Source organism: Peromyscus leucopus, chromosome 8b, assembly GCF_004664715.2.
Source record: "Peromyscus leucopus breed LL Stock chromosome 8b, UCI_PerLeu_2.1, whole genome shotgun sequence".
NCBI lineage: Eukaryota > Metazoa > Chordata > Mammalia > Rodentia > Cricetidae > Peromyscus > Peromyscus leucopus.
In genome coordinates this window covers 52,906,899-53,045,530 of record NC_051086.1, presented here as the reverse complement: position 1 = coordinate 53,045,530, position 138,632 = coordinate 52,906,899, and the positions used below count along the sequence as shown (strand labels likewise).

Below are 138,632 nucleotides of genomic sequence, written 5' to 3'. Positions count from 1 at the left end.
CTGAGTCCTGGGGTTAAAGGTGTGCGCACCCCACCGGCAATATTTTGTTTCCACCTCTACTCTCTGTCTTCCTCTACACCTCTGCCAGAGCCTGGGCCTCTGATAGCCTTTCCTCCATCTCTCCCTTTCCGCTTCTCTCAGGCTCACTCACCCTTCTCTCACAGCGTTGTTAGGCATCAATTTGGAGGTAGATTCTGAGGCCCATTTAGTGTCCTGAGGGGAAAACAGAGGCACGAGTCATAGAAATATATATCAAAACCTCAGGCTGGCCACAAGGCAGGAGAAATTGTGTCCAGGGCGGAGAGAGTTCCACAGTCACCGGTCTGTCCACAGCCAAGCTGTTACCAGAATCTAAAGTTCGTACTTTGTCATTTTAGCTAAAACCCAGGAGGCAGAAATTAGTGGGAGGCAACAGATTTGTCAAGGCAGCAACAGGAAACCCCTGTGCTGGGTTCTCCAGAGCACTGGTCCCTTCTCGGGGTGGGGGAGGTGGCCAAGATGGTGGCCGAGGTGGTGGCCGAGATGGAAACGTGCTTGCCTTGCAAGCATGAGCTCTGAGTTGGAGCTCCAGAATCACAGAAGAAAGAAGAAAGTGCTGGGCATGGTGGTGTTCACTTGTCATCCCATGTGGAAAGACACGGCAGGCGGGTCTCTGGGCTCGCTAGGCCAGGTGACTGGCCAAGTGCCAGGCCAGTGAGAGACCCAGAAGAAATGTGGACGCCTGAAGAGTGAAACCTGACCAAGAGCACACCTCAAAAAAAGGTTTCTTGTGGCATCCACATGTACTTCATGTGCACACACACACACACACACACACACACACACACACTCTCATACACTGTCTCATACATGCACACACATGCACACACTCTCACACACACTCTTTCACACTCATACACATATGCACACACATGCTGTCACACACACACACACTCACATACTCACATACACACACACACACACACACACACACACACACACACACACACCTCCTTCTCTTCTTCCAAAGTAGATCCAGACTCAGGTCCTCAACCTTCTGAGACCAGCAGCTGCATTTGTTTTCAGACAAACATTTCATTGTGCCAGGATTTGGTGGTACACACCTGTAATCTCAACCACTAATAAACACAAGCAGGAGAATCAAGTGTTCATTTCAGGCCAAGCTGGGCTACATAGCAAGAACATGACGAAGGAAGGAAGGAAGGACAGGACAGGACAGGAAAGGAAAGGAAAGGAAAGGAAAGGACAGGACAGGACAGGACAGGACAGGACAGGACAGGACAGGACAGGAAAGGAAAGGAAAGGAAAGGACAGGAAAGGACAGGAAAGGAAAGGAAAGGAAAGGACAGGACAGGAAGACAGGACAGGACAGGACAGACAGGACAGGAGGAAGGAAAGGAAAGGAAAGGAAAGGAAAGGAAAGGAAAGGAAAGGAAAGGACAGGAAAGGAAAGGACAGGAAAGGAAAGGACAGGAAAGGAAAGGAAAGGAAAGGAAAAGGAAAGGAAAGGAAAGGAAAGAAGGAAAGGAAAGGACAGGAAAGGAAGGACAGACAGGACAGGAGGACAGGACAGGGACAGGACAGGAAAACAGGAAAGGACGGACAGGACAGGAAGGACAGGACAGGAAAGAAGGAAAGACAGGAAAGGACAGGACAGGACAGGAAAGGACAGGACGGACAGGACAGGACAGGACAGGAAAGGAAGGAAAACGGAAAGAAAGGAGGAAGGGGGAAAGGAAAGGACAGACAGGAAAGGACAGACAGGACAGGACAGGACAGGACAGGACAGGAAAGAAAGGAAGGAAAGGAAAGGACAGGAAGGAGGAGGACAGGACAGGACAGAGACAAGGACAAGGACAGGACAGGACAGGACAGGACAGAGACAGGAAAGGAAAGGAAAGGAAAGAAGGAAAGGAAAGGAACAGGAAAGAAAGGAGGAAAGGACAGGAAAGGAAAGGACAAGGAAAGGAAAGGACAGGAAAGGACAGGAAAGGAAAAGAAAGGAAAGGAAGGAAAGGAAAGGAAAGGAAACAGGAAAGGAAAGGAAAGGAAAGGACAGGAAAGGACAGGAAAGGAAAGGACAGGAAAGGAAAGGAAAGGAAAGGAAAGGAAAGGAAAGGAAAGGAAAGGGAAAGGAAGGAAAGGAAAGGAAAAGGAAAGGAAAGGAAAGAAAGGAAAGGAAAGAAAGGACAGGAAGGAAAGGAAAGACAGGAAAGGAAAGGACAGGAAAGGACAGGACAGGAAAGGAAAGGACAGGAAAGAAAAACAGGAAAGAAGGACAGAAAGGAAAGGAAAGAAGAAAGGAAAGGAAGGAAAGACAGGACAGGACAGGACAGAAGACAGGACAGGACAGACAGAAAGAAAGGAAAGGAAAGGAAAGGAAAAGAAAGAAAAAAAAAGGAAAAAAAAAAAAGGAAAGGAAAGGAAAGGAAAGGAAAACATGGTTTTTCTGCAAATCAGTGCAGAGGAGCTGAGGTGAGGAGGAGGCATGGCAGAAGTCTCATGAATTCAGACTACCATGTGAAAGGAACAGGTCATTAAAATACTAGAGAAAGGAGGGCAGGTCAGAGAGCTCAGTGGGTAAAAGTACTTGCTCTGTAAGCGTGATGCCAGAGTTCAAATCCCCACACCCAGGTAAAAAGACAGGCACAGGAGCCTGTGCCTGCAACCCCAGCAATGGCAAGTGGACACAGGTAGATGCCAAGAGCATTATGGGCAGCCTAGCCAAACCGCAGGCTCCCAGCTCTAAGGTGGAAAACAAGAGAGAAGATGCCTGGTGTCCTGCTCTAGCCTCTTACATAGCCAGATACTGTGCGTGTGTGAATGTGTGTGTGTGTGTGTGTGTGTGTGTGTGTGTTGTGTTTGTGTACAGAGATTCCCCCTGCTCTACTACAGTCCCATTGTCCATCTTGATTCCATTTCCATAAGCCACGGGCCTCCTGGTCTCATCTGTCTGGCCATTTCAAGCTAAGTGAGGGCAAAGAGGAGGACTGGGAATGAAAGGTCTTGACATGATGAGAGACAGCCTTTCTGGCCCCTCTGAGGAGAGGGTCATCAGAGGCATGTGGTTATTGATTTTAAAGACCTGTTTGCATAGTTTCATGAACACTGTATAATACTATTTACCCTAGGTAAGTTTCTGTTGTTATCATCATCAATTATCATCATCATCATCATCAGTCATCATCATTGTCATCAATCATCATCATCGCCATTCTCATCATCATCACCATCATCATCAATCATCACCATAATCAATTATCATCATCATCATCATTGTCATTGTCATCAATCATCATCATTGTTATCATCATCATAATCAATTATCATCATCATCATTGTCATCATCACCATCATCAATCATCACCATCATCAATCATCACCATAATCAATCATCATCATCATCATTGTCATTAATCATCATCATTGTCATCATCACCATCATCACCATCATCATCATCAGGGTGCTGGTACAGAATCTAAAACTCCTCTGAGGGTGGCTCTAATCACAGTGTATAACTGAGAAGACACAGATAACACCTCAGAGGATGACTAGATGATTCTGGAACACTTGGGTTTTTGCTTCTCATCAGGAGTGTGCCTCCAACAACCTGTGAGTGAGGACAGATTGAATAGGGAGCACCTTAGCCTATTACCACAGCCGTGTGCTGAATGCGGTTTGCCAAGTCCTCGCCAACAAAATGTGAGCTACTGGGGCTAGAGAGATGATCCAGCAGTTAGAGCACTTGCTGCTCTTCCAGAGGACCTGAGTTCAGTTCCCAGAGCCCACACTGGGCAGTTGGCAGCTATCTGTGATTCCAGTTCCAGGAGATCCAACACCCTCTCTTGGCCTCTGTGGGCACTTTTACATATATGGTGTAGATACATACATACACACAGGCACATACACATACCTTAAATAACAACAAAAAAACTTTTTAAAAATATGTGAGCTATTATATTTAGGCCGTTACTCTATCAGGCATGGGACACTGAGCAGAGCAAAGCCACAGATGGAAACACTAATCTCACAACTGCTTTTCTCTCTGTAGCCTGCTGTGACGATTGAATGAGAATGGCCCACAGACTCACATATTAAGTGCTTGGTTCCCAGTTGGCAGAACTGTTTTGGAAGGATTAAGAGGTGTGGTCTTATTGGAGGAGGTGTGTCCCTAGGGTCAGGCTTTGAGGTTTCAAAAGCCTATGTCAATCCTAATTAGTTCTCTCTCTCTCTCTCTCTCTCTCTCTCTCTCTCTCTCTCTCTCTCTCTCTCTCCCCCTCTCTGCCTCATGGTTGTTGTCTCAAGATGAAAGCTCTCGGCTGCTCCTCCAGCACCCTGCCTGCCTGCAGCTCTGCTCCCCACCGTGTTGGTCATGGACTCACCCTCCGAAACTGTAAATCCCCAATAAACTCTTTCTTCCATAAGTTGCCTTGGTCATGGTGTCCTATCACAGCAGCAGAAAAGTAAGACACTTGTCTTTGGAAGAGATGGCCAAGATCCTCCAGCAGTGTGCAAATCCAGGAGGATCTGCAGAGAAGTTGTAAGTTTCCTCCTCAGGCAGGGCTGCCTCTCCTCTGAATGCGTGAATCCTTCACGTAACGATTCACTGTACGAATCAGCGAAGCAAAAGTAAAACTGCGCAACATACGGGCCTTTCCAACTTTCAGCCCGCTGTTTGTCAGGCCATTGAGTTTTCCAGGTTTTTATCAGCACCGTGTCTCCAGGATGAGAGAGGTAGAGTAGCTTGTCCACCAGACATGCAAACCTTGTGAGAGCAAATTGGTGCAAAATAGCTGGTGTGGCTCAGCTTTGATTGTATTCGACTATAACAGAGGAGGCACCGTGTTAGCTGAGCGTGTTACCCTGATGAAATGCCGGACAAAAGCAACTGAAGGCTCACAGTGCGGGGTGCAGTCCATCACAATGAGGACGTCTTCACAGTGGGGGGGTGCAGTCCATCACAATGGGGATGTCTTCACAGTGTGAGGATGCAGTCCATCACAATGGGGACGTCTTCACAGTGTGAGGATGCAGTCCATCACAATGGGGACTTCTTCACAGTGTGAGGGTGCAGTCCATCACAATGAGGACGTCTTCACAGTGGGGGGTGCAGTCCATCACAATGAGGACGTCTTCACAGTGTGAGGGTGCAGTCCATCACAATGGGGACATCTTCACGGGGGGGGGGGGTGCAGTCCATCACAATGGGGACGTCTTCACAGTGAGAGGGTGCAGTCCCTCACAATGGGGACGTCTTCACAGTGAGAGGGTGCAGTCCATCACAGTGGGAATGTCTTCACAGTGTGGGGGTGCAGTCCATCACAATGGGGACATCTTCACAGTGGGGGGTGCAGTCCATCACAGTGGGGACGTCTTCACAGTGTGAGGGTGCAGTCCATCACAATGGGGATGTCTTCACAGTGTGAGGGTGCAGTCCATCACAGTGGGAATGTCTTCACAGTGTGAGGGTGCAGTCCATCACAGTGGGGACGTCTTCACAGTGGGAGGGTGCAGTCTACCACAATGGGGATGTCTTCACAGTGGGGGGGTGCAGTCCATCACAATGGGGATGTCTTCACAGTGTGAGGGTGCAGTCCATCACAATGGGACGTCTTCACAGTGTGAGGGTGCAGTCCATCACAATGGGGACGTCTTCACAGTGTGAGGGTGCAGTCCATCACAATGGGGAATGTCTTCAAAGTGTGAGGGTGCAGTCCATCACAATGGGGACATCTTCACAGTGGGGGGGTGCAGTCCATCACAATGGGGATGTCTTCACAGTGGAGGGTGCAGTCCATCACAATGGGGACATCTTCACAGTGTGAGGGTGCAGTCCATCACAATGGGGACGTCTTCACAGTGGGGGGGTGCAGTCCATCACAATGGGGACATCTTCACAGTGTGAGGGTGCAGTCCATCACAATGGGGACATCTTCACAGTGTGAGGGTGCAGTCCATCACAATGGGGACGTCGACTGTAAGAGCACAAAGCAGCCGTTCCCATTGCATCCACAGCCAGGAAACAGAACAGTGAGTGTGCTCGTCATCATGCTTCCTACTTTTACACCACCGCCCCTGAGATGCTTCTGCCACATTCCACGTGGGTCTTCCCACCTCGATTAACTTAATCTAGACAAATCCCTCACTGATGGGCCCAGAGATTTGTTTCCAGGGTGATTGTGACTCCCATCAAATTGGCAGTCAAGATTACGAAGAGTCTCCCAAACATCATTACTATTAATTTTTTTTAGACCAGGCTGGCCTCAGTCTCCTAGATATCTGCCTGCCTCTGCTTCCCAAGTGCTAGGATTAAAGGTGTGCGCACCAGCTCCCAGACATTTCAAAGCAAATTAAAAGTACTGCATGTTACCACTGGAATGGAGAGTGGAGTAATAGGTAACATTGTATCTCACTTTAAACAACCCTTGACAAAGTTTATCCAGAGACTTTATGTTATTTTGTTTCTCCCTAATTGAAGAGTGAACCTAGGGCAGGTTTCTCAACCTGTGGGTCACGACCCTTTTGGGAGAGAATGACCCTTTCACAGAAATCACAAAATCACTAAAGACCACAGAATATCAGAAAACACAGAAATTTACATTATAATTCACAACCGTAGCAAAATTACAGTTATGAAGTAGCAACAAAATAATGTTATGGTTGGGGGTCACCACCACCCGAGGAACTGTATTAAAGGGTCAGAGGATTAGGAAGGTTGAGAATCAGTGTACTAGGTCCTTGCGCATACTAGTTAACACTCATGCACTGAGCAATAGCTCCTGACCACCACAGCCTCGGTGGACAGGGTGAGGATTTTGTATGCACATGTCCATAAACACGCAAACACACAGAAGCCAGAGGAAGCCAAAGGAGGATGGTCCTGTGTCGGCCAGGTAGGCTGTATGTCCGTCCATAAAGTCTCATGACCTCTCAAGGTAGGGCCACCACCTGGGGACATTTCACTTTCAAACCAGAAGCATATGGTTTCAAACCAGAGTAATAACCAGCTGCTTGTTAAAGGGCACATTCCAGGGAGCAGAGAGCAGTCGGGCCAGAAGTCAGGCTGAGCTCTAACTTACCCTAAGACCCATCCCCAACTAAGACTTACTTCCTCCCGCTAGACCCCGACTCCTGAACGTTCCAACTGCCTTCCAGAGCAGCCGCACCAGCTGGGGACCAAGTGTTCATACCCTCGAGCCCGTGGGGACATTTCCCGTTCAAACCTCCACAAGCATCAAAGCCCCCAGCAGGCTGCTTCTCCAGCACCTGATTTGGCATGTTTGGCCACTCTGATTTCCTTTAGCCCCATGGAAGTCGATCCCCCCACTTCCTGGCAGTGTATAATAACCAGCTGTTTAGCGGGTAAAGCAATGGCCTCCAGCAGGGCCAGGGTTTCCATTGCCCTTGCAGGTCTGATGGGTTTATTTCCTGAAGTTAGTGACCTTCTTTCTTTCCAAACAGCTCCATGTGCAGCATTAGGAAAAGACACCGCGTTCAGGCACTGTCGTAAAGACCTATCTGGAGCCGTATCAGTGTTTTCCTGTTTGCCTTATGGCCATAAGCCCTTAGAGAGTGCAATCATTTCAGCAGTTTGTGCAGGGTTGCTAGGCACGCGGGTTTGGGCACCTATTGCTTGCTTCGGCACTACCCCGACATGTCCGTCTCAGCAGCACCTTTCTTGAATGTGGCTGCTCCATCAGTGATCAGCTCCCAGCCCTGTCCTGTCTGTAGCAGATCTGGTGAATCCAGTTGGCTAGGACAGACAGCAGCAAGAATTTCTAAACAGTGGCATTCCCAATCAGAGGCAGGGTCCGCTGCTGGGAGCAGGATGTCTGACTTTAGGATTAAGGCAGTCTGCAAAACGATGCTTGGATTGTGCAGCAGAATGGTCTGTCGCTGTCCATCGGTCTCACCGCCATCCAACCAGCATCAGAATAAACTATTCACAAGTAAACACTCTCGTAAGATAGTACAAGTGGCTGCAACTGCTGGAAGTCAGGGTAGCCCTTCTCCAGACGCCGTCGGTGGTGTTAAGAGATAAGCTGTGGGACTGGAGAGATGGCTCAGAGGTTAAGAGTACCGACTGCTCTTCCAGAGGTCCTGAGTTCAATTCCCAGCACCCACATGGTGGCTCACAACCATCTATAATGAGATCTGGCACCTTCTATGTACATAATAAATAAATAAATAAATAAATCTTAAAAAAAAACAAAAACAAAAAAAGATAAGCTGTGGGACCTCCAGACCTATACCTTGCTTTTCAAGGACCATTGGAAGGGCTTTCAAAAGCAATGTAACTCCAAGGCTGGTGTTAACAATGTCCAGTGTTCATTGGTCCTAACCTCTGGAGGGGAGAGTGGTGTCAATCACACTCAAGATGGTTCCTTCACCTCAGTTAACCAAGTTTAGAAAGTCTCTCACAGACATGCCTCAAGGTTTGTCTCAGAATCTAGATTCTGCCTAGCTGACAGTCGGTATTAACCATCGGATCTTGTTCAAAAACAGTCTACCTCTAAGCTTAAGAGACTACATAAAAATGCTTTGATACACTTTTTTGTTGGCTTTTTAAAAGATTTAGTTGATGCTGAATTAGATGTATGCGTGTGGGTACATTCCAGGTGCTCTTAGAAGTCAGAAGAGGGAATTGGTGCCCCTGGAGCTGGAGTTATAATTGTGAGCTACCTGACATGTGGGTGCTCGGAACGAAACCCAGGTCCTCCAGAAGAGCAGTACACGCTCTTAACCACTCAACTATCTCTCCAGCCCCAGCGAACTTGTTTTTATATGAAGAAATTATCTTTAAGGCTGGGAATATAGCTCCATGGTAAGGCACTTGCCTGAGTGTGTGAGGCCCTAGGTTAGTTCAATTTCCCAACACTGCAAAAGAAATACATAAACAAAACACTCAGAATTCTTCTTTTTTATTATTATTATTTGGTGTGTATGGGAGTTCTGCCTACATGTATGTCTGTGTACCACATGCATGCCCACACCTAAGGAAGCCAAAAGAGGGTCTTGGATCCCCCCTGGAAATGAAGCTATAGTTGTGAGCCACCATGGGGGTGCTGAGAAATTGAACCCAGGTCCTCTGGAAGAGCAGTCAGTACTCTTAACCACTGAGCCATCTCTGCAGCCATGGTTTATAATTGTGTTTTAAATATGTTTTTGATTGAAATAGAATTGTACCACTTTCCCTCCTCCCTTCCCCCTCCCTCTCGCCCTCCCATGTGCCTCCCCACTTTCCGGGTGATAGCCTCTTTTTCTTTATTATCGTTATAGACCTATGTGTGAAGGCACAAATACATAAATGCAACCTGCTGAGCCCATTTGTCTTGGTCATGTACATATGGTTTCAAGGTTGACCCCTCTGAACTGGACAAACAATTAGAGGCTCATCCAAAGACAGGCTAATTCTCCTTCTCCCAACAGTCGCTCATTTCCTGTAGTTTGTCTGGGGGTGGGGCCCCGGGAAAATGTCCCCTTCCGTGTTAACATGCCCATTGATTTCGTTGCTCTTGTTTATGCAGCTGCTTCTAGGAGAGACTGCCTCCCAGCAGGCCTCCCAGCATTCTGGCCCTTAAAATCTTTTGCCCCCTTTTCCACAATGGTCCTTGAAGCTGTGATGGAGATGTGCCCACTGTCCACTGGGGCTGGGCTTCCCACGATCTCTTGATCTATGCACTGTGATGGTCTCGATTTGCTATAAAGAGAAACTTCTTACTTTTTTGTTTGTTTGTTTTCATTTTTTTCAAGACAAGGTTTCTCTGTGTAGACCTGGCTGTCCTGGAATGCACTATGCAGACCAGGCTGGCCTTGAACTCTCAGAGATCGGCCTGCCTCTGCCTCCCAAATGCTGGGATTTAAGGTGTGCGCCACCACACCCAGCTGAAGAGAAGCTTCTTTGCTGAGGAGAGCTACAAGATAAGATGTAGGATGAAGCAAGAAGTTAAGCTGGTCCTAGCAAAGTGACCTCACCAGCCCTGGGACGCTGGCTAGGTTTCCAGTACAAGGCGTGATTTCCCTCTGTTGAGTGGGTGTTAAGTCCAATTAGACAGCTGTTAGCCGCCACTGACATTGAAATGCCATTTATAGCATCTTTATGAGTGTCTTATCATGCTCGCAATTGTCATGGTTCATAGGTTTTGCAGCTGGGTGGAAAGGACCATTTAACCACTTCCCTCTCTTGGCAGGTTGCACAGTATTTTCTGGAACCATGGAAGCTAGACCACAGGAAAGAGACTTTCAGGTCAGATCCAGCTTCCATCATCTGAGTCACATGTCCTAAGTATGTGGTGTCTTCAGCAATAGGACCCCCGCCCTCAACCCCTGGGAGGCACTGATTTGTCATATTAATTGGGAAGTTTTTCCCAGGAAATGAAGTATAGTCCTTGAACTTGAGTCAGCAAGACACTTCAACTAGACCCTGGAGGCGACCGACTCCCACACCTCCACGTCCCCTTCATTGTCCTTGCTGAATCGTCCTCCCACGTTTCTGGGTTTTTATCCATGTTGCTGACTTTCTCATCCGCTTTGCTGACTGTTTTGTCTCTGCTGCTGACTTTCCTCCCTGAGCCTGGATTCAATCCACCTGCTCGCAGCTTCTCGTGGGTCACTGACCATTTCCATAAGAAAACTTCTGAAATCCTCACACAGCATCTTATCTGTTCAGTGTCTGTGGGTTCAGAAGTTGAGAAGTCATGGTCTTTGGAGGAGCCATGCATGCTGCCTGGCGTTTTTCATGTTTCTTGCACTTCTGTGTTTTGAGCTCTATGTCTATTGGTTTGGGTATCTCAGCTGCATTAGGGAGGATCTTGGGCACCCAGCTCTCTGAAGGCTCAGCCCCTAGTCCATTCAACAAAAAAGGAAAGAAACTGCTGTACCAGCAGCAAATTAGAAAAGAATTAATATCAACCACAGCTCTCTAATACGTCACAATGGTCTTAGGGCAGAAAATGGCCAATGTGCTTCCAAACTGAAAATCACTCAGGTCTACAAAGTAAGTTCCAGGACAACCCTTTCTCAATGGGGGGGGGGAGGAGGGAGGAGGGAAGGAGGGATGGAAGAAAAAGAAAATCACTCGGATAAGCATGGGAACAGTAAGTGAATGAGATCAAGGAAAGAGACAGAAAAGTGGGCAAAAGGGGGGAGATGCAAGATTAAATAAATACAAGAAGAAGGAAAGTGGAGAGCAGAGAAGACCGTTATAGAGAAAAAGGGACAAGAGCAAGAGATTAGGAAAAAGAAATAGCAAAAAGTTCAAAAACAAAAAAATGAGACAAATGTACCAAGGGGAATAAAAATATGAAAACACAGGGATAGTTTTCAATAAGGTCGGGGCTGGAGAGATGGCTCAGTGGTTAAGAGCACTGGCTGCTCCTCCAGAGGTGCAGGGTTCCACTCCCAACACCCACGTGGTGGCTCACAACCATCTGTAATTCCAGTTCTGGGATCCGATGCCCTTCTCTGTGAGCACCGGGCATGCATGTGGTGCACGGACATTTATGCAGGCACAACACCTACACATAAGATAAAATTAATTAATTTAATAAAATAATAAAAGTAAAGTCAAAATGCTACTTAAAGGGATAGAGGGAAACCCAGGACCGGAAGGTGGGGAAGAAACCAAGAAAAGAAAAATATTGGCCCCAAATGGGAAAAAAAAAACATGTATAATAACACTAAAAATCTGCATGGGGGTTGAGGGGGAGAAGGAGAACAAGGAATCGTGCTGATATGTAAAATTAAATTAAATTATAAAATAAAAAATAAAAAAAAACTGCATGAAGAGGAATAACAAACAAAACATTCAAACTGAAAATACAGTAAAAAGTCATGCTAGATGTGTGTGTAGGGGCAAAGAGAACATGCTGGGAAGTTGGGAGGAGATGGGATTGATGAAGTGTAACAGCAATTTCTGAGTCATCAGAAGCCGAAGAGTGCATGGGTGGGGTCATCTGACTTGTGAACGCTTGTCTTTCTGATGGTTTGTGCTGCTGTTGAGTCTACTGGATAGTGTCTGGTGTCTCCTAGGCCTCTGCTCACAGTAGTGGTGTCCTCTGTGTATTGGGTTGTATATGGGGGTCTCTGCTGGCCACACTTGGCTTCACAGTCTGTAAGCTGGGCAAATTCTCTCACCCTCACAAGATTCCCCACACCCTACCCCCGAAATGTTTCATTCGGGGATGCGATCTCCCACGTATGTTCGGTGTGAGAAGCTGCCAGGGCACTGAGATCGGTGTAGCCAGAGGACTTGGCCCACTTTCAAGCCCTCCTGAGTTCAGTTCACTCTGCTGGGGCAGGGGAGGGTGGGGACCTCAGAGTTCTTGGGCTCTACATCAGTGAAGGACCGATGGGTGGCTCCTAAATTCACCGGTATAATCTGATGACGACTGTCCCCCCGAGGGCAGTGCCATCTTCCTTATGTGCTTCCCTGCCCGAGCCGACCCTGACTCCTGGACTCTTCGGCTTGCTGGTGACCCAGTCATCCTGCTCTCTACAGCTGCAGCTCCGGGCCTTCCCTTACCCAGGGGCTATGGCAAGCCAAACAGAAGATCCTGGACCTGTGACTGTCTCCCGAGTTCAGGCTTCCAAGGCAGCTCAGTTTTTAACAGCAGATTCCCTCTCAAAATAGCAACTAGCCACAGCTCTCCAAGTCATAGAGACGACAAACTTCAAATTTGTCCACTCCAGGGACTTGTCTGCAAGAGGGGTCACTGTCTTCCACAACCTGCATCGGACATGCAAGAGATCTGTGGAATTAACTGCCTGGCTTTCAACACACACACACACACCTCTGCCAGGGCACTAACTGCACACCTGAGGCTGTGTTCGCTTATTTCTTTGGCAGCCATCTTTGCTCTTCTCCAGCATCGGTTCACACCCCCTGTGGATTTCCAAGGCGTCTCCTATTTTTCTGTCTTTGAGATAAAGTCTGCAATTTCTTATTGTTTTGTCCCGTCAGGCTCACGCAGAGGCAGCCTCCCGTCTGTCCTCTGGCTGGGAAGCTTTTGTTATTGTTTTGTTGAGTAGTTCGGTTCTCCCACAACCCAGGCCGCCCTAGAGTTTATGTAACGGGATGACTTTGAACTCCTGGCCTCCTGCTTCCACCTAGTAAGTTCTGAGACTGCAGGCGTGAACTCCCAGCCAGATGATAAGTTGTGGGGTGTGTGTGTGTTGTGTGTGTTGCTGTGTGTGCTGCGCGTGTGTGTGTGTGTGTGTGTGTGTGTGTGCACGTGTGTGCACGTGTGTGTGTGTGTGTGTGTGCGCACGTGTGCACGTGTGTGTGTGTGTGTGTGTGTGTGTGTGTGTGTGTGTGTTCCCTCTCGTTTGCCAACATTCAGGATAGCAGCGCCACCGTGTGGTATGGCTGCAGGCTCCACTTTCAGGAGCCCTGAAGCAACATTTTTCAATACTTCTTAATGCCCCTTTCCTAAACACTCAAGTGAAATATTAAACAGCTGGTTCTGACAGCTTTATTATTATTGCTGTTGTTGTTATTATTATTATTATTCCATAATTCCACTCCTGTGGTAAGCTGTCCACTTTCCCCCACTCCTTTCCTTACTTACCTAGACCTTAACCGGTCACTCTGAGCTAATAACTGCTTGCAATGACCTAAAGGTCAAAGAGGCTTGGCCTCAGGAAATAACAGTTTTCTCGACCAGTCACAGATCTGCCGAGCTGGTGTTCCGGAGCCAGGACGACTGTGTCCCAGGTTCAGTAGCCAAGGACCTTCTCGGGTTTTATTTATACTGTTACCCCTCTCTAACAGATCTCCGCGTCCTTTCTCGCAGTAAGTGGGAGTTGGCGGGGTTGGAGGGAACAAGAGCACCTACCCAGAACGTGACTCCACCCTCTCCGGGGTGGGGTCTCCCCACCCAGAACAAAAGCCCACTCCCCAGGCGCCGAGGCCAAGGTCACCTGCAATGGTTCTCCCCAGTGTCCACCCCACGAGTATCTCCAGACAGCTCGCTTAACCAGCTAACTTCCTCTGTGGATCCTCCAAACCTAAGTCTGCTGAGAGCATCTCTCCACTATTAGGAGTTTAAGCCTCTTCCACGTTTTTGACACTGAGCGGAACTGGCTTTGCGGTGCTCTGATTGGCGTAAGAGGGGACAGGGAACCTCCAGCTGAGACCAAGCGCTCCTCTTCTTTACGGGGAGGTGGGGTCTCGTCGTTGGGGATGGAGAGATTCCCGCACGGAAATCATTCAGCGCTTCCATCCCGCTCCTTGCCTGTCCGCAAAGCCCAGTCAAGTGCATCTGCAGCCGCCTGGCTGTGGGGGTCTGGGAGGCTGTGGAACCCGCTGACCCCTGTGTCAGCCCTGACATCCCAGGACTCCGGGCTTTTCAGTACCCCATCCGCCTCCGCCTCGGCGGGGGATCTCCTCCACCCAGGCTGCCTATGACCCCTCCCGGCAACAGCTTTTGTTCTTGACTTTTTTTTTTTTTTTTTTTTTTTTTTTTTTTTCGAGACAGGGTTTCTCTGTGTAGCTTTGCGCCTTTCTTGGAACTCACTTGGTAGCCCAGGTGTTCTTGACTTTTAAAGATAAAACATGGTGCTGGGTTACAGGAAGTTAAGTTTGTTTTCTTATGGCGCCAAACGGACGTTTAATAACTTCCCTAAGTGATCTGGCAAAAGATCCTTGTTCTGGTAGAAGTTGGTCGGGCCAGTGTACAGAGATGATGACTGGAAACACTTGTCTAAATAAGCAAATAACTTCAACAAAGAGAAGAAAAATCCCAGCGTTGGGGCGGTAGGGGGACTGGAGAGATGGTTCAGCAGCTAAGAGTGATACCTGTTCTTCCAGAGGACCTGGGTTCAATTCTCAGCATCCACATGGCAGCTCACAGCTGTCTGTAACTCCAGTCCTGCGGCTTCTAACACCCTCTCACAGACATACAGGCAAAACAGCAATGAACACAAAATGAAAAAAATTTTTTTTAAATCCCAGCCTGGTAGCAGTGACACAGGCCTTTAATCCCAGCATTTGGGAGGCAGAGGCAGGTGGACCTCCATGAAATCAAGGCCAGTCAGGGGTACAGAACATCCAGAACTACACAGAGAAACTGTTTTGAGAAACAAACAAACAAAACACAAAAGGAAAAAGATCTAAAAAAAAAAAAAAAAAAACCTATTTCCTCTTCTTTTAGTTGTGTTTGTTTGTTTGTGAAAGCCAGTGTAGCCTCAGGCTGGTCCAGAACGCCTCAGGCCTTCCTCAGCCCCAGTGCTGGAAAGACAGGCATGTGCCACGGTGACCAGCCCTGTCTTTTGGAGATGAAATGTCATGAGAATGTACCCAGGGCTAGAGCTGTGGCTCAGCAGTTAGGAATACTTGGGACTATTCCAGAAGAGCAGACTTCAGTTCCGAGGCCCCCTGTGTGGGTGGGGGATTACAGAGTTTCCAACCACCTGTGAGTCCAGCCCTGGGGAATCCTCTTCTGGCTTGGAAGGCTCTTCACTCCACTCCTGTACACACACACACACACACACACACACACACACACACACACATACACACACCACACACACACATACACTCACACACACATACACACACACACACACACACACACATACACTCACACACACACATACACACACACACACACACACACACACACACACACACACACACACTTTTTTAAAGAACTCCCTAAAGTTAAGTGGTCCAAGGGAAATACGTCATGACTGAAACAGTAACACTCATCTTAGTCATAAGATGAATGGTTTCAATGACAAGCATTTATTTCTCACAGTTCTGGAAGATGAAGAGTTCAAAATAAAAGTGCTCGGAGACCCAGTATCTGGTGAGGGAGCCCTTTCTGGTTTGCAAACATCATCTTCTTGCTGGCAGCCATATCACATCAAATCATGGCCAGAAAGAGTGTATGTATATGTTTATAGTTTCTCAAAGGGCCTAATGTAGGCGGACTTTTCTTTCCCGGCCACTAGTCCCAAGTAACCACACAGAGGCTTATATTAATGTAGCTGGAGAGTTTTCTCTCCAGGTCCCACCAAGCCCTGGCAGTCCGACAGCCCACCTATAAAATAAACACACAGACGCTTATATTATTTAAACTGTTTGGCCAAATGGCTCAGGCTTCTAGCTATCTAGTTCTTACATCTTAAATTAATCCATTTCTATAAATCTATACCTTGCCATGTGGCTCATGGCTTACCAGCATCTTTACATGCTGCTTGTCATGGCAGCGGCTGGCAGTATCACCCCCAACACACACCTTCCTGTTCTCTCAATTCTCCTCTCTGTTAGTCCCACCTATACTTCCTGCCTGGCCACTGGCCAATCAGTGCTTTATTTATTGACCAATCAGAAGCAACACATTTGACATACAGACCATCCCACAGCATATTAATTACAAATGCTCAGCCAATAGCTCAGGCTTATTACTAGCTAACTCTTACATTTGAATTAACACATATTTCTTATCTATGCTTTGCAGTGTGGCTTGGTACCTTTTCTCAGTACAACATGCCCATCTTGCTTCTCTCTGAGTCTGCCAGCGACTCTCCAGCTCCGCCCTTCTTCCTCCCAGCATTCTCAGTTTGGCTCTCCCACCTAACTTTATCCTGTTCAGCTATTGGCCAATCAGCTTCTTTACTAAACCAATCACTGTGACATATATTCACACAGTGTAAAGGAATATTTCACACTCTAATCCCATCATGAGAGCCATACCCCCATGACCTCATCTTAATCTTATTATCTCCCAAAGACACCACCACTGATGCCATGCTATTGAAGGGAGAGCATCAACATAGACTTTTGGGTGGCATCTTCAGTCTGTAGGATTCTGGGTAGTGCTAAAATCTGCCCTGGTTCATGAACAGGCCAGATTGAATGTGCTCCCTGCCCAAGTAGAGACTTGAAAATGCACTGGGGAACCATAGATGAACAGGGACATGAGTTCTGTCTCAGGAGCCCAAGGGCATTCATGGCATGACATGGCTGTCCAAAGGCACTAATGAGGGACTACAGGACACTCTAAGCAAACCATCATTGATCAAGACATCTAAAATTCACAGTGTATACAAGTATCTCGATATTGTGAGAGCCAAAGTTACATTTTTAGTTTTTTGTTGTTTTTTTTTTTTTTGGTTTTTCCACATTTTTAGTTTTAATTACTATGCCTTAAAGATCTATGAAACAAAAATGCCTCTGATCTGCAAGCCACTTGCCTAAGGACAGACAGTTCCTGAAATGCTGGAGGCTGTTGTTTATGGGAGATAACAAGACACATGTTGTCACTCTCCTAAACAAGTTTGTTTGACCCATCTGTACCAGATGTGCTTGGTCACATGTGAGCAAGAGGTACCTAGGCAGGAAATATGTCAGGATATATGCTTGACCCTGATTGGACCTGATGGGAAATGCAATGGATTATGGGTTTTCCTTCTTAAGCCCCTGTAAACTGTGATTCTTCTGGGCCATTTCCCAGGAACCTGGGTATGGTCTTGGCCAGAGCCCATCCACCTGGCCAGTATTTAATTAAAGCTTGTTTCAAATTTGGCTTTAAACTGTGGTCTTATTATCAGTTGGTGGGATAAACAATATCACATAGTATCCCACAAACCTGTACATCTTTTATGTTCATTTAAAAAGAGAAAGAAATCTTTTAAGTGTTGAAATTCCCACAGTCCAGGCATCTGGTGGTTGGTGGAAACAGAGCTGAACAGGGAATTGTGGGCGCCATGGGCCCTGGCCCCCGGCCCCCGACTGGGAGTGGCTGCAGCCTTGCTTGCTTGACCTTGATCAGATGTCCTCCCTATTCGGATTCCCTACCGGTATCCACCCTTCTGAATGCTTAAGGGAAGTTCCTTGTGTCCTCCCTATTCGGATTCCCTGCCGGTATCCACCCTTCTGAATGCTTAAGGGAAGTTCCTTGTTGTGTATCCTGCATTTTGGGCGTTAACTACTTAGATGCAATAATATAGAACATTGGGTCTGGAATGTGGACCATTGACAGCGAACTTCTGCCCTCCGGGGGTTCCTCCATTTGTGCTGTAAGCCTGTACGTATTTAAGGTTTCTTCCCTCTTTCAATAAACGGCATTCGACATCCAATCGTACGAATGACCCGCTGTCTTTTGTCTCTATTTTTTAATCCGCAGCCCTTCGCTCAGGCAAGGTGAACGGTTATCGGTAACGCGGGCGTTACCGCAACAAATGGAGGTTCCTACCGAGGTCTGAGTAAGGAGGACCAGCTGACGGACACTCTTGGAAGGCCGGCTGGCATTTTACAGGTAAGAGTGGATTGTGAAATGGGTGCAGGTAGCTCACAGTCAGTTAATTGGACTGTTGAAGCAGGAAGGCACCAAAGTTAAGAAAGGGCAAGACAGCTAAAGATTTTAAATGAAAAAGGAAATCTTCCCAATAGAGAAGAGGGAAGGAAAGGAAATTTCCCGTTAAAAATGGGACAAAAATTTTAATCAAGAAAAAAGAATTTTCCCGGTAAACAGGGGAAAAATTTTTGAAACTAGGCCTAAAGATTTGGGCCCTGTAGAGAAAGGATAAAGGAAAGAGAGAAGCCTCTTCCCAATGGTAATGGAGGATGTAAAGACTTTTTCCAGTTGTAGAATTTTCAGGATAGCTGAAACTCTGAGCTCTCTCTGCCAGTGCAGAGCAGCAGCATCTGAATTACAAAGAATCGGCAGGTAGGCCTCATTGCTGCTGGCTGAACAGCAAGAGATCCCAGAGCTTAAAGTTTTGCTGTCTGTTTGCTTAATTTTGGTTCAAATGTTTTTTATTTTTCCCTCAGAATGGGAATAATTCAATATTTAGGATCCCTTCGTGGGAAATGTTTTTCTGTTTTTCCCTTATGGTGGGAATAACTCATTGTTAGGTAGTCCCTTCATAGGAGTAGGAAGTTTAAATGTGAGTTTGTGTGTGCGGGGCGCGCCCAGCGGCTGTGGCGGACAAAGGCGTACATGAGATAGCCCGAAGCAGCGGGCGGACAGGTACACGCCGGTGGGAGGCAGAGCCGTGATGGAGTGCGGCCCAGGCAGGTGCTGGCAATAGAGCCCGAGCAGTGGGCAGAGCAAAGCTAAGCTGTAGCTTCAGCAAACAGAGGCTGGAAAGGGACTAACACTAAAAGTTTAAACCAGGCCTAACTTCTGGTGAAAAATGGTTTCGGTCAGGACATTGAATGCTAAGTCAATGCTGTTTGAATAAAGGATGGTCTGTTCTTTTGATTGTCTTGATAAATGTTTGGATGAATGTTTGGATTTTCATGGTAAATAAACTAAAGGAACAAAATTCATAATTTTGAACTATATATTTGATGTGGTCTTGTCTGTTGATCATTACTGAAAATTTGGCTCTGCAATTTAAGTTGCTTTCTAAAAGTTCTTGGTTTAATTCTATAAAAGTATAATACCTAAAATAGATTGGGTTATTAGCTTATTAAATAACGTTGCTAAGATAAACCCATAAATGATAATTTCTTACTGATAAAGAGGTTACAAAATTAATTTTCCAGTAAATAAAATACAGGTAAATTGTTTGGTCCACATTGTTAATAATTGGCTATTTGTGCTAGTGTGTCACTTGAAATTTATAAGAAAAGATCCTCTTTTTAAGATTTTATAAAAATACTAAAGAGTATTACCTAAAGTTACCTCTTCAAATCCTATAGAGATTGTATTTAATGCTTTTATAATTGGTATATGTAAAAAGAACCATGGAAACAGAAGCTGGTGATAAAATTGCTCAATTATTATTGCTTTCATATTTTAAATTCAAAATGGCACCGATATATAGAACTAGAGGCTTTGGAAGTACAGGGAAAAAGGTGTTTTGACAAACAGTTATCAATAATAAACAGCCTAAATTAAAAATAAAATTATATGGGATTGAGATTGAAAGATTATTGGATTCTGGTGCTGGATATATCTATAATTTCACAAGAATCATGAGATCCCAAATGGCCCCTTGCTAAGGAAAAATTGGAGGCTGCGTATGCATTGGTTAAGGAGCAGTTAGATGCTGGACATATCATTCCTTCCACTTCACCTTGGAACTCACCTATATTTGTTATTAAAAAGAAATCAGGAAAATGGAGGCTGTTACAGGATCTTAGAGCTGTAAATAAAACCATGCTTCTCATGGGAGCAACACAGCCTGGCTTGCCTGCCCCTGTGGCAATTCCTAAGCATTGGCATTTAATTGTGGTTGACTTGAGGGATTGTTTCTTCACCATTCCTTTGCATCCCGAGGACAGTCCTCGCTTTGCTTTCAGTGTTCCTTCAGAAAATCTTAAGGAACCTTATCAGAGATATCAGTGGGTGGTATTGCCTCAAGGAATGGCCAACAGCCCTACTATATGTCAAATTTATGTGTCTTTGGCCCTAGCTCCAGTTCGAAAAGCTTTTCCAGGTGTTTATATAATTCACTATATGGATGATATATTAATGGCTGCTAAAGATAAAAAACTTGTTTTTGATGCCTTTTCTTATTTACAAGAGGTTCTTAGCTTGGCTAATTTGCAGATAGCCCCAGAAAAGGTACAGGTATCTTTTCCCTATCATTATTTAGGTCATGAATTGTTACGCACGGGCATACGCCCACAAAAGATTACTCTGCGCATGGATCAGCTACACACACTTAATGATTTCCAAACCTTTCTGGGAGATATTCAATGGCTTCGGCCCACTTTAAAAATTCCAACAGGTCAGCTTCGCCCCTTGTATGATGTCTTAAAGGGCGACCCTGACCCTTCATCTCCCTGTAAATTAACAGCTAAAGGATGTGTAGCCCTACCACGTGTGCAAGAGGCCCTGGAACAGGCTCACGTACAGTATATAGATCTTAATTCTCCCTTATTGTATTTGTGTAAAGAATCATTGTCTTCATGCTTTTGCTTACATGGGAGTGCCAAAATGCATAAAAACTGATAATGGTCCCGCCTACAGTAGTGCGAGATTTTCAAAATTCTGCCAAGATTTTTCTATTGTTAATAAGACTGGTATTCCTTATAATCCTCAAGGGCAGGCTATAGTAGAACGCTGCCATCGTACCTTAAAAACTTATATTGCTAAAGTAAAAAAGGGGGAGTTAGGGGCTCATCTTTCCTCTCCACATTCTATTCTTTCCCTAGTTTTATATATTTTAAATTTTTTATCGGTGGATTCTGCTGGAGTATCTGCTGCAGATAAGCACTGGAGGGCTCCTGTTGCAAATCATCCTCTGGTGCAATGGAAAGATCTTTCTACTGGCACTTGGAGGGACCCGATCCGGTGTTGGTGTGGGCCCGGGGATCTGTTTGTGTCTTTCCACAGGACAATGAAGTTCCTCTGTGGGTTCCTGAACGCTGTGTGCGTCCTGTGGCTGCTGCTGAATCCCAACATGGCAGAGACCTATTGGGCCTTCGTAAAAAACTCTCCCTTCTGATGCCAATGGGGATTGAGAGCCCAATACGGCCAGCCTTGGCAAACATTATTCTAGCCTAGGAACTGTAGCCATGTGGTTGGATTCCTCAGAAGGTAATGTATGGTAACTTTTTTCAAAAAACATTGAGAATGTACCACACCTTGGAGATTAAGGATAACTCTGAAGGTCAATGAACTTCAGTTGTAAACAGTAGCATACCAGCTAAGCCTTTTTCACATTTTGCAACCCTCCTCAAGCTGGTGTAGTACCTACTTTTCAGGAATGGCTCTGTGCAACATTTATTTGCCTCCTAAAATTCATCTAGCCTTTTTGAAGATACCTCAAAATTTGTGAGCCTGAATGTAGCCATTATTGAGGCCATTAGTTCTGCTCCTTGTTTGCTGTTTTTGTTTTCTGTTTTCTTTTTGTTTCTCAGTTGTTCTCTTGCAGACCTGCCAGCCTAAGTAGTGCTGGGATCAAGAAAAATGGGCCTTGGTGGTTCGTGTTCCTGGAGCCGTGTCCATGCCAGTGGACCGTGGCAGCTAGACACAGATGATGCTCACACGCTCCAGAAGAGACTCTGACATCGCTGTTGCTGTTGTTGCAGTTATAGCAGTGGTGGCCACTGCTGCTATTGTTTCTGGGATTGCTATTTCATAATTGGTTACTACAGCTAGCACAATGGAGACCCTGGCAGCAAAAGTAGCTACCACAGTTAGTTAATCTTTCTTCTTATTGGGCATGACAAATTTAACTCCACTTTTATACATTATAATTGGCTTTGAAAGTTGTAAAATTATTAAAACTCAAGTTCCATTTGCTTATGGGATACCACCTTACAAGGACTCCAATTTGCAGTAAGGCTCATTTAAGAAGGGAATGGTTCAATTGCCTTTAGCCTCCTGGCTATGGGTGGGTTCGGACTTCTGTTGGTCTTTTCTGTGTCGCACAGATTGCAAGCCCAGTGCCACTTTGAAATCTTTGGCAGCAGTCACTCTACAGCTCACATGGTTGAGTCTGTATGATAATGAGTATTCAGAGACGGGTAATGCTTGGGGGGCTGCCACCAACCTAAGACAGAGCACTTGTGTGGCCTGGGCAAGTGTCTCTATGACGGGTAAGGTGGTCTGCTGGTCCATGCAACCTAAGTCAGAAGCTCATTTAATAAAAAGGGGGAACTGTGGGCGCCATGGGCCCTGGCCCCCGGCCCCCGACTGGGAGTGGCTGCAGCCTTGCTTGCTTGACCTTGATCAGATGTCCTCCCTATTCGGATTCCCTACCGGTATCCACCCTTCTGAATGCTTAAGGGAAGTTCCTTGTGTCCTCCCTATTCGGATTCCCTGCCGGTATCACCCTTCTGAATGCTTAAGGGAAGTTCCTTGTTGTGTATCCTGCATTTTGGGCGTTAACTACTTAGATGCAATAATATAGAACATTGGGTCTGGAATGTGGACCATTGACAGCGAACTTCTGCCCTCCGGGGGTTCCTCCATTTGTGCTGTAAGCCTGTACGTATTTAAGGTTTCTTCCCTCTTTCAATAAACGGCATTCGACATCCAATCGTACGGATGACCCGCTGTCTTTTGTCTCTATTTTTTAATCCGCAGCCCTTCGCTCAGGCAAGGTGAACGGTTATCGGTAACGCGGGCGTTACCGCAACAGGGAATGAAGGGTAGATATCCATTCTTTTTCTCGATAAGCCTGAGAAACTTCAGAGACAGCAAAACAGCATGCCAGGGCAGCTGCAGGCCAAACAGGGCCTGTTTGCTCTAGCAAATGGAGCCACTGTCAGCCTCATTAGATGGTCCAGATCCCGGGCATCTGGAGGCAGCTCTGGCCTTTTTAAACTGTAAATCTCCACGGTTCTTCCAAGCTCTGGGGCCATGAACTTCCTACTAATCTGAGTTAATAATCACTAAAACAATAACTTTGGATATAAAAAAAAACATACACTCAATTATACTCCAAGCTGGTGAGGCTAATCATGTGGGCAACAGAAAAACAATGTCTCACTTCTCCTCCCAGATGCTATCATCAGAGCAGAGGGAAAGAAAAACTTCCAATATGGTCGCTGCTGTAGTACGGATGAATAACCTTGTTCAAGTCAATCTCAGTAAGATTCAGTTTGTTCATCCATAAAATCAGAGTCATCTAGTCTACTCAATAAGGTCATGGTAAGAATTAAAGCAGTGTATGTCAAACATTGGGTACATAACAGACCTTCAGTAAATGAGTTTCCTCTTTTCTTTTCTTTGAGACAGGGTTTCTCTGTGTAGTTTTGGTGCCTGTCTTGGACTCACTCTGTAGACCAGGTTGGCCTCGAACTCATAGAGACCCTCCTGGCTCTGCCTCCCGAGTGCTGGGATTAAAGGTGTGCACCACCACTGTCTGGCCTCCTCTTTTCTTTAATTTTTTTTTTTTTTTTTTTGTGTGTGTGTGTGTGTGTGTGTGTGTGTGAGCTAGAGATGAGTGGATCAGTAGTCTTTTTCCAAGGGACAGTTGTGAGCTGCTGTGAGCTGCCTTGTGGGTGCTGGGAATTGAACACAGGTCTACAACAGACATCACCATGTTGTACTTCAGAGTCTCAGTAAAACCCAACCTAGGCACAGGTGTCTTCAGTGAGACTCATCCGTTTGATCCCTGGGTCTCCCCATACTTGCACACCCTTGGAATGGAATCATCCTTCCCTCCAGTCTAGGCCAAGAGACTGCAGGGTGGCAGTGCCAGAGTAGATTCCCTCTAGATCATGTCCTTTTCTTCCCTGGCCTTGAACCTACCACCCTGGACACCATGCCTCATCACTTCTGCCCAGTCTTGCCTGTGTGATGGCCAGCTGTCTTGGCAACCAACCCAAATGCTTCACTGTTCTGGCTCCATCGTTAGGGTTTCTCACCAACACCACAGTATCTGTGAGAGGTGGGGTCTCTGATTCCTCTGCCAAGGACCCTGTGTATGCCCATTGTTTCTGGTCTATCCTTGGGTCCTCTCGGGAGCCCTAATCTCTACTATCCTGGTACTCTTCGTCACTGCTAAAATGCCTAGTCGTCTTGAGCCAGGCATGGTGGTGCATGCCTTAATCCCAGCACTTGGGAGACAGAGGCAGGTGGATCGCTGTGAGTTTGAAGCCAGCCTGGTCTACATATCAAGTTCCAGACCAGCCACAACTACATAGTGAGACTGTCTCAAAAACATAAGAAACAAACAAACAAAAAAAAAAACTGTCCAGTCTTTTGAAATGTCTTGGTTAGGTCTGGAGTGAAGGCTTGGTGGTTAGGAGTGCTTGATCTTGCTGACGACCCAGGTTCAGTTCCCAGCGCCCCACAACCACCTGAAACTCCAGTTCCTGGGGATCTGATGCCCTCTTCTGACCTCCAACGGCACTGGGCATGCTTATGGTGCATACACATACATTCAGACAAAAATAACACTCACACACATAAAATAAAATAATCTAAAAAAAATTATTGTCTTGGTTTTCTTTAGACTTTTCCTGTAAACATACAGCTAAATTAATCTGAGTCCAGACTTTATAGGTGGTGGCAGCTATCTATAACTCTAGCTCTTGGTAGGTAGAGGCAGGAGGATCACATGTTCAACTCCAGACTGAACCACATAGCTGAAAGGATCATCATCAACACAAGACCCCCCAAGACCAAGTTCTCAGCACACAGGAGATTTATTTGCCCCAGAGGGACAGAGGTTGGGGAGAAAGGACAAAGACTGGAGACAGAGGAAGAGGGAGAAGGGAAAGGGGTATTTGTCCTGGAGGGACAAAGGGCTGTCTCTGGCTAGAGAGGAGACGGATGTGGCCCATAGGCAAATGGCAATTTATAAAGGGAAAAAGGGAAACCCCATGTTAGGATGAGTTGGTTTGTTTTGATTAGGCATGTTAATTAGGGTAGCCAAAAGGGGGCGTTTGATTGTGGACTTCATTCAAACCTTGGTGGTCAGCCTCAGGAGGAGGAAGTGACCAAATAAGGGAATAGACCTTGGTGGCTGGCTTTAGGAATATAATCTATGATTTAGCAGAGGGAATGGGGGAAGGGCAAGGCCTGCCAGAGCCATGTTTGCCATGCTCAGGCCTGCTAGAGCCCTTCAAGATAGCCTTAATTGTTGGAATTCCTGGCCACTCACCAAGCTACATGACTACGCATGCGCTGGCAAGATGCTTAGTCACCCCGGGGCCTTACGTCCCACGTAATCCATGCGCTGCGTGTTCACGTAATCTATGCCCATGTGCAGAGTAGCTACGTAAGCCCATGTGTGCATGTGGAGGTGGGGTATAAAAAGCAGGTGGTAGACCCTTCCCCCTCCCTCCTTGCAGGACCATTTCCATAGGCCTAAGCACTCCCGTCTGTTCCTTCTCTTAAACTCTTAGAGTGGGTTACATTGTGCCTCATGGCTTTTCTCACACGGTAAACAGCGCTGCTTAATGAATGACATTGTGCCTCATAATAACAAACATTAGCTACAAATGAAAACGCAGGTCCAAAAAATAAACAAGAGCAAAATCACAATCTACCTTGGGAACCACGGCACATTTGAGGATTTGGTTTGAAGTTTATTTAGTTCATTGGTGACAGGCTCTAGAGCAGTCGAGGCTAGCCCGGAACAGACAGCTGAGACTGACCCTAAACTCCTCATCTTCAACATCTCTACTTCCGTGTGTGTGCGTGCGTGCATGCGTGCGTGCGTGTGCGTGTGCGTGTGCGTGTGCGTGTGTGTTCGCAGAGGTGTGTGTCGAGGCCAAAGGCCAATGTTGGGTGTCTTCCTCTGCGGGTCTCCACCTTATTTCCTGGGGCAGGCTCTCTCACCTAACCCGGAACTCAGCAGCTCAGCAAGACTAGACTCCGGGGATCACGCGTCTCTGCCTCCCAGAGCTGGCATAACAAACGTGTGCAGCCACGCCTGGGTTTTACGTGCCTGCCAGGGATGCAGACGCGGGTCCTCAGGCTCGCCTGGCAGGAGCTTTACCAACTGCTTAGGCCCTGTGTTTTGTTTTTAAGAAACTTTATATTTTGGAACAGTTTTTAGGTTTAAATCAAAATTGAGAGGATATGAGGTTCCTGTCTCTCCCCCACTCCACCAAGCACATCGCTTCCCCGGTGACTTGTCTCTAATGTCTCTCTAAGTGATCCTCTACTATAGAATTTATGAGGATTTGTTGTTCTTTTAATTAACTTTTTAAGTTAACACACAAAATAGTGTGTTTCACCATGACGTCTTCCTACTTACATTGTATTTGGTTCTTATCTGTTCCCTGGTCCTCTTGTCCCGGCCTACACTCCACCTGATTGCTGTCTCCCCCATCCCAGAACTTACATTTATATCATCATCATTTGTTTTTTGTGAAGTTTAAAAAAAAAAAATTTATTCACAGGCTGGAGAGATGGCTCAGTGATTAAGAGCACATACTATTATTACAGAGGACCAGAGTTCAATTCCCATCACTCACATCGGGCAGCGCACAATTGCCTGTAACTCCAACTCCAGGGGGTATTTACCTTTCTGACCTCTTATGTGCACATGCACTGGCGTGCACACACACACACACACACACACACACACACACACATACACGGTAATAATTAAATGTAACGTAAACACATATATTCACTATTTTAGTGAGTGTTTTGCCTGCATGTATGTCTGTGCACCACATCCATGCCTGGTGCCCTCCGAGTTCAGAAGAGTCTGAACTTGAGTCAGAGCTGTATACAGATGGTTGTGAGCTGCCATGTAGGTGCTGGCAATTGAACCTGGGTCTCTGCAAGAGCAACAAGTGCTCTTAACTGCTGAGCCCACCACAATTTGTTTTTCTATATTTCTCATACTTCTCAAACCCAGAAAGTGCTGTTAATGGAGAGGTCATTTGTTCCTAAAACAAATTTATTTTTATTTCACCAGTGAGAGTATAACGCTATGTTTTTTTCAGGTCATTAAATGTTTGCAATAAAAATACAATTAACCAGTGTACCTGAGGGATTTGTTTGCTTAAGGATTTAGTGCCTCCCTTGAACAACATACTTTATTGTTCAACGGGAAACGACCTTTAGCTGAAGGACACGGAGATTTTATTATGTTTCTAACTAGTATCCAAGAAAAACTAATCCAGTTGTTAGATCAAAGTGTTCTGTAAATTGAGTTTTAAAGAATTCTCTTTGGCTTCCAGGTGAGTATGAGCTGTTTTCTTTCACAAGAGCAGGAAGTGTAAGCCTGCCAGGAAGACAACTGGGGACAGAATAGTTGCCCTTGGCAATGAAGTCTTCCACCCTGGGCATGGCGGATGGATCTCGAAGACCAAGGACCTACAAAACCCAATCAAAGTAAAGCTGCCTGCTCCTCTGCCCTGGAAACAAAACACTGAACGCTTGTTTGAGAGGAAGGCTTTGCTTGCTCTCTGAATGATGGAATGCAGACTCCATGGTGACTGGAGGGATGGAATCCATCCAGCACAGAGCAACCTAAAAACTGCAGAGAATCGTTAGTGGGAGTGGAACTAAGTCACTTTAGAAATTTATTTTTCTGAGACATAGTCTCACTGTGTAGCCCTGGCTGGCCTAGAACTGGCAATGTAGAACAGGCTAGACTCACAGGGATTCTCCTGCCTCAGCCTCCCTAATGCTAGAGTCAAAGACTCATGGCACCACACCTGACTTAAAATAATATATTTTTAAAAACAACCTTTCAAAAGTTCCTTCAAAATGGTCAGGCAGTCGGCTCGTTGCCGCCCCTCGCTCCACATGGGAGTTGAAATGGAGAGAAAGGACCTTCCTATTGTGCTGGCCTCCTTGGCCAACTCTACAGTCTTGCAAAAGAGGAATCTAATTAATCTGATGGGAATTCTGAAATAAGAATCTTTTAGATGATAGGCGTGTCCCTGTAAGACTCTGGTCATAGGAGGCCAGATGCCACTTCCCTGCCGCTTCAGCTAGAGTCCTGAGCAGTGTACCTGGCTCCTCTGAGCTCCTTTACTGTGTGGGCTAGCCCAGACTAAATCATGAGGTGTAGAGCTTCTCACCAACACTCCCAAAACTTCTAAAAGTCAAAGATCCCTTTCTCTTGCGGAATATCCTCTGAAGGCTCTCTTCTCTGGACTGTCGTCCTGTCATCCTGTCCTGATGGCGTCCAGCATGAGGTTCCCAAGAGCCGGTCAAAGCACCAGGGACAGTCCCTGCTTCCTTGCCAGGAGTCCCACATACAGACCAAGCTACACAAGTGTCACATGTATGCAGAGGGCCTAGGTCAGTCCCATGCAGGCTCCTTGTTTGTTGGTTCAGACTCTGTGAGTTCCCATGAGCCAGGCTAGTGGTTTCTGTGGGGCTTTCTACTATGTTCCTGACCCCCCTGTTTCCTACAATCCCTCCTCCCTCTCAGCAGGCCTCCCCAAGCTCAGCCCAATGTTTGGCCATGGGTCTCTGAGTCTGCCTCCATCAGTCACTGGATGAAGGCTCTCTGACTCAGGGTAGTCACCAATCCTATCACAGGGGATGGCCAGTCAGGCTGTACATCCATTGCTGCCAGGAGTCTTAGCTCGGGCCATCCTTGTAGGCTTCTGGAAGTTTCCCTTGCATCCAGCTTCTACCCAACTCCACAAAGCCCAGTCATCTTTCTCAACACTGTCCCCTCCCCCCACCCCCCCACCCAACTAGATCCCTCACGTTCCCATGCCCTCCAACCCCCAGTCCAACCAGGAGATTCCTATTTCCCCTTGCCAGGGAGATCCATGAGTCCTGCCTTGGGCCTCCTTGTGACCTCGTCCCTCTGGGTCTGTGGATTGTAGCATGGTAATCCACTTAAGATAATAGTCACTTAAGAGTACTGTTGCAGAATATTTGTCCACTGTGAAGATGTGTCTTTGCCAGGGTGCCTTCTGATTGGTTTAAAAAGGAGCTGAATGGTCAATGGCTAGAGAGAGGAAGAGGAGGAATCTAAGCGAGGGGATTTAGCCAGCAGACTTGGTGTAAGTCGGATTGCAGTACTGAGGAAAGGTGAAAGCCGTGTGGCAGAATGTAGACTAATAAAAACAGTTTAAGTTATAAGAGCTAGTTGGGGAAAAGCCTGAGCTAAGACCAAGCCTTCATAATTAATAAATAAGTCTCTGTGTTGTATTTGGGGGCTGGGGCTCCAAAGACAGTCCAACAAGAAAGCTTACTACAGAGCACATGCCATGTCTGTTTTTCTGGGTCTGGGTTACCTCACTCAGGATGATTTTTTCCAGTTCCATCCATTTGCCTGCAAATTTCCTGATGTCATTGTTTTTAACAGCTGAGTAATACTCCTTTGTGTAAATGTACCACATTTTCATTATCCATTCTCCAGTTGACAAGCATCTAGGTTGTTTCCAGGTTCTGGCTGTTACCAATAAAGCTGCTCAGAACTGCCTTCTTACTTCCTGTGGCTCGTCATTCTGAAGGCTGTGGAGGTCACAGAGACACCACCCTCCCCACAAACGCATATATTGTCACTTTTTACATTCATTAACCAATCCCCCACTCCCAAATACAGGTGGTTATTCTCTCACTGACTCTTATAATGCTGGTATTTGTCCTCTTAGCCTTTGAATAAGGAGGTAACATTCTGCACCTCAGGAAGGCCAGTCCTGATGTCTCCAGCCACAAACACCCAGAGTGGGCAGGAAGAGCTGTGTAGCCCACGGAGCCCTTCCTCTCCTGAGAGTTACGGAGCTGACATCACACACACGTCCAGCCGAACCTCTCTCAGCATCTGTAGTAAATCCTCCCACTGTGGAGCTCAGCCTAGATCTCCTGTTGTCTTCCTGGGCCACATTCAGACACTCTGGCATAACCCACAGCGGAGTGTCTCTGACTGTGACACTTCCCTTGGTCTGACCAAAGCCAAGTATCTGTGTGCATGTTCTCAGCAGGTCGCCCTTGACAGCACTTCTGGCCCCTTGACCGATGCCCATTTTGAGTCATTCGATAAGACAGACAGGCCTGATGAAGAGCAGCCAGTCACCCATCTGGCGCAGGTTAATGACACTGAATTTCCTGGAGGATCCGACATCCAAGTTCATTCCTTAGTCACCACAACTCTTTGCCTGCCTGTCATGTTTCTGTCAGCACGAGCTCCCAGAAGTCCCGTTTACTGTCATAGAGCTTTTTTACTTCTGTGTGTGCGCGTGTGTGTGTGTGTGTGTGTGTGTGTGTGTGTGTGTGTGCAGGTGCATGTAGAGGCCAGATGTGTCAGATGCCCTCTGGAGCTGGAGTTACAGGCAGTTGTGAACCGCTTGGCATGGTTGCTGGGAACTGAACCCAGTCGTGTGGCCCTCTCCTCAGCTGTGTCCCATCCCCTGGCTTCTGTTTTGATTTCCCGCCCTGGGTTTATCCGACCCACGAGCCATCTCTCCAGCCCTACCATCCTACTGTATGTAGTTGCTCCCCAGCAGACAACTAATTTTACAGTAAAACAAGAACAGCATTTGGGCTCAAATGCATGGAATTCACCGATCTCGTGTGTGCCTTTCACCCCGAAGCCGCTTGGCAGTCACTATTGGAACAGCCAGTCAACTGTGCCTGGAGGGAGACAGCCCCTTCGAGAGGCCGCTGCTGGCCTATGGATGCTCTACACACTGTTGCCTACAGAGCCAGAATTTTCAGGCCCAGAAATCAAAGGATTCCCCCCTATTAAATTCAATAAACTCACCTGTGTTTGGCTTCCGTTCTAGTCCCTTTAGAAGCCATAAATCCAATGGTCGAAATGCTTATGCTAGGAAACCTAACTGGTCCAACCCAGAGGCAAGCTCCCTCAAATGCCTGTGTCCGGCCAGAGAAACCGCAAGGGAGCTTGTGATTCCTGGACCTTGCCGATCTGAACAAAAGCCACGTTCAAACAGGGACCTGGACCTTCGGCCCAAATGTCTAACGTGGTCAGTCGTTGTGGGTTGGAGGTGTCTCCAGAGAGCACCTGTTTTGTGTTTCAAGAGGCGAGAAAGTTAGCTACAGCGTCCACGCAGAGGTCTGTTTCTTTGGAATCTCTTGGTGCGTGGGGGGGGGGGTTATTCGGTGGTTATTTGATTGATTAGTTGTAGCTTTCCTTCTTCTGTTGACAAACCATACCGATCACAGCAAAGCTGATGGGAAGTGGGTACAAAAAGGTATGAAGAGTTAAAAAGCTCTCGAAGCAACTGAAGAGATCAAAAGCAAACTGAGGAGGTAATACTGCTTCTGAGGAGAGTGGGAGAATGTTTCAGTGGCTGGTGATTTTTTTTTCCAAGACAGAATTTCTCTGTGTCTGTCCTGGAAGTCACTCTGTAGACCAGGCTGGCCTTGAACTCACAGAGATCCGCCTGCCTCTGCTTCCTCAGGGCTGGGATTAGAGGCGTGCACCACCACTGCCTGGCTTGTGTTTGCTCATCTTTGTCTCCATCTCTCTTCAGCACTTGGGCTGGGCTACGATGGAGTAGGGGCAGGAGTTAGGGTCCAGTTGGGTTTTCCCCAAACAGCAGTGTCTGTCATCCATCTCAGGCATTGCCAATCTCTTCTCCCCAGCCTTCCCTCACCCAGCGACAAATGTAAGGACATCTGTTGTCACGTTAACTAACGAGGCCCTGGTACGCTCTCAGCGACATGAGGAACCAGGAGAGCTTCTGCCTCCCTGTGACTCCTCAGGTTCTCAAGAACTTCTGAGAACATTGTAGAGGGCTCATTATGGATGATGGTTGGACCCTCAAAGTTGGTCCCAAACCTCCGATTTGAAAAAGAAATCACAACCCCTCAGTGCCTTGTTATTCCAGGCTGGGAGGAAAAGACAAAGCGCCTTCAGGTATGAAATATTTTGGTATCTGGGAGTCGGCTCTCTTTTCAGTTGGTGCTACATTACAGAAAGAGAGCTAGTTCTACCTGTTATTATGTTCCTGTCAAAAATGGCAGCATAAGCACTATAATTGAAAATTCTGAATATAGAATGACATGTGCTCAGGGAATGGGTGTACAGGAGGTATTATATTCAGCAGGAAGAGCTGTAGGGAACTAACTGACATGGACACACCACTGAAGGGTCGGGATGAGCTAACCACTCAGGGGCACTACATCAGTGCCCGCGGGATGTCCACCGTGCAGGATACACAGTCAGTGTCTGTTCTGAAGGGTTTCTCTACTGTAAAACCAATGAATTGGGGTGAGGACAGAAAGAGACCTCAGGTCCTCCAGGAAAGGGCCAGAGTGCCTCTGTACCTGTGGGGTTTTTTTTTTTTCAGTCTAGTTAATAAGAATTATAACCTTCGAACTAGAATGCCTGAAAAGTATCATGCCAGGGCTTGGAGTTGGGAAAGATAATTTATTACAATTAAGTTACTGGCCAAGTGTGGTGAATGCCTGTAATCTCAGCTCTGGGGAGGTTGAGGCAGGAGGATTGTAAATTCAAAGCCTGCCTGGGCTACATAATGAAATCTTGTGATGGGGGTGGTAAATTATTACCATTATCAAGGTAAAAAATAAAAGCGACGAGGGGGACCTGGAGAGATGGGTCAGGGGTTCAGCGGCTGTGCTTACAGAGGACTAAGATTTGATTCCCAGCACTCACATGGTGGCCCACAACTGTCTGTAACTCCAGTTCAAGTGGATCTGATGCCCTCTTCTGGTCTCTGTAGGCACTGCTTACATGTAGTGCACAGACATACATGCAGGCAAAACACCCATATAAAAATGCATAATAAATAAATAAATCTAAAGACAGATTCAGAAAAAAACTCTATATGGTTCACGGTGTGTTTAAAAATGTATGTAGGCTTGGGAGAAAAAAGAGAAGGTATAGACAGCCATAAAAAATAAATATATAGTTTTAATGCCGGGTGGTGAGTGGCGGCGGCGGCGCACACGCCTTTAATGCCAGCACTGGAGAGGCAGAGCCAGGTGGATCTCTGTGAGTTCCAAGGCCAGCCTGGTCTACAGAGTGAGTTCCACAATAAGCTCCAAAGCTACACAGAGAAACCCTGTTGTTATGGATATTAGTCAAGAAAAAAGCTGAACAAATAAGATTAGATCATGGATCTCATTCCAAAAAATGTATATAGATAGATGATAGAATGTAAAGGTAGTGTGTACTGTATATATGTATGCAATATAGTAATATTATATATGATATGGTTTTTTTTTTTATTATAAAATTTAAGGTTACAACATGCTGTACATGTTTCTATCTTGTTAAGGTATGTACCTAAAGTAATATAACAATGTAATGTAAATTTCTATCGTGAAAGTTATATTATAAACTATTTAGGACAATAAAGGTTGTAATTAGTCACCTATTACAATCAACCTGGTAGTCATGTTAGGTATGTTTTAAGTCAACATAATATATTTTAGATAGACAGGTGTCTTCAACAACTATCAGAGATCTATTGAATATGATTTAATTTGTTTAATAACATAAGGTTCTTTGTTATGAGTGAGACAGTCTGCTGCAGCACCAATCTTATTAGAGAAGATGTTGCATAGAAGAAACTACATATGGAGTTTTTTCTTTATGGCAAAAAGCTAGCACTAGCAAGAAAGTGCCCTTACTTGACTGATGACAGTATGCTGTTCAAATTGGACAACAGGAAAGAAAAGAAAGTGAGTGAAAAACTTTGCCAAGGCAAGGTGGACAGTCTTCACCTTGGGGACAGATATTCTAGCTGTAGCTGAAGTGGATCCCAGCATTGCAGAGGAATCTTGGGTGACTGTCCAGGCAGCCAGCTGTTTCTATCATTTCTTACTTTTGGAAGTTGTTTGCTCTACATTTCCTGTTTACTGGGTCTCTGATGAAGTAGAAGACTAGATAATTGTAGTTATAGTTTTCCTTTTTAACGAATTCAGAAAAGACACTCACAAAAGAGGTGTTTACTTTAGTATATAAGGTTGAGAGACATAAAAAGATAGTTTTGGGTTGGTAATGCAAATTAAGATAGAAAGTAAATTAGGTACAACACTTTGGACTCACCAAAATAAGATAGATAAATAAGTATTTTCTCTAATTTTGCCAAATGCAAATGGATTAGATAGTGTTACTATAATTCTTATTTAATAACTATTTTGTTATATATAATCTTACTATGTTAAAGCTAAAACTTTCCTTTTTAATTAGACAAAAAGAGAGAAATGCTGTGGAATAATCCTCTTGTACACTATAAAGATTTGTCATGCAAATTGGTTTAATAAAACACTGATTGGCCAGTAGCCAGGCAGGAAGTATAGGTGGGGTGAGCAAACTAAGAATGCTGGGAAGAGGAAGGGCAGAGTCAAGAATTGCCAGTCAGACACAGAGAAAGCAAGATGATAATGTCATACTGAGAAAAGGTACCAAGCTATGTGGCTAAACAGAGATAAGAATTATGGGTTAATTTAAGTGTAAGAGCTAGTTAGTAATAGTAATAAGCCCGAGCTACCAGCTAAGCATTTATAATTAATATTAAACCTTGGAGTCAGGGGCTGGAGAGATGGCTCAGTGGTTAAGAGCACCGACTACTCTTCCAGAGGTCCTGAGTTCAATTCCCAGCAACCACATGGTGGCTCACAACCATCTGTAATGAGATCTGGCGCCCTCTTCTGTACACATAATAAATAAATAAATAAATAAATAAATAAATAAATAAATAAATAAATAAATCTTTAAAAAAAAAAAAACCTTGAGTCAATTGCAGCTGCTGGGTATATGGGAGTTGCTGGTGGGACAGAAACTTCCACCTACATAAATCCTTAAAGAAAAAATGATGAGATCAGTGTATTGGATCAAATGTCTCATAGCAGTTTGCCCTGTCTCTGGGTCTCTGATGTGAAGCTCTTGGTTAACCACTGGATTTGTCTGGGGCCCTAGGTGTGACAATACTTAACTCTTATTTGTTCTCCCTCACCTCCAACCCCTACACATTGCAGCACCTACATATTTCTTGCCCTTCTTCCCACAGTTGCCGTGGCAACCAAGACAAGACCCTTGGCTCCGGTTTATTACTACACTATCAGGTGACCCAACCAGACCCTTCTTAGTCATTTGTGAGGACGGAGCAAGAGAGAGAGAGAGAGAGAGAGAGAGAGAGAGAGAGAGAGAGAAGAGAAAAGAAACAGGAGAGATGATAGCTAACTATAGAGCTATATAGACTTAGGGGTGGTATAAGGATGTCACATGAAGAGCAAAGAAGCTAAGCCACCACAGACAGGAGGAGGCAGACGACCTGCAAGGGCAGAGTGAATACATGGAGAACCAGCAGAGCACCAGGCCCTGTTTGGACAGAAGGCCAGCCTGCACCCTTGCCCGGAGGCCCCACAGTGATCCACCATCTTCTCCCTTCTTCGCTCAGGCTGCTCGTCCCTGGATTCTTTTCGTCCCTGGCTCCAGCTCTGAACCGTGTCCGGCATCCTTGACTCATCTCCTGTTCCTGTACCCATGCCAAGTGCATTTTAATTACACCACTTGACAATAGATTTTAAGTTCTGGGATGATAAGTTTTCTTAGCTGTTCTTTTTTAAACTTTCCTGCCATCTACTTCAAACGTGTTTATTCTTCCAGATAAATTTAGACTTATTTTGTCAATTTTTTTATAAAAAGACAAAAGCATGGCTCATGGATTTTGATCGGAATTATCTTGACTTCATCAACTAAACAGGGAAGAGTGACCTCCCCAAGAATCAGCTGCTATATTCAAGTACATTTATGATCTCTGAAAAGCTTTGGTGGATTTGGGGATGTTTTGCACATTTCTTGAGGTCACTCTTCCCTGTCTTATGTTTGAGTTGCTGTTAAGCATCTCTGTCCTTCTTACCAGGGTTTTAGTATGTGGACCATAGCAGACGTCTCTGGTGCCTCCCCTTCCTACCGGAGTTTTGGTATGTGGACCATAAGTCTCTGGTGCCTCCCCTCACATCCACTTGATCCACTGATTTCTACCACAGCCAGAGATGGACACTCTCAGGTAAGTTGAGCAGCTTGTTGTACTGACGATTTCCCACTGAAAGCTTGAATTACACATTCTGCTCCAGAACTTTCTCTGGGGCCATTTGGAGCCAGCTCAGCCAGCGTAAGTACGATGCAAAGCTACCTGGAGTTAATGGCTGTGGAGAGCAGGGACAGATGGGTAAACCCTCCAGTCATTCCCCTCTTAGGTCAGCAGTGCTGTATGCTCAGGAGGTGCTCAAGGATCGCCTCTGGTGCCCAACACTGGCTGCAACTGGATAATGCCCTCCCATTTCGCTCTCCTCCTTCCCAGCTCACAGGCTTCTCCAGCTCCTAAGAAACCACTCCCTCAACTCCTTCCCTCGGGCTCCACTCTCTGGATTCTGACTCTTCATGTTTCCCTCTTGCCCTGCCTGCATCCAGTGGCCATGTCGAGGAGGCTCAGCCTGACTTAGAGAAGGAAGCTCTATGGTGCTCCAGGTAAGGCAGAGTCCTAGACCAAGGGACCACAACAGATACAACAGACAAAATATGGCTCTTTTGTACCCCAGAGAACCAGAGGTGGGGGATCAAAACCAGGATGAACATGATTTCCTCTCCCTGACGCTCCTGCCCACATGCTGGCAAGCCGTGCACACTCACGCGTCCCCGGCTGTGTAACCCAGCGGCTATCGCCGCCGCGTACTTCTTCGTCCTCTGGTGTCTTACCATCTTAAACACACCCAGGGCCGGCGGCACACACGCCCAGCTCTATAGCCCCGCCCCCTCCGTTTGCCCCACCCCAAGTCTAAGCCGGTGTCAATTTCACACCCCAAACCACAGTTGGTTTCAGGTAATGAAGAGAATGAAGACGGGTGTCTGGGAAGAGTTAGCGCGATCAGTGGAGGTTTTCTGATGAGGCTGCTCCGGGCAGCAGAGGGAGTATCAGGGTGGTTAGTGTCAGCTACAGAAATGCACCTAACTCAAGGGGGATTGACCTGATTTTTCTACCTTACAAATGCTGGAAACACAGCACGCATGTGGCAGATCCGTACTGTGGATTTTTGAATTGAAATATTTTCCTGGACAAGCAATATGCCGTATGATCCCTGTTCTAGTTGGCTTCTCTATTGCTGTGATAAAATACTGACGAAAAGCAACTTGAGGAACGAAGGGTTTGTTTGGCTTACGGTCCTCCTTTGTAATGCCAGACAGCGACAGAGTCAGCGCACACAGTCAGCCACATATCAGAAGGAGAGACAACCACGTATCGCTTGTGTATAGTAAATTCTGATGATCAGGAGATAGGGTGCGTTATAAATGCATGTGCCAGCCGAGGGACGCTGGCTCAGTGAGGTGCATGCCACAGACACATTAGGAGCTGAGTTTGATCCCAGCACCCATGAGAAAAATAATAATAACCCAGGCATAGCATTGCTTGACAATAATCCCAGCAATGGGAAGGCAGAAACTGGGGGATCCCTGGGACTTGGCTGGCCAGCCAGTCTAGACAGATCTGTGAGCTCCAGGTTCAGGAGAGACCCTACCTCAAAAATAATAAGGTAGAGAGTGATTGAGAAGGACACTCAACATCAACCTATGGTCTCCACGCATAACAACATATGTGCACACAAGCAAAATGCTCTTATGGTTCGCAATGAGTTTATCAGATGAGGTCATCCCATGATAAATCATGAAGCCTCTGCATATTTCCATTATGGAATTTCCCACTTGCTGATGTTTAGGGGTTCTCTTTTCTTTTCTGTTTTTATGGTTATGTAGATGGACTTAAACTGTATGGTTATTTTTCAGTTTGCATGTTACACATACATTCTTAAAAATTATTTCTTAAAATTTATTTTGCCGGGCAGTGGTGCGCACGCCTTTAATCCCAGCACTCGGGAGGCAGAGGCAGGTGGATCTCTGTGAGCTGAAGACCAATCTGGTCTACAGAACAAGTTCTAGGATAGCCAGGGCTACACAGAGAAACCCTGTCTCAAAAAAAATTTTTTTTTGTTTTATTTTTAACATGTGAAAGTGTGTATGTCTGTGTGAGTGTATGTAATGTGTGTGTGGGTGCCTTCAGAGACCAGAGGTGTCAGATCCCCTGGAGCTGAAGTTACAGGCTGTTATGGTTGCCCGGAATCCAATTTGGGACCTCCGGAAGAGCAATATACTTTCTTAACTGATTAGCCTTCTCTATAACCCTTTTAAATATTTTAAACATGATTCACATACAGCAACTATTACTTCAAATTTGTGTCATATACTCAAGACAATTTCCTTATCGAAAGGTCTGACTGGGCAACGTCTCTAGCACAGGCCCTCACGCAGCTACATCAGAGAGACAAGGGGAAGGGGGTGGTAGCCTTCTGGCTGCTTGTGAACAAGGGAAAGAATTCCCTCAAACAGAAGTGACAGATGTTTACTACAGTCTCTTTTCACACTTCTCTGTTGAGCTTTTCTCTTGTGATTTTGTAGTTCTTTATAGTCTGGATATTAATTACTCGTTATAAGTGTTGCAACTATTTTGCCCAAGTCTGTTGCCTGTTTCTAATTTTAGTTGTCAGATTTGCCAATCTTTTCTGTAGAGGAAAAATATTACTTTTCTACAATGCATTTGTAAAAAGAACACATATCTATTACTTCATTTACATAGACATGTATATGTACACTTATGTATATATACATATATGTGTATGTGTATATACATATATGTGTGTATATATGTATGTATGTATATAATTTCTTATATTTTGGTGCTATTTATGGGCAAACATTTTGCCCAGTTTTGTTAATAATTCCGTGTCTATGAGGTGTCTGTACTGATCTGCCCTCACTCCGTCCTTGGTTGTTGAATATGCTAATACTAATGCTCTGTCCTCCTGTGTTTGTGACCCTGAGTTGTGTATTCACCACACTTGTTCAATCTACGATGTTGTGATGAACACAACAGGCCAGTGTATTTCATTCCAGGTCTCTGGCACACAACGCTGGGGGGTCTGTGGCTCTCTACGGGTCCTGCCAGAATCATTCTATCTCCCAACTGAGACTCAAGGACAGAAAAACTTCCTCAAGCTGCCATACCTGGACTTCGCAAAGCCACGCTGCTAACCAGGCAGCAGTCCAAAGCCATCCTGTTTCCCCAGCACCACTGCTGGCCCGAGGCCTTCCCAAAGCTAGCCAACCCACTCCTGGTTCCTAATCCCAATGACCAGGCAGCTCAGGGACAGTTAAGTATACTTCTCTTCTTTTTACTCTTAAAAAAAAAAAAGTTGACAGTAGTAAGCTGCATGGCGCACAAAGCGTCATAGCGTTCCAATAACCCCACCTCATCAGGCATCATGTCATGTTCCTCAAACACCGTTCTTTACCCTGCCCTTAAAATCCTAGACGAAAATTCCCAAGGAGGTGGAGACCCCTTGGTAGGATCTCCCAATTCCAAACCTCAGCAGCTCGAGGCACTAAAGAAATAAATTAAGGGGAGGGAGGCTCCTAAGGGGTCTTGTCCAACTCTGTCTCGCAGACCCAGCGGTAGGGCCTCCTGCAGACATCATCATTCCAGGGGCCATCAACGGTGATGTGGGCACAGTCCTCGCCTCCTCCAAGCCCATGCCCAAACCAGTTATCTGGCTGCTCTGGTTTCCAGTTCCTACAGACAAAAGACTCTCAGTCACATTCCCGGAAGATCTCTAGCCGTGGGAACACCGGCTGGGAAAGCTGGGTGCCCCCCACCCGCAAGGCATACACTCACTTGAAGCTTGCCTCGTAGTTGGTCCCATCCACCCATCTCCAGGGCCCATTATGGTCAGTTAGGCCAATCCAAGTGTTTGTAGGTCCCATGTGGCGCTGGACAAATCTCTGAGGAAAGAAACAGAGCTGGTGACCTCTTCCTTCCGCCGTCCAGCGTCCCAGAAGAACGCACCGCAGGGCCTCCTCACCTGCTCGTCCCAGGAGGTCACCACCACCAGGTGGGCATTCTCCAGCTGGCAGTACTTGTCAGCCTCAATCCAGGACCTCGAAGAGCTGGAGAACCAGTAGCAGCTGCCTTCGAACTCCACCCAGTTGATGGGGCAACAGGTCCTTTCCGAGCCTGAGGTGGGGGGTGAAGGGCTGAGATGCTACCGAGGGTGGGGGTGTCAAGACTGTGGGGCTGGTGGCCCCGCCCCTCGCCGCCGCCCCGCCCCGCCCCTCGCCGCCCCGCCCCTCGCCGCCGCCCGCCCCTCGCCGCCGCCCCGCCCCTCGCCGCCGCCCCGCCCCTCGCCGCCGCCCCGCCCCTCACCGTCGCCCCGCCCCTCGCCGCCGCCCCGCCCCTCGCCGTCGCCCCGCCCCTCACCGTTGCCCTGAAGTGCAGCCATCTGACAGCTCAGACTTCGCAGGTCAGACACCAAGTGCTTCACGTGCAGCAGCAAGCTGGAGTGATCTGGGGTGGCAGAGGACAGAAGGGACAGAGGGGAAGGGACATTGGGGAACAACCGGTCATCACAGACCCTCTGGCCAAAGCTTTGACCTGGGCTGAGAAACCGACCCCTCCCCCACGCCCGACCCCTCCCCTCACCCTCAGTTCTCCCCCCTCCCCCCTCACCTCTCCCCCTCCTCATCCTGACCTCCCCCTCCCTCTCTCTCACCCCTCACCTCTCCCCCTCCTCATCCTGACCTCCCCCTCCCTCTCTCTCACCCCTCACCTCTCCCTCCTCCTCATCCTGACCTCCCCCTCCCTCTCTCACCCTCACCTCTCCCCCTCCTCATCCTGACCTCCCCCTCCCTCTCTCTCCCCCTCACCTCTCCCCTCCTCATCCTGACCTCCCCTCCCTCTCTCTCCCCCTCACCTCTCCCCCTCCTCATCCTGACCTCCCCTCCCTCTGTCTCACCCCTCACCTCTCCCCTCCTCATCCTGACCTCCCCCTCCCTCTCTCTCACCTCTCCCCCTCCTCATCCTGACCTCCCCCTCCCTCTCTCTCACTCCTCACCTCTCCTCCTCCTCATCCTGACCTCCCCCTCCCTCTCCCCCACCCCTCACCTCTCCCCCTCCTCATCCTGCCTCCCCCTCCCTCTCTCTCACCCCTCACCTCTCCCCCTCCTCATCCTGACCTCCCCCCCCTCCCCCCCCCTCCCTCTCCCCCCTCCCTCTCTCTCACCCCTCACCTCTCCCCCTCCTCATCCTGACCTCCCCCTCCCTCTCTCTCACCCCTCACCTCTCCCCCTCCTCATCCTGACCTCCCCCTCCCTCTCTCTCACCCCTCACCTCTCCCCCTCCTCATCCTGACCTCCCCTCCCTCTCTCTCACCCCTCACCTCTCCCCCCTCTCCCTCTGTCTCACCCCTCACCTCTCCCCCTCCTCATCCTGACCTCCCCCTCCCTCTCCTCACCTCTCCCCCCCTCCCTCCTCCTCCCCCACCCCTCACCCCCACACACCTTCACTCAGATCCTTCTGCTGTTTCTCCAGCTGTGACTCCAGCAGCTTCATCTTTCTTCCCACACTACCCCCTAGAGAAGACTCTCGTTCAGTGTCCGGACAGTAGTACCACCCCTCGGCCCCGCCCCAGGCCCCAGACCTGGGCCCCCTCACCCTGGGTGCTCAGGGCCTTGACCTGGTCCTCAGTGCTCACAGTGAAGTTGCTGAGATTCTGCCTTAGAGACAGCAGATCGCCCCGCAGTTGGGAGTCTAGGCGAGAGGATGCGGGTGTGAAAAAACAAGTTGTCTGCGTCCACCCACCACCGCGTCCGTCCATCGCTCCCTCACACACACCCGAAGCGGCCCCCTTTCTCTGCCCAGCCCTGGCCACCCACTTTGGGATGCGATCACACAGACAACCACCAGCAACAGGAGGCTGAGGCCCACGGACACCAGGAGGAGGCGGGATTCAGAGCAGAGGCGACGCCAGAGCGACGGGGAGGGAGGCGGCCCTGCAAGAGAAGGAGTCAGGAGTTCACGACCCGGGCCAACCCCGTGTCGATCCCGGGGTCCTAGGAAGAGCGCAGGCTGAGCTCTCCAATAAACTAAGAGAAACCATATACATTAAGAAATGTGGGCCGTGGGCAACCCTGTGGGGCCGGAAGCAGCCTAAGATGGGGAAGAAAGGGGGTCATCTCAGAAGTGCAAAACTTTGACCTGCCCCTAGCATTGCGGGGGCCCTGAACCTCTGCTGCCACCTCGTGGCATGACACTGTCATTACAGACAGTCTTGCTCCACCAATATGCGGGGAAAGGTGGGTTTCTTCCTCTCCTGTGCATCTTTGGCTGCAGGGAGAGAAGGCGGATCTCTCTCGGTTGGCGAGAAAATGACACTCAGTCCTGTCAGTTGGAGTGTGGCGCCTTCTCCCTTTCTTCCTCCCCAGTACTCCTTCCTCCTCGCACACTGGCCACCCCGGACACCCCAAGAGCTCTGAGCTTGTTCTGCTTACACAACCGTCCCTGTTCAGAGGACAAAGAAGTGAGGAGATGATGGGTTTGTTTTAGATGCAGGATGTTTCCTCTTCCATCCGAGCAGAGACTCTCAACGCTCTCTCCCAGGGTCCTCAACCTAGCCCCTGGGATCAAGCTGATCCTGGTCACCCCACCACCACTGCCACATACACACTGTCAAAACTGAAGAGAACAAGGGACCTAACTTCAGAAGAGACTGGCAACAAATTCATTCCCCAGCCTTCCGCAGGCCCAGAGTCTCGGATCCACCCTCTGTCTGGGGTTTTGAGAAGTGAGTGATACTTTGAGGAAGCTGGGGTAACTGTCACTAAGAAGGATTCTGACACTGTGCCCTGTACCCACCTCCCCAGCAAGCGTGACTCAGCCACTGTTGTCTGAGTGTTTGGGACAGAACTAGGAGTCACCAGGGGAAACAGGAGCTGAGTCGAGGGACAGAGCCATGGATCCTTCCAGCGAGGAGCACCCCTCACCTCTCCGGAGTTGATGATGGTCATTCTCCTCATTGTCCAGGTGCTGGAAGTCTTGATAATCCTTTGTCATGATAGCGCTGGGGCTGGGCCTAGGGGAGCCAAGTTTAGAGCCGGGGTTGGGGCGAACAGGCCCAGAACTCCAATCGATCCCTTCTACATCCGACTGGGTGACCTCAGAAGAACAGCACCTTCCTTCTCCCTCCCTCTGCTCCCAAGCCTGGCATCCAAAGATCTATCCCCTGGCTGGGCATGGTGGTGTATGCTCTTAATCCCAGCACTCAAGAAGCATACGCCAGTGGATCTCTGAGTTCAAGGCCAGCTTGGTCTACATAGTTAGTTTCAGGCCAGCCAAGAGTACATCCTAAGAAAAATCTATGCTCTCCCACTTACACACACACACACATTCACACACACTTGTGCGCGCCCACGCTGTCTGTGAACTCGCGTGTTCAGGACCCCTCCACCCACTCTCACTTGCCTGTCATTTTCTCGCCCTGCTTTACTTACTGAAGGTCCCTCAACACCACAAAGAGCCCAGGCTAAGGAGGGGACTGAAGGCTGAAGAATCAGGTGGACCACCCTGGACGATGGGAGGGGAAGGGACAGGGTCCATCCAAGGGCCCTGCGTGTCTGTCTGGCTGTGTGTCTGAGCACGCTGAACCTGGCATCACCAATGCCAGGACTTTGGACCTTAAACAGAGGTGGAAATAGATTTGGAACTAGGGATGTGTTTGGGGAGAAGGAGGGCATGGGTGACCTCTATGCTATTTCTCAGAGAAGGGGAGTCACACACACACACACACACACACACACACACACACACACACACACACGTTCACATTATGCCCCGCTTCAATACTCTTTACATTTTTGTGGGGGGAGACAGTCCTAAAAAAGCCAGGGTGCCTCTGCTGTTCCCTCTCAGGGCCCTCCCCCTTTCAGTGCTGAATTTCCCAGAATTGTCCGTATCTCCAAATATCCCTGACCAGGATCAGAGGTACCAACTGATCTTGCCCAATCCTGCCCTGCGACCTTGGCATTATAGTTGCAAGCTGTAGATTCTTAGGGGCTCAGCTCCAGGCTCCCCAGCCCTAGCCTGACCCGCTCACTCCCCTATGGTCCTCCAAGCAGCATGGAGGGGCCATGAGGAGCAGTTCTTCTCTGGGATTGGAGCCCAGAAATCCATGATTCTGCCACAGGACTTCAACCTTTCTCGTCCCCAGAGAACAACCCATTCTGCAGGCAAGAAAGCTGAGGCCCTGAAAGGCAAGAGCTTGCCTTCCTGCCATACTGCACCGAAGAGCGCAAACTAAAACATGAGCAGCCCTGTACACTGCCTCCAGCACTTTACCCAGAACAGGGTTTCCAGCTGGTCCACACACTAGGTCCCCAAGTCCCCAGAGATGCTTAAACGTGGCCCCTCACAGTCCTGAGGGCTTCAGAGAGGCCTGCCAGAACTCGGCCTCTAGCTTGGAAAGTGAGCAACATTAAAAATATCCACAGGCCCCACGTTAGAGAGAACTGGACTCCGACTGCGGCCGTCTAGATCCTATGAGCTATTCAGGAAGGCATCGCTTACATAAATGCAACTGCTCTGTGTGTCCTTGTTTGTCTGTGTCCTAAAAATCCTCATGTTTACATGGGCTAGGCTTGCTGCCAGTGATTTTGGTGAAAATTGGGCCATTAATTTAACACTCTCTGATTTTGCCACTTATGATCTAGTTTATTCTGGCAAACAAGCAGACACAGATCCAGTCTGAATAGTAGTTACACTCACAGAGGTAGCAACCGGCAGGGAGCAAGGTGGGCTGTAGAGGTGAGGGAGAGGGGTGTAGGGGTGAGGATGCACCTAGTGTCTTGGTCTCTGGATGTGGTGACACACCTTAGCATTGGCTTGTAAAACTGCAAATGCTGTAAACTTGAGATTTTTGCATCTTTCTATTTGCAGGTTGTGCTGGAAGAAGGCATTTTGAAATCTGTACCCTAGAGCCATGCCCTAAGAGAGTAGTATTGGACTAGTGTTGAGTGTGTGTGTGTGTGTGTGTGTGTGGGTGTGTATGCACACACGCTCATGCACACATATGTATGTGCATGTGTAAATAAGTGTAGGTGTGGCTTGTGGATGCGTGTGGATGTGTAGATGTGTGTGGATTGTGGATGTGTGTGGATTGTGGATGTGTGTGGATGTGTGGATATATTTGGATGTGTGGATGTGTAGATATGTGGATGTGTGTTGATGTGTGGATGTGTGTGGATGTATGTGGATATGTGGATGTGTGGATGTGTGTGGATGTGTGTTGATGTGTAGATGTGTGGATATGTGTGGATGTGTGAATGTGTGTGGATGTGTGGATGTATGGATGTGTGTGGATGTGTGGATGTATGGATATGTGGATGTGTGTGTGTGTGGATGTGTGGAAGTGTGTGTGTAGCTTTTCATCCCTTTCCAATAGATTTCTATTTAGATAAATACATTCTTAATAATGTAATTATATAACCTGTACATGGATGTTGTTGTTGATATTATAAATATTAAATTAGCATTAAAAAAAGGCTGTCTCACGGAAGAAAAAATGCAGTAGTCGGGTTGTAGATATACTTGAGATATAGAGACTCGGAGTGGTCAGCCTTTGGGATGGTAGGATCTTGAAGAAAGGGTTGAGGGTGAAGTGTGAGGGAAGAAGCCCTCATCTGCCACCCTTCGGCCGTGTATTTCTTTTTTGCGTGCGGTGTGTGCATGCGGAGGTCAGAGGACAACCATGTCCTCTGACCTTTCCTCCCACCATGTGGGTCCCACGTAAGGATTTGAACTCGAGTCGTCAGCCTTGAGAACAAGCACCTTTTCCCACTGAGCCACCTCCCCAGGCCCTCTGACAGAAAGCATGCAAAGGCCTATGAGCCAGATCCTGCTGATCTCTGCCCCCTGCTACACCCCAGTGCCCTCCTCCGTCCCCCAATCTTCCAAACTTAACCCCTTTGCTGCTGCTCTCCTTGACACACTCCTCCGCTGTCTTTACCATCATTTATGACTCAACACAGTGTTGCTCCAAGGGAGGCGCACACCTGAACCAGCCTGAGACAGGTGTTTGTACTTTTGAACACAGTTTCTCTATGTAGTCTTCTCTGTCCTGGAACCCACTCTGTAGACCAGGCTGGCTTCGAACTCAGAGATCTACCAGGCATGTTGCCACCAACCGCCCGCCTAAACAGATGCCCAACAGTCACTGTACTTACTTAATAGCACTCATCACTTTAACTTATCTGCATCTGTTCTCTCTCTCTTTTTTTTTTTTCTATCCCCACTGATAGATCCCAAGTTCCCTGAAACCAGGGACGTTGCCGTCTCTGTATTTAGAACATAAACTGGAACCAAAAAAGCTCCAACGAGGATTTGATGAAAGACACAAAGAGGGTGGTGAGGAAAGGGAAGCCAGGATTTGCCAAGTCAATTTGGGAGTCCAGGGCTCTTCTCTGCCTTCTGGAGCTGGGGAGATGGCTCAGTAGTTAAGAGGACTGGCTGATCTTCCAGAGGTCCTGGGTTTGATTCACAGCACCCACATGGCGGCTCACAGCCATGTGTAATTCCAGCTCCGGGGCCTGACACCATCTCCTGGCCTCCGAGGGCACCTGGCGGACACATAACGCACAGACACACACACAGACAAAACACTCACACATATACAATTTTTATTTTTAAATGTATTTTACTGAGTGTATGAATGGTTTGCCTGCATGCGTGTACACCACGTGTATGCCAGTTGGATCTCCTGGATGTAGGATTACAGATGTGTGTGAGCCTCCGTGTGGGTGCTGGGAATTGAACCCGGGTCCTCTGCAAAAGCGATCAGTGCTCCCAACCTCTGAGCCGTCTCTCCAGCCCCACACATCCAGATATTGAATTTAAACATTTTCAATGTGATGCCAAAAATGATGGTGCGCGCCTTCAACTGCAGCACTCAGGAGGCGGAAGCGGAAGCAGCAGCAGAGGTGTACTGGGAGGAGATTAATAAGGCCAGAAGGGCCGGGCGGCGATGGTGCACACCTTCAATCCCAGCACTCGGGAGGCAGAAGCAGGTGGATCTCTGAGTTCAAGACCAGCCTGGTCTACATAATGGGTTCCAGGAAAGCCAGAGAGCTACAGAATAGAAAGACCCTATCTCAAAAGCATGTTTTTAATTTGCCTCAAGGGGCCAGAGGGGCTGAGGACATAGTTCAGTAGTACAGTGTTTGCCCCGCCTGTGGCCCTGGGCTTAAACCCCAATGCAAAGTGGGGGGACAGCAGGAAAGCATTCTCTGTAGACTTAGAATAAGACACTCCACACTGCTAACCACACTCCCTCAGATGTGTGGGAGGAAGAGGAAACAGTCTTAACTGTTTAACACATCTAGATGTGTGTTATCTGTCAGGTACACAGATCACTCACATCATTCCAAAATAATGCAAGACAGGCAAGATGGTGGATGCCTCTAACCCCAACACTTGGAGGGTGGAGGCAGAAGAATCAGGAGTTCAAGGTCATCCTTGCCTGCATAGTTTGAGGCCAGGTTGGGAACCTGAGACCCTGCCTCTCAAAATAATAAAACAATAATAGCCAGTGAGGTGGCAGGTAAAGAGACTTGCCACCAAGCCTGAAAACCTGAGTTCGATCCTTGGAATTCACATGGCAGGAAGAAAATCTTCTCTTCCAGGTTAGCCTCTGACCTCCAAGCACCCTGGGGTATGCACGCATGTGCTAGCGTGGTACACGCATGTGCACGCGCACACACACATAATAAATGTAAGAAGCAATTGGAAAGGGAAAAAATAAACAAAAAAACAAAACTAAGGGCTGTAGAGAGGGATCAGTAGTCAAGAGTACTCATTGCTCTTCCAGAGGACCCGAGTTTGGTTCCCAGCACCTACACTGGGCAGCTCACAACCACCTGTAACTCCAGTTCCAGGGGACCACCCAACACTCTCTTCCGGCCTCCTGGAGCATCCACATGAATGTGGCATACACTCTCATAGACACACACACACACACACACACACACACACACACACACACACACACAGGGAATTTATTTTTAATTAAAAGTAGTGATAAGAATGTAGCTTTTGGCCGGGCAGTGGTGGCGCATGCCTTTAATCCCAGCACTCGGGAGGCAGAGCCAGGTGGATCTTTGTGAGTTCAAGGCCAGCCTGGTCTCCAAAGAGAGTTCCAGGAAAGACGCAAAGCTACACAGAGAAACCCTGTCTCAAAAAACAAAACAAAAAAAAAAAAAAAAAAAAAAAAAAGAATGTAGCACTTGAGCCTGGTGTGGAGGTGCACACTCGTAATCCCAGCACTCAGAAGGCTGTAGCGGGATGACAAGTTTGAAGCCAGCCTGAGTAATAAAGAACAAAACTGGATAACCCACCCTTCTAGGTAACCGCTCCTCAACTCCTGGGACGCAGCCCCACCGCCTTAGCACACCCTCCTCAGCTCCTTGATTACTCCTATTGGCCCATGCTGGAAACTAAAGGCAGCCTCACCCTGCCTCATCCTGCACAGAACCCCTGCTAAGAGAATGATCTGAAAACTACCCTCTGAAGCAGTGTCTTTCTACCCAACAGGATGTCAGAACCAAGGGGAGCTTTCCAGACATGTAGACCCCTGGGTCCTCCACCCTCAGACTTGGAAGGATGAGTCTTGTGAGGCAGGATCTGCACGAATAATATACTGGGCAATCTAGAGTCACAGGTTTATGCAACAGTACTCTAGAGATCTGACTTGATTGTTGGAGGACATGTCTTCCCCAGAATCACTTCTCCTAGGCTAGCCTTTTGTTGTTGTTTTGTTTTGTCTCATTTTCCTGAGACAAAGTTTCTCTATATAATAGTCCTGGCTGTCCTGGAACCCGCTCTGTAGCCCAGGCTGGCCTTGAACTCACAGAGATCCGCCTGCCTCTGCCTCCTGAATGCTGGAATTAAAGGTGTGCACCACCATCATCTGGCTTTTTTGTTTTTTGAGACAGGGTTTCTCTGTGTAGCCCTAGCTGTCCTGGAACTCACTCTGTAGACCAGGCTGGCCTCAAACTCAGAGATCCTCCTGCCTCTGCCTCCCGAGTGCTGTGAATGAAGGCATGCGCCACCACTGCCTGGCTTCTTAGGTTGGTCTTTTGCATCTATTTCTCATCTTTGCTCAGGAATGGCTCCAGAAACTTCCCTTTTGCAATTGTCAAGGATCTAACAACTCTCAGGGAGCCCCCACCTCAGCCTTCTCCTCAGGGGTCTCTGACAATCAGACATGGGGATGGCACCACAGTGGTGGCATCAGGCAGCCTATCGGTCAAGTGCTGGGGTTCTACGCCCAGCTGCATTTCTCCAGCCCTTAGGGTCACATTTCTGTTTTTCTACCCACAGTATTTGCAAAGGTACCGCAAATCTTTTCCTGTAGAGATGGAGCATAAAGAAATCCAACGGTCTCGAAAAAAAAAAAAAAAAAAAAAAAAAAAGAAATCCAACGATAACTATTCCTATAGCTTCCCTCACCAGCAAACTCCTGTAAAGATTCTGTCCACAACCCCATGAATATAACGAAGAAAGGTCCCTCTCTGCAGCCCCGGCTTTGATGGGCCAACCTGGAGCAGAAACTGCTTTTTGGTTTTGTTGCATTTTGTTTCACCTTTTAAGGAAGCTTCATTCTGCAGCTCAGGCTGTGTAGCCTAGGCTAACCCTGAACGCCCAATTCTCCAGCTTCAGCTTCCCAAGTACTGGGATTACAGATGTAAACCTCCATAATTGGATTTTTGATCTTTTTATGGGCTAGCGATACACTGGGTGACCTGATGCGGGGCAACAGCAGCATGCCTCGCTTCCAGGCCATCCCAGGGCCTGTTGGGTACTTTAGAACATACAGGCTTTGCTCGGCTATGGGCCAACACTCTGAGACCTTCAAGATGGATGAAGCTGTGTCCTAAATTCAGCAAGTGAGGTATATTAAATTTCTACATTCTGTACACAATCTTGTACACAGGTCATTTTCTGCCTACTGTAAGTCAAGGAGCTTCTGGATTTTTCTTTAGGAATAAATGACAACAGGGAGGAGGCCTGCTAGGGGAATGGACAGGGCTAGACTGAGTTTGCCGGTGACTAGCACAGCTCCAGGGATTCCCAGATCCGTTCGTCACCGTCTCTGCCGCCCTGGCCTGACAGCTCCTTCCCAGGACCCTTTCGGGCACTCTATTCTCTGCAAGGTGAGGAGGGATCCGAAGTTCTCACTCACCCATCCCAGGCACCCACCTGTGTCTCCACTTCCCTCCCTCACCCCAAAGAAGCAGGCCACACACTGGGTTTCAAGTATCTGTCTCTTCCCTTCACTCTCTCAAAAGAAAAAATAAATAAATTGCAGAAGGCGGCAGCATTTCCTGTCTTCCCCTGGCTCCCGGACACCCAACCCCTGACCCTCACCCCCCACCCCCCTCCCACTTCCCCACTCCCTAGACCCATCCTCCCCTTTCCCCCCCAAAAAAAATGAAAAAGGAAAAGAAAAAAAATCCCAGAAAAAAAAAAAAAAAAAGCCACAGTTAGGCCTTCCACTCATGCAAACCGGCGAAGAAAAAAGGTGGGGGGCGTGTGGAAGACAGGGACCCCACCGTAGAGTCCCCCACTCCTCCCCCCAAAAACCACCTTTGAGAAGAAAAAAACGGAGAAAATAAATGAGAACTCAAATGACATGGGGAGCTATGATGGGGCAGGGTGACCCCAACCCCTGCCTCAGGAGAGCGCGGAAGCCTGTGGCCCTGAATCCCTACAGCGGGTACTCCTTGAGAGGGGCCCTGACTTCTGGAATGTATGTGGGAGAAAATGGGGAGGGCAGAGGCCCCCAGTGGGTCTGTGTGTGCATGGGGGCGGGCAGGGGTAGGGGTCCTAAGGAGCAAAGGCTCGGAACCAGGAGCCCAGCCCCCCCACCAGGCCCCAGGTTCCTGGGGTCCAGGAGCCCTGTTCTGGGGTACAGGGATACATGCAGAGGAGTGTCCCCCCTCCAATGGGCTGGATCCAGTCAGAAAGGAAATAAATAAGAAGGGTGGGAAGGGGAGCTGGGGCGCGAAGGGCTCGGGCTGTTCAGTCCAGACCAAGGGCCCAGGTGACGGAGGCAGGGTGAGTCCAGGCCAAGCCAGGGCAGGAGTCAGAGTCTCTCTCGGGCTGGGACCCAGATGTAGGGGCCTGAGAGGTCTTCAATGACACGCTTCACTTTGTGGTAGATCTCCTCAAAGCTGTCGCCCTCCACGATGGCTGTGAGTCGACGGAGCAGGGCATGAGGCCAAGGTCCCAAGGACACGTGACCAAGGAGCCCAGAGCGGCCAGGAGCCATGGTCCCCGCGCCCACTGACGGGACACCTCCCCACACCAACCCCGTCGGGCAGCTCCATCAGATCTCAGCCGACTCCCTGTCCGCGTGGCTCATGGGGAACATCGACCTCTCACCTGAGAAGCACTCTGTGAATTCCTGCTCCAGTTTAGTGGCCCTGTCAAAGGCTTTCCTGGCTTGTTCCTCTGTGATCCGCTTATTGATCTCTCTGTCAAGGGGGAGAGAGAGGTAGATCTGAGGGGTGGGCCCCTCTGCATTTTTACCTCCTCCATCCTAGCATGCTAAGTTGCATCTTTTCTCCATGTTGGAGCCCATAGCCAACAACAGAATTTCTGACATCCTCTGGGCCTGCAGATGAGCTCACGGCAACCCACCCGACCCAGGACCTCTCTGGAACTCATCGCTCCAGTCTTGAGCCCCACAGATGGGATCCGGACTCCAACTTCCCACTGCCTCTGAGGTTCTGATGTGCCCCGGCCTGGGTACGCCCCTGGGGGGCGCTACTGAGAACTGGAGTCCTGCCTAGCCCGAGGCAGGAGAGGCCTGCCATTGCATCCAGCCCGGGCTCTCCACTCTCAACTGAGCTCTCTGAGGACGGTGGGAACTGTTGTCCGAGGTTCTGAGAGGACAGATCAAGGCAGGAGCCTTGAGAGGCCATGATCACAAGTGCAGGGAGCAGAGGGGGAGCCCCCAGGACCGTACTCACAGCACATTCTCCAGGGAGCGGGGACGGATGAAGATGGCGATGGGGTGCAGGTGGGCCGCCTGCAGCCGCCGCACGGCATTGGCCGAGACATCGAGGATGCAGTGCTTCCCCTGGGGGCAGGCAGGGTAGGCGGAGGGGGACCAGCAGGTAGCAGGAAAGGACAGACAGAGGTGCCAGGAAGAAACACAGAATATAGAAAGGTTGGGGGGCAGGAGGTTGGCCAAAGGGGACATGACGGATATCAAAGGACGTGCAGGCAAGAAAACAGAAAGGTGTGGATGGACAGAGCGACCAGTAGAGGGGAGGGGAGGGAAGATGGAGTGCCAGGCACAGGAGGACAGGGAAGGGGCAGAACAAAGGGCAGGAGGCACAGGACCCAAAGGATGAAGGCCGAGCAAGGACGAGGGGGGGCGGGAGAGGTGGGATGCGGGGAGGACCAGGGCAGGTAGGGCAAGACAGGAAAGGGAAAAGGAAAACGGAATTAGGATAGAGGGAGGAGGGAGAGGAGGACAGACAGAGGACAGACAGATGGAAGGAACGGGAGAGCCAGATGGGAGGGAGGGAGGCAGATGGAGAAAAGAGAGGGCGGACAGGGTGGGGAGCAGTGGGGGGGAGGGGTGAGAGGAGGGAGAGGGTAGTGAGGACCCCCCCCATTAGAGGAGAGGAAGAGGAGCAGAGGGGAGTCAGGGAGGAAGGAGGGAACGAGGTGGGGAAGGCCAAGCCACCAGAGGCAAAGCCCCAGGAAGGGAGGAGAAATGGGGCAAGGAGTGACGGGCAGATGGCAGTGGAGGGGCACGGGGTCAGGAGCAAGGGGGGCGGGCCGCGGAAGAGGAGGAGGAGGAGGTGGAGGAGCGGAGCGCAGACCCAGCAGGGAAAGAGACAGAGAGAAAGAGAGTTAGAGAGAGCCGGAGGGAGGCAATGGGGCGGGCAGAGGGCGGGAGGAAGAGGATGCGGTGCCCACCAGCTCTTACCTGTTCTGCTACCTCCCGCACAGACTGGACACTGGTCCCGTAGAGGTGGCTGTTGTACTGGCCGGCCTCGATGAACTTGTGCGCCTGAATGTCCTTTTCCATTTTCTCCCGGGAGGACACAAAGTGGTAATCCCGGCCATCTATCTCGTATTCCCGCTTGGGACGTGTCGTATCTGCCAAGAAGTCATCCCATCCCACAAAGATCTAACCACCATCCCTTAATACTAGCCTACATCAACCCCCCCACCCCCACCCCAGGACCCAGCTGGTCCTTGGTAGGATGACTGAGACTCAGGTGTCACAGAAGGGCCACCCAGGGGCCTCCCAGGCTCGGGTCCGGCCTTGCCTGCTACAGTCACAGAAGTGGGCAGGCAGCACCCCTCCCCCACAGCGATCTGTGTCCCCCTGTACTCCAGTGTCACGGCCCTGGCAAAGTAGGACGCCCTAGGTCCCCCAACTCCAACTCCATCTCTATCCAAGGCCCCCCGTACTCACGAGGGACACAGGATCCAAACTTGTCGGGGAACTCAGAGAGAAGATCGTCATTGGCACGGTCTTTGGTGGGCCCAAGGATAATGATGGGGCGAGCGTAGTGCACTGAGGAGAAAGAGCCGGAAGGGCTTAGGCAGCAAGCAGAGCGGGCGGGCGGGGCAGCTGAGGCTGGGGCGAGGGCTCACCTTCCATCTGCGTCACCGTCTCATAGCTCAGAACCGAGTCTTCTCGACCTGGGAGGAGACAGGGCATCTGCAGGAGGCTCCAAGGCGGGGACTTGGAGACCACCTTTGCCTGCCTTCCCGAGAACGTCAAGGGAAACGCCACGCTCCACTCATCCCGCAGCTTTCCAATTAGTCCTACCTACCCTGTGATCCAGAGCTGGAGCCCCAGTCCTGGAAGAAAAACCAACCTTACGGTAAGTTCAGGATTTAGCTCAGAGGCCACCCCCACGGCGTCCCCCCCACGTCCATCATCCACCCTCCACCTACCTTGGCCTTTAACCTCGACCACTCTCGTCGCTCAACCCTGTGGGGTACATGGAGGGAGGGCAGGGAATTGCGGGGAAATGCTCAGTGAGGCCCCGCCCTCTGGACCAGGTGGGAAGCCCGTCTTTCCCAGCCACACCTGGGCCCTGTGCACCTCAGTGAGACGTCCCTGCCCAAGGGCTGATGGGAGGAGCCATGGTCCCCCAGCAGGGTCTAGCACACCCCCAAGAATCCTCTACTGAATGTCAATGCCTCTGTCGGAAGGAAGGCCGCCCGCCCCCAGGAGCCTCACCGCCGTTTGCTGGGGATGAAGCCAATGTCATCGGTCTCACTGTCAGAGTGGACGCGCCGCGCCTGCCACCACTCTTCATCGCTGGCGTCAATTACATGAAGCACATCCCCAAAGCGGAAGCTCAGGGCCTGACTCAAGAAGCCGCAGTCCTTGGTCTTGTCGTAATCAAACAGGGCCCTAGAGCACAAGGGACTGTGGGTCAGGGCCTGGCCGGGAACTCCAGGAAGGATGCGGCAGCCACGTCGAGAAGCAGCCCGATTCCGGGCAAGGGATCCGTTCCAGGGCATGGACCGCTGGTGGCACACACAGAGAAACCCCCAAACCGCCTAGGGACTAAAAGCTCTGTCCAGTTTCGGAAAGAGCCACGACGCAGAGAAAACGGTGGGACTGGGGAGAAGACGCAGCCCCCAGGGTCGTGCAGCGTCCGCTGGCACTGAGAATCACACATCCTCGGGGACCTACTAGACTCCAACAGGCTGGGGAGAAGGGAGCAGGGATGTGGGCCTCCGAGAAGGAACACAGCATCCAGGAGAAACACAGCAAGCCCAGCCCAGGACGTGTCGAATGCGACATGCCCATGGGAGAGCCCAAAAGCAGCAGCCGGAATTGGTCTAGGCCTCCAAGACGGCATCAAGCCAGGCCAGACAGCCTTCAGAGACACCTGGATAGCAGAGTGGCAGACAAGGCCAGCCAGATGGACAAAAAAAGAGGACGAAGAGAGGTGGGGGGGGGGCCTCAGTGCCCTGTGAGGGACAGAAGAGGAACCACGAAGACGGAGCCTGAGAAGGGAACAAATGCTATGAGCAGTCGGGTAGGAAGCTGGGGTGTGTCTGCAGCGGGGCTTCAGTGTAAGCCTAACATGCATGGGCTCTGGACTCAATCCCCAGCATAGGAAAAAAGATGGAAGGAAGGAAAAGAAAGACAGGAGGCAGGCAGAGAGCTGCGGTCCTTCCCACCAAGGCTTCCCACAGGGATGCCAAGCTGAAAGAGGACTCAAAATATCCCAGAGCTGGGCACCGTGACAAGTGCCTGTAATCTAAGGCAGGAAGATTACTAAAGCCTAGGAGTTCAAATTCAGCCGAGGGAGGGAGGGAGGGAGGGAGGGAGGGAGGGAAGGTGCTAGAGATGCCTGCTGGGTCAGACATTGACCTTAGGTCCCACCCTAATAGCTGTTGGGGAAATGCATGGGTGACCAGGGGCTAGAACGCAATTAAGACACTTCGGGCAGAGGCTGCTTTTCAACCCAGATAATATATTCTAGAAGATTCTAGAAGATCAGGCTGTGTGGCCAAGCCCGTGAACTGCGGGCTGAGTGTCAGGTCTGAGTGTGGGGGGAAAGGAGGAGGCAGGCAGGATTCAGGGGAGGAGCTGTGTGGGGAATGGACACACGTTGGAGGGGGGTGGGTGGGAATAATACATGGCGTCCTCAAACGTCACGCCCAGGAGCGTCTCACCTGATATAGAAGCCCCTCTTGGGGTTGCTCCGCAGGGATGCAGTCCCTGAGCCCAGGCTACTATTCATTAGCTGTTCCCGAAGATCATGGATCTTGGCCTCGAATCGGCTATACTCTGAGAAAGGACAAGAAGGTTCTGGGACTCTGTCCCATCCTAATACCACACACACACACACATCCATCCTCCCCCCACCCCCGCTGAGGCCATCCATCAGCTAAAGGGACAGTTCTGAGGATTAGTTGAGCCAACGAGACAGGGAAGCTTAGGCCTGGTACCTTCTGGTTTATACTGAGCAATGATCGTGACCGTCTGACCCGCGTTCTTCAGGGCAATGGCAGCCTGCTCATGGCTGGCATTGCGGAGGTCAACACCATTGACCTAGACAGGGGGGAAGAGGCTGTCACCTGGGACAGGAAGACAGTGATTCTTGGGTCCGAGTGGGTCAGGGAATGGTCCAGGAGGACCAGGCTGCACCCCCCGCCATACCCTCCCCAAGAGCATGGCGCCCTCTTCAGGGGGGAGTGCAGAGGCCTGCACAGGCCTTTCTCACCGATAGGATCTGGTCCCCCTTCCGCAGCTCCCCACTGAGGTCAGCAGGGCCCCCAGCGAGGATGAAGGAGATGAAGATGCCTTCACCGTCCTCGCCACCCACGATGTTGAAGCCCAAGCCTGTGGAGCCCCGGTGGATCACAATCCGTCTTGGTTCCCGGGGAATGTCTTCCTCCCCCAGCAGGTCCTTGGCCACAGGGGAGTAGCGCCGAGGGGAAGTGGGGGTCATGGCTGTGGGGTAGTCGGTGCCCAAGTAGCTGCTATGACTGATCTCATTATCCAGGTGCTGAGAATACGCTGAGGGAAGGACAGAAAAGGATGAGATGGAAATCCAGACAATAGTGCCCACCCACCCATCCTCTCCAGGGCAGCCCAGGGCCAGGCTTGGCCAAAGAGGAGTTATTCTACCAGAAAAGTGTATTGGTGATCAGCAGCATCAGGGGTCGGGAATTTACAGATGCCATCAGAGGGCACTGATCCGAAGGTCGTATGTCTGTAGTAAGCTGGGAAAGGTGGCGCCCAAGGGGAATACTAGTACCATGTTTTTCAGACTGCCTTTTGGTTAAAGCGTCTATCAGGTCTCTCAATCCATAAAATTTCTCTCCCTCATGGCTAGTCATTTATTTTTTTTAAAACTGGATCATTTGTCTAAAGGATTTTCCCGCATTCTATGAGGGATAGTCCTGTATATCCCTGTGGTCTTGCTTAACCGTGTGTCCGTCCCTGTCTCCTCTCCTTTTTTTGTTTTTTTAGGCTTGTCCTAGAGGCTTGAGCAGACTCAAATTCAGTGTGAAAATATTCTCGCAGGGTACCACCAGCCTTGAGCTTCCCACGGCATCACCACAGGATACAGTGGAGTCTGCTGGATGTGGTGCCACAGACTTTAAATCCCAGTGCTGGGAAAGCAGTGGATGGTCAGTGAGTTCCAGGCCAACCAGAGCTATGTAGTGAGACCCTGTCTCAAAAAAAAAAAAAAAAAAAAAAAAAAAAAAAGGCTGGCTTTCCTAGAGTTGGCAGGTTCTGGTGTGGTCAGCTGATCGGCTCATTACAATGCGCTCCATCAGCCTTCCGCCTAAGTTCTTGTTGCAGGTGCTGATGATGGAGTCTAAGTCTGATATTCGCAGGGACTGCAAAATGTTAGTATTCTACAATCATTAGTAAGATTTTTCTAGAGGACTGTCCTACCTGCTGAGTGTCGTGTTCAAGCCCGCTGTCCCACTCAGGAGGACTGCTGAAGGCCAGCATGGGTAACTTGGTGACTCTGAAGTCAGCTTGGGCTATCTAATGAGATCCTATCTCGAACAATAGCAACAAGAAAACATGCACACCCATGCACACCCACCCACACACAAGACCTGCTGCATGGCAGCCTTGTGCTTGCTCCGTGGTAAGGCTGATACAGAAGAGAGGGGATGGACGACTGATTACCTCCCTTACAGGTTTTCAGGAAGAATGGTATGCGTCTAGGTAAGGTAGCATCCTCCCAAGGTAACAAGAAAAAATGATTTTGTAGTGAAGATGGAACCCCAGACCTTGCTCATCCTACATAATCGCTGCGTGCCAGCTTCCCAGTCCCAACCCATCTGATCACAATGTGATTAGGGCTTTATTCTCCAGTCAGGATCTCACTGCGCTGCTCCTGCCTGGCTGAGCTCAACTGACCCTCCTACTTCAGTCTCCTAAGTAGCTGGGACTACAAACATCCACCACCATGCCTGGCTCCCAGTTTTTTCTTAGGTATTATTATGACTTCATGTGTTTTGCATACTAAATGCATTCTGAAAGGCCAGGAAAGGCCTCTCCAATGTGGCTCATGTGTATGCTGTGACTCTAATAGTCTTGGGTCCTTTTTGGGGGCCCTCTAGTATGACAAATGTTAAAGTTCATCTTATATATTTGTAATTTCTTTTTTCTGGGTGTGTGTGTGTGTGTGTGTGTGCGCGCGCGCACACACACACACACACAGGAGAACTCATGTGCACGCACAAGGATGGAGGCCGGGGGTTGACTTTGGGTGTCTCCCTCTAAAGCATTCTCCATCTTAATTTCTATTTGTTTGTTTGTTTATTTCAGTATAGGATTTCACTATATAGCTCTGGCTGTCCTGCAACTCATTATGTAGACCAGGCTATCCTTGCACTCGGAGATCCCCTGGCATTTGCCCCCCGAGTGCTGGGATTGAAGATGTGTGCCACCATGCCTAGCTTCACCTCACTTACTTAGAGCTCATGGATTCAGCTAGGCTAACCCAGCAGTGAGCTCCAGGAATCCACCTGTCTCCGCACCACCCCTCAGAGCCAGAGTGATGGACGTGCACCCCAGCGCCCAGCTTTCCACGTGAGTGTTAGGGACGCAAACTCTGACCTCGTGGTTGTGAAGAGAGCATTCTATCACCTCACTCATCTCCCCAGCCCTGCTTTGGGTTAAAAAACAAAACAAAAAAACGGTCTCATGTAGCCCAGGCTGGCCTCAAACCCACTGTGCGGTCTTGAACTTTCTGACCCCTCACCTCCATCTCCTGAGCACTAGGACCATGAACCATAAAGCCCAGTTTTATCCAGTACTGGGGATGAAACCCAAGGGCTTCATGTACACCAGGCAAACACTCCAACAGCTAAACTACATCCCCAGTCATTTTTTGAGACTGGTTCTACGTAGCCCAGGCTTTCCTTAAGTTCTCAGTTCCCCTACATCAACTCCCAAATACTAGGATTACAAGTATATACTGATCCTCCTGCCTCTTGCCCAAGACTGGAAACCATCCTTTCTCCAAGGAGTCCAAGTTATTTTTAGTAGGTTATAGGGTTCAGAGACAGTCCTAGAAAGCTAGATATGATTGTACACACTTATAATCCCAGCCCTAGGAGCTGAGCAGGAGGACTGCCAATTCAATGACAGTCTTGGCTACGCAGTGAGACCTTGTCTCAAAAAGAAAAAGGAAAAACAAATAGTACCATAATATTTGAATATGGTATGTCTCATATTTGATAAAGGAAAATAATATCCCATTCTTTCCCCAAATAATGTCTTGTTATTCTCCCACACAGTTTTCCAATTGAACTTTAGATGCTACATAAATTCCAGGGACAGATAACCTGAAATTCTGATTAGGATTCCATATAAAATGTGTAATTTGAAGAAGGTTGAGATCTTTTCACATACTAAGATTTTTTTCTATACAGGCTCAGTGGATAAAGATTCCTGCCAACGTCAATTTGGTCCCCAGGACCCACACAATAGAAGGAGACCAGACTCCCACACACAGTCCTGTGGCCTCTACTATGATGTATAAGCCTGTGAACACACACCTACACATGTGAAACACACACACAAAAAAAAAATAAATAAATAAAAAATAAATAAATAAATGTAAGAAAAAAACTTTAAAAATTTTTCCACCGGGAGATGTGGCACACAGAACTCAGGAGGCAGAGGCAGGCGGATCTCTGTGAGTTCAAGGCCAGCCTGGGCTATAGAGTGAGATCCAGGACAGTCAGTACTGTTATATCAGAAACCTTGTCTGGAAAGAAAAAGGCAGGGGGTGGGGGAGGGGTGTTTAGAATGTGGCCATGGCCATAGCAGCACACGCCTTTAATCTCAGCACTCAGGAGGCAGAGGCAGGTGGACTTCATGAGGTCCAGGCCAGCCAGGGCTACACAATTAAGATGGTCTCAAAACAAGAAAAAAATAATAACGTGGCCACCCCAAGTGTAGGCCTCACCCCTGTAACCCTGCACTCCTTAGCTGAGGCCACAGTAGTAGTTCAAGACCAGGAGGTACAGTAACAAAAAGTTGTAGCGTGGCTGGGGCAGGATACAGCTGTTACAGACATCTGCCCACCATGTTCAAGGACCAAGATTAAGTCCCCAGTACCACAAAGGAAAAAAAAGAAAACCAAAGAAGAATGAGGAGAGGAAGGGGGAAGAAAGGAAGAGAAAGGAAGGGAAGGACGTTTGGCTGGACACAGCAGCAAAGGCCTGGAACCCCAGCACAACCGTCTCAAAGACAGGTCATGGGATGGGCGAGACAGCTGAGAGGTGTTTGCGACCAGGCCTGGTGGCCTGAGTTTAAACCCCACAACTCACACGGCAGGAGGAGAGAACAGGCTTTCCCGAGTTGTCCTTTGTCCTGCACACACACACCGTGCAATGTCCGAGCACACACAAATACACACACACAAATAAACAAACCGATGTTTCCCTCTAATTTTTAAAAAGACCTAGTATAATGGGGGCAGGCATGATGGTCCACATCTTTAATCCTAGCACTTGAGAGGCAGAGCCAGGCGGATCTCTGAGTTCAAAGCCGGCCTGGTCTACAGAGTGAGTTCAGGACAGCCAGGGCTACACAGAGGAACCCTGACTTGAAACAACAACAACAAAAAGATACCTATAAATAAAAATTCTAAAGCCAAGCATGATGACACACACCTGTAATCCCAGCATTCAGGAGGCTGAGACAAGTGAATTAGCACAAGTTCAAAGAAAGCCAGCCTGGACTACATAAGGAATAGCTGGGTGATACAGAAAGAGCCCATCTTAAAAAAAAAAAAAAAAAAAAAGGAAGGAAACAGCTCTGTGAGGAGTTCTTTCTTACTTTTCCCTAATCAATCGATATTCACTCTGATATTCACTCTACGAAGAAAAGGTGGGTGGGGGGCGAAATTATACAGGGTGAGGCCCAGGGTGTGATTCAGGGGTGGCGCACTTGCTCAGCATGCATGAGCCCCTGGTTCCATCCCTGTCACCTCTTCAAGAAAAAGCAAGTAATCCTTTTAACTACTGGAAATTCCGGGAACCGTTTCCGGTTGGTAAGCAGCAGCAGCGGCAGCATGGAGGAAGTGCTGGAGTGATGGGGAGTGTCGGCAGTGAGAGGCATCCTTGCCTGACTCCTGGCGTGACAGGCACACTGCTGGGATTTCCTAACGTGAACCATCTGCTGCTGGTTGCTAGGAACGACTCTCTGTGTCTTAGGATCTCTACTCCGGGTTTACTAAAGGGTTTTGTCTGAAGACAGATGCTGAGCATCATCAGTGGACTCTCACATCTGTACTTGGTCTTCTAACTTCCTTCCTCTGTCTGATAGGGTCTCATCTCCTATGTAGCCCAGGCTGCCCTGGATTTCCAATCCTCCTGCCTCTGGCTCCAGAATTCTGGGATTACAGGGGTGGACCACCATTCCCTTCTTTCTCACTTTTAATATATCAAACCGTGTGAAGAGGTTCCCTAACATTAACCCAACTATGGTTTTCTGAAATAAACCTTATTCTGTGACAGTGTTATTCTCTTGATGTGCAGCTGCTGTGTGTGGAGACCTACTGTGTGCATACCTACTGGGGTGTTCTGAACTTCACCTCTCTATCCGGTATACAGCTGCCCTCTACATTCCTTCTCCCATGGCATCTTTGTGACCGTGTGAACTGCTCTTATAAAATGAAAGGTAAAGATTTTATCCTTTTCCTCCCCTACCCTATTTTCTTTTTTTTTTTTTTTTTTTTTTTTTTTTTTTTTTTTTTTTTTTTTGGTTTTTCAAGACAGGGTTTCTCTGTGTAGCTTTGCGCCTTTCCTGGAACTCACTTGGTAGCCCAGGCTGGCCTCGAACTCACAGAGATCCGCCTGCCTCTGCCTCCCGAGTGCTGGGATTAAAGGCGTGCGCCACCACCGCCTGGCCCCTACCCTATTTTCTCACAAGTCTCAAGTAGCCCAGGCTGACCTCAGACTTGCAATGTAGCCCACGATAGCCTTGAACTCCTGACCCTCCTACCTCAATCTCCCAAGTACTGGAAAAGCAGGTATGTCCCACCACGCCCAGTTTTTTTCCCTACGTTTGTGTGGGGATGCAGGTGGGGGAAGTCCAGACAGGGTTTTTGTGTGTTGTTCTGTCTGGCTGTCCTGGAACTTGTTCCACAGATCAGACTGGCCTCTTAACTCAGAGACCCGCCTGCCTCTGCCTCCCAAGTCCTGGAATTATTTTTAAAGAATGTGAGAATTATCTGTTACTTCAGGATTTGATCAGAACCACAAAACCAAGTGGGCCTCGTGTCCCTTGGGTTGTTTTTGAGTGCTTCACCGTGACTGAGTTCGGGCTCCTCTCCAACCACCACAGGGGTCAGAGGTTGGGGCCACTGCACGTTAGTAGGGCTATGGGGCTGTCATGGGCTTGCATGTCTTAGGAATTACTAGGATGGGCCGGGAGGAGTTCTGAGGTTTGGAGGGTTCTCACAGGTTGTGATGTCTGGGGGAGCGTAGCTGTCACTCAGGTAGGCATTGCTGGGCTTGGCCACCTTTAGGTAGACAACGTCATATGTGTTCTTCAGGGCCGCCACGGCGTCTTCGTGCATGACGTCCTCTAGCCCCACACTGTTGACCTGGGGTCAAGGGAAGCGAAAGCTCAGACAGAGCCAGACATGGTCAGGCAGGGAGGACTCCAGGCCTGCCCGGAGACCTGAGTCTCAAGAGAAACATGATTCAGGCCCTCACCGCCAGGATCTTGTCTCCAATCTGCAACCTGCCATCCTTGTGGGCCGCACCTCCTTCGATGATCTTCGTTACGTAGATGCTGTTATCTCCAGGGATGTGCTGGTTCCCTACGCCCCCTGCGATGCTGAAGCCAAGTCCTGGGTGGCAAGGAGGAGAGAAGAGGCTGCCCATGGGCCTGGGGAGCAAGCCTTGGAGGGCAGGGAGAAGCAGGATGGCTGGGACGGGGCTGGAGCTAAAACGGCCACTACTACCTTTAGGCCCTTTGATGAGCTTGATCTCCATGACCTTCTCAGCTGGGGGTTTCCGGCGCATGACATAGAGGCGAACGATGGAACCTGCTTCTTTGAGGGCCTCTACCGCAGCTGAATGGGTCACCTCCCGAACATCCACTTCATTTACAAACAGGATGCTGTCGTTGACCCTGGGAACAACAATATGGGCCTGAGCCAGGAACTTCCAGCCCTCCCTTTCCAGAGTATTAGCCTTTTTTGTTTGTTTGTTTGTTTGTTTGAGACAAGGTTTCTCTGTATATAGCCCTGGCTGTCCTGGAACTCCCTCTGTAGACCAGGCTGGCCTCAAACCACCTGCCTCTGCCTCCCAAGTGCTGGGATTAAAGGTGTGTGCCACCACTGCCCGGCAAGTACTAGCTTCCTAAGCCCGGTCTTCTTCTCCCACCTGAGGCGGCCATCCTGGGCTGCAGCCCCACCAGGAATGATCTTGGTGATGAAAATGGATGGGTCGTCACCGATGTGTGGGTTGTCGGTACCACCTGCGATGCTGAAGCCCAGACCTGAGTTACCCTGGTAAAGAGAAGGACAAGAGGGTGGTCAGCTCCCTTTACTGCCCCATTCATTCTGTTAAGGGAAGCGGGGAGAGGACAGGATTAGAAAGGCGCAGCTAGAACACACGGGGACATAGTTAAGTGTCTGGATACCTAGGAAACACAGGCACAAAAAGCACCACCAGCCCGAGCCCAGGGACTTTGGATGGAGGAGCTGGCTCTTACCCTTTCCAATGTGATCTCCTCGTATTCCATCTCCCCCTCTGTCCCGTTCACCTGCAACTCCAGCACGGGACAGAAACACAAAAACAGTGAGACAGACATTCCGGCCAGAGAACGTGCCCCTCCTTCCCCGCATAGGGAGGGACTCCTTCCTTCCTCTCTCCTACCCTTCTGCTTGGACCCCAGCCCCAAAATCTAAACAACTCACATATCCTGGCGCTTCTAGGGTGTCCGTGTTGACAATCACAGGGGGAGAATTGGCCTGGGAGAGGAGACAGAAGACAAAAAGCTACCTAAGCCTAGACTCCAGAGGAAGTCCATAACCAAAGGTGGGTCCTACCAATCTGGATCCCCTTTTAGCTGCGTAGCCAAGCCTACTCCACCACCTTTAGAGCAACTCCAGGACCCCGCCTGTCTATATTACACAAACATGCATGCACTCACGCACACACACACACTCACACGCACGCACGCACCCCAGGCCCCTGGATGTATAAAGAGGAGTATGAGAAAAGGGAAGAGAGAGACAGCCAGACGGAGAAGGGGAGCAGCAGATGGTACAGAGTGGGAAAGGGGGAGCATGCTGGGGGGGGGATGCTTCTCACCGGATGTAACGCTACAGGGTGCTACATGCATTCCGTGCTACGCATTACACCCCAGGGTTCAGGGCCACTAGGTCCTGCTCTCCTCTTTGGGGCCCCCTTCCTGTCTCTATACCCTCAAAATCACCCAGATATCTTGATAACCCTCCCCCAAATTTGTCCCTCACCTTGGCACACATTTGCTCTAAATCTTGCGCCATGAGAATCCGGGGTTTCCCCAGCTTCTGGTCCCTCCCTCTCTCTCATCCACCCGCCATCCAATCCACCCCTTCCTCCAGGGACCAGGTTGCCTAGCAACAGTATCTAAGACCAGCCAAGACCTGGGGAGACCCACCTCCAGGAGGCCTGGTAGTCAGGACAACGGGTGGGGGCGTGGCCTAGGGTACGACAGACTCCCTAGAGCAAAAGACTCTCCGGCTCTGGACCCGCCCACCGCTAGCCCGGCCAAGAGGCCAGAACGATTCTATTCGTGGGCGTGGGCGCAGTGCATCCTGAATAACCTGCCTTCCTTTCTCCTTTGAGCCCCTCACCCTACGCAGTGCAAATAACGTCAGGAAGGAGGCATGGTAAAAGGCATCCAGAACATAGCCTGTTCCTCTACTGCCTCCGCTCCTCCCCGCCCCCACTTCATTAAGGAAAGGGTTAAAGCGAGGCGTGCCCTGGTCCCTGACGTCAGTGGCCTCAACGCAGCCGGGTCTCTAGCTAAACTGCAGGGCGGGGACAGCTTTAGACTTGTCCTAGGGGCTTCCCCAATTGCCAGGGCAACCGAAGCCACGTCTCTATGGCAATAAGGTGAGGCTGCCAAGAGACTCCTTCCGGTGGTCCCCAACCTATTTCCTCCTTAGACAAATACTTGAAACCGACCAAGTACGAGGAGTCCCCGTGCCCTTCCTAAGTTCTCCCTCTCCTATAAAGGTCCCTCTTCTCCCTTACTGCTATTTCTCAAGCCCAGAAACTCCCAACCATTTCAGGCCCCTCAACAGATTTCATACCCATGAATCGACTGTCCTCTCCACCGCCACCACCCCGCCCCCAAGCAAACGCTGTTGTCTAGCCAACAGTCACTGGCTGCTGAAGTCATCCACAATTTCATCCTCCAAAAGTGGCACACATCCTCAGACCCACCCTTATACTACAACCTCTCCCCACACCCAGTCCCTCCCTATTCTTTATCTCTACCCTAATCCCACACCCTCCCTAGATCCTTGTCCCCAGCCTTCAGTGTTCCAAAATCTTCCAACCCCAGTCACCATTCTCCACCCACCTCCATGTCCCTATACCAGACTTCAGCTCTATCCCTTACCTCTCCTACCCTCGCCTGTCACCTCTCTGAGGAGAGAGAGAGAGAGAGAGAGAGCACTTCATTATTTCCCTTTACCTCATCTTCAATCCCTTCAGGTTCTGTCCCCAAATCACAGCCCTCCATTTCTCAGCCCACTCGCCAGCTCCTCTGGATACTGGGGCATCTCCAGCCCTGAGCCGAATGAAGCCCTGTCCTGAGACTTCCCACCTTCACTTACGGCCTCTTCTAGAACTCTCCTCCCAGCCACTCCCTGAGCTCTGGTGCCACCACACCTCTGTACAACTACTGCCCTCCAGCTCCTGTTCCTCCCTACCCAAGACATAAGGGCCCCCGTCCCACAAAAGGCATCCAGAGTCTTCTTTGACCCCTTGGAGGCACAGAGCTGCGCATACTCTGCACTGTTCCCATGCCCAGTGCCTCATGCTCCTTCCTCTCAAGCAGCTGACTGAGTAACTTACCAATTCCAGTCTTACCCCTCTGCCTTAAGCCCCTTGCCCTTCCCACGTTTCCCCAACCCCTCCCTTGGCCACTTTTAGCCTCAGAGACTGCTGCAGCCACGTTCCTGCCTCACCCCTGGCTCATCAACCTCCTCCCATCCTCTTAGTAAAATGTCAGCAACCGGGGTCCCCCTTCCTAAAGCATCCCACACTTGTGGCCCCTCGGTGTTCTCCTCTATCTTACAGCGTGTGTCCCTAGACAAGGAGACTGAGAGAAAGGGGGCTGGGAAATGGGAGATCTTGGAAATAAGGCCTCTCAGGCCTGGAGGGGAAAAAAAAAATACTGAAAGCTGACTGTGAGCACCAAGGAGGAGGGTAGGGGAACAGGTGGCCATATGTAATGAGGACAGGGGATGGCTGAGGAAGGTATGGTGGAGGAGAGAGCAAGAGGAGGAAAAGAGACAGAGACGATCAGGGAAGAGCGAAATGGAAAGAAATGGGGAGCTGGAGGACCGACTGCTCAAACCAGGAGAGGATTGATCAGGCCACAGAGGCCTGAGCTGGGGATCAGCGAGAGGGGGAAGGAGATGCATGCGTGGGAGGAAGAGAGAGACAGCATCAAGAACCAGCCAGCCAGCCAGCAGGGGAGGGGGGGGGACGGGAGGGGAGCAGAGGCTGGGGCACAGGAAGAGGCAGAAAGGACCAAGACTTGAAGTCTCAGTCCAGCCAGATGGAAAGAACTGGAGACTCAGGAACAGGCAGAGCCAGGCCCAGAGGCAGAGGCTGGGGGAGGAGTGGGAAAGGGTCAGGAGCAAATCAGGCCACCAGGCACTTGGAACAGTGCTCTGGACACAGAAAACTGAAGCGGAGGCTGGGCATGTGAAAGAATGAAGGGCCCCGGCATGGGGGGCACTTCTGGGGGATCCTCCATCCATCTCAACACACCAAACACACGAAAAGGCACATGCATCCTGGCTTTAGGCTCTGCACCCACTCCCCACCTGCCAGGCCTATTTCTCTTCTGTGAGACCAAATACGTTTCCAGCATCGTGCCCCACCCCAATCAAGAAGCACACACCCCCACCCCAGCCCCAGGAGCCCAAGACCCAGATGCCAGACCATCCCCAATCTTTTCCCCCATAGCTCTTGCCCTACCGGCCCTTGGGGATTGCTGCAGCTCCGAGGTTCCGAGGGCCGCACTGGGGAGGGGGCCGCCAGGGTCTCCTACCTTGAGGGGGGAGAGGTGGGCGTGGCCCACGACCCCATGGACGGCCTCGAGGTGGGACAAGTTCCTCTCCGCCACGTGCACCAGCTCGGGGGCGTTTACCTGGTTGGGGAGGTGGGCCGGGCTGTGCTCCAGAGGGGGCGTGTCTTCATCTTGGTAGCGGTATTTCTGGGGATGGGGACCGAGGCAGCCGTCACTGGGCCAGCCCAGCGCCTCAGGCTTCAGGCGCCCGCCCCGACCGCCTCCTTTTCCCCCAGCAGTGCAGTGCGGAAGGCCCTGGGGCCTGACCAGCTCCTCCTCCCCCCTCCCTCTCCTCCAGCCCATTGGCTCCCCTTTCTCCACCCTCCCGACAGCCCCTTCTCCAGCCAAGGCCTCAGCACCTCTCATCTCTACCCAAGCCCAGGCGCCATCCTCCAACTTCCTACTCCTCTTAGCCTATGGCTCTGGCACTCTACCCCATAGACCCCCACCACCATCGTCCTCAAACCTTCCCCAAGCAAGGCTTCCTCTTCTACTCCATCCTTTTAAGAGTTCTAGCACCTGACCCTTGTACCCTCATTTATTCCCAAGTTCTTTGCTTCCATAATCATCTCCCACTCCCACACTCCATTTAACGCCCCTGCTCCACACCCTACCCTTATCACCCCAGCCTCCCCATTACAACTGGCTCTCCAGCACCTTGTATACCTGAAACAGGAACCCAAGTCAGGTACTTCGGCTAGAAAGTACTGGCCATCAGGAGCCCCTAAGCAGGACAATGCTAAACCTGCCCCTCTTCCTTCATTGGCCTCACTCACTCCGAATTACTCAGCAAAGGCGCCCCAGAAGCCAGCCAGCTAATCCGGATATACTAGACGGAGACGGAATGGGGGAGGAAGCCAGGGAAACAGAGGCAGGAAGGCTCAGGTTTGGGGGGAGGGGAACAGGAATGGGTGCCAGGCCCCCGGACTGGAGAAGAGGACACAATGTTAAAACTGAATTTCTGGTCTCCCCCTGACTTTTGAAGGTAAACGGCTCAACATGACTCCCTGCCCAATTACCCAGCTGCCAGGACAAGAGCCTCCTAGCCAGCTTAATAGCAACATCGGTAAATGAGATTAACTGGGGGCCAGAGAGAGGAAACATGCAGAGAGGCACTAGTGAAGGGCCGGAAGTCCACAGGGCTCCTTCCACATCCACCTCTACTGTGCTCTTCTAGGCCCCTCCCCTCCAGAGTTGGACACCCCTCACACACACACACACATACACACACACACACACACACACACACACACACACACAAGCAGAACTGTCAAAACTCTAGAGTCAGGGAACAAGAGAGTACCAGATGCAGGTCTGGGACTGGAGAAAACAAAATACAGCCGCTACTAACTACACGTGGGCAGAATTTCCCTCCCAGGGTCTGAGAAACTGAGAGTGTCAACATTTCAGGAGCAACAGTTGCAAGATCAAGTAAAAGGACGCTAATCAAGGGCAGTCAATGCCTGATGCTAGAGTATGATTCGGAAAAGTCTGAAGGTGATGTATCAAGTTGACTGTAGTTAAGGGTGCAGTAGGAGAATTGGGGGAGGGGGGCAGTGGTCCTGTCAACAAAACACTCTCATACCAGGACACAAACTCAACTAGAGTTAAGCAGCATCCTGAGCTGGGCATGATGGCGCACGCCTTTAATCCCAGAAGCAAGCAGATCTCTGTGAGTTTGAGGCCAGCCTGGTCTATATAGAAAGTTTCAGATCAGCTAGGGTTACATAGTGAGACACTGTCTCAATAAATAAATAAATAAATAAATAAATAAATAAATAAATAAATAAATAAATACGCTCTACATGTTTGGAGAGTCGTAAAGGCAGAAAATGGGGCTCACCAAGTGTGGGTCACAGATTTAGACCATGGGCAAAGAAAAAGTATAGAGAAGAAAATCTGCCATGGTAGTATATGCTTAAATCTCTGCACTCTGGAAGTGGAGGCAAAAGACTTAGGAGTTCAAGGTCATCCATGGCTACATGGTGAGTTCAAGACCAGCCTGAACCCTATTTTACACCCCACCTCCCAAAAAAGGCAGAGAGGAAGGAAAGGAAGGATAATACCGGCAGCACAGCCCTCCTTGCAGGCTGAACTGTCTTGGATTTGCAGCTCTGAATGAGCAGGTCAACCAACAGCCTGGTCACTGCACAAGCTGGGGGACAATCCCTACAACAGGAAATGCCCAACAGAAATTGCCCTGAATTCCCTGCAAGAGAAATTAGGCAGGACAGAAACCTGCACCTCCCAAGTTTTGGAGGCTGGGGAGAACTTGAGCCCAATATCCCTTCATGGTCACCCCACTTAACAGGAAATTTCTAAATCATAGCAACTGCCAGGTGCACCAAAGAAAATGGAGACATGAAGGGAGACAATCCATCATTTATTCTAGATAAGAAACAAGGGTCATTTTTATCATAGTGAGTCCCCATATCTCCCTGTTCCAGCCCTATGATGGGGAGCGACTTTCGTCTGACACTAAAGGAAAGGCTTTGGAGACTGGCAGATGATGTTAGGGAAATGGGGACCACAGAATGAACAGGCAAAGTTCTCAAATGTAACTGGAAGTTAGGGCCTATGTTCAGTCCCTGGAAATTTCACAGTGAGAAGGGGCTCTGAAAGAGGTAGGTACGGCAGGGAAGCAATTCTGACGCTGCAGATCTGGGGGTGGGGAGGTGGACCCCTCTCAGTCCTGGATCACAGGCCAGCTAGATCCAAACAGGAAGGAGGACAGATCTCCTATAACCCACGGGGATGCAGGGTCCTGACGGGCACTCTGTGCTACTGGGGCAAGTCTGCACCCCCAGAATGTCCCTGTTGTACCTTCCCCCTACCTTCAAAGCCCCAGCTGCACAGAATGACCTGGAACCGGGGCTTGCACCCCAAAAATAGAGAGGTGTGGGTTAAAGTGGATAATAAGAAGTACAGCCCACTGCGCCTGTTTTCAAGAAGTTGCAACCCAGAGACCCCATGCCAAGCAGTAGGAACAGCGACAGCACTTGAAGCTCGCATCCTGAGATGGGGGGGGGGTGTCTGGGAAGAGGGAAGCGGGCCGGATCCCGTACCGCGGCACGTACCACGCAGAGACACATGGAGGCGAATCTGTTCCGAGTCGACATGGAGAAGGGGAGGGGGACTAAGGGAGGGTATAGGTGGGATAGCAAGGGTGCTGGGTTGGGGAAGGGGGAGGGGCAGAGGGGGCGGGGGCTGCGGCGGCCGCGGCGACAGGAGGCTGCGGCCAGAGAAGGGGGGGGCGGCGCCTGCGCAGTACGGGAGAGCGTCATGATGCGAGAGAAGGGTGAGGGGAGACCCTCTTGGCTACCAACTTCCCTGATTCCAGCCATTTCCCTGCGGACTTCAACTTCCCTAGTATACTCCCATTCCGACCCCTCTACAAATACCCACACTTGTAAACTTGAGCAATTTTTCTCTCTGGTTCTCAGGGACCCCTTATTTCACCTAATTCTCCACCACTCCCAAAACACTAGGCTTCTATTACAAAACCCCAACGGGTATCTCATCAGTACTGTACTTCCAGACTACAGGGGAGGCAACAGCATTTGCCCCATCACTTCTGAGAACTCGTAGAGATCTCAGGCCCCCACCCTAAGCTTCTTACTGCAAACATCCCATCAGATTTCAAACCATCTACTCCGACAGAGTTCCTGCAACTCATCCAGCCCCATCCCGTAACTAGACGACGCTGTTCTCAATAGTTAAGAACCAGAGATCTTCGATGTGCCTTCATATTTACAAACCCTTTAAGTCATTCGTTTCTAAGTCCTATCTGCCCCCCAGTCCACCACTAGCGACCTTAACATTAATATGTTGCCCTTGGCTAACACAAACATCCACATAAGGTCTCTTCAGATTTGTTTGGAGTTGCCTTGTCCAAATCATTAAACCGAATGATATGATGGACTAAGATACCAACCCCCAAACCTCACTTGGAGTATTATTTAATCTTCCTTAAAGCAAACCTTCCAAATTCAATTGCAGTCTCTTCAAATCATTCCCAGACTCTTGCTTTATATTAAGAAATATTTTATCTTTTATTTAAATTTTTTATTTTTATTGCATTTGTGTGTGTGTGTGTGTTAGCACATACCTGCCTGTGCTGCGGGATGCATGAGGAGGTCAAAGAACAATTTTAGGGAGTTGGTTCTCTCCTTCCACCAAGTGAGTTACAAGGATCCAACTCAGGTCATCAGGCTAGACAGCAAGTGTCTTTACCCTGAGCCATCCTGACAGCTCATGTATAGATATATATATTTTTTTGAGGGAGAAGAGAATCTCATGTAATGCAGACCGGGCCCAAAATCTTTATGTAGCTGAGGGTGACCTTGAACTCCTGATCCTTCTGCCTCTACTTCCCAACCTCCTCCACCTGCCAAGTTCTGAGATTACCGGCATGTACCACCATATCTAACTATTCTTTTCTTTATCCCTCAAATTCATAAATTTTCTGGCTGTCCCCACACCACTTCAACATCCTCTCCATGATTCTGAGCTACATTTTTGTTGGAAGATTTGCTCCCAAATATATTTCTTTTTTTTTTTTCTTTTCTTTTCTTTTGGGAGGTTGGGAAGTCAAGACAGGGGTTTTTTATGTAGCCCTAGCTATCCTGGAACTCGCTCTGTAAACCAGGCTGGGCTAGAACTCACAGAGATTTACCTGCCTCTGACTCCCATGTGCTGGCATTAAAGGCATGCGCCGCCGCCACCGCTGCCGCTGCCACCACCACCCAGCTCCAAATATATCTTCTCTACTACAACCAAGGGGGGAGAAGCATCAGGCTAGACACAGTGATGCATGTCTTTAACCTCAGCACTGGGGAGGCAGAGGCAGGCAGATCTCTGTAAGTTCCAGGCCAGCCTGGCCTACATAGTGAAACCCAATCTCAAAATAATTTCACTAATGATCTGGACCTCAAATTTTTCAGAATTCCCTAAATTGCCCCTATGTCACTTCAGTCTTCCATCCTTCCCAAATTCCTGGACTTGCAAACCTCTCTCCCAAATATCCTTCCCGTGAATGTCCACCTGTCTAGTAAGGGTTCTCCCCAAATCAGCTGTTTACAGAAATATAAAATTCCCACCTAAGGCAAAAGGCGTTAATGACCTCTAAAGATCTCACCCCTGCATTTATCGGTATCTATTAAGTAAGCCCCTGAAGATGACCCCCCCCACAATGTCCTAGTTTCATATCTGGATAAAATGCATGGGTCCTCAGAAATAACCAGTGCGAAACAGGCTTATACTCAAAATTCCTTCCTAGCCTACAAAATACATTGGCCCTTCTTCTCCACCAGTAGGCGATATGGACTACTAAGACCCTTTCCCATCCCCCATTTCCTTTTTCCCTCCATTTTCCGTTTCCCCGTTGCCTAGCAACGCAGCAATCAAGGACTTTGCCGTCGCCTAGCAACTGTCTCCCTGGAACATGGAGCTGAGGTAGGAGGGGTACTCTGATGAAATGTGAACAGGCCTCCATCTTAGGAAAATTGAGACGTCATATCTCCAACCCACGGATTCTCCTTTCCAAAGACCCCCGCATCCCGCAATTACTTGGACTACCGCCACACGAACCCCATCTCCTTTCGGTACTGGAACCACACCCCGCCCCTCCCGGGTCAGCCCCGCCCTCATTTTGGTCTGGCAACCTGGCCCCTCCCCTTTCTGAGGGTTTCTGCCCGCCTCCTCCAAGAGAGTAAGCCGACTCCGCCCACCTGGCTCTATGAAACCACGCCTCCCTCCGCTTCCCGCCCATTCGCTCCCCCGGCCTCGCCCACACTATCCTTCCACCACGCCCCTGCCGACCAATGAATGAAGCTGTTGGCCACATTGCCCCGCCCCCAGCATCTTAGTTTTGCCCAATAAGGACCACCCAGAGGGCTTAACCACTTCGCCTCCGGGGCCCAGGCCGAAGGCCCCCTCTCTTTTCCCTACTTTTCCCCCAGCCCCCATTTGTTCTGCTCCGCCCTCCGCCACCCTCGCCCTGCCCTCAAGTCCGCCACGCAACTTCAGTCGTCGCTGGTTACCATGGCAACTGCGGCAGCAGCGCGGGGAGAAGGGGGAGGGACGGGGGCGGAGTGGGAGAAAGCTGCTCTGAGATAGAGATACTGGCAGAGATCTAGGTACCGAATAAGACTCAGTGATAGCTGTAAAGCAGAGTTTTCACAGAGCACAGAGCTGAGCACATATTAAGTATTCAATAAATGTTCCTTAAATTACTGCAGCAGGTTATAAATATAGGCACCGAAAGATGGAAGGGCCATCAAACAGACCAGGCGAGATCAGAGTCTACAAAGGCTGAGCACTCCCAAACCCACCCCCCAACATTTTCGGAGGGCAGAAGCTATGTGCCCCCTGCTGGTTTTTCCTGGGCTCCCCGCCACTGCCCTGGATAGAGAGGAACCACAACTCCCAACAGTCCTAAGGACAGCCACACTCTACCACGGAGGGATCTTGTACCTCAAGGCCTTATGGGAGTTGGAGTCCCTCCACCCTGAAGGCTGACAAGTTTTCTGGCCAATGAATGTGGCCAACCTAGGTCTCCAAACCTCAGTAAAACCCGAATGCATGATCCTCTCTGCTAGCCTCCTACCTTCAGGGGTGCTCAATCATGTGCCCCACTGAACACACAGGAGTGTGGAGCAGAGAAATGAATAAATGCATCCACCCAGAATAGTTACCAGTGCAGGCAAACCCCTCACCCTTACTGGCATTCATGTGCTCACGTGTTAGAAGCAGAACCCACACATTCCAATGGGTTTCCTACATACATCTGGACACAGGTGAGAACAGCTAGGGGCCAAGGCCAAGGATCAGGCCTAAGGACAAGAGACAGAAAGAGCACAGGCAGACACTCAAAGAGGGCCAGAAGAACTAAGGCACAAAAATCTACTGAAAACTACAGGGGATGAGAAAACCAGCAACCTGGAAGAAAGCCCAAAGCCCACAGAACAGGAGAAAAACAAGCAGCCCTGTAGATGGGGCCGGGGATTCAAGACCTAAAGTCCTCAGCCCCCCATCTCCAATCATGTCCACACGTGCACAATGCATGTGTATACACATGTGTGAGTTTGTGGCAAGGAACATGTGTGTCCTCAGCTCCCTCCCATAAGAAGCTGCAGTTCCCACTAAATATAACCCCCTCCCCAGCCTGTGACTCACCCGGACCCCGCCTCCCCCGGCCCCCACTTCCTGTCCCACCCCCAACCCCCAGCTGCCTGCCACCCGCCCAAGCCTCCCTCCACACACCAGGCATCCAGCTTGCCAGTCTCAGAGTCTGGGAGCAAGCGATCGACCTAAACACCCTACCAGGAGCTTGCCTGGGCTCTTCACCCCAGAGCTCCCATTCTGTCCAGGCTCTGACCACAGGGACCCTGGGCCCTTGTGGAGATCCTGGCTCTGGTGGCCCTGCCTCCTCCTACACCTTTTTATCCCAGTAACCTCTTCACCCCGCAAGTCTTCGGAGACCCTTATACCCAGGTGTCCTCCCGAGAGTCAGGGTAACAGTCCCTCCATCTGCTCTTCTGATTTCTTGACCAGGACTAGATGAAATGTGGGTGATGGGGATACTGGGCACCTGCCTGGGCTACCCCAAATTTTGCATCACCCACATGGTCCCCCCCTCCTCATCTACCTTCTCTCTACCTTCCTACCCTAAACCTCTCATCCTTCTTTGGAGATGGCAACCTCAGCTGTTGCAACCTTCTAGCTCCCATGGGAATACCCCAGATCCTAACCTCACCTGGTCCATTCTCTCAGGTAATTCTGTATCAGGCCTCAGATCTCTGACAACTCCATTAAACCATATAATCAAACCCTAAATTAACAATTCCCTCAAATCAGAAGCATCCCAAACATATCTATCATGAGATGTCCTGTGTCCTGAAGGGCCACCCTTATCTGCCAGCTGACACCCCCAGACAAATCAAACACTCACAATCAGTAACCTTTACCCTTATGCCAAGAGACCCCCCCAAATTGGTCAGCACCTAGAAACCAGCTTTTTGACCAGGAAAAAAGAGAATCCCCCCTCAACACACACACACACACACACACACACACACACACACACACACACACACACAGCCCACCTTCCCACATATATGAGCAGAACTCCCATGTGAGCCAGGCAGGTTTCTCCCTAAATAAATTGCCCTCAAAACACTGCTGGCGAACACCAAAGCCTACCAAGCCACCCCAAACACCAAATTCTCCATTTCTCTATAGGTACAAAATGATCACTCCAGGAGGCACCTGTGGCCAAATCCACCGTTTTCTCAGATGTGAACCCCAAAACTAAATTGTGACCCCTCTAATACATCTTATTTCAGAGGCTCCACTCCAGCCCAGTGTCCGCAGCCCTAGGTAAGGCCTACCTAACCCCTCTCCCCAAATCCCTTACCTGCTCCCTCTCCCCACGGGCACCCCCCCCCCATCATGCTTACCTTGGTTGTCACTATACAGAGACAGTCCATGTTGGGGGGCCTGGCCGCGGCGGCGAGTAGGGGGCTCTGACTTCATTGGAGTTTTGTTCCTCCCCTCGGTGGGTTCTCACCCCTCCCCCCTCCGCACCCCACTTTTGCAGGGGGGGCCAGGATGGGGGGAGGGGTGAGAGGGGAAAGAGAAGGTTGGAGAAGAGAAGGATAGGGGAGCGTGGAAGGGAGGGGGGACCCTAAAAGGGGCTCCCAGGTGGAAGGGAGGGGCTTGAGGAGCACACCCCGATTCTCAGGAGGGGCAGGGACACCGGGGGCTGGCAGCCCCGGAGTTCTGGGGCTGGGGCATGAGCTGGGGTGGGGGAGGGGAACTGGATTTCGGGAAGCCCCGGGATATGCAGGGGTCTTGCCGAACGGCCAGGGGCTAGGGGCCGTGGCGGGGGAGTGGGGGGGGGGGGGTTGGAGATGGCAGCGGCCGATGAAGCCGCGGAGCCGAGGAGGGAAGGGGAGAGAGGAGGAGAGAGGAAGCAGGGGGAGGGAGGGAGGGAGCTAGGAGCCAGAATGGGGGGGTGCCTTAGCAGTGTTAACTCCTTCACTGCTGGCAGGAACCCGGATAATGGGAAAGGAGATAGGCGCGGGAGCAGAGAGGCCCTACAGCAATCACGGAGACCTAGTCAGCCTCGGTTACACAGCAAAGGCAAGGAGGATGGAGTTCATTTCGTAGAAGGACAAAGCCCACAGCTGGGATGGGAGCATCCCCGGTTGTCTAAGTGTGGGAGGGAGGCCACAGCATGGGGCAGGGTCTGAGGGAGGGGCTGGCAGCAGGGAATCCTGGGGACCAGTTCTCCTCGAGGATTCACAGGAAGTCTGAAAAGTAATTAATTATGGCCTGGGCTCTCTGCTGCTGAAATTGGGGCAATCCAAGAAAGGGGAGAGGGAGAACGGGGTACAGGGCTGGCTGACCACAGAAAGAGCACTCAGTGGCCCAACCCCTCAGTCAGTACTCAGGACTTTGCTGCCAAGGCCCCGAAGTCTCAATTCAATACTAGCAAGGAATCAGTGTGGCCCTCCAGTCCTGCCAGCTAGTCAGGAGGCCAGGCACCCACCTTCAGCACCTTACCTGACCCTCTGAGATGGAAGCCTCATAATAGTCCAGGATGTCTGTCACAGGAACATAACCAAGTCACCCTCCCACTTCCCAGGCCTCTCTGGCCACCCCTGCTACCCATGGCTTCTCTGGCTAGGCTGATGGAGGGCACAGTGGCGTGAGTCTACAAAGACTAAGGCTTGGACCAGATGCTCTGCAGGCTCCCACCCGGTCTAGAACCAGTAACACTTGACCTCACAGGCCCGGGACAGCCCTTTCCACCGTGGCCCCTCAGAACCCTGGAATTACTCACCCAGCAAGGCCTGGAAAAGATCACTGTGCAGCACTGTGAGAAGAGGAGGTGCCCACCGCAAGAGTGGGGGTGCCAAGAGCCAGAGAGCTGACCGGGGAGCTGGTGAGAAGTGACGAGGGGGTGAGGCCAAGTCCCTTACAGTTAGTCATCTAAGGTTCCCCGGCCTTCGTCCTTCCACGCTAGACCCCCGTGGAAAGAGTCAGGAACAGAAAGAGCACCCGGGGCGGGGGGCCCCATCACAGATCCAGATCTCCCCTCCAAAGACCCATTTTCACCTCTCGGTCTCTGGGACATCTCTCTCTTCTCTTGCTTTAATCTCCCTAATCCGACAAGATTGGACTTGAGCTGCCTTCTCCCTACGCAGTTGCGGCTAATAAAGCAGGCAAGCAGATCGTGGGTCCATTCTTCCATAGGTCCCCAGGTACCACTGAGCTCCACATAGTCATAGTGTGCCTCCCCAAAAGCCAGGTATAATTTAGCTACTTCCCTGAAAGACGAGAAAAAGGGTTTTCTCTAAGGCAGTCCCAGCAATTCAAAAGAATTAAGTTGAGCCCAGTCTTTCTCTTCCCAGACCTGCCGCCCGCAGTGACAAGTATGGAAAGAGGGGTGACATGGATCACCGGGCACAGGAACTTGCTGCCAAGCCTGACATCAGGAAGCCACATAAAGGTGGAAAGAGAACTGATTATTGAAAGCCGTCTTCTGACAAGTGCTTGAAAGAGTGCGCACACACATCAACAGACTTTTAAATGAGGCTTGAGAGAGAAGGCTCGGCAATTATGAGCATTTATTGCTCTTGCAGAGGACCTGAGTTCAGTTTCCAGCACCCACATACATGGTGGCACACAACTATCTGTAACTCCAGTGGCAGGGAATCCAGTGCCCTCTTCTGACCTCTGCCAGCATCAGGCAGGCATGTCATGTGCATATATACATCTTGGCAAAACATTCATATACATACAATTAAAAAAAAAATACAAGCAGGTGGATCTCTGTGAGTTCGAGACCAGCCTGGTCTACAGAGCAAGATCCAGGACAGTCAGAACTTCACAGAAAAATCCCTGTCTTGAAGAAAGGAAGGAAGGGAGGGAGGGAGGGAGGAAGGGAGGAAGGAAGGGAGGGATGAATGAATGAATAAATAAATAGCTGCAGGTACATCGTTCTTCTAGAGGACCTGACCTATGTTCCCAGCACCCTCGTCAGGAAACTCATAACTGCCTCTAACTCCAGCTCTGGAGGACCCATCTGGCCTGGACAGACACTGCACTCAATGCAGGAAAATGTATACAAACACAGAGAGACATAGAATTAAAATAAAATCCTTTTTTAAAAAAACTATAAATTTTTTATTTGGGTAACTATTGCCTTGCTTGCTGACCTTGACCTTGATATCCTCCCCATGCTAATTCCCTGCCAGGTTCCACCCTCCTGAATGCTTAAGGGAAGTTCCTTGTCTGTGTATCCTGCATAATGGGCGTTAACAGCTTAGATGCAAGATTGTAAAACATCTGGTAGCGAACTTCTGCCCTCCCGGGTTCTCCCATTGTGCTGTAAGCCTGTATTTAAGACCTCTTCCCTCCTTCAATAAACAGCATTTGGCATTAGATAGATAGATAGACAGACAGACACACAGATAGATAGATGATAGATAAAACAGGATCTCTGAGGCCTGGCAGTGGTGGTGCACGCCTTTAATTCCAGCACTCAGGAGGCAGAGGCAGGTGGATCTCTGTGAGTTCAAGGCTAGCCTGGGCTACCAAGTGAGTTCCAGGACAGGCTCTAAAGCTACACAGAGAAATTCGGTCTCAAACCCCCTCAACCAAAAAAAAGTTTTTCACGATGATCCTCCTGATTCAGTCTCTCCCAGTCCATTGAAAAAGACCAGAGGCTCCTACTATGTGCTTTTAGATGTTTTGAGCTGGTGAAACCTCCTAGGTCTCAGAATTTGCTTAGAGCACACCCCAGCTTGACTCTGCCACCCCATTCCCCTCTTCATTTGCTGGAGACATTTTCCAAATATCCCATGCCTCTGCAGTTGACATTTACCTTACCGTCCTTTTTCCCACCTCTCCCTTCTAACTCGATCCAGTCTACCTCCATCCCTCTAGCTGGACTAGACTTTAGTTCGGACCTGCTGCACTAAAGAGTTTGGGAAAGAAAACGGATCGCTTGAAGATTGATTACTCTAGGTCAGTCAGAATATAGGGAGCAGGTGCACGCCGGAACTTCAGCTCCCACCATGCATCGGGGCCCGATCGACCACGCCCCCACCGCGCAGAGCATTGTGGAGCATGAGTCAGGGCCCAGACACACAACCCTTAGGCAGGCGGGGACGTAAGGAGAGGTCAGCGGTCAAGGCTTCCGCGGCGGCTTAGAGATGCAGTCGGCTCGGATGACCCCGAGTGTGGGGCGGCAGCTGCTGCGGCTGGGGTCCCGAAGGTCTGTATATGGCAGGGGGGCAGTGGGTCTGGAAACCTGGGCAGGACTGAACCCCGACTCCTTACAGCTCACGATCTACTGTGCTCCTGGGACAAAACCAGCCCACCTCCGCCCCGCGACTTTATGCTAGTGAGGCCGCTCAGGTAGGTGACAGCGGCATGGGAATGGGAGTTGTGGGCTCCCACTAGCCTGCGACCAACAGGGGTCTCTCTTCCTCCCGGTCACCTGGTGACAGCCCTGGCACCGAAACTAGGGGAAAGGGCAAGCCAGGGTGCCCTAGTGAGAAAGTAGGGGAAAAGACACTGGTGCACAGTTGCCAGAGCCAGCGCTTCCCGGGGTTCTCCCTGGCACACCCTAAGACCCATCGCGAGCCTATTTAATTGCTTTCCCCAGGCGGTTCTGGACAAGCCAGACACCCTCTCCGATGCGTCTACCAGAGAGAAACCAGCCAAGGCGGTAAGTGACCCGGAAATCGGATTGACCCTTATAAATAAGGCAGTAGACGCACCGAACCAGCGCCCTGAAACTTCTCTTCCCTGTCCAGGAATCTAAGTCCTTTGCCGTGGGGATATTCAAAGGCCAGCTCACCACGGATCAGGTGTTCCCATACCCATCTGGTAAGCAAGGGGGTAGTGAGTGGCAGTGTGGGCGGGACAGCCTCCCCACCTGACCCGCCTGTTCTCCTTCCCATCCTGCAGTGCTCAGTCAGGACCAGACACAATTTCTCACAGAGCTGGTGGGGCCAGTGTCCCGGTTCTTTGAGGTAAGTGGGGCTGGGGCACAGCACCTCTTGGGGTAGGCCAATGTTAAGCTTAAAGGAGCCTCTGAATATGAGGTCCTATTCCTTGCCCAGGAAGTGAATGATCCTGCCAAGAATGACTCCTTAGAGCAGGTGGAGGAGAAGACCATGCAGGGCCTCAAGGAACTGGGGGCATTTGGTCTGCAAGTACCCAGTGAGCTGGGCGGTTTGGGCCTCTGCAATACCCAGGTAAGAGGATTCCCCTGGTTAACTTGCTAATACCCACAATGCTCCAGCTTCCTCATCATTGGGGCCAAGCAGCCAGGGATACTATCTGCCTGCTCTATTTCTCACCTGTGTCTGCATCGTCCCCTGAAAACATGAGCTATGTGCAGCCCACTAGGACCAAGGACCTAACCCCGAAACCCAAGTCTTTAGGGACCTGCGGCAACAGGATAGTAAGCAATATTCACGTCAGGACCAGGGAGAGCTGGGCATGGCAGTGCACGCCTTTAATCCCAGCACATCCGGGGGCAGAGGCAAGCAGACCTCAAGAGTCTGAGGCCAGACTGGTCTACTTATCATGGTCCAGGCTAGCCAGGGCTACTCGGTGAGACTGTCACAAAAACAAAGGTCTAGGACCTTTGATGTCCCTGCTTGTTTTCTTAAGGAAGCCTTCCAGGGCCCCGTGCGTGCTTAGACAAGCACTCTACCACTGAGCTACATCACCAGTCCTCCCAGGCCTTTTCATGATCCCACTTTACTTTTACATGCTCACAGGAGAGATGGCCCAGGTCAGGCCCGCCCTGTTGCCCACTCTCTCAGTGCAGCCCGTTACATCCCCAGCTGCCTTCTTCCCCCCTAGTATGCTCGCCTGGCAGAGATCGTGGGCATGCACGACCTTGGTGTTAGTGTCACCCTGGGAGCTCATCAGAGCATCGGCTTCAAAGGCATCTTGCTCTATGGAACAAAGGCCCAGAAAGAAAAATACCTCCCCAGAGTGGCATCTGGTAAGGCAACCTTAAGGGACCTAGGGGTAAGGAGTGTGAAATTGTTACAAGGAACTGCTTGGGAGTGGTATGGGAGGGACACAACTTTGACGGTCACCCCAGGTAAAGCGGTTCTCTCCCCACCAGGGCAGGCTGTGGCTGCTTTCTGCCTGACAGAGCCCTCGAGTGGGTCGGATGCAGCCTCCATCCGATGCTCAGCTGTACCCAGCCCCTGTGGAAAGTATTACACTCTCAATGGAACCAAGATTTGGATCAGGCAATCTTCCATTTCTCTTCTTCCCTTAGCCCAATCTCCTGACCTCACTGCTCTGAACCACACCACTTACCAATGCCTCATTCTTCCACAGTAATGGGGGCATCGCAGATATTTTCACTGTCTTTGCCAAGACACCAATTAAAGATGCAGCCACGGGGGCTGTGAAAGAGAAGATCACAGCTTTTGTAGTAGAAAGGAGCTTCGGAGGTGTTACCCAGTGAGTGAGCATGGAGAAGACAAGGTAGAATCAAGGAAGGGGACGGCACTGGGCTCTCAAAACCAGATGTTACAGGTCACACCGGGGCATGCACAAGAGCCAGAGGAAGTGGGCAGTTTGTTTCCTTGGCAGAACTCGGGTAACAGGACAGAGCCGGACCTCGGCAGCCCTAGGGCACACGTGCAGTGCCCGTACCCTCTCTAAGTCTGGGGAGTTCCTCCCTGATCATAAGGACCAGAAAGGCCATTTTCCTCCCCGGCATCGTATTCACACCTCCTCTTTCCTGCCCTGCCTTTTCAGTGGGCTCCCTGAGAAGAAGATGGGTATCAAAGCATCTAACACAGCAGAGGTGTATTTTGATGGCGTTCAGGTGCCGTCAGAGAACGTGCTAGGAGAGGTGGGAAGCGGCTTCAAGGTTGCCGTCAACATCCTCAACAACGGAAGATTTGGGATGGCCGCAACCCTAGCGGGCACCATGAAGGCCATGATTGCCAAGGCGGTGAGTCCTGCCCCAGTCCCTAGCTAGCCTGAAGGAATCACTCTGCACGTGCCCCAACTACCCTGCGGGGACCCTCTCCATCAGAGCAACACACACACACATACACACACACACATGCACGCACCCGTGCGCTCGCACACACACTTCCAGATCTTCCAGGTCAGGTCTCCAGTCCCCACCCCGGTGGAGACTGCAGAATCACCAGCGGGATATATGGGATATATGTGCCTTTCAGGTTGATCATGCTACTAACCGTACCCAGTTTGGGGACAAAATTCATAATTTTGGGATGATTCAGGAAAAGCTGGCTCGGATGGCAATTCTGCAGTATGTGACTGAGGTAAGGGCTTCCTGTGCCTCTCCCCCTGGAGCTCTAAGGCTTTCTTCACAGTTGGGTCAGACTACAACCCCCAGCAGCACCTGGGGCAGTGGGTCTCCAGCTTTACACCAATGCCCTAGGGGATGCGAGGAGGCATAGTCAGTTCAGCTTCTGAAGGAGTGATGCTGTTCTGAGTGCTCCCCAGCCACACCAAATACTGATTCTAACCCCCTCCTTCAAGTCTGAGGCCTGGGAGCCTGACTTACCAAATCAGAGGAACACATACTGGACTTGTCTGACCTGGCCAGGGAGTAAGATAAAGTGAATGCAAGGGTTGTGGGGAGTAGAACAGAGCTGGTCTTGCAGACTGGAGTGTGAACCACCACCCTGTCTCACACAGCTTCTTCCTGTTTTCTTCCCACGTCCCAACTATGCCCCCTCAGTCCATGGCTTACATGCTGAGTGCCAACATGGACCAGGGATTCACAGACTTCCAGATAGAGGCCGCCATCAGCAAAATCTTTGGCTCGGTGAGGACCCAGGCATGACGGAAGGGCCGAGTTCAGTTCCGGAACTCAGCTCCCCAACCAAACCCTCTGGGTCTGTCCTTAGGAAGCAGCCTGGAGAGTGACAGATGAGTGCATCCAAATCATGGGGGGCATGGGCTTCATGAAGGTATGGAGTGTCCCTCAGCATGGGCGGGCATCCTACGGCGTGGACAGGCACCTTGCAACGGAAGTTTATGTGTCTTCCCCTGCTCTAGGAACCCGGAGTAGAACGTGTGCTCCGAGATATTCGAATCTTCCGGATCTTTGAAGGGACAAATGACATTCTTCGACTGTTTGTGGCTCTGCAGGGCTGTATGGTAAGAGGAAGGAGAGGGAGGGGGAGGAACTGTGAAGGACACCGAGTCCCGACTGTTGGAGCCTCCTCCCCGACAGGACAAAGGAAAGGAACTCACTGGGCTTGGCAATGCCCTGAAGAATCCTCTTGCGAATGTTGGCCTCCTGATAGGAGAAGCAGGCAAGCAGCTGAGGCGGTAAGCCAGGGACAGACAGGTCAGGGAAAGACAAGGTGGTGGGCAGCAGCTACCCAGCCACTCACGCCTGCACTGTTTTCCAGGCGGACAGGGATGGGCAGTGGTTTGAGTCTCTCGGGGGTTATTCACCCAGAGTTAAGTCGCAGCGGTGAACTGGTGAGTAGTCCTTAGGACAGAGCCTGTGGCAAGGGGCTGCCCGCTGCTTCTGCGCCGTGACTCTTGTCTCTTCAGATGGTACAGGCTCTGGAGCAGTTTGCCACTGTGGTGGAGGCCAAGCTGATAAAGCACAAGAAAGGGATTGTCAGTGAGTGAGCGCTGCAACCCCGTACCCCCTGCCACACCCCCGCCTCCCCCCCCCAGACTAACCCCCCCCCCTCCCCGCCCTCATCTACCTGACAGATGAACAGTTCCTGCTCCACCGGCTGGCAGATGGAGCCATTGACCTCTATGCCATGGTGGTGGTTCTCTCCAGGTAAGAAGGCAGAGTGGGACGCTTGGGAGGTTCGAACCAGAGTAGCTGGGCCAGCGCCACAGCTCACAATCATCTTAACCTCCTGCTGCCTTACAGAGCCTCAAGATCCCTGAGTGAGGGCCACCCCGAAGCACAGCATGAGAAAATGCTCTGTGATAGTTGGTGTATTGAGGTGAGCCTTGGAGCTCCCCAGGACAGGGGATGATGGAGACACAGGCCGACCCTCTCCTTCCCTCTCCCCAGGCTGCAGCACGCATCCGAGAAAACATGGTTAACCTGCAATCCAACCCTCACCAGCCACAGCTCTTCCGTAACTTCAAAAGCATCTCCAAGGCCATGGTGGAGAGTGGGGGCGTGGTCACCAGGAACCCCCTTCGAGTCTGAATACTCCCAGTCAGACCCAACATTGTTACGTGCCTTCTCTTATGCCAAAACCCAGGTCCCCTTTATGGGGCCCTGGTTTCTCCTGTTTGTCCTCTGGAGTACTTACTGCCTTACGAACAATAAACTTTCTAACAACCACCCTCTGCTGGGCCTCTCAGCCGTCCTCTCCACAGCTTCCCTGCTTCCCTCCCGACTTTCTGACAGGCCACCCTCTGCTCTGTCCCTCACTGTCCCTCTGTGTGTCTCCCTCATCCCTCTTCTCCACTGCCTGCCTCCCAAAGAAAGGAGCCAGAGGCTTGGGGGATTGGCCTCTATTGCTTTATTTAGTGTTTTATACAAGTGACTAAAATAAATAGAGTAACAAAGGCAGCTACACAGTCCCCAAGAACACCACCAGCTTCCTTGGACTGCTGTCTAGGGTACCCAGCGCCCCCTTCCTCTTCCCAGGGTACCAGTAACCACCCCCCCTCCAAGTGACAACTAACTAGGCAATTGGAGGTGGTGGTCATATTCTGGGGTTAGAAGGGACCCAAGATATTTTATATGAAGGGATTCTTCATATAAAAGAGAAAAAGTCTATTACAAAAATACTCCCCAAAATATAAGAAAGTCTATTTTAATCCCCAAAAAGGCTTATAAAAAATAAAGCTAAAAATAACCAAAGGTCCCCGACTACCCCGGAGGAAGGGGGGACCAGGCACTGCTGGAGAGACTCACAGTGGTAACAACCTTGTGGTAGGTACCGAGCACCAGGATGACCCCGGCACTATGAGGAGCACCGAGCTGAAACTTGACAGGCCCAGGGCAAGGTGGGCCCTACATAACATCTACAAAAAATTCACTGGGGTTGCCCATGGCCATGTGAAAGCTCTGACGGCTAGCTGTCAGCTCTGGGGGCACAGAGCCCAGGTCTCTGACTGGAGGAGCACCAGGGGGCTGCACTGCAGCGGAGACAGGGGGTGGGGGGGGAGGCATCATGACTACCATCATGGGGTTATAGGGGAGAGCCATGCCAGGGGGCGGGCCATAGGGATGGAGCCCTGGGAGAGCTCGGAGATTAGGAGTACCGCCTGTCGAGCCCCTGGACGGAGGGGGGCCCCCATCACCAGTCCCACCAGGTTCCCCACCCCGCCGAAGGCTGCCTCCTCGGCTGGAAAGCTCGGACTCACTGCCACTGCCAGACTTGGACTCAGGGGCCCGTTCCTCAGGCCTCCCTGTGCGCCCGGCCCCCCCATCACTTCTTGTGGACCCACTGCTCCGGCTCCCTGTTGGGGGGGAGGGGGAGGGGGTAAGTGAAGCTCAGCCCAGAGGCCTCTCCGCCCCAGCCCCTCCACTATGGCCTCTGCCCTGGCGGTATGGGGTGTGCGGGACCCACCTTCACTGTGCTGGCTGCTGGCACTGCCTCCACCGTAAGTGTACGATGACAGCTCGTGGTAGGGCGGCGGCTGTGGGCTGTAGGGGTGTGGGGCTGGGTACTGGTAGGAGAAGGCGGGCAGCAGGGGCCAGGGGGCGGCCCCGGGGAGAGGGGCCAGGGTGTCCTGGTCGGAGGCCCCGCTGGAGCCGTCGTTGTCGTTCAGGGACAGGCTGACCAGGTCTGCAGGACAGGGAGAGAGGTCCCTGCCGTCAGGGCCAGGACTCCTGGGGACAGGGGAACCGGGAACCATTTCCCCAGGGCCACCCACGAAGGGATCATGAAGGCCTGGAACAGAGAACTCTGCCGCTGGGGCAGACAACCAGGGCCGCCATCACCCGTCCAGCATGCTCCTGTGGAACGCAGGAGTCTCCCCCTCGGACTACAGCTCTGCAACTGGTACCAGCTTACTCAGCAGCACCCGGCACGCATCAGCCCCCATGGTTGGCCACCGCGAGGCCAAGCGTGGGACACACAGTGCCTGACTACCCTGGTGGCCCTGGTTGCAGTTTCTGGGCCAGGTCTAGGGCTGGACAGCAGAACAAGATAGGACAACCTGCTCTCCCACACCAGGGCAGGTGACTTACAACTTTCACAGCCACCACTGAGGTCCCCGAAGACGTAATAGCACTGCTCAGAGAAGGTAATCTTGTTGACAGTGTGGCGGATGAGTCCTGCCTTCAATAGCCGCTGGCGTACTTGCGGGCCTCCCGGCGCTCGGGAAAACCTTCTACGTGATGGTACAGCCAGTCTACCACGTCGGAGCCTGAGGGCAACCAGGCAGGAAAGTCAGACTCTCCTCCAAACTCCTACCCTCGGCCTTGTGCTGCCCCAGCCTTGTCTCTTCCTCCCCTTCCCACGCCACCTTGCCCAGGGCCTGGCAATACCTAGAAAGGCATTTGGGATGGTGATCTTCAGCCACATGCGGTCCCGGACTTCTAGCCCAGACTCCGGGGCTGCCATGGCCTTGGTCACAGAGGCCATGTCCATGTGGATGGAGAGACCCCGGCTTTCACAGCCTGACAGAGGAGAGAACAGAGAACTGAAGAAAGGTCCACTCAAACGGAGGTGGGGAGGGGCTCGAGACTCACCATCAGGCAGGGAGGAGCCGGATGTAATAGTGCTCATGGATGAAGAGCCTGGGTACGCGGGGAAGGTGCCAGTCAGCGCAGCAGAATGCGACACCCAGGCAGCAGGGTCGATTGGCTGGATGGGCTCATCTGGTACAAAAATACAATAATCACCAAGATCATCACTGCTCAACCCTAGAAAACTAGCCCTGTCTGCTCCAGGATTAAAAATCCTGTTCCGCCCTCCCCTGACCTTGAACCCGGTCCCTACAACCAGAAGCCCAGCCTCGTCTTCTGGCTCGTCCAATCTCTGTTGCTCTTGTTTGTTTGAGGCAGGGTTTCACTCTGTAGCCCAGGCTGGCCTCAAACTCCGGGAGAGCCTCCTTCCTGTCTTAGCCTCCCAGGTGCCAAGATTCCAAGCTTAAGTCACCGTGCCCAAGCTCCCCCGGTCTCTTAACTCAGACCCGGCCCAAGCATCACTCACTTCGGGGTAGGGTGAAGTAGGCCTGGGGAGAAGGATCCCAACACTTGGCCACGGTCAGCACGATGGGGCTGTGGAGAGAAGGCCAGTCAAGCAAGCAGGGGGGCCTCGGGAGGACCAAGGCCCACTGCAGGGAGGATCAAGGACATGAAGACGGGGAAGAAAGGAGCACATGCCTACCCAGGCTCGAGAAAGCGAGAGTGGAGGGTTTCACAATGTGGGTGACTCACCAACACGGCTAAGTTCAAAACACACTGCTGAGGGAAACAAGGAGTGCACGCTGCACAATTCACAGAAGCGTGAAACAGCCAACACTGAACCATCCTGGTCCAGGGTTCAGGCATGAGTGGAAAATCCATCAAGGTTTTCTTGACCAGAGAAGTCAAGAGTAATTACCACCAGCGAGGGGGTGGGAGTGGGAAGGGGCACATAGCGGGGGTGCTCTGAGGCCTTCACCAGCCTGGTTTCATGATTTAGGCTGGAGTGACACGTACAGCCACTTAGATTGGTTATTTTGTTTTGTTTTGTTTTGTTTTGGAGACCTGGCTGGCCTGTGACTCACTATGCAGGCCAGGCTGGCTTCACAATCTGAGAGGCACCTGGCTCTGCCTCCCTAGTGCTATGACTGAAGGTGTGTGCCACCATGCCCGGCTCACTTCTCTTTCTTAAATTGCAAAACGAAGACAAAAGGACTAAAAACAAGAGGCCTGAGGACCAGCACCCAGCCGAGGCTCACCCTGGCTTGTGCACGATGTCTCTCAGCACCCGTACAGCATCATCGTTGCTCATGTTCTCAAAGTTCATGTCGTTCACCTGGAAGGGAGGCGGCGCGGGTCAGAGGCAGTGTGAGAGCTTGAGATCCGCTGCCCAAGCCAGCAGCCAGCCTGTCAGCACACCTGCAAAAGCATGTCGCCAGGCTCGATGCGTCCGTCAGCAGCCACGGCACCCCCCTTCATGATGGAGCCGATGTAGATGCCTCCGTCACCCCGCTCGTTACTCTGGCCCACAATGGAGATGCCCAGGAAGTTGTACTTCTCTGTGGAGAGTCCACATGAGGGACTAGGCCCCAGAAGCCCCGGAGACCCTCTCCTCCCGTCTCCCGTCAGGACCTTCCATACCCATGTTGAGTGTGACTGTGATGATGTTGAGGGACATCGTGGAATCGGTGACACTGCTGAAGGAGGAGGTCTGTGGCGGGGAGACAGGAAGGAGGGCCCGCTCTTCAACAACACGGAGACAAGCCCCAGCCTCTGGGTCACTACGGCCCACTTCACCCAAAGAACCTCACCCTCTCCATGCGCGGCGGCCGCTGCTTCCTCCGCCTTCGGTGGCGCTTGAGGAGGCGGGAGGCGCTGCTCTGCTCGGTGGAGCTGCTGAACCTGACAGCAATGAGAAGTGGGCGTCTGAGGTACAAGTGGTCAGGAGGCAAGCGCAACAAGACTGACCAGAGGGAGGAAGGGAGGAGCCCTGGGGAGAGATGTGGGCACCATACCTACTCATGGCGTCATCCTCATCCGAATCGCCCAGGCTGGTACTCTCCAGCTCACTGGTCATGAGGGTGGAGGAACTCTCGTACCCAGCCAGGTGGCGCTCCAGCCTTGAGGGACCACTGGGCCTGTGGCCACCAGCTGTGTATAAAGGAGAACCTCAGGAGCCAGACCTCCTGTTCTTCTTCTGCTCTTCATGCTGAGGCTTGCCTCCCTCCCGCTCCGGTCCACCCTGCCTCCAGGGCCTGCCCCTCACCGCCATGCTCACTGCTGTCTCTCCTTCGAGGTCGCTCTCGGCGTAGTGATACAACAGACTCGGTTTCTGTCTCGGGCTCTAGATTCTCATGGCTGCTGGACACATTAGGGCTGCCCAGGTAGAGAGTTTCCAACCAATGTCAGTAGGTCAGAGCACCAACCAAATCCTCGGGCTCCCCTCCCCAAGGGCTGGCACTGGGTTCCCTCTTCACTCCCCTCCCTGGATTCAAGACTGTAAAGGACTCACTGGAAGGACGGAGGCCTTGAGTCCCCAATGCCACTGGTCCTTTCCGGTGGCAAGGGCGGTAATGGTGGCGGTGGAGGGACTAGTTCTGTCCGAGACTCGTGGGCTGGGGGAGCCATCTCAGGCTGGGGGTTATCTGACGACACCAGCTAAAAGAGTGCAAGGAGACAGGGACCCACTGGGTAGTGGCTTACGTGAAAAGACCAAGGAAAAGGAGCAGAAAGAGAACGGGGTCTCAGAGACCTGGGAGAACAGCCCAGAGAAAAGCAACCCGCATGGGAGACTGCAGAAAGAGAGCTAAGGAATGCCCACTGCTTCCGCACGCACGTGGAGAAGCCAGGGCCGCCAATGGGCGGGGAGAGGCTGCAGAAAGAGACCGAGGCTGGAAGCAGCTCGGTCATGACGCCCTTACCCAGGAGACAACTCTTCCGTTGAAGCACGGCAGGCGGGCATTGTCATCTGAGATCTCCTCCTTGACCACGCTGTGGAGAGAGCAGAGCGGTCAGTAGAGGAAGGTGACGGTGCACACCTTCAGTTCTAACACGTGCAGGCAGAGGCCGGAGGAGCGCTGTGAACTTGGAGCCAGACACGGTTCCGTAGAGAGATGCTGTCTCCAAATAATAATAACAACAACAACAACAACAATAATAATAATAAAAGAGGAGGAGGAAGAAGAAGCAGCAGCAGCAGCTCTCAGGAGGCAGAGGCAGGCAGACCTGAGTTCAAGGCCAGCCTGGTCTACAGAGTGAGTTCTAGGACAGCCATGGCTACACAGAGAAACCCTGTCTTGAAAATCCAGAGAGAGGGGCTGGGGAGATGGCTCAGAGGTTAAGAGCACAGACTGCTCTTCAGAGGATCTGGGTTCAATTCCCAGCACCCACATGGCAGCTCACAACTGTCAAGGGGACCCAACACCCTCACACAGATATACACACACAGGCAAAACACCAATGCACATCAAATAATATAAATTATATATGTATATATAAAAAAAGGAAGACACAGAGACCCCAAATCTTATTCAAAGTCTCTTCCAATCTCCATCCAATCCAAGCATGCTGACTCACTGCTGCCCTGGGTAGTCCTCTTTATTTTTTTTTTAATGTACATAGGTGTGTATGACTGTCACACGTGTGAACATGGGAGGGTGCTTACAGAGGACAGGAGAGGGCATTAGATCCTCAGGAGCTGGAGTTACTGGTAGTGGTGAGCTACCATTTTGGCGCTGGGAACTGAACTCAGGTCCTCTGAAAGAGGACCAAGGACTCATAACCTCCAAGCCATCTCTCCATCACTCCAGACCCAATCCTCTGCCTTTTTTTTTTTTTTTTTTTTTTAGGGGAAGGGTGTTTCATTTTGTATTCCTGGATGGCCTGGAACTCACTATGTAGGCCAGATGGGCCTCGAACTCACAGAGATCTGCCTGCCTCTGTCTTCTGGGAACAAAGGCATGTCACCACGCCCACACACATCACCATGGCACCTGGCTCTTTTGGTTTTTCGAGACAGGGTTTCTCTGTGTAGCTTTGCGCCTTTCCTGGAACTCATTTGGTAGCCCAGTCTGGTCTCGAACTCACAAAGATCCACCTGCCTCTGCCTCCCGAGTGCTGGGATTAAAGGCATGCGCCACCACCGCCTGGCGGCTCTTCTGTTTTTACAATGAAACTATTTACTTTCACATGTGAAAACAACTCCAGTCTCCCTCCTTAGTTCACCCTCTCCTACCTGGGGGATACAATGCCACTCCAAAGGATTCTTCCCATCTGATCCAAACCTGGAAGCGCCACTCAGGACAGTTCTCCAATTGCTCCAACAGCTTTAGGAGCCTTGCTAACCTTTCTCTGGTCTACACATCTGTCCCACAAAAGGCTCTGGTCCTCGTGTGGTTCTCTGCTCTTCTACCACCTTTTAGTTCTCCCTAACTCACATCCAGAGACTGTGTGTGGCCTTGGCTGGATAAAAACACCCTTAAATGCAACGACAATACTCCACACTAGGAAAGCTCCCACGGAGAGGGGAAGCTAGGCTTCCGGCTGCAATCTGCTCAGCCTGAGAAATTCTGAAGCCCAGCCTTGGTGGCCAGCCTCCCACAGGTTCCTGCAGCAGACTAGACTTGTTCCTTCTCAATACCCACAAGAAATCATTAGCACCTATTCTGTTCAACATGTGTCCTGGGTGTGCAGCACCAGCCTTGACACTTAGTGAGCATTAGCGAATACGCAGTGACGAAATATGAGCCATGAGGCTTCTTTCATACACATAAACCTCACCTCCAATATGAGAACTTCTTGTCCGGGGCTGGAGAGTTGGCTCCGTGGTTAAAGCACTTACCTCAGAAGACCCAGGTTTAGTTCCCAGCACCCACACAATGGCTCACAACCATCCATACCCAGTTCCAGGATCTGATGGTCTCTTTGAACGTTCACAAGCACCAGGCACCCACATGATACACCTACATACATGCATGCGGGCAAAACACTCATATACATAAAAATAAGCAAAAAAAAAAAAAATCTAAAAAATAAAAATAATAAAACTTCTTGGCTGAATAACTATGCTCTGGGGGCCTTGGGTGTATGCCTCCTTTTGAGGGTCAATGCCTCATATACTTGCTGTCAAGACGACATAGGCCAGTCACCACTGGTCTGCTCAGCGTATACAACTCTTCCCAACATAACCCAACCTCAGCATGGTCCAGTCTCCTCCAAAGCAGGCAATTTTGTATCACTATAATCTAGTCTATGAACTAGTTAGCCTCAATACTAAATGAAAATTACCAGCCACCAGAATTTACCATGTGCTGTGCACCTAAATTAAGCATTTTACACTATGATTATCATCATGCCACAGATGAAGAAATCAAAGCACAAAAGCTAAATAAATTGCCTAAAATTATAATGCAAAAAGAACCTTGATTTAAATCCAAGACAACCCCCTGGATAGTATCACTTTGCCCATGTCAAACAATCTTTGGCGAGAGTCGTTTGTTCAGTTCTAGCTGATGGGGAATGTGCTCCAACCACAGGGATTCTTCACAGCTAAGGAGGCGCTCCCAGACCCGGGCCAGAGAGAACCTTCGGCTCCCCAGTACCTTGCACTCCTTGCTTATGCCGACTCAGGCGATCAGAACCGAATGCACTCTACCTTCAAACCCTGAGCTTGAGGACACACAGAAGGCTCAGTCCCAAAAGCTACAAAACAAAAGGCTGCCTTACTCTGCCTCACTCAGAGTCCCAGTCCAGCCCAGGATCACCCAGAATGTCCCAAATTACCCTAGAACAACCCAATCTATTCTAGCATAGCCCCCTTGTCTCCCCACAAGCAGCTGTCCGCGCCAGTACTGACTGCAATACCCCAGTACAGCTGTACTGGCACCCACCAGCCTGTGTGCCCCCGTCTTGTGACACAGTGGACCCAGGTCTGGGCCAGCTAGAGTGCCACACGTCTCTAGTCCCAGCACTCAGGATGCAGATGTAGAGGCAAGACTGCTACAAGTGAGCCTGTTGTACACTGTGAGCCCTAGGTAGCTTTAGTACAGAATGAAATCCTGGCTCAGCAGTAAAGCGCCCTCCCTGGCTGCTCTTCCAAAGGACTGGAGTACAATTCCCAGCACCTACGTAGAGACTAACATATATAACTCCAGTTCCAAGAGATCCCATGCCATCTTCTGGTTTCTGTGGACATTGCATGCTTATCGTGCACAAATATGATAGCATACAAAACACCAATACACATAAAATCTCTTTAAAATGAAGACAAACAAACCTCCAATTTCCCCTCAGGGGAAAATAAAGGTATCAGAGAAAATAGGAAGAACTTAGTGGAGTCCAGAATGGTGTGAACTCTGCTAGGAAAAAACCTACTTCAAAACAGCCTAAGATCTAAGTACCAAGAGAGACCTCTCTGCATCATTACAGATTACACTGTCCCAAAATAATGATACTATGGGACCTAATTAATGAGCCAGGGTAGCCTAAATTGTCTAACTATAGCCCAGTCTACATACTGACACTGCATGCCCAGCATATTGGCTCACACCTGTTAATTCCAGCTCTCTAAAGGCTGAAGCAGGAACTCCATAAGTTCGAAGCCAGCCTGGGATACAAAGAGTAAGGCCCTGTCTCAAAACAAAAGAACAAATCAAAATACGCAAACAAACAAACAAACTACAGAATTTCTATATAATTCTCATGCAGCCGTCTGAGAACATACCAGACTACCAAAAGATCGATGAATCTAATCCTAGCACAGCCTAGAATATCCTCAAGCATCGCCTCTTAGCCTTTTGGCTAAAATCAAGAGGAGAGGACAGCCGAACAAACCAGAGCGCCCCATTATTCCAACCTAATTTTCTTGCCTCTGGTTTACTAAAGTCCAGCCCGTTCTCCTAAAGCTCTCTGTGTCCAACGATAACCTTGTCCGTCTTGGGATGGGCGATCTACCCTAGCATAGTACAATATGCTATGTTCCACTACAGGCCAGAAAAATTCCAAGGCAGACCGGTGCCCCTCGACATCGCTCAATCCATCCTAGCACACCCATCGTCCTTCCCAGTCTAGGCCTCGCGCTTACCCAAAATCCTGATCCATAGACTTGAAAAAGTACTTAGCGCCGGCGGGCCGCTGCAAAACGCTCTTGAAATCGCCGAGGGTGATGCGCTCCGCCGGGACAGGAATCTTCACCAGGTAGGGAGTCTCTTCCTCATCCAGATGGTAAATCACCTTCGTCTCGCCGACACCACCGCCCCCCGCGCCGCTGCCCGCCATGGTCTCGCTCGCGCGCTCCCGGGCTCCGCCGCCCACCCAACGGGACCAAGCGCCCCCGCCGCGCCTGCGCACACCCGCAAACTGACGTGCTGGCGCCCACAGGGCAGGGCCAGTGCGGGAGACGCGCCCGAGGCGGCCGGCGTGGAGCAGCGGGGTGAGAGCTCAGAGCCGTCGAGCTGGACCCACAGCCCTGGACCCCGCAGCCGAGGGCCACCTCCACCACCAACGTCTCGAACACTACCAAGGGCCCCGCCCACCTCTCCCCATGCCACGTGACACGAGCCCGCCCACTTTGCGCAGCAGACGGCCCCTCACGTGACCTCCGTGTGTCACGTGACCGCGAGCGCCTCCCAGGCACTCACGTGACCGCTGCCTTGAGCAACGGTCTTCAGTCCTGAGTGACCCCGCCCCCGAGCGTGGACCCCGCCCCACACGAAGTCCCATGGCCAGGCCGGCTCGGGCTCTTGGAATGCTAGCAAGCGGCTCCCGCTGCGCCTTACCCACCCAAGCCCAGAGCTCCACGCACCTCAGGTGCAACTATGGGGGGCGAGGGGGGCATTGTTAAAACAAGAATTGCAAACCAACTTAGGTCCCGAAGGTGGCTTCTGGTTTGAGAACGCTGGGAGGTCGTCCTTTCATGATTTGACTTTGGGTGAGGGTGATGGGGGGGAATTCAGACAGGGTCCCCCATAGTCCTAGCCCCTCAATTTTCTGTCGCCATCTCCCAAGTTATGGGATTACAGCCCTGGACCTTAAGAGTGGGTTTCAGCCCCAACTCAACTCCAGCAAGCCACCTGCCACGTTTCCCACAGACCCCTCCCCAGACAGGACACCGAGGGTTGTAAAACACAAGAGCCCACTCTGCTTTATTTACAACACTGGCTGGCTGTGCAGGCGGCCAGCCAGTTATTATTAAAAACGAGGCTAGTGGGAACTGACACCTTTTCGCTCTCCTCCCCCACTCCACCAGGTATGGTACTCCCTCCGCCTTTGAGCAAGCGCCAGGCTCAAACATGGGAGTTCAAAATGAAAAATACAACTGGTGTAGAAGAAAGTAAACGGGAGTGAGAGAGAAGGAAACATGAGGGAGCGCTGTATTTACACTACATTTTATAGACAACTATCCCATTACATCCCAGTTTGAGCCCTGGCCCTGAACGTGAAGGGGGGCAGGTCCACCGGACAGAGATTTGTCTATAGATCCAGCCTCCCCTGACCCAGCTGGAAGGGGTCCAATTCAAGTCCACGGAGCAGGAAGGACAGAGTAGAAGATACTCATTTCCAAACAAGTCTCCCTTGGGAAGGAAATCCGGCCTGGAAGAGGCTGAAGACTCTGAGTCTCAGTTCCCAAGTAACGTCAGAAGTTCCAGCCTCTAAGAGTGACGTCAGGGTTCTCCCGATTTGGGAAGACCCCCTAACCGCCGGGCCTCTGGCCGAAGTTCCTTGCATTTCTGGCAATAAAAGAAGTCAGGAACATTGGTCTTCTTAATCTTAGCACAGGAGAGGTGGATCCACGTCCCACATAGGCTGCACTCAATCATGGGCCGCCCAGCAAAGGGCTTTCTACAGTAACATGTGATCAGATCCCATGAGTCATCACCTGGAAAAACAAAGTCTGTTTAGTGTTCAACTTCAAAGCTTGCCTCCTGAGAACCCCCAAACCCACCCTCCCGGCTCCCCACCCCGGGCTCCCCACCCTGGGCAGCCCTGAGCCGCTCACCCGATTCCACCATGATGTCCTCATCCATGACCCGCATCTCGCCTTCACTGGAGCTGGCGTCCCCATCTTGGCTTGTCTCTGTGCTGCCCACCTCCTTGCCCTCACTGTCAGTAGGGGGTGCACCGTCGGGGTGCACAGAAACGGGGGGCCTGGGGGCTTCAGGGGGTGTTGGGAGCACAGGGACTTCACCCCCCACCACTGCTGTCATCTCTTCTTCATCCTCCTCCTCCTCCTCCTCTTCCTCCTCCTCTTCAGAGTCTGTATCACTGGGAGGTGCCCTAGGAGGGCCAGGAGGGGGGAGTCGATCCCCACGATCTGCCTTTTTCAACTTCCGCTTCTTGCTCTTCTTGATCCGAGACCGTTTTTCCCCATCCCCAGGAGCCGGCCGAGGCCTCCGAAGCACCCCAAAGCCGGCCCCGCCGCCTGGTCCCAACTTTCTGTTCTTTCGGTCCTTCTTTCGAGGCTGAGAAAGGTGCCCTGGGAAAGCGGTACTGAGGTGAGAGACGCGGGGGAGCGGGAGGAATGCGTCAGGGGCGTGGGAGACAGTGGAGAGGCCACTTTGGGCCCGTCCAGATCAAACAGAGAGTCCTTCAGCTTCATCTTCTCCAGCAGAGTGGCACTGTCAGGGGCCTGCAGACGAGAAAAAGTGGACCTTGGGGGTCCTGGCTGGGTAGGACCTGCTTGAGCTGCCCTTCTCTTTGATGACTTTGCTTTCTTAACAAAAGTCTGGATAGTTCGAAGGTCCGAGGGGGCTGAGTCCCAGCCATCACTGTCTGCTGCACTCTCCCCTCGCAATGGAGAGCTAGAGCCAGAAGCTGGCCAGTCGCTTTCCTTAAAAGGAGGAAGAGACTAGGATCAGCAGGAGTCTAGGGACAGACAGCTCAGCCCTGACACATGTCCAGCATAAAAACCAGGAACTAGACACGTCCCTACCCAGATCTGCCATGTCCTCACCCTGCCCTTTCCCCAGACATCCTGCCTGCTCCTTTAACATTTCTGTATCTCGTTTGTTAGCATACTTATCTCTCTACAATTCACCTGAAAACTTTCCACGAAAACTTTCCACTCAAGACCCCTTAAAAAAAAGGCCCGACCAACACTCCAAATCTGTGTGACTGCTGTTCAGGCCAGCTCCTGCCATATTCCATCCCTCCACACCAGCTTTCCCACCACAGCCCTAAAAGCTTCCAAATCTTACATATTATAGTAGGATCTGCCTATGAAGTAATTCACTCTGATTCAAGTCAGCTATGTTTCTGTCTCCTACCTCTTTGCTAGGAGGAATGTAACCCGCATAGGCCAAGACAAAACTGCAGAATTTGTTGAAATCCTCAATTGTTCTCCGCCGCTTCTCCGGTGGCTAAAAGGAAGGAAACGCGGGTCAAGTGGAAGCCAGGCACGGAATGTTCAAAGAGGCATTCCCAAGCACCCGGGCCCCCCCCCCGATGGTCAGGCCGCGGACTCGGCCAAGGCACGGGACGGCTCACCTGAGTCTCTGCCTTCAGAGTCGGAGGTGGATCTGCGAAATCAATAAAAGCTGAGTCAAGGCGCGCGGAAGGAAGAGTCCGGAAAACGCTGCCTCTGAACCCCGGAGGTCTCGCCCTCTGCCCCGCCGCCCCGAGGCGGCCCGGCCCTGCCAGCCAGCCAGCCCCCAGCTGGGCCGGAGCCGCCCCTGCTCCCCCTTCCGCCCCGAGGGGCGGAGCCCGGGCGCGGCGCCCGCCCCGGCCTCGCTATAGCGCTCCCCTCCCCCCCGACCCGAGGCCCAGCGCCCCGCCCCCTCCCCGCTCTCCAGTCAACTCGGCTCTCTCGGCGCCCCACCCCGCCATACCGCTCCCTCCCGGGGCGAGCCCCGGCCACCGCCCGCCCCCGTCCTTCACACGCGCCCGGAGCCCGGAGTTCCGCGCCGGCCGCGCTCCACTGCCCGGGGGCCCTCCACGCCGGCCGCCCTCCCAGCCCGCCCCGGGCTCCGGGATGACACGCTGACCTGCTCCCCGCCCTCCGGCCGCTTCTCCTCCAACACGAGGCCGGGCGCGCCCCTGTCCCCGACCCGAAACGCACACGGGCGGGCACACACTCCCAACATGACTTCGCGTCCGGGACGGGCGGCGAGCGGCAGCCCGGACCCAGCCCCACCTGCCCCCCCACGGCCGCCGCCGCCGCGCTCCCCACAATTTCGCTGTCCCTCCGCCCCCATCCGGGGCTTTGGCCCCTCCCCGTCTCGAGCTCTCCGGGCTCCCCGCCGGGCCCCCGGGCCCAGTTCCGAGCTTCCCCGGCCGCCCCCCTTCCCGCCCCCGTCCTCAGCGAGTCCCTAGGCTACGGACCCCTCCACTCCAGCCCCCGGTCCCCATCCAGACTCTCCACGGCAGCCCCCCGGCCGCCGCCGCCGCCGCTGCCCCCCAGTACGCTCCACAACTCGCAAGCTCCGGCCCTGGCCGGCCGGCCGACCGACCAACCCCCCCTCCCGCCGCGCAAGTTGCCGGTCTTAACCCCCCACACCTCGCCCCGCCGCCCCTACAAGTACCGGGCTAGCCTCGCTCCCCGGCTCTCCGGCCCCACAGCCGGCCCTCCGGATCGGGCTCTCCCGGAGACAATACCCCGACTCTCGGCGCTCCCCACAACTACCTGCCCACCCCTCTAACAATCACCAAGCCATCTCTGGCGGCAACTCCTAGGCGCTCCAGCGCCACCGTCACCAACTCCCCCACCGCGGCCAACTCCCGGGCCCCTCACTCAGTCCCCGTCGAGCTCTCCCAACTACTCTCCAGCCATCCGATCGCCCCAGCCCTCTCGGCCGCGGGGCGCCGGGCAGTCCGAGGCCTGTTCAGCCCCTAGCCCCCGAAGCTGGGTTGCCAGCGCCCAGCCCCGGACACCCCAGCACGGCCGTCCACACCGCGCCCGATGTCCAACTCTCCCGACCCCGGCTCCCACTCCTCTTTCTCCAAGGTATCTCAACTCGCCGCTCGCCCAGCGCCGGAGCCAGGCCCCCGACCCCTTTTCCCGCACTCCCCCGCTGGGTGCCGGGGCTCGACCTCCAACTTTGCCAATTAAATCCTCACCCGCTCCCTGCCCTCGGCGCCTACGGAGCGGCTTACCTTCGGGACTGGGCTCCGCCATGGCTTCCAGCATCGCCCCCTCCCCTCCACCCGGTCCGGCGACCCCCTCCTCTAAGCCGGGATTCCCGGTGCTGCCTTGGGCGCTCCGTGTTCCGACTGCCTCGCTTCGCCGAAGTGTCCGCCTTGGCGCGGTTGAGACTCCAGTCCGCTACCGCCACCTCCCTCTACCACTGCCTCCCGCACTCCCGGACCGGGCCCCCTCCCCCCGCACCGCCGGCCGCCTGCTCCCTCCTCCTCCTCCTCCTCCTCCTCTCTCCTCCCTCCCTTCTCCCCCTCCCCGCCGGCTCCGCCGCGCAGTGCACCAAGGGATTTGTAGTCTGTGCAGGGGCAGCGGAAAGGGGATTGCAAGATCCTCCGGAACTTCAGTTCCCAGTAAGCCACGGGTTGGCGCAGGCGCAATAAACAGCCTCCCCCACCCCACCAGGGGAGTGGTGGAGAGATCAGGAGCCAGAGGGGTAGAGCGGAAGAGTGCGCACTGAATCCCGGGAAGTGTAGGCTGGGCGGGACCAAGACAGTAGACGAAGAAGGGATTAGAACTCTCGGCCACCGTACCGCCTCGTTTTGTACCTTTTTATCCCTCGGGGAACCGCCCCACTTCCGGCCAGGAGGAGACATGGATGCTGGGAGATGAAGTTCTCCCACTGATAATGGCCCCCCCCTTCTCCCAGTATTTGCCCTCTCTCAAATTCCACTTTACAGGATCCCATACACTGGCACAAACTCTGCAAGTGACAGCCAGTTAAAGACAGTTCTTTTACCACCTCCCAAACATGAACTTCTCTTCTTTAATACAAAGTAACAAATTTGGATATGCTTACCTAAAAGTTGTACTTTCAAACTTTCTCCACAGCAACCCACAGTAAAAACTACCACCCCTTTGTTTCCATCGAAACCCAATATATACACATATAAAATCAAAGTTTCATGAGATAATGGTTACATTATTCCGCTCATTTAAAAAATACCTTTTTCCAAAGAGGGAAACAGCAACATCACCAAAGTGTTCGTTTCTCTGACCTATGCCCGTTCCCTCCTTCCCACCACAGACCTTCACGACACTTGAGACAGACAGGTGGAATGACACAGGGCAATTCAATTCAGCTCGGTGGTTTCTTCTTTATTGGTGTGCCTCCTACCTCCCCCCGACAATGTCAATCCCTTCCATCTACCCCCCCAAAAAGAGGTAGTGAAAGGAAGGGATTGTTGGGGTTCTGAGCCTGCTGGGCAGTTAGAAAGGGAATAGAAACCAAAACAATCAACGGATGTGACAGAGATTGACAATCAAAGTCTAAAGCAGAGTGGGCATGGAGGGCAGACAAAGGGGGAGAAAGGAGGTGTACTGAGACTGTGTCCACCATTCCCCCTCTTGCTGAGAGGGACTGGAGAAACAGTCTCAAACATGTAAGTGCAGGTCCTGAAGAAGGGAGATGGTGTTTTCGCCTGAAGGAGGAAGTGGATGTCAAGGAAGGAGCGCCACCTCTCTCTGCAGAATGGAACCCCCCACCTCAGGGACAGCAGCTTCACAGACCGTAGACGCTTTCATCACTGTAGGCAATGTATAGAAAGAAGTCTTCTTCGTGGTGTTCCTAGAATGAAACCAAAAAGGGTTTAATGGCAACTTGGATTTATTTACCTGAACTATTTACCACCAACACATTCCTCAAGACGCATTCTTTTAAGCATGGCCTGGTGATTCCAGCTCCTGGAAAGGACTGAAAGTTAGAGGCCACCAAGGCAGCTTAAGAACCTGATTCAAAATACACCTGAAGACATAGATCATCTTATTTTCTCTCTCTCCTTTAAGAAAGGCTGACCTGAAACTTACTATGTAGCCAAGGTGATTTCCAACTCAAGATACTCCTGCCTCAGCCACTAGTGTTTGTTTGCTTGTTTTCATTTATTTTATTTTTGGTGTGTGTTTGGGTTCCCTGGGGTTTTTGCTTTTGAGATAGGGTGTCACTATGTAACTCCTGCTGGCCTCAAACTCCCTATGTAGACCACACTGGTCTCAAACTTACAGAGATCTGCCTACCTCTACTTCCAGAGTGCTAAGACTGAAGGTGTGTTCGGTGGTTTTATGTTGTTTGTTTTGAGACAGGATCTCGATATGGATCTCTGACTGACCAAGACAGCTTCTGAGACCCACCAGCCTCTGCTCCCTGAGTGAGAGTTTTAAAACTGTGTGCAGAAGCAACTATGATTGGATTGAGACAGCCTTCTGCCTCCTGACTTAAAGGATTAAAAGTGTGCACCACTATACATCTGTTGTTCAAGGTGGGAACTTCAACCAGATGTGGCAAAACACGCCTGAAATTCCAGCACTCTGGAGGCAGAGGCAGGCAAATATCTGAGTTCAGGGCCAGCCTAGTCTACAGAGTGAGCTTCAGGGCAGCCAGGGCTACACAGAGGAACCTTGTCTCAAATTGTTCTGGCATCTTGGATGAGGGCAAGAGACTTGGGTAGTAGAATCCCAATCAAAACAGCTACTCCGAGCTGGGCGGTGGGTGGTGGCACACACTTTTGATCCCAGTGCTTGGGAGGCAGAGGCAGGCTGTGAGTTCAAGGCCAGTCTGGTCTAAAGAACGAAGTTCCAGGACAGCCAGGGCTAGACAGAGAAACTCTGTCTCGAAAATAACAATAACAACAACAATAAAAAAAAACCCAGCACTCCCAACTAGTGCTCTTTTCTCTCCTCCCACTGCTGTTAAAATCCCAACCACCCAGGGCCACCGTGACATTTGAAAGCCAGTAAGACAGCTAGTACAGGGACCGCTGACCTTCGCTTCAAGCTGGCCGGGACTCCTCTCCAGCACTCCCGGTACCCCCAAGGCACTATACCTGGTACAGCTGACCCATCGTGGCACTGGTGGGTGGGATGACGTTGTTGACAAAGAAAAACAAGGCATCCTCAGCACGGAGATGAATTCGCTTCCGGATCAAGAAGTAGAATTGACCAACTGCCAAAAAACAGGAGATGCAGGAAAGTCACGGAGGTCATCAGGGCTTACAGAAAACAGCTGCCAGGTGAAGCCTCCTCCCACAGACATGGCATTCCCACCCACAGAAGGAAACCTGCATCGGGCGGCTCGTTCCCACCTGTAAGATCAGAAGGCACCAGGTATTTCTTTTTGTCCAAATCTCCTATCCGAGCTTTGGGGGCTTTTTCCACTATCACCTGATGAAAAGAAGATAAGAATGAGAAGAGCCAACAATACAGCCACATGGATGAAGAAGTCAAGGTATTCCCTGTCCTGAACCCCCTGCAGCCAAATTCCCCTTTATTTATATACGTGGTGCACGCAGCATTGAGTCCAGAGATCCGGCCTCACTGGCTTACCTAAATAATTAAGTATTGATCACAGAACGGCACATCACAATAACTATTTTCATCAGAGAATCAGGATGACTAGTTTGGGTCAAACTCTACCTTAAATCTAAGGAGCTGAGAGGATGGCCATGGAAGTCCTGGTTGTCAAGCTCCCCAAGGCCTCCATTCTGACAAACGCCAAGGTCTCTCCCTCTCTCTCCTGTCCAGCTCTCAGTCCCAGCTCTACTTCGAGCTTCTCATCCCCGGTACCGGAGACAACAGTTTCAGATTCCTAGCCCCACGACAGCCTGGAGGCTGGCCTCCGCTTTCCCAGACTCAAGCCTAGCTTGTGGCGACAGCGTCAGCACCCTGAGCCTCGGCCCTGGATACAGTCCTTACCGGAACCCGGTCTGGGTATTTCTTTCGGATTTTCTCGCCCTCAGAGCGGCGCTTCTCGAACGGATGCTCCTCTTTGTACACGAACTTCATTCTCCCGAGAACCGGGCTGGACCGAGCTGGGCTGAGGAAACCCAGGGGGGGGGCCGGGACAGGGGGCGGCGGCGGAGGTGGCGGCGGCTTCGATGAACAGACTCAGCGGAGCGATCCACCAATTTGCGCCACTTCCCTATTCACCAACCCCGCCCCCGGCCGTCCGGGGCGGCCCCGCCTGCTTAAGTACGCCACTAGCTCAGCTTGCTCACGCCGTTGGCGTAGCGCCACCCGCGGCCCGGCCCTCTCACGCCTTCAGCGTAACCGCTTTGGAATCAATTTGTGGGTTACGCAGATGACATCGCAGCGAAGGTTACAGTCGTTTCAAAGCAACTGAAAATCCTTTCTCGGGTAGCCTCGCAGCACGAAGTTGAGGACGATATGGGGAAGCAAGTGGCCTTCCTGAGATTTGGGTCTCCAGTTCTTTTCGCAAATTACGTAGGGGAAAGCAAACAATTACAAGTCAAGGTATTCACGAAACGGGTTGCTACGCTGAAGGCGGCCGTTGACACCAAAACAAAATAGTACCCAAGATGTGGATACGGACCCCACAACCAAAGGGCAGGAAGGAAAGAGGTTTGCAGACACGTACAGACGCCCAGGGATCGGGGTGGAGTGGCCCAATAGGAACTACAAAGTCCAAAAGATAGGGACTACGCCAATGCGGAGGAACACATTTTGAGATGGTGCATATAATCATGTGATCTCAGAAAAGGCGGAGCATCACGTGGCGGGTACCAGAAAGTAGGTCCGGCTCTGGAGAGGCGGCGTCAGGGAGGCGGGAGTGTTCCGCCCCAAGCTTACCGCAGGAGTGCCAATAGCCCGTAGGCAGCGCCCTCTTAGCCTGTCCACGTCACCCTCCCAGACCAAGCCCTGCCTTTCTCCAGCTGTCTTTGCTCTTTGGAGGATCCAGGCTTCTCATCTTCGGCCTTCCATATTCTACTCCGAAGTTGCTCTTCCACTGTTCCTCAGAGACCCCATCCTATCCCTGGGGCTTTTCCTGCCAAACTACATGATCTCGATCCTGAATCCCACTTCCCCACATCTCAAACAGCATGTTCCCCCGATTCAGGGGCAGGGCGGATGTGAACAAGTTCCCTCTGCTTTCAAAAACATCAGAGAAGGACCTATGGCAACTTTGGTTTCAAAGTTATAATGCATGGTTTAAAAGAGGAAGGAAGAAAAGAGAAAGTTGATTACAGGTATCAGGGAGTTTGGGGGAAGAAAAAATGAGGAAAAGTAAGGGAAGGACAAGTTTGAGGAAGATCCGGTGGCCCAAAATCCCAGGCTCCCACCCACAGCCCAGCCCTTGGAGCAGGAGTGAAGAATTAGATCGGTTTTGTACAAGAGTTTTTAAAAAATCAAATCACAACAAAGTTGACTTGGCTTCTGTTGAGCCTCTGGGATGACCACGTCTGTCACTCAGGCTACTCCTGCCTTCTCCACCAGACAGTTCAGCTCTCCAAGGCCTCCCCTGTCCAGGCCGGCATTTCCATGGAGTGTGAACTCGAAGAGTGAGGCTGCTTCAGTCTGGCCCATGTGTCCATCCAGACTCCATTAGTGGAGTGCAGGGCTCCGAGGGCAGAGAGGGGTGGGAGGGCAGACCCTGCCCAGGCAGTCCTCACATTGGACAGGGCAACAGACAGCATCCCAAGAGTTCTCCCTCCCTTTCCCCCCCACCCCGACTCAGGTGGAGGGGGGGCAGCCGTCACCAGAGCCTGTGTTGGTGAAGGTTTCGGCTCAGCACAGAACGGACATCAGCAGTGAACCTGGAAGACAGGAACTTGCATTGGTGGAGTACCTTAACAGTTGGTATCTTCACAGTGGAGCCTCCCTGGAGTTAGGGGGACTCAAAACCACTCTCCAACAGTGAGACAGGCTCAATCGGAGGAGAGAAGCCAAATGACGACAAACAGCGAGCTCTGGAGGTAGTTAAAAAGACCTGGCCTGAAGTCCTGAAGGACTTTTTTTTTCTAATTATTTTGAGTCTCCCCCCAGCTCTTTTGTTTGGTCACTCAAGTGTTGCTAGATATGGTGGTACGCCTGTAACCCCAGCTAGCACCCGGGAGGCTAAGCCAGGAAACTAAGTTCCAGGCCAGCACAGGCTACAGAGAAAGAATCTGTCTCAAAAAAAACTTTTAAAAAGAAGAAAAAATGCCAGGCAGTGGTGGTCAACGCCTTTAATCCCAGCACTCGGGAGACAGAGTCAGGTGGATCTCTGTGAGTTCAAGGCCAGCCTGGTCTACAAAGTGAGTTCCAGGACAGGACCAAAACTACACAGAGAAACCCTGTCCCGAGGGGGGAAGAAAAAAAAAACAAGAAAAAAAAGATCAGGAAGTACCTACAGGTGACTTCCCTTACCTGAGGGCATCCAGCATTGGGAGGAGGTTGAGAAGCGCTGTGTCACTGGGGTCACTGAACCAGGATTTGATAGGGATGGCATTGTCTAGGGTGGGTAAAATCACAGTTGAGAAGAGGTGAAGAATTCAAGAAAGCCTGTGAATTTATCCCTAATATTATTACTTAAAAACCCATATACCTCACCCACCAAAAGTCACCAACCAAGTAAAACACTTACTTCTCTCTGAATGTCAAACTGAATTATGAATAGACTTCACAACAGTATGAGGCTAGAGTTCTGGTCAGACTGCCACTGTGCTTCACTTGAAGTGAATTTGACAGGGAAGTCCATTTATAAAACAGACATAGTGTGGGTACCTCATTTGATGAGAAACAACTTACATTCAGACTTGTAGTACAGTAGCGATCCAACTCTAGGACTAGGACCCAGGTCTCCTGCCTCCTAGCTCCTTGCATTCCACCCCCCAAGGAGTCAAGGAGTCAGGGGTAGAGCTAAACAGCATAGTGCTTGCCTAGGATTTAGCGGGAGGCCCGGCTCCATCCCCAGAACCACTAAAACAAAGTCAGCTCAGGCCAGTCTGGTTCTATAAGGAGACCCTGTCTCAGAAATGAAAACAAAACTAAAAGTCCTCAGAACCACTTCCTGGTCCTGCCAGACTCACCACCTCTGCCCGTACCTGGGTGGCTCCTATAAGCCCCGGGAGAGTTATCCAGGATCACAATGCTGGAGAGGTCACTGTGGACCACAGAGAGGTCTTTGATGTAGCTGCCCAACTCCAAAGTGCAGTGCTGAAAAGCAAAGGGCAATGGAGCACACCCCCCATCCCCATGCCCACCTCCTGCCCAGGACCCAGGCCTCTCCAACCTGCCTCTGGCTCCTTACCTGTCTATAGTACCTCCTCTTAAGAATGCTTCTGCTATTGTCCAGTTTATCTGCCACAGCAGAGCCATAGATTTCCATGCTTGCCGTAAACACCACGAGCTCATACCACTGGCTTACCTGAAGTAGAGTGGAGAGAAATGGAGATGTCATACAAAGTAATCATTCATTTAGACATAATGGTTCTTTTTAAGACTAGTCCTTTTGACCTTCAAGTAACATCAAATGTCTGTGAAAATGCAAAATATTTGGACCCTCTGCCAATCTTCAAACTCAGTCTGAGGCAGCCACCACCCCCAAGATTCAAAGATATAAACCCTGAAGTGCAGGATGCCTGTGAAAGAAGAGAGTTCTCTCACTGTAACAAAAGACCCCCACCCCCCCCCCCCCCCCGCTACTCAAAGTCATCCCCTCGCCTCCCTGTAGATCTCCTTCACAGAACTGCCCTTGCCCACGGTCCTAGTTTGCTACTCTGCTACTCTAATTAAACCCTGACCAAAACCAACCTGGGGAAGAAAGGATTTATTTCATCTAATAACTCCGAGATCACACTCCATCACTGAGGAAGGTCAAGGCGGGAACTGAAGCAGAGACCACAGAGGAACACTGCTTACAGGCTTGTTTTCAATGGCTTACTCAGTGTGGTTTTTTGTTTGTTTGGTTGGCTGGTTGGTTTTTTTTCAAGACAGAGTTTCTCTGTGTAGCTTTGGAGCCTATTCTGAAACTTGCTCTGTAGACCAGGCTGGCCTCGAACTCACAGAGATCCCCCTGCCTCTGTCTCCCGAGTGCTGGGATTAAAGGCGAGCGCCACCACTGCCCGGCTCAGTGTGTTTTACCCAACTTGGCACAACCTGCCCTGGGGCAGCACTGCCCTCAGTGGACTGACAACTACCAAGCTGCCCACTTCTCCAACCACAAAGACAGCATCTTAGGTTCTTAGCCTTGCAGATGTGAGACAACTCATTACTATCTTAACGTAAACTGAATTAATAAATTCTTTTAATACATATTCATCCTATCAGTTCTGTTCCTCTAGAGAACCCTATTACAAATTTGCAGCAGAAAATAGGATCCTGCTGTGACAGAGCTGACCATGTTGATCTGGGGGAGGACTGTGGAAGCATTTGAAACTTCTGAGCTGGGAAAAAAGCCACTGAATGCTTACTGCCTAATGGGCTGTTCTGGGCGGAGCTTAGAAGATAATGCTGAGGGGCTGGAGAGATGGCTCAGTGGTTAAGAGCACTTGACTGATCTTCCAGGGGTCCAGAGTTCAATTCCCAGCAACCACATAGTGACTCACAACCATTTGTAAAGGGATCAGATTCCTTCTTCTGGTATATACATAAAATACGTAAATAAACAAATCTTAAAGAAAAAAAAAAAAAAAAAAGACAACGCCAAGAACTATGCAAAGGATGGAAGCCTGGCCTGTAAAGTTTCAGAGGGAAACACTACCCAGCCATTTATGTACTATTCTGCTATTCTGGATTAAGAATCACAATCTGTGGACACAGCACCCACATCAGACAGTTCACAACTAACTGCCTACTCCAGTTCTAGGTGCTCCAACACCAGGCCTCCATGGACACCAGGCATTCATGTGGTATACAGACATACATACAGGCACACACATATATACATTAAAAAAAAAATAAAACAACTCTTTTTAAAAGAAGAATCTATGGGCTGGGCAGTGGTGGCACACACCTTTGATCCCAGCACTCAGGAGGCAGAGGCAGGCGGATCTCTGTGAGGCCAGCCTGGTCTACGAGTGAATTCCAGGACAGGCTTCAAAACTACACAGAGAAGCTATGAACCAAAGCCAGGCATGGTGGCACACACCCATCTTTAATCCCAGCACTGAGGAGGCAGAGACAGAGAGTCAGTGGCAGGTGGACCTCTGTGAGTTTGAGCCCAGCCTGGTCTATAGAATGAGTTCCAGGACAGAGAACACAGAAAGAGCCTGGCTCACACAACAGCAGTCTGTGGAAGAGAAACCTGTGCTTCAATGGAACAATGGATGCTGGTTAGCTAGGGATGGAGAATCAACTGTGATGAAGAAGAGACCAGCATCACTGAGGTGAAATCTCAAGTATGTCCTCAGGGTTGGTACACAGAAATTATGGTCTAGAAGTTATAAGTCATGGTCTAATTAAGGCTACATCTAAAACTGGCAGCCAAACTTGGTATATATTTCAAAGTCCCACACCATACTACTGGTTTGGGTGGCATGAAGGCTACAGAATTAAAGGGATCATGGAGAGAAGTTGAGGCTTGGCACTGTGAAAGGCCAGGAGAGGCTATTGGTGAAGGTACAGCCTTAGTCACTGGAAACTCCAGGACTGAAAGGTCATGAATGAGGCTAAGGCTTGGTACCATGGGAGTCAGTTCCTGAAAAGAGGCTAGGAGGCAACTGGTCACAGTGCAACCTCAGCTGCCACAGAGACCCTGGCATATTGTAGATGCCAGGACCGTGGGATGACCACGGAAGGCAGTGGCAGATGTGCAGCAGAGCTGGCCTGTGCCTAGGAGACCAGCCGTGTGTGCTACCAATGGCAGAACTGAAGAAGTGAAGCTGCCCAAGTTCCCTGGAGCCCTGGAGACCAAAGTGAGTCCCAAATGTCAAGACACTGAGCTGAAGACTTGATTTACACCACTAGATGTTGGTTTTGCTATGATTTGATTGCAACTGCCTTGGTTCTTCCCTCATTAGTAATAAGAAAGTAACTTGTGCCAGGCAATGGTGGCACATGCCTTTAATCTGAGCAGGGCGGGGTGGAGGTGTTGGTTAGAGGCAGGCACATCTCTGTGAGTTAGAAGCCAGCCTGCTCTACAGAGAGAGTCTAGGATAGCCTGTCTGGACAGCGGAGTGGGGGCGGGGGGTTAGTAACTTGTTTTCGATTTTACAGGAAGCCACAGTTAACATAGTTAACAGACTGAATATTTTAAAGAGACTTTGAACTATTTTTTTTTTTCAGAGAGCCAAATGGATGGAACAGCAATTTGTATCAAATTATGGCAATTTACATCCATAGGTGTAAATATAGCAGCCCTCAGAGAATTTTTTTTTTCTTTTCTCTCTCTTTTTTTTTTTTTTTTTTTTTCCTGAGACAGGGTTTCTCTGTGTAACAGCTCTAGCTGTCCTGGAACTTGCTTTGTAGACCAGGCTGGCCTGGAAACTCACAGAGATCCACCAGCCTCTGCCTCCTGAGTTCTGGGATTATGGGTATCCTCCACCACCATCTGGCTGAGACTTTGAACTTTTAAGTGGTTGAATTTTTTAAAGACTAGGGACTTTTAAAGTTATATTTTATATTATGAAATAAGTATGAGACTCAGGGGAATAAAGTTATGGTTTTTAAATTTTATTTATTTGCATATAAGTATCTGTCCCTGCATATGGTTATAGCTTCTGATTTTTTTCTATTTTTTCAAATTATGTTGATGTGGGTACGTGTACACATCAGGTCCTCTGAAGGAGCAACAAATACTATCCACTGCTGTCCATCTCTCCTGGCCAGGACCACGCTTTCTAAAGTGACACGTTGTTTGGTCAAGTGACAAGGGGTGGACTATGACGTTTGGTTTAATGTCAACTTGCCAGGTTCTAACCGTTAGAACCACCAACGAGGGTGCTCAATTAAAGAACTTTCCTGACTGCTTTAAGTGATACAGGCAGACCCACCTTGAGAGTTGGTAGAACCTTCTGGTAGCAGCCCAGGTAAGAAAGCATGACAGGAGAAGATCATTTGCCTCTTGCTCGTCTGACCCTCCCTCCTGCCACTGTGCTGATTTACCTTGCTGCTACGCTGCTTCCTCCACTAGTGTTACAACCTGTAAGCATCTGTCATCGACTAAGGACCAGCAGCTCTTCAGGAACCTGCCAAGTTTCCAGCACCAGATTGGAACTGTTGAGATAGCAGCCTCAAGAACTGAGCATCTACCAGGTTCTTAGCCTCTCGGATATGAGACAGCTCACTACTATTTTATTGTCAGATGAATAATATATATCTAGATTTACATTCTGTTGGTTCTGTTCCTCTAGAGAACCCTGACCACTATGCAACTTCTCACCCTTTCCTCCAGTTCCCCTAAGGACTCAGAACCCAGACCCATTCCCTCCCCAGGGAGCTCCCATTAGCTCACGCACACTCACCACTTCTAAGAAGAAATCCACATGGGGTCTCTTATGTACAAAAAACCGGACAGGATGTTTATCTATGACCACCTGCAGAGGAACAGGGAAAGATGAGCAGGTCCTCAGCACCACCACAGACCTGGCCCCCATGCCACTACCTGCTTTTCTCCTTCTGGCTGATCCTGTGCCAGGTCTTACCAAGCCCTGACCTTAAAACTGGGAAGGAGAGTTTATGTCTGGACACAGCAGGAGGTGTAAGTATTTCCCCATCTCCACACACCTTGAGGATGAAATCAGGAGGTGTTCCAGGCCTCACTGTAGGCCTCAGGACCCCGTCATGGTGAGAGTGAATGAGTGTTTCATCCAGATCCAGCACCAGGATCTTCTTTTTCACCTGGGCTGAACCACAATGGGAAGGAATTACACCAATGACCTGGAGCCCAAAGCTGGAGCCTACTTCACCTTCAGGTAGTCTCCCATCCAGCATACTCACCTAGTCGATTCCGGGACAAAGGAGATAAGGGGAGGATATCATATCGAACAGTTTGATACTGAATTACCTAAGAATAACAAGGGAAACAATTAGAACACCTTATAAGGAAATCTTTCCCGACAATATTAATAGCAAATACTAAACATTTACCATATAAGATTCAGGACCTAGGGCTGGAGAGGTGGCTCAGAGGTTAAGAGCACTGACTGCTCTTCCAGAGGTCCTGAGTTCAATTCCCAGCACCCACATGGTGGCTCACAACCGTCTATAATGAGATCTGGTGCCCTCTTCTGGCCTGCAGACACACATGCAGGCAGAACACTGTATACATAATAAATAAATCTTTTTTAAAAAAAAAGATTCAGGACCTAATGTATAATCCTAATAGTGATAAAGGTGAAGTTCAATGGTAGAGCACTTGTCTAACATGCAAGAGACTCTAGGCTCAATGCCCAGCACCATAAAACAAAATTCAAGTAATACTGTAATTGTCCTTGTTTAACAACAAACGGTAACAAAGACTAAAGATCTTCATGCCTAGAGCTGCACAGCAGTCTTATCTCCCTAATTAAAATGGAAACTCCATGAGAACATGGATTTCCTCTCAGTCATGCCTATTTTTTCAGTGCCTCAAAAACTGCAGCAAGGATAATTAGTTAATAGCAGACTGTGTCCTCTTAACACGGTATCCTGCCACACGGAACAAAGAAACACGCAGGTTCCCCACCATCACCTCTCACTGGGAACCAAGAACCCCAGACTTGTGGGCAGAGACTAGGAATCAGGAAAGGAAGTCCTTGGATCACTGAGGGCAACAGCAGATGAGGGAATCCAGGGGTTGTCAGGTCAGCTAAGTTCCTCTGGCTAGGGGCCATGAGGACTATTTTAACCAGCCACCTGTCCACTTGTGTTTCTACTAGCCCAGTCACAAGTGGTAGTGAATCTCTGCAGAGCCCCTTTACCCTGCTACCCAGGCAATGGAGAGGCAGTCTCCTGCTTGCCAACCTGACAGGCTAGAGAGAAGGCCAAAGCGGAGTAAGGACTGGGAGAGAAAGAGGACAGGGGACAAGGACATCACTCAAGCTTCCAGCTCTGCTTCTCCAAGGCTTCTCTAGAAGCTGCTTCCTAACCCCAGGCTTCTATGTCGAGTCTGGCAAGTCCCTCTGTTCTTTTCTTCTACCATACAAATGCTCTCCAGTCCGTTCCTAGGCCCTAAGCCACACATTCCCACTTGAAAACCAAAAGGCCCTCTCTTCTTTAATCCCAGGGCATCTGCCCTTCTTTTCTCCCTGAGCCTGTGATGAGGGCTGAACCAGCTCGGGTGTCCTGACTGCTATCTCGGGTTGCACAAGCCGGGCATGTGGGGAATGCTCCAAGGACCTGCCAGAACGGGCGGGCATGGGGGAGAAAGCAGACTGGAAGGAGGGCGGGACAAAAGGCTGGGGGTCACTGATGTACAGAGGAGAGCAATTTAGAAAGTAACTCATCCTCCAATACATGGACTGGAGCACTACTCCCTACACTCAAAACAAGAAAGAAAGAAATGAGCTGTTAGAAGAGGGAGGATTCTCAGGACAAGGTCAGAAAGAAAGGATAAGCAGCAGAAATCAACACATAATATCACAGGAGTTAGGCCCATACTCTGTCAGCCTTGCACACCCCCAATCTTTCATGAATCCCACTGCTCTTACACTAGGTGTGCTTACAACCACCACCACCACCCAGAATAATCCTCACCTAAACCAGGAAGTGGAAGAAATCAGTCAAGTCTACTACAAGCACCAAAGTCTTTCTGAGAATTCTCTTTGAACTAGGCTGCCAAAGATTACAGCCAGTTCACTCATTTTCCCCCAGAACCTGACTTGAGGAGATTTGCTCAAAGGGGTGATGAAAACCTAAGGGCACGTGGATCAAGTGATGTTAGCTGAAATAAATTTTACCTTGGAGAAAAGCTTGAGGGAGAGAACCCAGAGATGCTTGGGCTCATCCAAACAGTCTCCACACTCCAGGTATCCCTTCATAATTGCTAGAGTCTCCTGGAGAAACATGCCCACCTTCCGATGCAAGCCCTCCAGCTAACAGCTAGATCTTCTAACGAGACACCCAACTTAATGTGCTGCCTCTTACAACTAAAAATGCCCATTATAAAAGCATCTTTTTCAGTCCTAGGGTCTCAACAGACCCATTTACACACGCCAAAGGTTTCCAGAGCCTTTTTGGAGGAGTTCCTTCACAACCAAGGCTTCCCCCCCCCAGGCTCCCATCCCTGCTACATATGCCCTCCTACACACAGTAACCACTGACAAAGGAGCCTGGCTCTTTCCACAGCAGGGTCTTTCCAGAGCCCACATCAACAGTTCTGGCTACCAACAAACAGGTGTTCCCCGCCTCTTGCTTTCTTTAGCAACAACTCCAGCTTTCTTAAGGAGAGCACCATTCTAGCCCCCAAGAGCTGCCAAACAAATCCTATCCCACCTAGGCAGATTAAAAAAGAAACCAAAAGCACTACAGACCTTGGTTCTTTTATAAGGGTCTAAACCCTGCTTAAAGGTGCCCTACTTCTCCAGCGGGTAAAGCTCTGACCAAGACTCCGTTCCTAGGCCCCAGAGGCCCAACACTACCCAAAATTTCATGAGCCCCGCGGACAGAGATCCCCACCACTGCCAGCACCCACACAAACTCACCGTGCGGATCTGCCTCCGCAAAAGGTAAATAAAGAAGCTCCAGAGCTTGGCGGCGAAGGCCACGAACGTGCGCAGCCCCAGCAGACACTGCGTCCGCATCATCCCGATGACCCCGGCACCGCCGGCCCCGGGGCCCCCGCGGCCCAGCTCCGCCAGCCCCCCGGGGGCAGCCCCCCGCCGCCGGGAGGGGGAACGGGGGCCCCGAGCGGCAGGAGAGGCTGCAGAGATGGGCACGGAGTGGGTGGCTCAGAAAGCCACCCCCAGCGAAGGGGAAGCCCCGCGGAACCGGGAGCTGGGGGCCTGGCGTGGGCAGCCCGCAGGGGCCCACATGAGCGGGAAGTGGCAGCGACGGCTTCGCGTGGGCTGCAGGCCGAAGCAGGTCGGGCTAGGACGGGGTCCTCCGAGACCAGGAGGGAAGGGGATGGAGAATTGGGGGAGGGGGCGGTGGGGGAGGGGGCTCGGGAGGAGGGAGGGAGGGAGGAGGGAGGGGAAGGGGGGGGGGAAGCGAAGGGTGGCCCTCTGCGCAGGCGCGCTGGGGGTCGGCCCCGGGAAGGGGCGGGCGGGCGGGGGCAGCGGCGCGCGCCGGGCCACGACGACTCTTGGGGACTCTTGGGGCCTCGGGGCGCAGGAGCGGGGAGGGAGGGGGAGGGGGAGCCAGCCGGAGGGCGCGGCGCGCTGGGCCGGGGTGGCCTCCCCCTCCCCGAGGCCAGGGTCTCCTAGCCGCTAAGGAGCGGGGCCGCAGCTGCTGCCGCTGGGCTTCCCACTCTGACAGGCGCCATTTTACCGCCCAGAGGGCCCCCTCCTCCTCCTCTCTTCCCTCCTCCTCTTCCCCTCTGACAGTACTTCCGGCAGTGACGCGTATTCACTTCCCCGGGACGGATGGCCCCTCCGCTGGTTCTAATGAAGGAGGGGAAGAGTGAGGGAAGGAAAGCTCAGCGAGTCCAGACCCGGGGAGTGCCGCGCTGCGCACGCGCGCGGGGTTACGGCTGGGCGGGGCCCGGGGCCGGGCTCCACGGGGGTGGGCGGGGCCGGTGACGTCACGGGCCCCCGGGTTCGGGCCGTCTTGGGGGGGAGTGGGGGCTCGCGCGACCCCTCTCCCCGGGGCCCTGACAACTGTCCCAACGGCCCTCCTCACCCCGGCCGCGGTGCAAGCGCTGACTGGGGATGTCGTCTCCACGACTGTGTGCAGAGACTCGGCAGCGGCGACCCCTCCGAGTGAGCCCCGCGGAGAACACGGAGCATAAAAAGAAAAAAAGAGAAAAGACCCTCGTTCCAGGCTTTGCGGGCCTTTAATGGGGGGGGGGGAGCAATCGTAAGTGCCCCGCCTCCTCGGCCGTGACGACATCAGAAAGCGTCCGAAAGCGTCCGAGATGCTGGACTCGCTGTTGGCCCTCGGTGGCTTGGTGCTTCTTCGAGGTGAGGAGGAGAGGGAGGCCCGTGGGGGGAGCCTCGGGCCTGGCTGCAGGGGCGGAAGGCTTGAGGCTGCCTGGCTAGGGGTGGGAGTCGCGGTGGATTGTGCAGTGGGAGACCTCAGGGCTCTGTCGGATTTACACCTGCTTGGCTTCCTGCAGATTCCGTGGAGTGGGAGGGGCGTAGTCTCCTAAAGGCTCTAATCAAGAAATCTGCCCTTCGGTGAGTTATCCTGCGGCTTCTCTTGCTCCTTCCGGGGAAGGGAACCGGTGCCCCCACTCTTCAACGTATCCCCATCATCTTTGCTTTAGTGGGGAGCACATCCACGTTCTGGGCTGTGAAGTGAGTGAAGAAGAGTTTCGCGAAGGTTTTGGCTCTGATGTCAACAGCCGGTAAGTATAAATTAGAACGGGTTTCTTTGGGACCTCAGTTGATAAGGAGCGTCTACTCAGCGAAAGCGCAGACTCTCAGATTGTGTGGAAATGGGATCATATGGCTTGGAACAGTAGAAATTATAAACAAGACTATCTGAAGTTCCAGAGACTTGAGCCAAAGCTGGCCGACTTGCCTGGAGACAAAGGGATACAACAGGGATGGAGAGGAACATCATGAGGCTATGGCTCACTGAACAAAAGAGAGCAGGAGACTTATATTTCCTGGAGTAGACTATAAAGATATTTTCCTGAACATAAGCATTCTGCCTTCAATGTTGCAGGTTAATAAATAGTCAAGAAGCTGCAGTTTCTCTTAGAGTGATGCCGTCATCTCTCATAAATACCCTTGCAGTTGCTTTGTTCTGGGTCTTAAAAGGCTCAGGACTATAGACGGTAGACTTGAGTTGAAAACCCAAGAAAAAGATAAAAGAACAAACTAGCTCCAAAGTGTAATAGGGTAAATTAACCTTTGGACAAAACTTTTTCCTTTTTATTTTTTTAATCCTCAGAAAAGGACATTTAGTTATTTTTTTTTTTTAATTGTGAACTCACAATAGCCTTTAGCTCTTATCAATCCTGTCTCAACCTCTGGTGTGCTATGATTATGTTACAAACCACATTGAATTTATAAAATATCTTAATAAAACAATGTGGTGTAAGGCACTGTGGTAGTACACACCTGTAATCCCTACACTCAGAAGGCAAATACAGGGAGATCTGTGTGTGATCCAAGCCAGCCTAGTCTGTGTAGTGTGTTCCAGGCCAGTCAGGTCTACATGGTGTGTAGCTGAAATGTTTCTCTAGCCAGTGGGGACACACACCTCACACCCCACACCCACACCCCCGCCTTTGTGATCCCACAGCCACTTATAAAATAATAATTTAGAGGCTTAATTTTATTTACAAACTGTATGGCCTATGGCAGGCTTCTTGCTAGATAGCTCTTTCATCTTAAATTAACCCATTCCTGTTCATCTATGTTTTGCCACAGAGCCATGGCGTTACCGGTCTGCTGGCCTCTTGCTCTGCTAACCCAGTGGCTGTGTCTCTCTGTCCTCTCCTTTCTTTAGGATTTCCTGCCCGCCTCTAAGCTGCCTTGCCATAGGCCAATGCAGCTTTATTTATCAACCAATCAGAGCAACACATATTCACATCGTACAGAAAGACATTCCACAGCAATCGTGAGACCCTGTTTCTAAATAAATAATAAATGTAAAGCAAATAAAATGAATCTAAAATTTTAAATGATTGTATCCTCAGACTGCTTTTATGGCTATATGCTAAAAAGACAAAATGACTTTAAATTTTTTTTGGATTTTTTTTAAATCTTATGTATATGAGTGTTTTGTCTACATGTATATATGTGTACCATGGGCATGCTTTAGCACCTGCAGAAATCAGAAGAGGGTGTTGAATCCTCTGGAACTGGAGTTATACATGATTTGAGCCACCATCAAATCAGGACCCTCTGCAAAAGCAACCAGTGCTCTTAACTACTGAACCATCTCTCTAGCCCCTCAGGACAAAATGATTTTTAAGTGACCAACATGTCTACAAAGAGAATGATACAGTATGAAGACAGAAGTACCAAGTCTTTCATCCCATTTTCATTATGTGTAGAATGAAGTGATGAGGTAGTGTTTTTAGCAAAAATGATCTTCAGATTTCTAATGGGACAGTTATGGCTAGTTTTTAGTTTTTCAAGACAAGGTTTTTCTTTGTAGCCCTGGCTGTCCTGGAACTCACTCTGTAGACCAGGCTGGCCCCAAACTCACAGAGATCCACCTGCCTCTGCCTCCTGAATGCTGGTATCAAAAGCAAGTGCCACCACACTTGGCAAAATTTTTTTAATTTAAAAAAATTAATTTTTAGATTTCTGTAAAAAAAATCTCGGTAAAACCAAAAAACAACAAAATCCTGGATAGGGCTTCTTCAACTTTCCCACCTTTAGTCCCTTTGCACTGGAGGAATTTTTATGTAATATGTAGATAAATATAAATTAAATACTTATTGATAATAAATCACGAAGAGAGGATGGTTGAGACTCTGGAAGGGCAGCACTCTTTTTTATAATTTATTTTTATTGTGTGTATTAGTATTTTTGCTGCTGTATGTATGTTTGTGTAAGAGTACGGACCCCCTGGAAAAGGGGTTACAGACAGCTGTGAGCTGCCATCTGGGTGCTGAGAATTGAACCTGGGTCCTCTGGAAGAGCAGCCAGTGCTCTTAACCGCTGAGCCATCTCTCCAGTCCCTGGCAGCAGCATTCCGAAGGCTCTAAATTCAATCCCCAATATCATCCAGAGGGTCAAGGTAATGCACACCTTAAATACCAGCACTTGAGAAGCAGAAACAAGCAGTTCTCTTATGAGTTCAGGACCAACCTGGTCTACATAATGAGTTCAAGGCTAGCCAAGGCAACATAGTAAGATCCTGTCTTCCTCAGCCGGGCGGCGGTGGTGGCCCACACCTTTAATCCCAGCACTCGGGAGGCAGAGGCAGGCAGATCTCTGTGAGTTCGAGGCCAGCCTGGTCTACAAAGTGAGTTCCAGGAAAGGCGCAAAACTACACAGAGAAACCCTGTCTTGAAAAACCAAAAAAAAAAAAAAAAGATAAGCTTTTTAAAAATTACAAATTTATAGGGCTGGAGAGATGGCTCAGCGGTTAAGAGCACTGACTGCTCTTCTAGATGACCTGGGTTCAATTCCCAGCATATATATGTTAGCTCACAATTGTAGTTCCAGTTCCAGGGAACCCAACACCATTACACAGACATACATGCAGGCAAAACACCAATGCATATAAAATAAAAATATAAATAAATAAATTGTAGATTTACTTTAGGGACTAGAGACAGCTCAGGTGGTATGGGAGTGCTTCCCTGGCATGCTCAAAGCCTTGGGGTTTAGCCCTAACACTATATAAGCCTGGGGGGGGGGTACGTCTGCCATCCCAGCACTTGGAAGGTTTAGACAGGCCGGTCAGCAGTTTGAGGTCATCCTTGACCACATAGCACTTTTGAACCCCAAAACTAGTAATGGCAGCAGTCGAAGGAGTGGGTAGCTCTTTAGAAACATGAGCTGGAGCTCTAGTTGGGAGCTGATGGGAACTGTGGAAATGAGGATTGGTGACAACTAGGACAATCCAGAAAGGGTCCCAGAAGTTGAGAGAAATGGAAGTAAAAATGTGGACTGTGTCTGGGCACTAGAGGACCTACGGGATGGTAGAGTAAATAAACCCTGCCCTTTGGGTTATTCTGAATAGTGCATAATGCAGTCATAGAATCCAGGCTTGCTTCAGCACTAACTGCAGAGTACTGAGGGACTTGCCCTAAAGCAAAGGGACACCAGAATAACATATGACAAGGCGTGAGAGGTCAGGTAGATAAAGAGGTACCTGACTGTAAAAAGGTCTTCCAGAGCACAATAGAAGTTTAGATGTTATGCCAAGAACCATTGGGAGGAGAGTTTAGTCACACCATGCCTCTTCGAAACCCTAGTCCATTGGTTACCATGGAGGGGATGTAACAAAACAAGGCAGCCTGGAAGTGCAGACTAGTTAGGAAGGTTAGTGCGGTATCCAGGTTCACTCACTAGGTTAGTCTGTACTGAGCACCAAAAACCAAGAGCTATGTTCAGACACTCGTGATAGAACAGTGGATAAGACTTAGCTTGTTTCCTGCTCTAGTAAATCGTAGAAAACAGTGGTAAGAAGTGACAGGGCTCTTCTGCATGGCAGGATCCCGGCGGCAGGGCGGGGAGGGGTTGTTTTTGTTGTTAGGGTTTGGTTTGGTGTTTTGAGGCAGAGTCCCATTACATATCCTTGGCTGGCCTGAAACTTGCTATATATACCAGGCAGACCTTGAGCTCACAGAGAGCCATCTATCTTGGCCTCCTGAGTGCTGGGGTTGAAAGCATAAGTCACCACTGTCCCGCCAAGATTTCTCTTTCAATAATGTGTGTGTGTGCGGGTATGTGCATGAGTGTAAGTACCCGTGGAAGGGAGAAAAAGACATGAGATTCCCCTGAAAGTCCAGTAATAGGCAGTTGTGAGCCGGCTAGGGACTGAACTCCAAGCCCTCTTCAAGAACAATATACACACTCTTAATTACTAAGCCAACTCTCTAACCCCCAGAAGAGGAGTTTAGAACAAATGTCAGAAAGGACTTTAAAGGGCCCAAAATCAACCTTAGAACTTAGGTTATGAGACACCAAAGTCTGCCGTCAGTCACTAAATCCTTTCAGTAATTAGCTTTCACTAATATTTAAGGTATTGGTGAGAATTGAGGGGGGGAAAATCCAAAAATCAGGAAGAGGCAGGTGTGGTGGCGCACGCCTTTAATCCCAGCACTCAGGAGACAGAGGCAGGTGGATCTCTGAGTTTGAGGCCAGCCTGCTCTACAGAGTGAGTTCCAGGATATCCAGGGCTGTTACACAGAGAAACCCTGTCTAAAAAAATAAATCAGGAAGAAGTTCAAGGTTGTAACATGTCTTCTCGTCTCCCTTTCTAGCCTGGTTTACCATGACCTCTTTAAAGACCCTCTTAACTGGTCAAAACCTGGAGAAGCTGTCCCTGAAGGACCTCTGGGGACCTTAAGGGCCATGTGCAGAAGGACGGATCCTGGCCCTGTCACCATTGCTCTGGATTCTCTGAGCTGGCTGTTGCTTCACCTTCCCTGTGTCACACTCTGTCAAACCCTGCATGCTCTGAGCCAGCCACGTGTCTCCCCAGGTGAGCTTCCTCCTTTTGTTAGGTGCCCTCATAGAGCTCCAGCCAAAGAACATCACCCCTTCCTTCCCACTCCAACAAGGGTACTAGGGATCTCCAGTCCCAAATTCTACCATCTCCTGAACGTTTTAGGGAGAATTGGGAGATGGAGTGTTGATTGTTGGAGATTTGTTGTTTTAAGACTGTGTTGTGTCTAGCTTGACATCATGGGGCACACCTTTAATCCCAGCCCTCAGGAGGCAGAGGCAGGCAGATCTCTGAGTTTGAGGACAGCCTGGTCTACATAGTGAGTTCTAGGACAGCCAGAGCTACATGGTGAGACCCTGTCTCAATGAGTGCCTTCTAATCCAGCACTCAGAAAGCAGAGATGGGCAGATCTCTGTGAATTCGAGGCCAGTCTGGTATATATAGCAAGTTCCAGGACAGCCAGGACTACACAAACCCTGTCTTGAAAAACAAAAGCAAAAAAAACAACTTGTATCTTTGTGAGTATACCCATGTCTGATTATATGCAGAGTGTGTATTCAGGTTCATGTACCTCTGCAAATGGAGGCCAGAAGAGGGAATTGGTTGTCTTCTCTGTTACTCTTTGTCTGTTTCCTTGAAGAACAGTCTGTCCCTGAACCTGGGACAACTTGAATGTTGTCAGCTAGGCTGGAAGCTAGCAATCCCCAGCTGTCCCCCTTGGAGCTGGGGTTACAGCGTGTACCAGGACACTGGGCTTATTACATGGGTGCTGGGATCCAGATCTGGTCCTTAGGATTGGGAAGTAAGACCCCTTAAATGCTGAGCCAACTCTCCAGCCCTGGTGCTAGAGCTGTACCACCACACCCAGGTTAAGAGAAGTACAAGGGTTTTGTTTTAATTTTCTTAAGTGATTTTTGTCTGTGTGTGCAGCACATTGTGTGTGCCTGGTGCCTGCAGAGGCCAAAAATAGGGCACTGGATGCCATGTAAGGCACCAAGAGGTTGCTGGGCATGGAGCTCAGGGCCTCTGAAGAGCAGCCAGTGCTCTTCCTGCAGAGCATCTCCAGCCTGGTCATCGTTCTGCTTTGTGCTGTTTATGTACCGGTTGTTCTGTGGGTTGTTCCGTCTCTAGGTCTCCTTTTTTTTTTTTTTTTTTTTTAAGATTTATTTATTTATTATGTATACAGCATGTATGCTTGCAAGCCAGAAGAGGGCACCAGATCTCATTACAGATGGTTGTGAGCCACCATGTGTTGCTGGGAATTGAACTCAGGACCTCTGGAAGAGCAGTCAGTGCTCTTAACCTCTGAGCCATCTCTCCAGCCCCCATCCACTTTTTTTTAATGTAAGGTCTCATATATTCCTTATGGCCAGAAGAGTCAAAGCTGGCCTCACCTGGTATGTAGCCAAGGATGACCTCAAACAACTTTTTTTCCTGAGAATTTTGTGTTGTCACAAATTACATCTTTATACATTATGTGCTCTTTTCTACATTAAGTCCCAGTGTACTGAGACGCTTTCTTTTGTTTGTTTGTTTGGTTTTGGTTTTTTGTTGTTACTGTTTTTGAGTTTTAGTTTTGATTTTTTGAGACAGGGTTCCTCTGTATATCCATGGCTATCCTGGAATTCTCTCTATAGACGAGGCTAGCCTTGAACTTACAGAACTCTGCCTACCTCTGCCTCCCCAGCTCTGGGATTAAAGGTGTGCGCCACAAACACCCAGCAAGTTTCTTTTTTTTAATTATTTGAATAATTTTTTAAAATATGTAATTACATCATATTTCCCTTCATGCGCACCTCAAATTCATGGCTTCTTTTTCTTTATTTATTGTTACATAGATATATATTCCTAATTATATAACTACAACCTGTTCAGTTCATATAATGTTACTTATACGTGTATGATTTCAAGGCTGACCACTTGGTATTCTGTAACAAATTGGGGGGCTTTTCCCTTGGGAAGATTGTTTCTCTCACTCTCAGGATTCCTTGGTTGCCTGTAGTTGTTTGTCTGAAGGCCCTGTGAGATTTTTTTCCCCCTTCCATGTTAACACGTCAGTTGTTGTCTCCTTTGCTTGGGTCTTGTTTAGGCAGCCGTGTTAGTGAGACTTAATGGGTAAAGCTGGTCCATGTGACACCCTCTCTGACATTGCTAGAAGATGAAATCTCAGAGAGAGGGCTGGAGAGATGGCTCAGTGGTTAGGAGCAGTGGCTGCTCTTCCAGAGGCCCTGAGTTCAGTTCCCAGCACCCACATGGTAGCTCACAACCATTGGTAATGGGATGGGATGCCCTCTTCTGGTGTGCATGAAGACAGAGCACTCATAGACATAAAATACAGGAGTAAATAAATCTTTAAAAAGAAAAGAAATCGCCAGGTGGTGGTTTCTTTGGGGGCACTTGGGAAACAGAGGCACTTGGGAAACAGAGGCACTTGGGAGGCAGAGGCAGGCAGATCTTTTGCCTGGTCTACAGAGTGAGATCCAGGAAAGGCGCAAAGCTACACAGAGAAACCCTGTCTCAAAAAATAAAAAGAAAAGAAAGGAAGAAAGAAAGAAATCTCAGTGTGAACTTCCTTTTCCTCTGGCTCTTACAATCTTTCCGTCCCTCTTCCAAGATGATCCCTGAGCCTCGGGTTCAGGAGTTGTGTTGTAGATAAGTCAGTTGGGGGCGGCCACCCCACAGTCACTTGTTCTCTGCATTTGGTCAGTTATGGTTTGCTGTAATGGTCTCGGTGCAGCTAGATCCTGGTGACGGATGTACGGGATCTGTCTGGGCGGAGAGGTGGGATCTCCTGCCATTGCCTCCTGAGGCTAAGTGTAGGCCTGTACCACCATGCACAGTGAGTGTATAAGCTGCTGCTTGTATGCCAGGCAGGCATGCTTAATAACTGAGCTACCTCTCCAGCTCCTCATTCACTTATTTTACAAATATAAATACATAGGGCAATGTCAAGTACAGTTTTTTTGTTTGTTTGTTTTGTTTTTTTGGTTTTTCGAGACAGGGTTTCTCTGTGTAGCTTTGTGCCTTTCCTGGAACTCGCTCTGTAGACCAGGCTGGCCTCGAACTCACAAAGATCCACCTGGCTCTGCCTCCCAAGTGCTAGGATTAAAGGCGTGCGCCGCCGCCGCCGCCGCCCGGCAAGTACAGTTTTTTTTGTTTGTTTGTTTGTTTTTCGAGATAGGGTTTCTCTGTGTAGCTTTGCGCCTTTCCTGGAACTCGCTTTGGAGACCAGGCTGGCCTCGAACTCACAGAGCAAGTACAGTTTTAAATAATGGAAAAATCAAGACTGACCTTACAACTGGGCCATTGCCTTATAGAGGCTTAGTCTCATAAAAGACACGAAGAAACTGGGCGGTGGTGGCGCACGCCTTTAATCCCAGCACTCGGGAGGCAGAGCCAGGTGGATCTTTGTGAGTTCGAGGCCAGCCTGGGCTACCAAGTGAGTTCCAGGAAAGGCGCAAAGCTACACAGAGAAACCCTGTCTCAAAAAAACCAAAAAAAAAAAAGACACGAAGAAGTAAACCTGGCTGGAAGTGAAGCTCTTTACCCTCTTCTGGCCTCTGGACACCCACACACATCAATCAAAACAACCCATTTTTTAAAAATTAGACCTGGCTGTGGAAAGACACACACTTTGAATCCTAGCAGGGGTAGGTTGATCTCTTATGAGTTCAAGACCATCCTGGTCTATATATCAAGATCCATGCCAGCCAAGGCTATCTAGTGAGACCTTGTCTGAAAAATAAATAAACAAATGAGTAAATAAATAATAAAATGTGCCAAATTGGGCCAGCCAGCATGACAGCTGAGTGGATAGAGATGCTTGCCACCAAATCTGAGAACCTTTAGTCAACGCTTGAGTCCCACATGTTGGAAGAAGAAAAGATTTCCAAAAGTTAGCCTGTGATCTCCGCAAGCATGCCATGGCACATGCACACCATGGAACATATACATGTATACATAAACACCCATAAATGTAAAAAGTAAAATGTGCCAAAGTGTTTGGCGGAGTGTGTCACACTGTTAATGTTCCCAGAGATAAAGGAAGACACTACCTGATAACCACAGCAGACAAGCAGTTCAGTAATGGATGAGGCTGCAGAGTTTCTAGACATGCTAAAAGTATTCATGTCATGCTGAAAGATAGAAGTCAGTGGTCCCTTGATCAGATCTGAATTGGATAATTAATTGTGGGCTAGTAAAGGCACAGAGCAGTATGGTGGGATAGTACTATTGGCCGAGGCAGGTCTAATTATGATAGGATGTGGCCCTCTCCTTTCCTTAGCTTCACTGTTTACTCCAAGGCCTTCAGCTAAATGCTACCTTGTGTCTTTCATGATCTACATTTCTTGTCCCTCTCCAGGTTCTGACTCCCCAATAGAGCAGGTCCGTGTGCTGGGTCTGCTACATGAAGAGCTTCATGGTCCCGGCCCCATGGGAGCGCTGAGCACCCTTGCTCACACAGAGGTGACTCTGAGTGGTAAAATGGGCCAGACTTCAGCCTCCATCCTCTGTCGAAGGCCCCAACAACGTGCAACTTACCAGGTCAGGAAAGACAACAGAGAAGACTGGATTAGGACCAGAGAAGGGCCAGTGTTTTAGCCAGAGTTTCTATTGCTGTGATGAAACACCATGACCAAAAGCAAGTTGGGGAAGACAGGGTTTTTTTGGCTCACACTTCCATGTTGTAGTCCACCACTGAAGGAAGTCAAGCAAGGAACTCAAAACAAGGCAAAGAACCTGGAAGCAGGAGCTGATGCAGAGACCATGGAGGGGTGCTACTTACTGGCTTACTCCTCATGACTTATTCAGTCTGCTTTTAACACCCAGGACCACCAGCCCACGAGGGACCCCACCTACACAAGGGATCCCCACCCACAGTGAGCTGGGCCCTCTTGCATCAATCAGTAATTAAGAAAATACCCTACAGCTGGATCAGACAGAGGAATTTTCTCAATGGAAGTTTTTTGTTTTGTTTTGTTTTTTGCTTATAAACTGTATGGCCATGGCAGGCTTCTTATCTAGTTCTTTTATCTTAAATCAACCCATTTCTATTAATCTTTAAGTTGCCACATGGCTCGTGGCTTACCAGTATCTTACATGTTGGTACTCATGGCAGCGGCTGCCTCCTTTCACTTCCCAGCATTCTCTTCTCTTGCTTGTCCCACCTATACTTCCTGCCTGGCTACTGGCCAATCAGCATTTTATTTATACACAGCGATATCCACAGCACTTCCCCTTTTCTTTTTTTTTTTTTTTCAAAAAGGAAGGTTTTAACTTTCACATAGTAAAATTACATATAACAAAACAATTATCAAACAAGAATTACAGTTACAATATCTAGTCTATTTATAATAACTAGTCTATTTGTACTTGGCAGAATTAAAGAAGATATCCTATCCTATATTTGTGAGTCTAAGGTTTCATATCTAACTTATCTTTTTTTTTTTTTTTGGTTTTTCGAGACAGGGTTTCTCTGTGTAGCTTTGCACCTTCCTGGATCTCGCTCTGTAGACCAGGCTGGCCTCGAACTCACAAAGATCCACCTGGCTCTGCCTCCTGAGTGCTGGGATTAAAGGCGTGCGCCACCACCGCCCGGCTCTAACTTATCTTTTATCATAACTAAGGAAAATTATAACTATCTAGTCTTCAACTACATCAAAGACCCCAGAAGGATATGCTATTACCTGAGAAATGAGAGAAGGATGCAAGCAACTTTTGGGAGTCTTGCAGGGTAGACAGAGACAGTTGGCAGCCTGGTCAGTCACCTAATGTTCCTTTGTAAAGTTGGGGCATCTGTCTTCAGCCCACAGGCCTAGAGTCTCTCAGTCACTTCTCTCTGTGTCCTGTAAAATGTCTGGCAGTTTCCTCTGAGAAGCAGGAACCTGAAGGACCATTTCGCCAAGCAAAGTTCAGTAGTCACCTTCCTATGGGTCCTGCATGTCCAGTCGATTAAGCAGTCCAGGCAAGAACAGTTTCTTGCCCAAATGGCTGTTTTTGCCAAGAAGAAGATAAACTCCATATAGAGTGTCTTCGATGCCCATCCTCCTCTCTGAAGTAAATTGGTGCTGCCAGGAGCAGACATGTCTCACTGTCCAGAAAGTCTAAATTTTTAAAAATATTTTAAATGCCATATTCTGTAGGTCTTTGAAGCGTTTGAAGATTACCTATCTATGTGAAATATATCTGTGTATACCTAGAAAACTTAACTAACATGTTACAAGTTTGACTATCATAGAAGATCTGTATTTCTTAATTATCCATTACAATCTAAATGAGTTACATAAACATAATATCTCAAAGGAGAATAGAAATATATATTCAGTATAACAAAATTAACTTTAAATTTGTATCAATGAACTAAAATCTGTACCAGTGTAAAACATTTTAAACAAGTTGCTCTTTAAAAGTAGGTTCATTGATCTCTCCTTTTATCCTATCATATCTATACTATCCCCCCCCTTTTTTTTTTCTTGAGCTTCTCTCAAGTCGACATAAAACTAGCCAGGACGGGGCATGATGGGAAGAGCAGTACAGACTGATGTTCACTTACAAGGTAGAGGAAGGAGAAGCGGGCGTTCCAGCGTGCCTAGTCAGCTCAAGGACAGCCTGGTCTGTGTAATACCTGAGACTGTCTCAGGAGAAGCAAGGAAAGCTGATTACTCAATTAATTACTAATTACTTGTGTGTTGTTAATTTGTTTGGGGCAGGGTCTCACTGTGTAGCCCTGACTAGCCTAGAACTGACTTTTTTTTTTTAAGACTTTGAACCTACAGAGATCCACCTGCCTCTGTCTCCCAAGTTCTAAGGTTAAAGACATGTACCACCAGGGCTGGAGAGACAGTTAAAAGCACTGACTGCTCTTCCAGAGGTCCTGAGTTCAATTCTCAGCAACCACATGGTGGCTCACAACCATCTGTAATGAGATCTGGTGCCCTCTTCTGGCCCACAGGGATGCATGCAGGCAGAATACTGTATCACAATAAATAATCTTTTTTTTTTTTTTTTTGAGCTGAGGATCGAACCCAGGGCCTTGCGCTTGCTAGGCAAGCACTCTACCACTGAGCTAAATCCCCAACCCAATAAATAAATCTTAAAGAAAAAAAAAAAGACATGAAGCACCATGCCTAGCATCCTGTTTATACTTTGTGGTGCTTGGAGGATCGAACCTAGATCCTTAAACGTGCTCAGCACACACACAGTCATTGAGCTGCATTCCCCTGTGTTTTCCGTCATTTTTCTCGTTCAGTTCTCAGATACCCTGTGAAGTAAGTGTTTTGTGTTGTTGTTTTGTTTGTTTGTTTTTTTGTTTTTACAGCTGAGGATTGAACCCAGGGCCTTTCGCTTGCAAGCGCTCTACCATTGAGCTAAATCCCCAACCCCGAAGTAATTGTTTTATCTTTGTTTTTCAGACTGGAAAATAAAATCCAGGGATGTTATAATTTAAGTCACTTGCCTAAGTAAAAAACACCAAGTGAAATACCCAGGATTTGAACTCAGGGTTGCTCAACTCAAGAGCCCATAAACTCGCCAGCCATGGGCGGCACACACCTTTAATCCCAGCACTTGGGAGGCAGAAGCAGCCACACCTGAGTTTGAGCCTCACCTGATCTACATAGTGAGTTCCAAGACAACCAGGGCTAGAGAGATCCTATCTCCAAAAAAATTAAAGACCCCGTTAACTTAACCAATTAAGGATGCTATCTTACAGCAAATAAATGAGGGAATATGTTTTTCTTCCCTAGACCTGGTGGTTCTCCATTCTTCCTGACTTCAGCCTGGATCTCCGGGAGCGGCTTCCCCTCCATTCTGAGCTACACCCAGATCCTCACACAACCCAGGTATCCAAAAGTAGCAGGGCCAGAACAAGGGTGTGAGCCTAGAGTCTGGCAAGGGGAAAAGTAAGGCTGAGATAGCCAGGCAGTGGCAGTGCGCACTTCCGACCCCCTCACAGACATATATGCAGGCAAAACACCAATGAACATAAAATAAAAATTATAAAGAAAAGAAAATCCAGACGGTAGAGACAGGCAAATCCAGGACAGCCAGGGCTGCACAAAGAAACTGTCTCAGAAGGAAAGAAAAAAAAAAAAAAAACTAGAGATGTTGGGGGTCTGGGGTGGGTGGAAAAGTAGAACTGATCAGCAACAGCACTTGTTGTACCTACAGGTGGATCCCACGACTCATTTGACCTTTAACCTTCACTTATCCAAGAAAGAAAGAGAAGCCAGAGACAGCCTCACTCTGCCTTTCCAGTTCAGCTCTGAAAAGTAAGGTTGGGCTGGGATCTCAGCATCTGGGTCACAGAAAGGTGGGGTGATGACAGGTTATTGATTAACCTCAAGATTTTATAGGGGCTGAAGTCCACCTCCAGAGACAAGTCTAGGGAGTGGTTCCCTACCCACCTATACAGGATTCCCACAATGATAGAGGACCTTTCTGTGCTTCTCTCCAGTAGAGCTAGGGGCCCTGGCTGAGCCGGACCAGACGGGAGACGGCCCTTCCCAGGCCCCCGTCCCAAAGCTAACATGGGTGTGGCGAGCGCTGATTGACAGGGCTCAGGAGCTGCTCCTGCTCTGTGCCTGGTGTGGGTGGATGGAGAACAGGGCTGAGGAATCCTTGCCTTCCAGCTGCTCAGGACTTGGGTTTTGTTAGAGCGGTACAAGACAGTCCCCATCGCAGGGCCGAGTGGTACTTGAGCTCTCGAGAGCCTTGGAACTTAGACCGAGAAAGTGACACAGAGACATGGGATGGGTCACCTAAGCGAGTATCACTGTCGCCTAGAAGGAACTCTCCAGACCTGACTCATCACCCACCCTCATCATCATCACACCTTCCTTCCTCAGACAGCAAGCTCTGCTCCGCCCTGGACCGGGCCAGACAACTAGCCACATCTTCTATGAACCAGATGCTTTTGATGACGTGGACCCAGAAGACCCAGATGATGACCTAGACGTTTGACTAGACAAATGGGAGAGGAAGACTGTGGCTCAGAACCATCCTGTTGTTCGCAAAGGCCTTACCTGCTCCCTCCCTCCCTCCCTCCCTCTGTTGCTCTGTCCGTGGAGGGCCTGTCCTGTGAGCCAGTGAGGAACATATAATTGGGGCAAAGAAGTGTGGTGAGAGCGTAGTGTATAGCAAGAGAACGAGAAACCCCCTCCTCCCCTGCCCGTTTCTAATAAAGTAGATACATGTATTTGTATATAAATTGAAAAGGCTCCTTGGTAACTACTTAAGGAGAAGACGTTGGGGGCTGGGGCTGGTGATATAACTCAGCGGGCAAAGGTACTTGACACAAGCCTGATGCCCTGAGTTCAACCCCTGGAGCCCACAGAAAGGTAGAAAAAAGACCCCACTCCACAAAGCTGTCCTCTGACCTCACATAAACCCATATAGCCTTTGGCCACACAGGGTAAAGAGTTTAGGAGAATAGGTAATACCAAGTCCACAGTCAAGGCATTAGGTCTAACAATGGGGCCTGGGGCCGAGGGGCCCTGCTGGGCGCTCCACTCAGTTCTGCTGCCGCTGTAGTGCGAACTCCTGACAGGCAAGGACCTGGGTGTGGAGAAAGGAGGCTTGGAAAGACACCTGATTTCCAAAACTTAATTTTTATTACTGTACAAAAGCACACCCCATGTTTTGTCTTCTCCTAAGCCCTCCCCTCCCCAAGATGCACCCCCCCAACCGTACATGGTGTTCAGGGATGGAGTGACCAGGAGGCCTTTGTCCCTCCCACACCTTGCACACAGGCTGAGCACCCCAGCTCACACATACTCCTTGGCAGAATTTGACTTAGGGTAGGAGCGGGGTGCGCGGTATACAGTATTATTTTCACTGCCAGGACAGGAGCAAGAGAGCAGGGCACCTCCCAGGAGGGCCAGAGCAGACCCTGCCCAGCCGATAAAGATGGCAGGACCAAACTCGTACCTGTGGAGAGAAAGGATGGAGTCAAAACTTGGGTCTGATGTCGTCCTCCCCGTCCCAAGTCTACGGATTTGTCTCCCTAGAAGACTTACTTGGCATTCGTGGGTGTATAGGGGTTATAAAAATCTGTGATAATGTCGTGTGCAATCCAGGAGCATGCTACCAAGGCAGCAAGACCTAGAAAGAGAAGGATTCTGGTGTTGGGTGTCCAAACCAAGACCTGGGCAATGATCTGGGTGGAAGAGAGCCCTCGGTCCCACCTTGGCCCTGTGGCTCACCTGCCACGATGAAAACGATACCTCCAGTCATGGCTATACGGGCCTTCTTCACTTTGTCATCTCCCCCACAGTTTGTACACTTCATGCCCATTGTGGCGACCAACAAGGCTATGAAGCCCAACACTATGGACACCACCATTAGGGCTCGAGTGGCCTGCAAGGCCGCTGCAGAGGAAGAGGAAGGAGAAGGTCAATGCGGAAATGGTAGCCTTAGGATGGCGCCAGCCTAGGTGCTGCGCGCCGCGCCGAGTAACCCCTGGACCGCCGCGTGCCAGTTGGGCTCCACCGCCGGCCTGGGGCCCCCTCGGTCCAACACAGACCTTGGGCAGACAGTTCCCGCCCCCACCCCGCCACCGCGGCCATCCAGCTCCCCGCCCCGCCCCGCGCTCCAGAACCCGCCCGGGGCGCCGAGGTTTCGATGAAACCGCGCCAGGTAGGGGGAAGGGAGCAAGGGGGCGAAAGGGAAGTGCAGGTGGCGGCCAGGGCCCTCGTTTGAGCCACACCGACGGGCGCGTGTCTTAGCTCTGCCCCCGCTATCGAGGCCACCGGGTTTGTGGCTTCAACTAATCGGCCGATAAGATTAGAAGCCACAAGTACGGTCCCACGTCTAACGAGGGCACGATTCTGCGGCCCTCGGCACCTGCGTCCCGGTCCCCCTTTGTCCCGGAGGAAGAAGCAGAAGACAGAGACCACGGACTGCCCAGGGCCGGGGGTGAGGGTGCCTTTTCCCAGGACTCCCCCCCTTCAAGCCGGGCAGAGGGGTGTGGGCCCACGTACCACTGCCACATCCCAGGCCCTCTTTCTTTATCCCGGTCCCACCGACTGGGCTCAAGGTGTCCACTTCCTCCTCCCTGGCAACCCCGGGCTCCAGGCCGTGCGGCCTCAGCCCAGCCCCACACCCAACCCCGCCACCTTGACTCCGGGCACGTCCGCTCCGTCGGTCCCACGGCCTTACCTGGCAGGGCGAGCACCGAGTCGTAGGATTTGCAGCTTGACAAGCCAGTGCTCTGCGTGGAGCACTCCATCCAGAGCCCCTTGTACATGGCCTGGGCTGTGATGATGCTGCCCACATACGAGCTCATACTCCACTGCGGGATGGCAGTGCTCACGATCAGGCCCACCCAGCCAAGCAGGGCCATCGAAAAGCCCAGCAGTTGCAGGCCCGCATTGGCCATTTCCGTCTCAGAAAAGATGGGACGCGCCGGGAGGGCGACCCGACAGTAAAACAAAATCTGCGAAGCAACACAAAAAACAAAAAAAAAAAAACTGGATGGAGATTTAAGCCACCTAGAGATAGGAAAAAGTTTTGTTTTTTTTTTTTTTTTTTTTTGAGCCGGTTAACTGCAAATCTTGTTAACCGAGGTAAACACAAATCGTCCCCTCCGGTGAAGCGACACTCTCCCAGCACAGGGAACCGGCTTCGCCCGAAGGACTGGTTCCAGACAAAAGAGGCCCCCAAGGCCAGGCGGTTCCCTCCGGCGTGCTCAGAGCCTACCCAGAGAAGCGGAGGGGCCGTTCGGGCGTGGCCCCCAGGAGGAGTGCGGCCCCGGGCCCCGGGCTGCGGTGCACGGCGGAGAGCTGGGCCGGGAGGCGGCAGGTGCGGGCGAGCAGGTGCGGCGCACCTGAGTATATGTAGGGCGTCGGGGACGCGCCCCCGCAGGCAACGGGAGCGCGGGAGCCGGGGCGGGACCAGAGGGGCAATCGAGGGTGACCTGACGTCACCGAAGGGACACTCACCTGAACCGGAAGTCTGGGCCCCCACCCCCTCCTTGTCCAGGTGAAGAGGAAGAAACCTGAGCGCCAGTGTCACGCCCCTTCATTGGCCTGGCCCTAACTGCCGATGGGAAGTAGGCGAAGGCTTCGCACAAGTCCCTGGGGTCGCAGTCCCCTGCAGACTCCGGGTGGCCCCTTCCTCTCTTCTCCATACAGGTGCGCCCCGGTGGCTGCGGAGCCCGTCCCCATAGACGCCCCTGGAAAGGCCCCTTGCCACCCTTTCCCTGCGGGTTTCGGCGCGCACTGTTTGTCTAGCCCGACTTTCACCTCCACTCTCAGCTCCTTTTTTTTCAGTCTCCTGCCATGGCCTGCCCCGTCTTCAGGGGTCCGAACCCAGGACGGTAAAATCACCCGGGCTGCAACCTTCAAGGAATTTCTGCTGCAGAGATGTGCTCTAGCGACCCTCTGGGTCACTGCTCAAGCCCTCCACCTAGTTACGGCTCTCTAACCGCCCACATGCCATCCCAGCCGGAGGTAACAGGATGGAATACCTGAGCCTGTCAGTGTTTCCTCCAACATCAAGGCTCCTTCTGCCTGAAGGGAGAAACTCCGAGAGCCTTTGCAAGGGCGCGGAGTCGGCAAGGCCTAGGGCAGAGTCTCCGCCACGCCCAACCCAACATTCCCCTCCCGGTGTCATTTCAAACCTGCCCTCCACTCTCCTCAACTGCTTCCCCAACCACACATTTCCCTCCTCATTCTGAGCTTCCAGGGACCTATCTGTGTGCCCCTCCACGCCCCCTCCCACCCACTCTAGCATCTGACTCCCCGAGGTGGTCTTCGGCTCACCCCTTAAGAGCCCTATCTCAACCTTACATTCCTTCCTGCTTTCCCAAACTTTGACCCCATCCCTCCTCCCAAGGCGGCTTCCAAGTTTCTCATTCCTCCCTTTTGTATTGTTACCTCCTCCCTGACTCTCAGTCCACGGGTCCACCCTCCAGATCCCGTAGTCCAGTGACACGATGTGCCTGTCACCGCCTCCCCAACCCTCTTTACCTCTTTCTCCCAGGCTGCCTCTCCTGCGACCCCCTTCGCCCTCTCGGACCGGTCACCCATCTTTCTTACTCTTGCTATTATTTATTTATCTGGGGCGAGGGTAGGGTGGGGGTGGGGGTTGAGACAGGGTCTCACTGTGTAGCCCTGGCTGTCCTGGAACTCACTCTGTAGACCAGGCTGGCCCTGAACTCACAGAGATCTGCCAGCCTCTGCCTCTCTCTCTGGAGTGCTAAAGGCTGCCCCCGCACTGGCCGGCTTTCTTGTTATTTTTTAGTCAGTCCCTTTACCTTTCCCACATCCTTCCCCTTACACATTTCTCTGTTAATCCTCCCTTCATTTACCCAATAAACATATTTAAAGGTCCTTCTTGTTCAGCTAATTAACCTGCCTTTGTATAAAATGCAGACCTTTGTGAACGCATTTGTGTCTATTTTTGACCTTTTGATTCTGGTTTTTGTGGGGTAGTTTATTTGGTTTTGGATGGTTGGTTGGTTAATTTTGAGACAGGATCTCACTATGTAGACTAGGCTAGCCTGGACCTTACAAGAAAGTCACCTGGCTCTGCCTCTGGAATGCTTCGATTAGGGAGGTGAACTCCTATGCACAGCCGAGATTTTTTTTTAAAGGTTGTTTTCCTGAATGGATGTGGTTGGTGCATGCTCTTGGAAGACTGGGGGAGATGAACAGACAGTTTAAAGCCAGCCTTGCCGGAGAGCAGTGGCTACCAGCTCTGGAAGCCCATGTTTCTCCTTACCCCTTGTTTGTATATCCAGCAGTCATTATCACAGCCACTGGCCGAGCTGCTATTACCTGAAGACCACGCCTGCCCCCGACCACTCCCCCTGATTCTGCTCTTTCCTAAATCCACTCCCCAGAGTACACTTTCTGTATACTTAAACCTTGCCATTGTTTTCAAAAGGCCACTCAGTGGGGGGCTTAAGAGATAGCTGAGGAATTAAGAGAGTACTGTTCTTGCAGAGTACCAGAGTTCAGTCTCCAGCATCCACATGGTGACTCACAATCCTCTGTTACTCCAGTTCTAGGTGATCCATTGCCTCCTCCTCCTCTTCTCCTCCTCTTCCCTCTCCTTCTTTTTTTTTTTTTTTTTTTTTTTTTTTTTTTTTTTTTTTTTTTTTTTTTTTTTTTTTTTGTTGTTTCTTTTCGAGACAGGGTTTCTCTGCATAGCCCTGGCTGTCCTGGAACTTGCTCTGTAGACCAGGCTGTCCTCAAACTCAGAGATCCACCTGCCTCTGCCTGCCGAGTCCTGGGATTAAAGGCGTGCGTCACCACTCCCAGAATCATCATCATCAACATCATGATCATCATTACTATTATTTTACTTTTTCAGCTTTTTGAGACAAGGTCATTGTAGCCCCAGCTGTCCTGACCATGTAGACCAGGCTGGCTTTGAACTCACAAGAATCCTCCTGCCTCTGTCAACTGAGTACTGGGATTAAAGGAGCTGGAGTTTACAGGTAGTGGTGGCACACGCCTTTAGTTCTAGCACTCTGGGAGGCAGAGGCAGGTGGATCTCTGAGTTATAAATTCTAGGCCAGCCTGGTCTACAGAGTGAGTTTCAGGTCAGTCAGGGCTACACAGAGAAACCCTGTCTCAAAAAAAAAAAAAAAAAAAAAAAAGAAGGAGGAGGAGTGTGTCACCATGCCAAGTTCCAACGCCTCTTCTGACCTCCTCCGGCTCCCACATACACTCAGATGCATACACATAAAAATAACAAAATACATATTAAAAATAAAAATCAGTCAGTGGCAGGTTTTCTTTCTCACCGTTGTCGTGGGTTGAACCCAAGAGCCTCACGCAAGTGTTCTTACCACTGAGCTACACCCAAGTGGCACTCCTGACTACCGACACATCTACCTTCTCCCTCAGCTGTATTGACCTTCTCTCTGTCCCCAAAACATATTGTGCATGTCCCTCCCCACTGCAGCAGCCTTCTGTTCTCTATGCTTGAGTGCCCTCATCCACTTGTCCCGCCCACCTTCCTCTACCCAGCTAGCATTCACCCTTCAGCATTTGGTTCAGCTCTCTTCTAGGAAGCCTGGCCTGACTACCCCACCCACGCTGAGTCAGGTCATCTCTCCTGGTTACCTGTACTTTCCTTTCAAGACTCTTATCATAGTCTGAAACTACTTTTGTGTGTTTATGGATTGAGTATCAAGTTCCCTGCTGCGCTGTAAAGTATAGACGTGTCTAGATTTGTATTACCAATGAGTGAATTCTGAAAACAATTTTCATCCACTGCCCCTTCTGTGAATTCTGAGTGCCCATAAATGTACTGGGCACTGTAATTAACCCTGGGGATATACTGGTAGACAAGACAGATAAGGACACTGTGCTCATCTGGTTTATTTTCTACCAGAAATAAAGGAGGAAGCAGGGCAATAAAGCCATAAACTGCTGCTTGTTTTGAAGGCAATGAAACCAGGTAATGTATAAGGTTGGGTCCAATCTCCAGTGAGATCGGGGAGACTTTCTGAGCAACTGGCTGTTAATGAGTCAGTCATGAGGGAATCATATAAGTAAGGAGAGCAAGAGCAAAGGCCCAGTGTTGATCACCTCTTTGGAATTCAGTCATCGATTTGAAGCAGGATTATGTTTGTTTTGTTTTCTTTTGTTTACTTTCTTTTGAGACGTGGTCATGTTTCGTGGGCCAGGGCAGGCTACACTTCATGACTCTCCTGCTTCCAAGTGCTAGAGTTACAGGTATGAACTACCATGCCTGTTTTTTTTTGGTGTTTTTGAGACAGGATCTTACCATGGCTGGCTGGCCAGGAACTCGTTATGTAGAGTAAGATGGCCCCAAATTTACCACAACAATCTTGCCTCTTGCCTTTCTGATGCTGGGGTTACAGGCTCAAGCCATCAGGCAAAAAGGGATTTCCTTGTTACCAATGTTGATACTAGGAGCTAGAAAGTCTTTGCTGTTGTGGGTGGTATCGTATATTTAACTGCATCCTGAGATCTAATGATATTAGTGGGATTAGATGTCACCAGACCCCTCTGCCACACCTCAGGATGTGGTGGCTCACACCTTTATTGTTTCATCTTGGGAGGCAGAGGTGCCAACTGTGGCACACTCCAGCTATCCATCCGAGTTCTTGTGTTCTTTTAGTCAGTGGTTTCCTTCAGGTATACCAGAGGGAGGGGGGTGAAAAGCACAGTGATACTCACTGGTGACAGAGTTTGTTAGCTGGATAGAGGAAGGATAGTGGGACAAATGGATTGGAATACCCAAGAGAACAGAGAGGCGCTTTGGTAGTACAGAGCGTGCATAGCATGTTTGAGAAACAGAAAGTCAAAGAACAAAACAAACTAACTAAAAACTTTAGAAAAACTAATAGAAGGGCTGGGGATGTAGCCAAGGAGGATCTCTGTGAATTCAGGACCAGCCTGGGCTACACTGCAAATTCCAGACCAGCCAGGACTATATAATCTCAATAAATAAATAAATATTTTAAAAATAAATAAATAAAGTCACCGGGTGACAGTGGCCCACGCCTTTAATCCCAGCACTTGGGAGGCAGAGCCAGGCGGATCTCTGTGAGTCTGAGGCCAGCCTGGGCTACAGAGCGAGTTCTAGGACAGCCAGGGCTGCACAGAGAAACCCTGTCTCAAAAAAAAAAAAAAAAAAAAAGAACTACTACTCTAGTGTTACCAGTGAACATCACTGTGGATTTTTTTCCTCTCTCTCTAGTAAACAGTTAAATTCGAGAACCCAGAATTCAAATGGATGGGTGGCGGGAATGAACCACAGTTGGAAGTTCTGTCAAAGGCAGGAGGGACTAGAGAATGACTTTGTGCTCTCCCAGGGGATCCAGGTTTGAATCCAGCATTTACGTGTGGCTCACGACTGTCAATAATTCCAGTTCCAGGGGATCTGAAGCCTTCTTTTTGCATTCTGGCCACTGAACGCACATGCCGCACAGACATACATGCAGCCAAAACATCCGTACACATTAAAAAATAAATAAAATAAGCCAGGTGGTGGTGGTGTACGCCTTTAATCCCAGCACTCGGGAGGCAGAGGCAGGCGGATCTCTGTGAGTTCGAGGCCAGCCTGGGCTACAGAGTGAGTTCCAGGAAAGGTGCAAAGCTACGCAGAGAAACCCTGTCTGGAAAAACCAAATAAATAAATAAATAAATAAGCCAGGTGTGGTGGTACATGCTTTTGATCTATCTTTGCACTCAGGAAGATGGACCACTGTAATTTCAAGGCCATCAAGGGCTACATAGTAGGACTCTGTCTTTAAAAAAAAAATCTTGCTGGGTGTTGGTGGTACACCCCTTTAATCACAGCACTCAAGAGGCAGAGGCAGGTGGACCTCTATTAGTTCAAGGCCAGCCTGGTCTACAGAGCAAGTTCCAGGACAGTCAGGTCTACAAAGAGAAACCCTGTCTCAGGAAAAAAGAAAGAAAGAAGGAAGGAAGGAAGGAAGGAAGGAAGGAAGGAAGGAGGAAGGAAGGAAGGAAGGAAGGAAGGAAGGAAGGAAGGAAGGAAGGAAGGAAGGAAGGAAGGAAGGAAGGAAGGAAGGAAGACAAACCAGAAGAGGTGCTGGATCTGTAGTCCAGTTGGTAGATGCTTGCCTAGCCTGTGTGATGACCTTGATTCAATCTCATATAAACCAGGTGTGATGGCACACACCTGTAATCCAGCACTGAGGTAGTTGAAGTAAGAGAATCAGCCTGAGTTCAAGGCCAGTCTGGGCTACACTGCAAAACCCTGACTCAAAAACAAAAAAAGAAGGGGGTCAATGCCATGATATAATGGGTAGAAGCCCTTGCCACACAAGCCTGATGACCTGAGTTAGAGGCACGTGAAGGTAGCGGGGCTGGGGATAACCTCCTCCATAATGTTGCCCTCTGACATCCACAGGCACATTGTGCCATGCCTGTGCACACCTGTGTGCGTACGGGCTCCAGTGTGTGGGTGTGGGTGTGGGGGGGTGTGCATACATGCGAGTGCACGTACACTTGCAGGCACATAAACACAAACTAATAATAAAGCTTAATAAATAGAAAAGAAACTAAATAAAATTGATAGAAAGACCATTAGAACCAGCAGGTGTATTCAGCAAGGTTGCGATACAAGATCAACCTACCAAACCCAAAAATAAATCACTAACACTTTATTGAAAACTTTCAGATTTTATTTGTTTTATGTGTGTAAGCATTTTGTCTCCATGTATACACCACATATACCACGTGCTTGTCTCATGCCCAAGGAGGTCAGAAGAGGGCATCAGATCCTCTGGAGCTGGAGTTTCCAATGTCTGTGAGCTGCCGTGTGGGTGTCCGGAACCAAACCCAGGTCCTCGGCAAGAACAGCCAGTGCTCTTAACTGCTGAGCCATCTCTCCAGCCCCGAATCACTAATATTTTAATATATCAACAGTAACCAACTAGAAAACAGGACAACAGTATAAAAGAAAAAAAAATTTTTTTTTTTTTGGTTTTTTGTTGTTGTTGTTGTTGTTCTATTT

General features: G+C 50.3%; 9 protein-coding genes across 21 annotated transcripts; 2 read left to right on the top strand and 7 right to left on the bottom strand.

Annotated features, from left to right (window-relative positions):
* Positions 1–39,484: 39,484 nt before the first annotated feature.
* Positions 39,485–43,828, bottom strand: LOC114693248 (asialoglycoprotein receptor 1). The gene is made up of 9 exons (XM_028869567.2): positions 43,661–43,828; positions 43,154–43,242; positions 42,047–42,163; positions 41,826–41,921; positions 41,672–41,743; positions 40,593–40,679; positions 40,198–40,349; positions 40,011–40,117; positions 39,485–39,908 (listed from the first exon to the last, which is right to left on the bottom strand). The coding sequence occupies exons 2-9, from the start codon at positions 43,221–43,223 to the stop codon at positions 39,752–39,754; spliced, it is 858 nt and encodes a 285-aa protein (XP_028725400.1). The 5' UTR covers positions 43,224–43,242; positions 43,661–43,828; the 3' UTR covers positions 39,485–39,751.
* A 6,640-nt stretch (positions 43,829–50,468) lies between these two features.
* On the bottom strand, positions 50,469–76,425 carry Dlg4 (discs large MAGUK scaffold protein 4). Of its 12 annotated transcripts, none has more exons than XM_028869510.2 (20): positions 75,969–76,425; positions 67,591–67,656; positions 64,130–64,183; positions 63,925–63,975; positions 63,594–63,718; positions 63,170–63,339; positions 62,919–63,055; positions 62,662–62,806; positions 56,441–56,736; positions 56,166–56,268; positions 55,890–56,004; positions 54,436–54,612; positions 54,147–54,183; positions 54,023–54,050; positions 53,841–53,888; positions 53,659–53,760; positions 53,164–53,336; positions 52,193–52,302; positions 51,603–51,694; positions 50,469–51,410 (listed from the first exon to the last, which is right to left on the bottom strand). In XM_028869510.2, the coding sequence occupies exons 1-20, from the start codon at positions 75,996–75,998 to the stop codon at positions 51,304–51,306; spliced, it is 2,166 nt and encodes a 721-aa protein (XP_028725343.1). In that variant the 5' UTR covers positions 75,999–76,425; the 3' UTR covers positions 50,469–51,303. The 12 variants fall into 12 exon arrangements, 11 of the variants coding, with proteins under 11 accessions (XP_028725343.1, XP_028725340.1, XP_037057298.1 ...); XM_028869507.2 differs by lacking the exon at positions 75,969–76,425 and adding an exon at positions 70,587–70,661; XM_028869505.2 differs by having other exon boundaries at positions 50,651–51,410; positions 67,492–67,656.
* A 3,212-nt stretch (positions 76,426–79,637) lies between these two features.
* Positions 79,638–84,873, top strand: Acadvl (acyl-CoA dehydrogenase very long chain). The gene is made up of 20 exons (XM_028869516.1): positions 79,638–79,795; positions 79,863–79,938; positions 80,189–80,251; positions 80,340–80,412; positions 80,494–80,558; positions 80,649–80,783; positions 81,400–81,544; positions 81,671–81,800; positions 81,892–82,017; positions 82,318–82,516; positions 82,752–82,856; positions 83,279–83,365; positions 83,448–83,510; positions 83,599–83,700; positions 83,777–83,874; positions 83,958–84,030; positions 84,106–84,178; positions 84,274–84,346; positions 84,443–84,518; positions 84,590–84,873. Exons 1-20 carry the CDS (start codon positions 79,734–79,736, stop codon positions 84,728–84,730), a joined length of 1,965 nt encoding a protein of 654 aa, XP_028725349.1. The 5' UTR covers positions 79,638–79,733; the 3' UTR covers positions 84,731–84,873.
* Positions 84,874–85,032: 159 nt separating this feature from the next.
* On the bottom strand, positions 85,033–94,684 carry Dvl2 (dishevelled segment polarity protein 2). Its single transcript, XM_028869515.2, is given in 16 exon segments — positions 85,033–85,995; positions 86,106–86,324; positions 86,729–86,827; positions 86,830–86,907; positions 87,029–87,160; positions 87,233–87,361; positions 87,696–87,763; positions 88,429–88,505; positions 88,589–88,728; positions 88,811–88,880; positions 88,981–89,071; positions 89,185–89,320; positions 89,436–89,545; positions 89,682–89,827; positions 90,091–90,160; positions 94,251–94,684. Coding segments are annotated over 16 exon segments (2,208 nt in total). The 5' UTR covers positions 94,445–94,684; the 3' UTR covers positions 85,033–85,546.
* Positions 94,685–95,283: 599 nt separating this feature from the next.
* On the bottom strand, positions 95,284–99,482 carry Phf23 (PHD finger protein 23). The gene is given in 6 exon segments (XM_028869504.2): positions 95,284–96,044; positions 96,165–96,632; positions 96,635–96,995; positions 97,432–97,524; positions 97,652–97,683; positions 99,257–99,482. Coding segments are annotated over 6 exon segments (1,203 nt in total). The 5' UTR covers positions 99,291–99,482; the 3' UTR covers positions 95,284–95,829.
* Positions 99,483–100,368: 886 nt separating this feature from the next.
* Positions 100,369–103,681, bottom strand: LOC114693205 (GABA type A receptor-associated protein). Its single transcript, XM_028869503.2, has 4 exons — positions 102,984–103,681; positions 102,374–102,452; positions 102,116–102,234; positions 100,369–100,863 (listed from the first exon to the last, which is right to left on the bottom strand). The coding sequence occupies exons 1-4, from the start codon at positions 103,071–103,073 to the stop codon at positions 100,798–100,800; spliced, it is 354 nt and encodes a 117-aa protein (XP_028725336.1). The 5' UTR covers positions 103,074–103,681; the 3' UTR covers positions 100,369–100,797.
* Positions 103,682–104,210: 529 nt separating this feature from the next.
* Ctdnep1 (CTD nuclear envelope phosphatase 1) lies at positions 104,211–114,856 on the bottom strand. Its single transcript, XM_028869502.2, has 9 exons — positions 114,765–114,856; positions 113,630–114,526; positions 110,946–111,012; positions 110,733–110,851; positions 110,471–110,542; positions 106,318–106,434; positions 106,112–106,223; positions 105,435–105,519; positions 104,211–104,842 (listed from the first exon to the last, which is right to left on the bottom strand). The coding sequence occupies exons 2-9, from the start codon at positions 113,729–113,731 to the stop codon at positions 104,782–104,784; spliced, it is 735 nt and encodes a 244-aa protein (XP_028725335.1). The 5' UTR covers positions 113,732–114,526; positions 114,765–114,856; the 3' UTR covers positions 104,211–104,781.
* Positions 114,857–114,922: 66 nt separating this feature from the next.
* Positions 114,923–129,382, top strand: Elp5 (elongator acetyltransferase complex subunit 5). Its single transcript, XM_028869501.2, has 8 exons — positions 114,923–115,045; positions 115,201–115,261; positions 115,351–115,431; positions 119,983–120,203; positions 124,531–124,712; positions 127,913–128,008; positions 128,337–128,437; positions 129,014–129,382. The coding sequence occupies exons 1-8, from the start codon at positions 115,000–115,002 to the stop codon at positions 129,126–129,128; spliced, it is 903 nt and encodes a 300-aa protein (XP_028725334.1). The 5' UTR covers positions 114,923–114,999; the 3' UTR covers positions 129,129–129,382.
* A 377-nt stretch (positions 129,383–129,759) lies between these two features.
* Positions 129,760–132,731, bottom strand: Cldn7 (claudin 7). Of its 2 annotated transcripts, none has more exons than XM_028869566.2 (5): positions 132,634–132,731; positions 131,325–131,601; positions 130,370–130,534; positions 130,184–130,268; positions 129,760–130,094 (listed from the first exon to the last, which is right to left on the bottom strand). In XM_028869566.2, the coding sequence occupies exons 2-5, from the start codon at positions 131,542–131,544 to the stop codon at positions 129,932–129,934; spliced, it is 633 nt and encodes a 210-aa protein (XP_028725399.1). In that variant the 5' UTR covers positions 131,545–131,601; positions 132,634–132,731; the 3' UTR covers positions 129,760–129,931. The 2 variants fall into 2 exon arrangements, with proteins under 2 accessions (XP_028725399.1, XP_037057314.1); XM_037201419.1 differs by lacking the exon at positions 132,634–132,731 and adding an exon at positions 131,865–131,985.
* Positions 132,732–138,632: the final 5,901 nt, after the last annotated feature.

Excerpts from the sequence above, each read along its gene's own strand:
- Cldn7 (XM_028869566.2), bottom strand. The coding sequence starts at position 131,544 with ATGGCCAATGCGGGCCTGCAACTGCTGGGCTTTTCGATGGCCCTGCTT. Across the intron at positions 130,535-131,324 it reads CTCGGTGCTCGCCCTGCCAG|CGGCCTTGCAGGCCACTCGA; the intron begins GTAAGGCCGTGG and ends CTTCCTCTGCAG. Across the intron at positions 130,095-130,183 it reads TATACACCCACGAATGCCAA|GTACGAGTTTGGTCCTGCCA; the intron begins GTAAGTCTTCTA and ends TTCTCTCCACAG.
- LOC114693248 (XM_028869567.2), bottom strand. The coding sequence starts at position 43,223 with ATGACAAAGGATTATCAAGACTTCCAGCACCTGGACAATGAGGAGAAT. Across the intron at positions 40,350-40,592 it reads GGCTGCACTTCAGGGCAACG|GCTCGGAAAGGACCTGTTGC; the intron begins GTGAGGGGCGGG and ends CCCCCACCTCAG. Across the intron at positions 39,909-40,010 it reads AACTACGAGGCAAGCTTCAA|GAACTGGAAACCAGAGCAGC; the intron begins GTGAGTGTATGC and ends TTTTGTCTGTAG.
- Ctdnep1 (XM_028869502.2), bottom strand. The coding sequence starts at position 113,731 with ATGATGCGGACGCAGTGTCTGCTGGGGCTGCGCACGTTCGTGGCCTTC. Across the intron at positions 110,543-110,732 it reads CTCCTGATTTCATCCTCAAG|GTGGTCATAGATAAACATCC; the intron begins GTGTGTGGAGAT and ends GTTCCTCTGCAG. Across the intron at positions 104,843-105,434 it reads CCAATGCTGGATGCCCTCAG|GTTCACTGCTGATGTCCGTT; the intron begins GTAAGGGAAGTC and ends CCTGTCTTCCAG.
- Dlg4 (XM_037201402.1), bottom strand. The coding sequence starts at position 70,628 with ATGTCGACTCGGAACAGATTCGCCTCCATGTGTCTCTGCGTG. Across the intron at positions 64,184-67,491 it reads CCCACCTCTCCCCCCTCAAG|GCCAATTCTCCCCCTGTGAT; the intron begins GTAGGAGACCCT and ends CTCCTCTCCCAG. Across the intron at positions 53,337-53,658 it reads GTTTGGATCCTGTGTCCCTC|ATACGACACGTCCCAAGCGG; the intron begins GTGAGTACGGGG and ends ACTTCTTGGCAG.
- Elp5 (XM_028869501.2), top strand. The coding sequence starts at position 115,000 with ATGCTGGACTCGCTGTTGGCCCTCGGTGGCTTGGTGCTTCTTCGAG. Across the intron at positions 120,204-124,530 it reads CCAGCCACGTGTCTCCCCAG|GTTCTGACTCCCCAATAGAG; the intron begins GTGAGCTTCCTC and ends GTCCCTCTCCAG. Across the intron at positions 124,713-127,912 it reads AACAACGTGCAACTTACCAG|ACCTGGTGGTTCTCCATTCT; the intron begins GTCAGGAAAGAC and ends TTTCTTCCCTAG.
- Acadvl (XM_028869516.1), top strand. The coding sequence starts at position 79,734 with ATGCAGTCGGCTCGGATGACCCCGAGTGTGGGGCGGCAGCTGCTGCGG. Across the intron at positions 83,875-83,957 it reads GCAGGCAAGCAGCTGAGGCG|GCGGACAGGGATGGGCAGTG; the intron begins GTAAGCCAGGGA and ends ACTGTTTTCCAG. Across the intron at positions 84,519-84,589 it reads GTGATAGTTGGTGTATTGAG|GCTGCAGCACGCATCCGAGA; the intron begins GTGAGCCTTGGA and ends CCCTCTCCCCAG.
- LOC114693205 (XM_028869503.2), bottom strand. The coding sequence starts at position 103,073 with ATGAAGTTCGTGTACAAAGAGGAGCATCCGTTCGAGAAGCGCCGCTCT. Across the intron at positions 102,453-102,983 it reads AATACCCAGACCGGGTTCCG|GTGATAGTGGAAAAAGCCCC; the intron begins GTAAGGACTGTA and ends TCTTTTCATCAG. Across the intron at positions 100,864-102,115 it reads CGATGGGTCAGCTGTACCAG|GAACACCACGAAGAAGACTT; the intron begins GTATAGTGCCTT and ends GTTTCATTCTAG.